Source organism: Mastacembelus armatus, chromosome 12 (genome assembly GCF_900324485.2).
Source record: "Mastacembelus armatus chromosome 12, fMasArm1.2, whole genome shotgun sequence".
Lineage (NCBI taxonomy): Eukaryota > Metazoa > Chordata > Actinopteri > Synbranchiformes > Mastacembelidae > Mastacembelus > Mastacembelus armatus.
The window spans coordinates 8311291-8455469 of NC_046644.1; the positions used below are offsets into that span (position 1 = coordinate 8311291).

At 38.9% G+C, this 144179-nt stretch overlaps 6 protein-coding genes across 10 annotated transcripts; 2 read left to right on the plus strand and 4 right to left on the minus strand.

Moving 5' to 3' along the window:
- Positions 1-18827: 18827 nt before the first annotated feature.
- galt (galactose-1-phosphate uridylyltransferase) lies at positions 18828-47965 on the minus strand. 4 transcript variants are annotated; one of them, XM_026298205.2, is made up of 12 exons: positions 47799-47965; positions 46959-47128; positions 46715-46790; positions 46458-46506; positions 43670-43799; positions 42673-42729; positions 38120-38242; positions 34295-34427; positions 33647-33730; positions 23646-23800; positions 22152-22242; positions 18828-18977 (listed from the first exon to the last, which is right to left on the minus strand). In XM_026298205.2, exons 1-11 carry the CDS (start codon positions 47833-47835, stop codon positions 22159-22161), a joined length of 1098 nt encoding a protein of 365 aa, XP_026153990.1. In that variant the 5' UTR covers positions 47836-47965; the 3' UTR covers positions 18828-18977; positions 22152-22158. The 4 variants fall into 4 exon arrangements, with proteins under 4 accessions (XP_026153990.1, XP_026153989.1, XP_026153988.1 ...); XM_026298204.1 differs by lacking the exon at positions 18828-18977 and adding an exon at positions 20807-21193; XM_026298203.1 differs by lacking the exon at positions 18828-18977 and having other exon boundaries at positions 20807-22242.
- Positions 47966-48288: 323 nt separating this feature from the next.
- On the plus strand, positions 48289-51297 carry sigmar1 (sigma non-opioid intracellular receptor 1). The gene is made up of 5 exons (XM_026298437.1): positions 48289-48537; positions 48692-48743; positions 49062-49210; positions 49316-49408; positions 49561-51297. The coding sequence occupies exons 1-5, from the start codon at positions 48393-48395 to the stop codon at positions 49788-49790; spliced, it is 669 nt and encodes a 222-aa protein (XP_026154222.1). The 5' UTR covers positions 48289-48392; the 3' UTR covers positions 49791-51297.
- Positions 51298-53399: 2102 nt separating this feature from the next.
- Positions 53400-59646, plus strand: katnal2 (katanin p60 subunit A-like 2). Of its 2 annotated transcripts, none has more exons than XM_026298279.2 (16): positions 53400-53520; positions 54013-54083; positions 54478-54641; positions 54757-54793; positions 55155-55257; positions 55345-55443; positions 55740-55811; positions 55997-56074; positions 56435-56533; positions 57185-57248; positions 57408-57526; positions 57647-57738; positions 57851-57961; positions 59000-59162; positions 59270-59372; positions 59477-59646. In XM_026298279.2, the coding sequence occupies exons 1-16, from the start codon at positions 53467-53469 to the stop codon at positions 59614-59616; spliced, it is 1569 nt and encodes a 522-aa protein (XP_026154064.1). In that variant the 5' UTR covers positions 53400-53466; the 3' UTR covers positions 59617-59646. The 2 variants fall into 2 exon arrangements, with proteins under 2 accessions (XP_026154064.1, XP_026154065.1); XM_026298280.2 differs by having other exon boundaries at positions 53492-53520; positions 54509-54641.
- A 241-nt stretch (positions 59647-59887) lies between these two features.
- On the minus strand, positions 59888-63917 carry hdhd2 (haloacid dehalogenase-like hydrolase domain containing 2). The gene is made up of 9 exons (XM_026298281.2): positions 63883-63917; positions 62270-62379; positions 62000-62102; positions 61738-61843; positions 61397-61481; positions 60996-61161; positions 60681-60731; positions 60358-60421; positions 59888-60213 (listed from the first exon to the last, which is right to left on the minus strand). The coding sequence occupies exons 2-9, from the start codon at positions 62368-62370 to the stop codon at positions 60110-60112; spliced, it is 780 nt and encodes a 259-aa protein (XP_026154066.1). The 5' UTR covers positions 62371-62379; positions 63883-63917; the 3' UTR covers positions 59888-60109.
- Positions 63918-65321: 1404 nt separating this feature from the next.
- Positions 65322-66892, minus strand: ier3ip1 (immediate early response 3 interacting protein 1). Its single transcript, XM_026297781.1, has 3 exons — positions 66753-66892; positions 66457-66558; positions 65322-66270 (listed from the first exon to the last, which is right to left on the minus strand). The coding sequence occupies exons 1-3, from the start codon at positions 66841-66843 to the stop codon at positions 66215-66217; spliced, it is 249 nt and encodes an 82-aa protein (XP_026153566.1). The 5' UTR covers positions 66844-66892; the 3' UTR covers positions 65322-66214.
- A 1942-nt stretch (positions 66893-68834) lies between these two features.
- Positions 68835-78471, minus strand: skor2 (SKI family transcriptional corepressor 2). Its single transcript, XM_026297951.1, has 8 exons — positions 78395-78471; positions 74688-76701; positions 74035-74095; positions 73229-73303; positions 70704-70769; positions 70430-70528; positions 70191-70258; positions 68835-68891 (listed from the first exon to the last, which is right to left on the minus strand). Exons 2-8 carry the CDS (start codon positions 76674-76676, stop codon positions 68835-68837), a joined length of 2415 nt encoding a protein of 804 aa, XP_026153736.1. The 5' UTR covers positions 76677-76701; positions 78395-78471.
- Positions 78472-144179: the final 65708 nt, after the last annotated feature.

Consider the following 144179-nt stretch of genomic DNA (forward strand, 5'->3'; position numbering starts at 1 on the left):
CAAACACACACAACCTTTTTGCTGACACACTGCATATGTCTGCCCAACCCCCACATTGACACTCACACGTGCGCACGCACACACGTACACACGTGTACACACACACACTTAGATGAAGGGCTCATCAATTTTTTTTATTCTGCATTGTTCTTAGGACGGTAATTACTGTCCTTCCCCCTTGTCACATCGCCCGATAAAAATTGGTCACGCAGGGCGAATAGCTTGTTATTGAAGTAATTACATACAGTGATTATAAGTCTCTTCTCACCACTCTTCTGTTATCTTTCAGTCTTCCTCTCTCCTATGCTTTGCCCTCCTTTTATTCTTCCCCATCACATTTTTTTCATTCCACTCACACAGCTTCCCTCTCTTTTGTTTTTGTTTGTCTGCAATCCGATTTCCCATGTCTGCTTATTATAAAGCAACTGTGGGCTTGTTTTCCAGGGAGCCAGTGGTTTATTGCTGCATTTTAAAGGGATGTGCTTTCTTTGGGGTTTATTGTGTCTTGCTGCACACTGTAGTAGCCTGCACAGAGAAGTACCACACATGTAACGCAGAATTTAAATCTCTATGTCTAAGGGACTGTTTACAAATTGTTAGGAGCGAGGAGGTAGTTGAAAGGGAGTGTGTGTGTGGTAGGGGGTTGTGCTGTTCATAATTTTTTGTTTAAGGAATGGCTACTCAGACTTTTGTTGTTTTTTATAAAACAGGCTAAATTTATGTTTCAGCATTTCCTCACAGGATTCAAACAGTCTATAAAAAGGAAATCAAAAGGATAAAAACAATGTTTACACCACTTCTAACTGGTGGCTATAAAATACAGTATATATATATTTTTTTTTTTTTTAAATCCAGCAGAAGGCCCAAGTAGAATATTAATAATGTGGAGGACTGTCTTGCAATTTAAAAGAAAATGATTTCCCTTTACACTACAGCAATTTTCAGACAGTCCCTAGAATATTCACATCCTTGTGCTTCAGAGATTCAGAGGTTTGAAAAACAGCCAGAGACAAATTATTCAACATATAGTATCTACAATAAAATTACATATTAACACTTCCACATGGCATGGCATCTTGTTATCAGCACGAGAGCTAGGGGAACTCAGTATTGTTACCAAGCAATGCAGAGAGCAGGAAGCTCAAAAGCAGACAGTCCGTGTAGGACAGATTCAAAACAGCATGTTTACAGGCTTCAAACCACTTATGTTTTGAAATGGTGCCTCTAGGCATGTATCAAAGTGGTCATGTGGTTGTGTCACGCTGTTTCATCGGCCACCAGGGGCCGAACACAAGGTAAATCCTAGACATCCGATGGAATACATGCAGCTATTGCCCTTGAGTCATTTGAGACTTGAATTACCTGACTAATCAAATAAGTTCATCTAATCCTTAGTCAGTATTTCTGGTTCCCTGTTGATCACCACATGTGCCACATTCCCAGACAAGATTATGTTTTCTTTATGGGAGATATATACAAACATATCTGACATTAAGACAGGTTGATTTGGAAAACGGCAAGAGCAAGAACTTCAGATGACTGTACTGGAGCATTTTTACTTGGTGCACTACTAGTGTAAGGCACCATCTGTAACAAACATCTGCACCGACCCACCCCCCTCTCACCATCCTCAACACGACTGTATCTACTCTGGAGACCTTCAGGTGTCTGGGGTCCACAATTTCCCAGGACTTAAAATGGACCTCCCAGAAGTTTAACCCACCACAGGACCATCAGGGTCAATCTTACCTCCATCCAACACCTGTACCAATCCATGGTCAGGAAACAGGGAAGGAGCATCTCAACTGTTCAGACTCCTCCCCTCTAGTGGGCGCTACAGATCACTGTATGCTAAAACCACCCAGCACTGAGTCAGTTTCTTCCCCCAGCCTATCACTGTCATGGACTCTAATGACATGGAGTGGCAGAGATAACCACTATGCAATGATCATCTATCCATCCATGACCTATACTAGCTTATGTCTAATTAGGGTCACAGGGATCTGCTGGAGCCTATCCCAGCTCTCTTTGGGTGAAAGGCAGGGGTACACCCTGGACAGGTCACCAGTCCATCACATATGTGCAATAATACTGTATGCATATTTGCACATCTGTGCATTTATAGTTAAAAATATTTTAATTTATCTTCCTTTATTTTCAATGTTTCCTGTCTTTGTTTCCTAAAATGTAACTTTATTTTGTTCTTGCACACATAAAGAGCTTAGTGAGTCAAATTCCTTATTTGTGTGCACAGACTTGGCCAATAAAGATAATTTGATTCTGACTGTCAGTTTGAAGTAACCTATACCTTAACTCTTTATCTATCAATATTAATTCTTGTCAAACCTGAAATGACCATATACTGTAGGCATTGTTACGACACATCCATCCCTCCCTTCAAACAGCCACAAAATCATCCTAACACATTCACAAGTGCCACACTGTCTAGTGCATGTTGCACAATGACACAAACGACATAAAACAGCGATGAATGTTTTGCCCAAGGTGGTGTTTGTTTATTACTGAGCGACACTTGTGCTGGCCTACAGTCTCACTGTCTAGTTGATCCATCAAAGCACAATGGGACCATTAACCAAACTAAATGTCCTATAACACCAGCGTTAGCAATGATTTGTAAAGCTACAGGTCCATTATCATCAAGGAACAGAGGGGGTGTCTGCTTATGTGAAAATCAACAAACAAGTCAGTTTGGGTCAAGCACATGTAATTCCATGTAAAGAGTTTTGTATTTTTGCACACATGATTCAACAGCTATATAAAACAATAGCTTTTGCTCATATCCATCAAGGTAGAACTAAGATTTAAGTTTTTAAAAGTTAAAATTATTTAACCAGATTTCTTCCACAAATTCAGCACCGACTTGACAGTCTAACAAACTTTCACACCGACCAGTCGCTTGAAGAATTTAGTGACGGTACAAGTTCAAAAAGTTGTTAATGCCAATACTCTCTCACTGTCAGAGAGACACTGACTGTCTAATGGTGAAGCTTCTTCCATTTGTCGCTGCCTACCTGTACCCGATGCCCTTTTCAACATTCTGGCAGACACTATGGTTTACAGCAGTTAGTGGTTGATTAACCAGGACAGCGGGATGGTAGCACTTCAGCCCTGAGCAGCACTAACAGCTGCTATGGAGGGTCGGTGCTTTGCGGCTGTCAGCTTAATGTCTGTAAACTATACCAGAGACCGGGGCAGGTGATAAACTTAACGGTCACTGCCCGGAAAACCAGGCAGATCTCACGCAGAAGCACTATAGGTACTGTTGTGCCAAGACTGTGAGAATGTGGATAGTTTTTTTTTTTTTTTTGCATAACTTACTGTTTCTACTGAAGCTGTTGTCTCTAGCGACCCTGAGGCAGTGTTTCATGAGGAGGGGCATCACACAACATCTGCTGTATTGTGTACATGCAGGTTGAAAAACAAGAGCCTGCTTCCACACAGCAGACTGAGCAAACCTGTGCTGTCAAACCTGTGCACTGAAAGCCCATATGTTACTATAGGTATGTCTGTGATTTTTAAGTTTGTACTAATCATGAAAAACTACTGCCTCGAGACAAGAAGGTTCTGGGTTCAAATCCTATCCAGCTGCCTGAGGCAATTCTGTGTGGTGTGAAAGTTTCTCCTGTGTTCATTCCTGCGTGTCCAAAACACAAATGGGTTCAGAAAACTAAAGCATCTCACTGCTTCACTTAGTCGCCGGCTAGCCTGAAAAACCCCTTTCCAGTCTGTTCACTAGTTTGAATTTCTACTGTGGTCAAGAAATATGAGCCATGGAAATGCAGGACAAACACAAATCAGTCTTTCCAGCGTCGTGCATGACGACTGACAGGTACATACTGAGCGGAATGAACAGCAGAGCAGGGGCCTGAGAAGCTTCTGAGGCCATTTAGATTAATCCCTGGTACCATACAAACTTTATCTGTTTTGACAGACATAAATTCCACCTGGCCACATTGCTGTGCTCGCAGGGGTTAGACTATAAAATTGTTACAGCCACATATCAAGTCTATAGAAACTGAAGGTTTGACACTTAAAAGATTTGGATGGATTTTTACTTTCAGTAAAATTATATAAAAGAAAAATGAAGGTAACTTTAAGTGAAGATAACTTTAAGGAAATAATTTCCAACACCGGCTTTAAGGAACAGAGAAAGGTTACTCTTGGTCAAAACACAACTGAAGTGAAGGAGCTTCACAGATCTACTAATGCAACTGGGACATCAGTTGATAGTAGCCAAGCTATGAGATGATAATGAGATCACTTCTGTTTTAAAAGAATAAAAATCAAGATCTAAAATGCAAACAGGGGCCAGTGTTGTTAACATATTCTGTGCCAAGAGAAGGCAGATTTACATAATTTGTCTTAAAGATGTAGAAATGAAATACAGCTATTTCTCAAAATATTAACCAAGTAATTTCCTCGTGTCACTTAACAGCATATGTCTCCTCGACTGAGCAGCCAGCCAAGTTAACCAGTCATGTTTTACTGCTGATATTTTCAGTCTAACTACAGAGCCAAGATTAATTTTAAACTTTGTTAAGTGCCACTTTATTGGAAATGTCAGCAAATGGCTGGTTTGGCTAAATTTTATTTCCAAAAAGAAAACTCATACTCTTGGATGCAGCATATGAAGAGAGAGCTAGAGATCACAGCAGGCAGTATTTTTCCATCCAGCACTCATGTATCAGTATTATACTGTGAGAGGAAAATAACCAACAAGATTAGAGAGCATGTCTTTGATCTGTGGGCATCTTCCACTGCCAAGCTGCCTTGTTATTGTACCTACCAGATAAAACATCAGCGCATGGGAACTTAAGGTTAGAGAAATGTGTGCCACCATCATGTGGAAAAAGATACACAGTTATGAATAGTGTTGTTCAGCTGTCTGAACAATCAAAAAATTCTGACTGGCTGTGTTCACAATGATTCACTGCAAAGTTGGATCTGTCCTAGACATCTCTCTACAATCTGCGACAAAAGGTCAACGCTATCTTTTTTTCCCAGTTTTTACTGAAACATAAAGGAATTTTGTAGCAAGGAAAATGCCTTGGTGGTAGAAAGTGAAGAGAAAAACGTGGAGAAAACTTATATTGACAAATTTCACTAATAATCAGAAATATCAGCATCATGGTGGTGCATAAGGCAAAGTCCATAGGTTTCATCTTCTGGAGTGCATTACTGTCTGTACAGAAATGCCATCTGCAATCCATCAAATAGTTAGTGAGATATTTCAGTCTGGAGCAAAGTGGTGGACCACATGTCTGATGTAGTCTGACACCCTGGCTAAAATCAAAGCCCTTACATTTGCAATAACTGTCAGTACAAAGGAAAAAAACTATTAGAGTGGCTGCAAAATTTAAACCAGGACCAAAGAAGACAGTACAGTAGTCAAATAAAGAGGACTCATCTATGAAGGCAGACACTATATATATATCTGACATTTAGAGCCTTATCCATAACACGTATGATGCTTTCAAACTATGCAAGGAAATGCTAGATAACTGTATGCATGTGTGTATGTATGTACCAAAACTCATTTCATGAAGCTAGTAGGATGTTTGGTATTTTTTTGTAGGAAACTGATGAAGCCGCAGTAGCTAGAGTCTGATGTTCTAAATAATAAATTACGCCTGTTTGTTTGCTGTTTTACTTCGCTGAGAGCTACGACACGAGAGCATCTATCAATTTAATCAGTCAGGAAAGTCAATAAAAACTGACAGAATAATCAGATATTTGCTACAATGATGATGATTAACTGATGAGAAATTTTCAATAAATGCATCTGTTGCACCTTTGGGCCAACCCTCTGTACAATCACTCTATTAAACCACAGCATTTGGGTTATATACTGTAGGTGACAGATGTCAGGCCAAAAACATGCAAATAACATACCCATGGTGATGCCAAGGGGAGGGCCTAAGATATTTATAAGAAACGACAAATTTCATACTCATCTTTTATACTTATGTGCATAAAACAGCAACTTGGCATATAATACATTAAATACTTGAAAAAAAAAAAATCCAAAGCAGTGCAAAGAGAGTAGTTGGTGTTGCTGTGTTGAGCAGAAATTAATGTGATTCATTCTGACAATGTGTTGTCCACAGCTGCTTTATACTGTAAGAAAAACTTCTCCAGTTGATTAAAGCCCTGCAGCCACCTGATCACAGCAGACAGACACGGTGGTAAATCTCCGGTCTCTGATTTGAGATGTGCCGCGCCTGAGCGCACTGCCTTTACGCAAACGCACACATTACACGCACCTCTACACACTTGAAAACTGGTCAGATGGTTTTCGAAACCAAACACACTCCTCTCTTACCAACCCCACACTGCTGACCTGTTGCCTCCACAAGCCTGACATGCTGCGAGTTAAAAGGAAAACAAAAAAACGAGAAGAGGTTCAGCAGATAGGTGCGTGCGGCTTTACTGTGGCTGCTGGCGCACAACCCGCCTGAAGCAAAAATCAGACCCAAATCAAAAGTCCGGACATGGTCCGGTTTAATATAAAGAAGTCTCGCAGTAGAGTACACATGTTAACAAACAGCAGACAACAGTACCCGAAGAACAGTACGGGAGAACCAAAGTTCAACAAAACTTAAAGACGCCATCAGCAATAAACGGGCACTGAGAGCACAACTACAAGCAACAGCAGCGCAGACCGTCCCAAATGGATCCATGTATACTCCTGTAGGCCTATGTATAAGTGCGGATCAGCTGAAAGACGAGAGGAAGTAAAAACAAAAACAGTTACCCACCTTTTGGCGATCTTTCCCAGTGAAGCTCCACATCACCTGTTATGTGAGGGTGCAATAGTCCTTTCATTAGCTAATTCTTGAAGATGGAGTCAGATTGTTATCAGAAGTCCAACTGGTGTTGCTATAACTTAGGCCCTTAGCTTTAAAAGCATTTTGTTTTCTCCCAGCGTCACTAAATGAGTCGGTGCTGTTTGGAAAGTTGTTGCCTGTTGTCCACTTTTCACCTTTTTGTCCAGACCTCAGCACGTACGATCCGCTTGTGTCCTCAATTCCACCAACTCATGGCGTTTCCCTCACCTGCGTCCTAGTCCCGCCCACGTGGGCGTGAGAGAATCAATCAAGATGCATTAGAGGTTTTTCACTCTGATCCTTAATGTGAAGCATCAATCACAAACTGATTTCTGATAAAGGGGCTGATTGAGCCATTTCTGACGCCCAAACACTCAGAAGGCTACTTTGTTTGTAACACTTTGTTTTATTAGTATTAGGGCCACATTAAGGAAAAATTAGACAAGGAGGGGTTTTATTATATTTTGCATTTCTTGTAAACATTGTTCACATTCAGTGTTACTCATCACAGCAATGGGAGTATAAGCTTGATGTTTTCCATCATATTAGTATTAAACATATGTATCATTAACCCCCTACATCAATCAATAAGAAAAAAATATGGTCATATTTTCAGCAAATAGCTTTTTGATGTCTTTGTATCTGTGCTTTTTGTGTTGCTTGATAAATAAAGTTACTGTTTTACAAACTATTAACATCATATTGCAGTGACTGTTTGTTTCAGAGAGCCCACGCCTCTGAAGAAAAACTCAGATGGAGATCATGAACATTTATTTCCTCTTCCTCAGCCTCCCATGACTGGAAGCACCTAAGTGCTGCAGAGACTCAGCTTTCACCACCTCATGCTCACTCAGGTTGTCCTTGTGAACCTTCTGTGGCATGACTCATTCCCTGCTGGCCTCCTGGTTGACAGATTGGTAGCTGCCTGGTGGTGTCTTACTGGTTCACTGGCTGGTCACCAGCTGCCGACTGGCCAGGTGGCAGATAACTGGCTTTTGGCTGAATGTATGAATAGCCATCAGCTGCTGGCTGTCTATGCAGCCAGTTAACCTGCTGAAACTGGCTGCTGCAACACTGATTGGTTTGTTCTCACCTTGAGGGACTGGATGACTGGGTAAAATGAAATCAGAGTTAGTGACCCTGAAAAACAACCAGAAACATTCTCCTTTTAGCTTGATGTGAAACACATGGGGAATGTGAATATGTGCTTACCTGCTGACTATATTTCTATAGCTTTAAATAAAGAAATAAAATGTCATGTTGGAATTTATTGTAACATTCTGACTAATGGGTCATGCTATAATCACACTCATAATTGCCACCATAGAGATGAAAGCATATCAGGGCAGTCAGCACAAGCATCCAGAGCATTTCCAAACTGACCTAAGTGTTTTAAATAAAACTTGTCTCTGAGTGCAGTGGAAAATTATAAGAAAATTAACCAGCTTGACTAGCGATTGCAGCCAAATGCATAGTGTTCTAGTTCTGGGGCAACTTGCTACCTGTGGTGTATTTTCCCTGGGATGAATTTACATTTAATACCTTGCTACTGTTGGTTTTGTAATGCTATAATTGTGTATTTTCTTTATTCTATGACACACTTTGAATAGTGTTTCACTACTCCCCAGCCAGCATGTCCATGTGGGCCCCATAAGGGTTAAGCCTGGGTTGTAAATATGGGTCCCAAGTGGTCTTGTCCACGGTTTCCATGATGGCCCCACCTGTATTTGCCCATATGGGTTCAAGTGAATTCTGACTGGACTTTTAGTGGGGCCCAAGTGGCCCGAACTGGTCTTATGTAAGTCAACCAGTTGGGCCCCACAAAAAGTCCAGCGAGAACCCAAACTTAACCCTTATGGGGCCCACATGTACATGCTGGCTGGGTCCCATACAGCTGCAGTTCTTACTCCAGAGTTTTAATGCAAAACCAGGACTGCCATCAGCACACTGTCAACCTACTGAATTGTCCCACAAAATCAAGCATCCCCATCATCATTTATTCTTCCAACTGTGTTTCCTGTGTTTGGTGAAGCTTGAAGGTTGTTTAGTATGTCTTCAGCCTTTTTTTTTTTTTTTTTTTTTTTTTTATGGACAGCAATTTTCAGCAATATCTGTTTAGTGTATTTCCACTTAGCAATTGTCTCTGTAGTATTTTTGTTTCTTACTGTCAAAAGCCTTTTCTCTCAAGGAACTCATACAAACCATTTTATGTATGTTACACACTTTCTGTCGACTGTTTTCTTTATTAAAACCAAACGTGAAAGAGTAAGGCCTTTTTTCAGAGAAAACAAAAGTGGAGAAAGCACAGGTGTAAATAATGATGAGGCATGCTGCCTCACTATTACAACGTGAAGATTTACTGGGGCATTTGCACAAACAGAACAATTGATAATGTTAATGTTAGAAGCAATACCTGTGCTTCTCTTATTATGTCTGTGCTGAAAAGGGCCTAAGTTCTCTCAGGCAGCAGTTTCCCTGCAAAATACTGTACTGTCGATTTTCTTTTGTGCCATTTCCGCAGAGAACCCTCTCAAAGCATGTTCGCTGTCTCTACTGTTCAATACACAAGTCATTTTGAACAGAACCCTGTGTTAATAAAACATACTTGCCATTCATGCCAGTAACCACAGGTGTTTAAATCATATGGTTTTAGCTTTAAGTTACGTGGAGGTTCTTTTTCCCCTTTGTGGTTTTAGAAGAAAGTCCTATCTGTCTCTCCTTGTCAATACTGCACTATGTGGTTTTGTCCTCTGAGTAGTTTGCATTGATTCAGTATACAGTGCTGACCATAAGTGTCCAGACCATTAAAGTAAAATAATGGATACTACATTAAAGTGTCAAATCTCAGCTTTCAATTGAGTAGGTTTATCTTAGAAGACACTGTGTGAGGCATAATATACGGTGCCCAGAGTTTAGAGGTTAGAATAATTGGACAGATCACACATAAAGTCAGACAAAAACATCATATTTAATATTCTGTAGAAAATCCTTTGTGGTCAGCAACAGTCATAAATGTTCGACACATGGACATCTGCAAATCCTCTGTATTTTCTCTAGTGGTCCTAACGCCACATTCATCCAAACTGTATAAAATGCTGGTATACCTCATTTCTATCTATCAATCTATCAATCTATCAATCTATCAATCTATCTATCTATCTATCTATCTATCTCTTTGTTTATATTGGTTTGCAGCGAGTGGAAAGCAGCTCAGTTAGACAGATCAGGTAATTGACTCAGCCAGTAAAGGTATTCAGTGTCTTCATCCTGAAAAGTTCTTTGGCTAGTTGAGCAATAAAGGGTGAATGAGTGTAACACGGGACACTACCAGTGGCACTTCAGCAGTATGTTTTGAAATGAAGCTAATGCACTATATCTGTACCAAATATCATTCCGACATGCCCAAGGTGTCTGAAAGGTTATCACTAAAGAGAACGCAGAGCACACTCTGGGACGAAATGGCAAATATAAAACTGTAACATATATAAATAAAGTTGCGGGTTCGAGTCTCAGGTCCAGCAGGAATTGTCAGTGGGCACAGTGAACAACCAGCGCCCTGTCCACTGAGGTGAGACCCTTGAGCAAGGCACTGGGCCCCCAACTACTCCCCGGGCACCGCAGCACTGGCTGCCCACTGCCCTGGGTGTGTGTGCATGGTGTGTTTGTGTGTTCACTACTGTGTGTGCGCACTTTGGGTGGTAATAGAATTTCCCCATAAGTTAAGTTTTAAAGTTTAAGCAGCAGGAAGAAGACCACAGGTTCTGGTCCAGTCTCAGAGATTCTAATAGCCCAACATTATCAAATTTACTAATTTATGATAGAAACGTCCAAGAAAGAAAGAACAGCCATTAAAATTAGAATTTCTCTGGTGTGCTGGTGTGACCACTTCGATATTATATATGGTCATCTTTTGAAACTGTAGCTACTTTGTTGTTGTAGTTGGTTTTTATGATACAGCTTTTCTTAGTAATCACATAAATAACACCATTATAAAACGTATAATTGAATTAAGTAAATAATGATTAGACTATATTATTACAAAATAAAATCTTATTCATGTGCAGGTGTTTCTATTTCATGTACTATAAATAATCACTGCTAATTTAACCTCTGTTCACTACATTATTCTTGTAAAGTGTGACATGAGCCGTATGTGATGTGTCTCCAGATGGGTTTTGATGGTCCAGTCAGCATAAAATGTTCAGGGCTGATTTTTATTCCCACTGCACCCTCCTGTTGAGACCCATACATGCCCAAGTCACAACAAAACCAGCACCATGTTTGACAGATGAGATGTTGCTTTGGATCATGAAATATTCTTTTTTTTCCTCCTCAGTTTCCTCTTTTTTGTCATTTTGAGTTTAATTTCATTTCTTTTTCCCACAGTTCAAAGACATGCAGGTTAAATAATGACGCATACTGTAGATGTGAATGTGAGGGTGAATATTTGTGCGTCTCTGTTTGTCAACACCCATAATAGACTAGTGACACATCCGGGTGTTCTAAGGTCAGCTGGGATCGGCTCGGGATAAGCTGTACAGATAATAGATGGTTGGATGAAATTAATTTCATCAGTATGAACATGATCCAGACCCCTTATGTTTAATCTTTGTATCTTTGTCTTTGTAATCTTTGTAATGTTTACTCTGGCCTGTTCTGTAGCTTTATTGAGTTTGTGGTGAACCCTATGAGGTTATGGTCATACAGTCTTCTCCTGACTAATCAAATGTTTTCAAGTTGCATTGTGAGCACCACTTTACTTTGTGCTGACTAAATAATACCATATTGTTCAGAAAACTTTTCACAAAAAAACAAATTTGCAAATTAGGGTTTACTTATTTAGGGTTATGTTGTGTACATTGTGTGAAAACAAAACAAAACAAACAAAAGCAATTAACATTTCAGAACTGGCTGTTAACCTTGGTATTAGCTCAACTAATGGATGATGATGTGTGGGAAAAAAAAGTTGTAAAAGTAAAGAAATACTTTAAGAACCTGCAACTTGGATGGGTCTGTTTATAGAGGGATCAGTGGTCTAAGTGAATTTGCAGTAAATCCCAGGACAAAACAATAAAATGAACAATAACACAGACACTGACAATGAGATAAGAAAATAAACAAGAAAAAAAAATGTGATGTGGCAGAGAAATGAGCCTTGAGCCAGATAAACCAGCTCCAGCACAGAGGAGCACCTGGTTAAATCACTGGAAGATGGGGCTTCAGGCTGCACATAGTAATAAAAAAGATGGGTCAGTAATGATGCAGTGATATAACACTGTCTGGTTTTGATGTTTTCTTATGCAATTCAGATTTCAGTTTTGTTGTGCCCTTTGTCACATCATCCATCCTCTGTCACTTTATATTTCCTGTTGCCCTACATTGTCTACTATATATATAAAAAAGCTAAATGCCACAGAATAATCAACGAGATTACACTATGAGTGCCTGACCTATGATAGATTATTCCTCATATTGTTTTTGAATGTTGGCGCCAAGTGCGTTGTCTAGAAAGAAACAGGTCTTATCCGAGTGTAAGGGAACAACTCTGAAAGCTGACATTTACAGCTGCTGTTGGAGGAAGCAGAAATATGTCCTGCTATCAAAATCAATCGCAGCTTCACTGGAGACATAATGTCACGGATTATGTACTTGCTTGTTATTCACGGGGGTATGAAAATACCAGAAATAAACAAGTCTTAAAATATGTTAAGGTGAATCTTCTCCTGCGTGCTGTGCACTAGAAGTCGACAGCAGAAACGGTAACAGGTTTAAGGTCACCTGATGCACGTGTGTTTGTCTCTGTACCAGCTTGACATCTGAGGTGAAGGACACAGAAAGAGAGATTTCAAACTCAAACTAAATCTGTCTGTCATGCCATCGCAGCAGCCAATGAACTGTTTGCTTCCTGCTTTACCTAACTCATGTTTCTCACTTTGTTAATTGTAGTGGAAACATCAGGGCCAAGACATAACTTTTCAACTTAAGCTGTTTACTTCAGATAGAGGAAAACGTTGCTATGCATTCTGGGGACACAGCGCTGCATTAACGTGATTGCTTGATCGATTTCTTTCACTGTGATGAAAGATTTATTCGTTTACATAAAGTGGGAAATCAGCCTACTTGTCCTTTGGTCACTACATTGTAAAAATGTCAACTTATATCTTCTGGCATGAATAACAATTACAATTTGTTATGCCTTAGAAACTAAAATAAGCCAAAATAAATAGAAAATCAACACAAAATAAATAAATATAAACCCGGGAACAACTCAGAGCAAGTGGAAATGCCTTTATATGAGACAAAAAAGGTTAGAGCCATTCACTAACCTCCCAGACCAAAGTGTGTACATTTGTGTAAACAGACTTACATTTGGGAAATAAAACCGTAATCAGATTGTCCCACGGGGTAAAATTGGGTTTCATCTTCTCGCTTTAGGAAATAGCTGCGATAAAACAAATTCTACAAGACAATAAATGGCACAGTAAACAACACAGAGTGGTCAGGTAGATAACATCCACATAACAGCTGTGGACAGCACAGGTTAACAAATGTTTGTCTAACGATGCTACGGCAAACACGATAAAACAGTTTGTTGCTTTTTCTTGTGGCCCACAGACCCAGAGGCTGATTCGAGGAGTCCTACGGCATTCAATCTGTCCTATCTTGATTTGACCAGAGCTGAGCTTATCACTTGCAGCTTCTCAGCGTGTGTTTATGTGTGTTTCATTATCTACTAAAGTAACATTAGTGTCACCTTCTTCCAAATATCAGATAGCAGAAGAAGACATATCTGCCTCCTCTCCAGATCTAACCATTTTCCATCTCTCCAGTAAGAGTGTAGAGATTTTCAGATATAGCTTCATATTTATCCTGTTTATCTTGCAGACACTAATAAATATTATAATCCAGCAGCCTTCTCTGCGGTTTTATGAAGTGGAGTTAAGGGAGTCTGGCTCTGTGCTGAGCTACAGCAGCTAATATTCAGTTTCTGAAATCCATCTGCCGGCTAATTCTCGTGATAGCTATGAAACTCCTACGTGACCCTGAGGGCTATCGATTGTATCTGTTTCTCTTGTCAATGTTAAGAAAAAAACACAATAACAGCAACAGCTGCTTAGTCAGCCCTTATACAGATAAACTATCTTGGTGGTGGTAGGAGTCAGGTTACAAAGAAAGAGACACTAAAAAGAGGGATATGGAGATGAAAAATGTGGAGAATGAAGAAAAGCATGAAGATAAGCGAGTGTAAGAAAGGAGAAGGTGGGATTAAGGATGAAACATGAGAAGAGGAAATGAAGATGGAGGGAAAAGAAACAACAGAACAGGATAGGAATAGGGAGAGATATTAGATTTGATATGTGTTATTGTAGAAAATATATCACTGTTTATGGTTTGTATATTGTTTAGATGCACTGAAAAACCAGCTTCCAAATGTTACCAGTTTGTCAACGAGCATTTAAAGGGCTACTTCAGCCATTTACTAGGATGCTACTATTAAGTTGTCAGAACTGTGGGAGACACATCTAAAAAACAATAAAACTGATGCAGCGGAGATCAGGATATTATTAGCTAGTATGAAAATGCTACATTTCCCATATTAAGGAGGCCCCCACCCCTTAAACCACCATAACACAGGTTTTGCATTACAACACTGAACAACTAATCTTAGATAACTAGGATGACGTCACCAGAGTTATGTACTCAAACTACCAGACAAGGTTTACTGAGCGACTAATACCTTCAGACTAACGCAGCCAAGATGATATGTGTCTAAATAGCCCAATATCACAAATCACAACTTTACCTCAAGAGGCATGTACCCTTTGAAATGGTTAAGGTAAAACTCCCCAAACAACACCACAACTATACAACCATGCAAGAGGCAAAACCCCAAAACACAATTCACGTCATGTCAAAATGGCCTTAGAAGAGATGCAAAATGAGGCAAGATTGACGCAAAATAGTTTAAAAAAAAAAAACACACACACACAAAAAACATCCTCAAGAAGACACGAATGGATGACAAACCCAGGCCCCTATATCTCCTACATCTGCCTTTTAAATGTCTATGCCCAGGGGCCCACTTTCTCTGAAATGTCCATGTGGAGAGTGAAAAATAAATAAATAAAACACAAGGGAGGGAGGGAGAGGCAAGAGAAAGAAATATCACACTCTGATTTTGTTACTTGTCAGCATTTTGGTTAATAGAGACATCATTTTATATGAATATTGTACAGATTTCTGATATGTCTTGCGCGTCCCTCTTGCTATTTAAAAGTCTTTTACTGCCCTCTGTTGTTCATTTAAACACAGTTGCTCCACAACGAGCAGATTCTGATATAAAGAATCAAGGACTTTCATGTCTTTCACAGTTTAAGTGATAACATTGCCTCTGGTGTGTGTGTGTCTTGTTTTCAAAGTGTTGTTTTTTCTTTGTTACACTAGAGAGTCCCCCCCCCCCATGCTACGAAAACCATCATTCTTTGTTCATTTTCATTACACCAGCCCTGCAAGACTCTGGGACCCAACTGTGAGAGTTTTCAACCTTGTTTGAAGTCTGCTGCTTGTCTGATTTAAAATGGAGCTCCAAGGCAGAGCAAAGTCATGGTTGGACAGAGAAACTTTGACAGAAGAGAATTATGCATACAAGAATGTTTGATATTTAGGTAGATATTTAGGTAAACAGGCAGGAAGTACTTCTTCTCGTTTGAATTTTAGGACTTTTTTTGTAATATCAGTGCTGTGGCGATGTTTTAATCATGTCTAGGTTGAATTTTAAGCATAGTGTAATTTTTTCCTACTAGATAAACTCCTCATGTCAAGAAAAAAAAAATCTGTTTGCATCCATTATACCATGGTTGCAGGAGCCAACTGTGAAAGTTTTCAGCTTCATTTGAACTCTGCTGCTGATCTGTTTTGAAATGAAGCTCCAAGGCACTTCATGGTTGGTCTGAGAATTAAAAAGATTCACAAAAGTTACTCACAAGAAAGTTGTTAAATTATGTTTTCAGTTTCAGTTTCCCTGCTAAATCCCTTCTATCTTCTCATTCGAATAACAACTACAAAGTGAAGTAAAGGTGATCTGCCTATAGATATGTTGTAAGGGCCCAGAGTCTTAAGACATGAGCTTTACTTTGCGTAAAACTGCAGCCCACACTCCAACCAGACCAGAGCTACAAGGAATGGTGGACTACATACTGTTACATACATACATACTGTAACTCCAAATGGATGCTAATATTGCAGTGTTTGCTGAATTTATCAGTTGTTTGCTACACAAAAGTCATAGTGACTTATTAGGGTGATAATATGTCAGCATGGTAGTAAGCTACGTGTTAAAAAGAGCATAGTGCATCTAGTCAGGGTGTACAGAGGTTACTGTGTCAGAGCCTCATAAAAAAGCACTGAGCAGGCTGTAAAACTGAAACAAAGTGCAGAAACGTCTTACAATGTAATGAAATCCAATACAGCCTTACAGTGCATAACATTAAATTGTTTCTGAGGTTGTGTTAAAAAGCCATGATCCTACTATGATATTTTTCTGAAGGTTTCAGCAGGGGAGCGGGAGATGTAAATAAGTATCTTTTAAATTCAAATTAAGTGATGTCCTCAGATCACACCTCCAGCTTCACCTAATCCCTGTATCCCCCGCACTCTCGCCTCCCTCTTTCACTCACTTCCCCCTTTCTCGTCTCAGAAACTATAGCGCACACTGAGGTGACAGATTACTAGGAGAGCGGCTCGCTCACGCCTCCTTCTAATTGGAGTCTACTGAGCTTGACAGCTGTGCCTGCTTCTATCTCACACCGTCTGGTCAGCCAGAAGAGTCGAGAAGAGATTCCAAATTCTAACGAAGTGTTCAAACTGATGTCAGGTTTACGGTTATGAATTACAGCACAGCAGAGGTACAAATATCACTTACAACATTACAGTGTGTGATGATTAAGTTGGTATTTGGTTTCAACATCTACTTTACTTTTCAACATTTACTTTATGAAGGCCTTGACAACCTATTTACTTATCAGCTTCCAACTAGCAATAGAGTCCAAAAGCATGTCCGAACAATATGATACTGATAAAGCATGAACTTGTAGCTGAGCTCTGTGTATTTATTGCATTCTGTGCATTTTCATGCCTTTTTAATGCCTAATTATTTGCAGGAAACAATCCCACTAATCACTCTTTATCATTATTATCACTATATTTTCTTCTGTAGGTCTAATATGTGTCATGAATTGAAAATATTTACAGATGGAAACATGGTTTCAACTCTAAAATGTTAAGTATGATTAGGAGATGCCTGACATTTCATGCTGATATCTGTTATGCTGTCATAGGATTGCCTTCATTTTCCCCAAAGGATAAACCCTTCTGACATTAGTTATTATCTGACTTGCTCTAGTGTCCTCAGCAATTTGCTGTTTTTTCGGAAATCTCAAAACTAATTTCCATGACATTTAGTATCAACGTTAATTTGCACCTGGTAAACGTAATATCTACTGTACATCACTGTGAGCATGTTAGCATGCCAAAGAGCTACTAGCATGATTAGTTGTTCAGTTACAAATATAAAATAACACAAAGACTTTGAAACCCAGTTTCTGTGGTATTTTAAGGGTTAAGGTTATTGTTCGACAAAAATGCACACTAAAGTCTGAACAACCCTGAATAAATAAAATGAACAAATTGACCATATGCTGCCCCCTAATATACAGTGTATTCTAATGGATGACATACAGGTGGCAATATCATCTGCACCCCCCCCCCCCGTCCCCTTGAAGTCTGTTGAATGTTAAAATAATTTGCCCTCTCTAACTTGCTCAAACTGCACAACATATTATTACAATGAGAACACAGAAATATTACTAATCAGATTTCATAAAGAACATTTGGCATCATTATCTGTGTTGGGAGAACAATTTGATACCAGAACAGCCCTGGAAAAGACAAGCAACAAGAATCTGGCAAAGGAGCAGAAATATGCTTCTTCCTCTGCCAGTGAGGATATACACAGGGGTTACACACAAATACAGACACAAACGCACACACATATTTCTTCACTGTGTGGAGACAGAAATATATATCTTGAATGCTCACACAGAGAGACATATATACACACATACACACAGAGTCTCCAAGGAGTGATGAAATAGATGAAAAGAGGATCTACTGTGAGCCTGGAGAACTGGATAAATATTGACCTGAATGAATGAGGTCTGTCACAGTACATAAGGAGGGTTATACACTTACATTCACATACACATTCACCTCCAAGTACATACACTGTCTCACAAACATCCATACCAACAAGGATCTTCTCACTCCATAAACTATACCTACACATCATTCTTCAACAATATATCAAATGTAGAATCAATAATATTTATGGAAAAAACCAAGATTGAAGTGGACTGGAAGCCCCATAAATAATAAAAGTGGTGAGTGTGTAGGCTAATATGTGTCATTGCCCATGTGCCATTGCAAGTGTACCTGTATCTACCTATTTTCTGACAATGTTTAATATCCATCCACCCCACTCAATAAAAAAGAGCAGCTGAAATACTGTGTTTCACAGGTATATCAATAAGAGGATTTGATTAAGGCTGATGAAAATAGATTCTCTCTAATACATCATTTCAATTCCAGACTTGCTTCTGTTTTTGTTCTTCTATGAAAACAACACTGGCCTATCTCTGCCAGCCAACAGTACAATTAGTTAGTAAACCAGAACAGCCCAAAAAAACAATGGATAAAAAGGGTGGCTGACAAAAACGTTACACACTGTGGGTGGAAAAGAAAAAGAAGAAAAAGCGAAATCAAAATAACTGCCAGATTGGAGAAGAAGCAGCAAGTACATACAAAATGAAGTTAAAGATCTACTGCTACTCATTATGTGATGTTGCTCCACCACTTTTGTAAACCTCTATTATTCTCAGAGTTGGTGAAATTCACTTTTAATTTAGATGGAATCAGCTATGATGTGAACTAATGTGCCTCAATCAAATAGAGAGAAAATGAATTCAGATCTTACACATAGTTTATATATGATGAAAGTGACACATATATGTGCTGGAGGTAGGCTGAGGGAGGCAGAAGGGAGTCAAACGTTCCTCTTGATCAGAATTTAACCTTGTGTGAAATAAAAAAGCAAGATTAGGCTAAATGATGCAACACTAAGAAACAAGACAGCAGAGCCACTTTAGTTTCACATTTACCTGTCAAAATGTGGTAAACAAAATCTAGCATTTCCAGAAAAATCGCACTGGCATACAAATCCATGACTTGAGATCATCACAGTTCACAAAGTCTAATGTGTAGTAATGGCTATTGTTCAGTATTTTAGTTCAGTCAGGTTGATAAAACAGTGAAACACAAGCTTATTTAAGTTGCACAGTTGTATTTCCTTTCCACAAGATTATGGTCTGTTTAAATGGGGCTGCCTGGTAATGTATGGTGTTTTTTTGTTGTTCTTTTCTGACAATGGTGCAGTGCATTCAGGGATTTGGTGAAGACAGGTGTGCATCATTAGGTCTTCAAAGCACTAATGACTACACACTGTCAAGTAGGAAAGGAGGGGTTCAACTGTTCTGCAGTAAATACATTTCTTATAAAGATGGTGTGTTTATGCCTGTGTGTGTTCCCATAGGTAAATTCTGATACCACCAATTCTTGAGAAATTTCAAATGATTACACATAAGTATTTTTATGTTTGTTATATATGGCTTGAATGCTTTGTACAAATTTACTCCACCTTCTGCTAACCTCAGCAGATGGTGCATTCCAGTTAAAGCTGCTGAGGCTGAGAAGGTAAAAAAGCTGGCAGCTGGCTTATGTAGTAGTTAGTAGAAAGTATAAGACAGTTTGTTGTGAAGCTGCAGGATTATCTGAATGTTTTTATTTCTTACCTTTGTTTTATTACATTGTGTGCTAATAAAAGTTCACATTGTGGCAAGGATTTCTTCCTACAATCCTACATTCCCCAGGTCCCGTTTCATTTTCTGTCTTTTGATGCCACACAGAGCAATATTAGACCAATTCTTGCTAGTCTTCTATGATAAATAGTAATCTATTTCAAAACCTGTGGCATTTGTTCTTTTCATTTAGTGTGAGAGCATCAATAATTATAATATAAATAATAATAACTTAGTTATATTTCCTACATTTCAGTGAAGTTAAAGCATTTGTTTGACATGCTGATGGCCCAAAACATATTATTTCCACTGACTTGTAGTAGTTAGATATTAATGAACTTCAAACACTTAAAAACAAAAATGATGGGTGGTGTACGCTAACTAATCACACTTGTCATGTATCACCTTAAAAGTAAATCAGCAGATTTTTCCAGAAAAGACTGCAGAGAATTGCTACACAAAGATTTTCTGCTACAGGTTGTTAATTAAAAAAGGAACTGCAACAAGTGGCTTCCATAAGGTATGAAATAAAAAGTGATGCCATGTATATATGATCCTTGCCAGTTCTTATTAGTGATGCATTTGATAAATGATGTTTGGATTCAAATTAGTCAAATAAAAGTAACAATGTGCACAGATTTGTACTTCTACACCTGTGAAGACCCTCAATGAAATTAGTTTTCCTTAACCTAACCTCAACCCTGACTTCAATCTAAGAGTCCAAATGTGTGTTTAGAAGCTTTAGGTTCAATGACAAAATGAAATGGATATTGCATTTTAAAGCCTTGATATGGGCTAAATCAGAGTCAGACTTTCAGCCTAAATCAAGGTTATTTACCTCACTTTTTAAACAACACTACCATCTGCTGTTGCAATAGTGAGAACACATCTCATGTCAAGAGTTGACTGGACATGTTTAGGGACACAGGTTACAATCACCTAATGCACACAACTAAGATGTTACAGCACTTACAGCACATTAAAGGATCTCTTTGCAGTCAGTAGGTAAATTATAATTAGGTAAATTATAACATGATCCAGTAAGTCTTTAAATGTTTCAACTGTTTTAATATGGGCATGTGCCTCTTATAATATTATGATACACTTGAAATAAATGTAAACCTATCTGGTAATATGTTGACCCAGTAGAAGTCTACATAGACTCACTGTCTCTGTCCATGGTGCTGAAACATTCAACTCTTAAGTTTTGTCCATTTGAAACATTCTTCCTTACAGATTGTTGCTTCAGCTCAGCTGGATTCTCATGTCTGGTTTGAATGGTTTCTTTAAAGTGATTCCACAGCATCTGTATTGGGTTAAGGTCTGATCTCATAAAAAACTGATTTTCTTTGCCTGTGGTATATTTACTGTGTCCCGCTGCATCACCCAACCTCTACTGAGCTTCAGATGGAGGACAGCCATCCTGATATCGTCCTGTAAGACACATTGATAAACCTCATATACTTCAGTTTCTCCTTGTCAATAACAGCTGTCCAGGTCCACAGGCACCAACACAGCCACAGATCTCTGTGCTCTCTCCACTGCACTTCACTGCTGGGATGATGTTTTCCTGTTGGTATGCAGTGCCCTTTTCACAACATAGTGCTGCTTGTTCTTCCCACACAATTCAAACATCCACTGTGCAGCTCCAATGGGTCCTTTAAGCCTTTGACTGTAACTCTTGGGTTTCCATTGAGCTTTGAGTGTTTTGGAGTCATCTTACAGAGAGAGTAGCCACAGTACTGAATCATAGACAGTTTAGACTAGTTTCATTTAGCATAATTCTCCCCTTAATGTATTTTTGAGACAATCATTTATTTTCTATATAAGGTTAAACAAAACACTGTCACACTGTTTGAGCCTGAAAACTGACAATCATTTCAAGATTTCCAAATTCAAGAACTTTTGTCTTCGATGTAAAAACATTTAGAAGGACCAAACCCATTAACTCACACATAACTGTTGGAAGAAAGGGCTTTGTCATTGTAAGCTTTCCAACATAACCAAACACTAAGCAAACTTTGTTTAAATTCAACAGAAGGGACAGAAGGGGAAGAAAAAAATAATGTTCTCTCATTATCGCCTTAAAACAGAGGTGGGATTCCATAGCACATTTAGTTTGAAGTCCATTTTGTAGTTACAGTACGGAGCCCAGTACCACAGAAATATATTCAAAATACAAATTCAGTACATTGTGTACGTAGAATATGTTTAAGCCCTGTGTTGGCAAAGGCACTTTCACTTTATGTTGTTTTACAGAACTTCTGAAACAAAAGTGATACATCACCAGTACATTTCCAAAAAGCCATTGGTGGTTAAAATAAAGCTGGTCTCCCGTTTGTACATTTTTATTCTACCATCACATACAGTAGGTTCTTTCACTTTTATTTACCTCCATATTATTTCTCTTTTCCTCCTCCTGTTTCCTGGTTCTCTCTGATTTTATAGTGCTCTTCTGGCAGGTTTCTCAGCTTCTCAGCAGCCTAAAAATACAACACGGCAGCATAGAGCGTTTATCCAGTTTGAAAGACAAAAATGGAGGGAGAGAGAGCAAATCCACTGCAATCCTGGATTTACATTATTACTGGTGTGCTAGAAGAAGATTAGCCTTTGATAGCATCTTTGTAGGAGCAATAACACTAACTTCATATCCCAAATTGAAGTACTTTGCAGTAGAACTGAAAAATAATGACATCACAGCATGTTGCAGAACGTACGGTGTATGAACTGCATCTATGCTGCAAAAACTGGTTTGTTCTTGAAGATAACAAAACAACCGACCATTATGCAATATCACTAAAAGGTTAAATTGCACTATCCTACTATAATTGTATTACTTTAAGTTTAAGAGGGAGGTATTTTGGTATCTTCTGTGTAATTAAAAAATTAAATTAAATTGACTGTGATTACATATGTGATATCCAATTAAGGCTAATTGAAATGAATACTGTATGTTTCTGCGAACACCATGGACTTCTCACTTTTGACCCGGGCTGTGATTAGTAGGTACTGTATAGGAAAAGCTGTACTACAAATAACAGTAAAACAGGCTGGCAAGTGCTTCTGGCTTGGCATAAGGATTATCTATGTGAACTGGTTTGTTGGTGATTGATCAGATGGTGGGAGGAACACTGCACCTCTATGGATAGCATCCAAGAAAAATAAAAAGATACATTGCTGATGAAGCTGCGCAAAACTGCAAGATGAAACTTGCCAAAAAAAACATGAATAAAAGCCTGATGAATGCTGGCAGCTCATTCTTTGGTCAGATAAAGCCACAAAAAATTGTGTTTGTTTGTTTGGTCAGATGGGTTCCAGCGTGTTTGGCATAGATCTGGCCAGGACTGCCACAATGGCCATATGACATTTGTAGATTAGCACTAAGATAGCAGCATGAATTTAAATTTGTGTACTCAAATACTGAATGAAACAAACCCCAGCAGGAAAGGACATTTCCAACATGACAATAATCCCAAATACACTGCAAAATTAAAACAATGACCACTGACTCTAATCCAATACATCACCTTTGGCAAAATATCATCCGAAAACAATCATCGGTGAAGAATGGCCACATATCTTTTGACAGATTTGTGCAAAACTGGTATCATCTATGTCAATAAGATTGGACATACTAAATCTCACCAAAGAGGTGTTTACTATAATTTGTTGCAGCTGGTTCTTAAATATGGAACTTTCATCATAATAAAGTCAGAACTCCTATTTATCAAACTAATTGGCTTCATTTTTCCTGGGTTTTGGCTAAAAACAAGTTATATTGTGATGAATGTACCGGATTTGCTGTTACTAAACATTTAGAGAGAGATATATTGACCAGGGCTGTTCTCAGTTTTGTTGTATAAGGTGTGTATGTTATATTATTTACCTGTTCAGGGGTGAGGTCTCTCTGCTCCTGGGCAAGCATTTCATAGCCCACCATAAACTTCTTGACTGTAGCTGAACGCAGCAGAGGAGGGTAGTAGTGTGCGTGTAGCTGCCAGTGAGAGTTATTTTCTTTTAAATGGGGACCAGTAGGGGCACCTGAATGGAGACAGACTGCTTTTAGTCACTCTGGTATACAATATACAAAAAGAGAGAAAGTCACTTACACTTTTTCATACTGACTGACAAAGACAGGAAATATTTAAAAAAGTTATGTTTTGGTATGTAGCAACTTTATCTCACCTAGTCTTACTATTAGATAATTGGTCCTTCTCTAATCAGCAAGTTTAAAGATATTTCAAATATGTACTTAATCTGTAAAGTATATATATATATATATATATATATATATATATATATATATACACACACATACACATACATATACAGTGGGTACGGAAAGTATTCAGACCCCATCAAATTTTTCACTCTTTGTGTCATTGCAGCCATTTGCCAAAATCAAAAAAGTTCATTTTATTTCTCATTAATGTACACTCAGCACCCCATCTTGACAGAAAAAAACAGAAATGTAGAAATTTTTGCAAATTTATTAAAAAAGAAAAACTGAAATATCACATGGTCATAAGTATTCAGACCCTGTGCTCAGTATTGAGTAGAAGCACCCTTTTGAGCTAGTACAGCCATGAGTCTTCTTGGGAAAGATGCAACAAGTTTTTCACACCTGGATTTGGGGATCCTCTGCCATTCTTCCTTGCAGATCCTCTCCAGTTCTGTCAGGTTGGATGGTGAACGTTGGTGGACAGCCATTTTCAGGTCTCTCCAGAGATGCTCAATTGGGTTTAGGTCAGGGCTCTGGCTGGGCCAGTCAAGAACGGTCACAGAGTTGTTCCGGAGCCACTGCTTTGTTATTTTAGCTGTGTGCTTAGGGTCATTGTCCTGTTGAAAGGTGAACCTTCGGCTCAGTCTGAGGTCCTGAGCACTCTGGAAGAGGTTTTCTTCCAGGATATCTCTGTACTTGGCCGCATTCATCTTTCCTTCAATTGCAACCAGTCGTCCTGTCCCTTCAGCTGAAAAACGTCCCCACAACATGATGCTCCCATCACCATGTTTCACTGTAGGGATTGTATTGGGCAGGTGATGAGCAGTGCCTGGTTTTCTCCACACATATCGCTTAGAATTAACAGCCAAAAAGTTCAATCTTGGTCTCATCAGACCAGAGAATCTTATTTCTCATAGTCTTGGAGTCCTTCATGTGTTTTTTGGCAAACTCTATGCGGGCTTTCATGTGTCTTGCACTGAGGAGAGGCTTCCGTCGGGCCCCTCTGCCATAAAGCCCCGACTGGTGGAGGGCTGCAATGATAGTTGACTTTGTGGAACTTTCTCCCATCTCCCTACTGCATCTCTGGAGCTCAGCCACAGTGATCTTTGGGTTCTTCTTAACCTCTCTCACCAAGGCTCTTCTCCCACGATTGTTCAGTTTGGCTAGACGGCCAGGTCTAGGAAGAGTTCTTGTCGTCCCAAACCTTTTCCATTTGAGGATTATGGAGGCCACTGTGCTCTTAGGAACGTTGAGTGCTGCAGAAATTCTTTTGTAACCTTGGCCAGATCTGTGCCTTGCCACAATTCTGTCTCTGAGCTCCTTGGGCAGTTCCTTCGACCTCATGATTCTCATTTGCTCTGACATGCACTGTGAGCTGTAAGGTCTTCTATAGACAGGTGTGTGCCTTTCCTAATCAAGTCCAATCAGTTTAATTAAACACAGCTGGACTCCAATGAAGGAGCAGAACCATCTCAAGGAGGATCAGAAGAAATGGACAGCATGTGAGTTAAATATGAGTGTCACTGCAAAGGGTCTGAATACTTATGACCATGTGATATTTCAGTTTTTCTTTTTTAATAAATTTGCAAAAATTTCTACATTTCTGTTTTTTTCTGTCAAGATGGGGTGCTGAGTGTACATTAATGAGAAATAAAATGAACTTTTTTGATTTTGGCAAATGGCTGCAATGACACAAAGAGTGAAAAATTTAAAGGGGTCTGAATACTTTCCGTACCCACTGTACATACACCATAGTGGTATACATCTACCGTAGTGGTAGATGTAGCGATCCCAGTAAGCATCGCAACGGCAGATATCCGAGAGAGGGTCTCAAACATGAAGAACTGGACAGCACCGGGGCCTGACATGATCCACACCCACTGGCTAAAGAAGCTAACTGCCCTCCATGAGCGCCTGGCAGCTCAAATGAACCAGCTGCTAATGGATGGGACCCACCCAGAGTGGCTAACTGAAGGCAGGACAGTCCTGATCCTGAAGGACCCCCAAAAGGGAGCAGTCCCATCCAACTACCGTCCGATAACCTGCCTCTGCACAACATGGAAGCTCCTGTCGGGCATCATAGCGGCTAAGATGAGTAGGCACATGGCTCAATACATGAGCGGGGCCCAGAAAGGAATGGGTAAGGACACCAGGGGAGCAAAACACCAACTACTGTTGGATAAAGCGGTTGCTCGAGACTGTAAGACCAGGCAGACCAACCTGTGCACTGCCTGGATTGACTACAAGAAAGCCTACGACTCAATGCCTCACACATGGATCCTGGAATGCCTGGAACTGTACAACATCAATAGGACCCTAAGAACCTTCATAAGGAACTCGATGGGACTGTGGAAAACAACCCTAGTACCCAACCTCAAGCCGATAGCACAAGTCTCCATCAAGTGTGGCATCTACCAAGGAGATGCTCTGTCCCCGCTGCTGTTCTGCATAGGCCTGAACCCCCTCAGCCAGATCATCACTAAGACTGGCTTCGGATACCGACTGCGAAATGGGGCAACCATCAGCCACCTCCTGTATATGAATGACATCAAGCTGTATGCCAGGACTGAGCGAGACATTGACTCACTGATCCACACCACCAGGATATACAGCAACGACATTGGAATGTCATTCGGACTGGACAAGTGTGGTCGAATGATAACAAAGAGAGGGAAGGTTGTCAGGACTGAAGGAGTTGAACTCCCAGAAGGCAGCATAGCGGATGTTGAGGGGAGCTACAAGTACCTTGGAATCCCACAGGCAAATGGGAACCAGGAAGAAGCCGCAAGGAAAGCAGACACAGCCAAATACCTACAGAGAGTAAGGCAAGTCCTAAGAAGTCAGCTAAATAGGAAGAACAAGGTCCAAGCCATCAACACCTACGCCCTGCCGGTCATCAGATACCCCGCTGGCATAATAAGCTGGCCAAAAGAGGACATAGAAGCCACTGATGTCAAGACAAGGAAGCTCTTCACAATGCATGGAGGACTTCACCCCAAATCCAGCATCCTGAGACTGTACGCTAAGAGGAAGGAAGGAGGCCGGGGACTGGTGAGCGTCAGAGCCACCATCCAAGATGAAACGGCCAAGATCCATGAGTACATCAGGAAGATGGCCCCAAGCGATGGAATACTTAGTGATTATCTCAGGCAACAGAAGCCCGATGCAGAACCATCATGGCAGGACAAACCCCTGCACGGCATGTACCACCGACAGATACAAGAAGTGGCTGATATCGAAAAGTCCTACCGGTGGCTGGAAAAAGCTGGACTGAAAGACAGCACAGAGGCACTGATCGTAGCAGCACAAGAGCAGGCCCTGAGCACAAGATCGATAGAAGCCGGGGTCTACCACACCAGGCAGGACCCCAGGTGCAGGCTGTGCAAAGATGCCCCTGAGACAATCCAGCACATAACAGCAGGTTGTAAGATGCTAGCAGGCAGAGCGTACATGGAACGCCATAACCAAGTGGCCGGCATAGTGTACAGGAACATCTGTGCCGAGTATGGGCTGGAGGTCCCAAGGTCAAAATGGGACACGCCTCCAAAGGTGAGGGAGAATGACCGAGCAAAGATCCTGTGGGACTTCCAGATACAGACCGACAAACAGGTGATGGCTAACCAACCGGACATAGTAGTGGTGGACAAACAACAGAAGAAAGCCGTAGTGGTAGATGTAGCGATCCCAAGTGATAGCCACATCAGAAAGAAGGAACACGAGAAGCTGGAGAAATACCAAGGGCTTAAAGAAGAGCTAGAAAAGATGTGGAAGGTGAAGGCAACAGAGGTCCCCGTGGTAATCGGCACCCTCGGGGCTGTGACCCCCAAACTGGGAGAGTGGCTCCAACAGATCCCAGGAACAACATTAGATATTTCAGTCCAGAAGAGTGCAGTGCTAGGAACAGCTAAGATACTGCGAAGAACCCTCAAACTCCCAGGCCTCTGGTAGAGGACCCGAGATTGAGGAAGACACATACCACCCATAGGGGTGAGACGAGAAAATTTTATATATATATATATATATATATATATATTTATATAATTGCAAAAGTGGGGCTCAGGTGAGCATGTACACAAATTGATCAAGAAGAATTAAAGCCAGTGTTAACTAATGGGACAATAGAACAATAATCTTACAAGTTTAGTTATAAATAATATTTTATTACAACATTTTTTTTGTTTCATACTTTCAGTAGTGGTTTTATACCACAGTGGCTGGTGTTCACCAATTTCTATTAATTGGACACTATAACAAGACACTGCTGATGCAGGTGGTGTAAAGGTGAAGAGAAGGAAACTGTAGGTGGCAGGCACATTTGGAAGTAACAAAGGTCAGCTGAGTTGGGTTGTGAACTGGTGACTGTGAAGGTCATAGTATATAATTAACATCATATATTCATCAAACCATCAAGAGACCCCATGTGCTCTGAATCCATTATCTGAATTCACACTATTTGTTCTTTAAATCAGCGGCTCCCTTTTATTTTACCGATTTTTTTTTTAACTTCCCAAAAACTGGCAAATAACATGAAAAATAGCTACTTTCTAAACTGTCTCAAAAGACCAAAGAAACATTTTCAATGATTTACAGTGACATATTTTTAAGTGTATTTAACTTTAAATATCTCCTGTGTTGCTTTTTTTGATCTTAGTGGAAGGTAATGAGGTAGTGTTTCTTAAAAAAAAAAACACAGATGAAATAAAAAATAGGTCCCAGGAGGCAATGTATTCTTAATGAGCACTCTTATTTTAGAGGTGGTTTTCTGACAGGTGCTGATAGCGACAACAGCAGGGCAAATGAAACTAAGAGAAATGGGGGAAAAAAAGAAAAGATTGAAGGGTTTAGATATGGAAAGAAGAGAAACAGATGCTCTTATTAGCACACAATTACTTTGTTCGCTCTGCTGCATATATGTCTTCATGTAAGTGTCTGTATAATTTTAGAATTAACACAAAGTTACAGATATTGCTAGACAGGGAACCACTTATCAAATACTTTGGCAGTTACTAGTGAAACATTCAGACAGAAATCATAATACAATTACATTTTTCTGCAACAATGTTTCCTCCTGCATAAATAAGCTGGTAGCTTTATCTAATCAATGATTTCCAATACCATCCAACTACTTTTTCTTAGTCACACTGCCACTAGTAAGCCAAGCTCTGAATAAATGGCTGCTTCTTAATGAGCTCAAACAAAGTACAGACACAGATGGGGGGAATAACAACTCATTATGTGAGCAGGATCTGTGTGTGTCTATGCAGATAAGAATGCATGCTCCAAAATGAGATGGTCAGTGTGTGCAGTAAGTTTGTGTGGGTATGTGCACTAACACGCTGCATGTTAATGCTCTACAGCACTCCCATTATAATCTCAGTAGTCTCTTTGCTCTTAATTCTACTTGATGAGGTTAAAATAACACCATTATTTTGAGAGTGAAAAAGTTCTTCTCCCAATTAAAAAACCAGTTGGATGTATTCAACTTTAACAAGAACAATAGAAAACATCAGGAACTAACTAACAGTTCATTAAATGAACAACACATTACAAAAATAAATAAATAAATAATAAATATTTAGGGTGAATTGTATCAACCCCTTATAGTTTCTGCTTCATTTGAGGATGGCTGGCAGACAAACTCCAATGACTGTATCACTCATGCCTGTAACACACCCTGTACACTGAGGCTAAGGTACAGTATCCAACATGTGCTGCACTGTGGAGTGAATGTAAAATGAAAAAAACTGGTAGGAGATGTAATGACTGGATCGATCAAAGTCGGCAGAGCTGGGAGAAGAGAATATGGCACACAATGGAGCTGTGGAGACCTATGTGGTGCCACGGGCCTTAGGCCTCCACACATACCCTAAGCACCTGCACTGGCGAGGAAGGAAGAAATAAACTAGAAACCAACCACATATCTTGGAAATGTATATAAAAGGGTTTTTTTTCCCCAGTTGAAATCCAAACAGACACCTACTAAGATGGTGCTCTGCCAGCTACACATGAGCCAAGTTATAAGAAACACAAGGTTAGCAGTGTCCAGAATATTGGGTGTCAACCTAAACTCCACCAAGGATACTGAAATATTATTGTCTAATTATATCACTACCACTTTAAAAAGAATGCAGGACAACTAATGAATAAAATGAGGACAAATAAAAGTAAAAATTATGAACCCACTGACTACTCGCCTGTAACCTTCAACACATCTTTGTAATATAACTTGTGAGCCTTAGCATCTATCTAAAATATAAAACAGACTAGAAGATTAAAGCTGCAACACAATCTGTAGGAACCTTCACCACACTCCACTTTAGACTGAGATTTAACTTCAAAGATTTTATATCTGATAGAATAAAAAGAAGAAAGTGAGTCGATGATTGTATCCTCTTCTGCCCTCTGTCCTTTTCTCTGTACAGTTTGGGTGGGAGTGTATCATCTACCTTTTTGAAAAACAGCCTTTCATGTGGGCTTCCTTGCTCTGAGAATAAAAATATATCAACAGACTGAGAGGAGCAGGTCGGCGACTCAGGTGATAAGTGCTCACAAAAGCTTTGTTCTCTGATACGGACAACATGATATTATCATGGCTTGAAAAGTGGTTCCCTGAAACATCTCAAAGTCTGATTAATAACTTACTGATTGTGGACTGTCACAACCACAGGAATGGGTCAGGGCTGAATTTAATGATAAATGTTAACCTCACAGGTAGTCCTTCTGCACACAGCATTGTGCTGAAAGATGAAACTAATCCCAAAAAAATCCATAAATTGGAAGTGTATGAATAAAAAAAGAAAAGACCAATAGCAAAGCGATTGGCACTTGGTGAGAAAGAAGCATATTACCATTCATTTCTGTTTATCAATGCCAATGCTTGATGAGAAAAAAGGTTTTATTTATTTATTTCCAAGTCATCCTGGAACTGCCTCCAGGCCCATGTTGCAGTGTTATAAAGCCAGATTTTACTTTAGTTTCGATTTTTACATTTACTTGTCTTATTCAGGAAGATGTACAGACAATGAGAAGTAAGGTTTTTCTGAAACAACTCAGCAGGATGTAGCTGCTACAGGGATTGAACCTGCAACCTTTAGCTATACAAAGATCACTCTGACTACTCAGCCATGATGACACTGCTCTCCTTTCTGTCACACATCACTCAGCGCATCACTGCACTCTGCTAACCTTTGTTCCAGTTTGAAGCCGCAGCAAGGTGTTTCTCTGGCATCGCTTCTCGGCAGTTCTTTCCCTTACTGCCTCAGTACAGGTAAATATCAGCTTGAGCTGAGCTTGTGATAATGTCAGATGAAAAACTGGTGTCTAGACAGTCAACACCTTTCCATACAGTCCTACATTCTTATCTGTGTTTATGCAAGCTGTCTTCACAGCAGACTAATTAAATGTTTGTCCATTCATTTTCGAGAATTTGGCCCTTATTGTAGCCAAACCCAACATTTTTTTTTTATATTTCTACTGGCTTATTCACTTGCTGTTTGCTTCATTACACATACAGTGAAATGAAAGCTAGCTGTGTCCACAATATATAAAAATACAATCACTGTCTAATATTGTTATGCATCTGATCTGAATTCCTTGTCTTTTAAAAGATAAATAAATGATTATTCACTTGATGCATGAGTCCATCTATTAGAATGAATGAATTAGAGGAAAATATGTGGAAGTTCATAGAATAATATGGTTGGGGGAAAAAATGAAAAAAAAAAAAAAAAGAAATCTCATAAAACCTGAAGTTTCACATATACATTTTTTTTTTTTTTAGTTATTTCTGTTTCTTTAATTACAAGGTCAACATCAGTGGCCAAGCTACGTCCAGGAGATAAAAGTGTAAAATATCCATCCAAATTAAGAGAGTAAAATGAATGGATCAAATAACTAGATGTAATCTGAAAGGTCTTACTAGTGGTGATGAACTCTGCACATAAATTTGATCTGATTCTGCAGCTCGCCCATCTATCTTTCAGCCTATTGTTTAAGTTCCCCAACTTTCCAGTTTGAATGCTCCCTTGCACTTTCTTTAACCTAATTTCCAGAAGGAGCAGCTGGAGATGTTTTCAGCTAAAGAAACTCTACAGACACATTGTACACAACATGCATAGCACCGAATGATAAACAAAGTTACCAGTGAGCTGGTGAATAGAGTGATCCATTTAGCAGATAAGGAAAATTATATTTCTTTCATAAGTTGATGGAAACTAATCTAAAACATTGGACTATTACAGAAGGTGGAAAAGAAACATGACTCCAAATGGATGCAAGTTTTGATTTGTGTCTACTCAATAAGTATAATACTCCACTATATGCTAATAACAACTTGTTTACTATAAAAACTTCATAAGGTGATAACAGTCAAACATTGTGTACAACTTGTTGCACTATCCCCAAATGGCAAAATATGTAATTTAATGGTTTTTATCTTGCCTGTTAAGTCAGTGTAAAAATGTGTTTCATCATTTAAATATCCACATTAAGAGCATAATGCAGTTCTGTCCCACTATACTACTTTAATGGTAAAAGCTTAGAATGACATCATGGCTGGCCATTACCTGTGAGGAATCCAGTTTTACGCAAATATGAAATTATTCTGATGTGTCTGGTACTACTCACTGAAGTAGTAATGAGATGGTGGCATCGAAGCATAGGGTTTCTCATTTATCAGTATATTACAGCAGACCTGACGGAAATGCAACAAGAGTTATCCAGGCTGCAGCGGCACCATATCTTCCGTAAATCTGACACTGGACTAGCTAATCCATATTCATATGTGATATTAATGCCATGTTGGTGCATGATATGGGTTTATGGGAAATTATATTGGAGTGAGCAGACTGGGGCACACACTGGGGCACATGCTGACTGATGAATTAAGAAGATGGAGGAAGATGTGAGGAGAATCTCTCTGCATGTGAAAATCAGTCTGATGTTGTTAATAGGACAAGAGTGTGAAAGTCAATTTCAAGGAGAAAAGGATGAAAAGATAGTGGCAAACCAAGAGTATTAAGAAAGGGAAGTATGAGGAGACGCAAAAAGGAATGTGACATAGGATAGAGGGAAAAACAGGAGTGAGAATAGTGTAAAAAGAAAGGTAAGAGGTGACATATTTTCTGTAGCTCGCAGAGCAAGAAACAGAATAGATGCCAGGATATGAGACATAAAGAGAAGTGGAGGTGAAAGGGATTTAATGTATTAAAAATCTGTCGGCTGTCACAAAAACTCCAGGTAAAGTGTGACAGCATTTTAATACATCTCTCCCCTCTTCGCTTCCAGGTTAGGAGTCGTTTGAAATCCTGACTGTGAAAAGATTCAACTTCTCATAATTTATGATAGACTTTTCCGGATTACAGTCACAGACAAACATACTGTCTTCAGAGTACTGTCAGCAGAACTCATTCACATATTAAACTAAGAGCATTAGCTTATAGCTAGCCTGATAGCTGAACAGTCTGCAGTTTGTAACAGTACACTTGTGTTCCAGTCTAACAATCCATCCGTAGATTGTCATGTATTTAGATGAAATGTGTCTTTAATCTCTCCATCTCTCCCTTGCTCCTGATGTCACTTTTTAGGAAAGACTTTAAAAAGGTTGCCACATCTACACCAAAACTTTTTCTTTTTAACCCTCCTGCTTTTTAGACTTTTAATCTTACCGTGCCAGCCCATGGAGTACGGAAAAGACACTTCAAACAGATTGTCATACTTGGTCAGGAGTCTCTTCATAATGTCAGCCAGACCTGACAAACAGAGAGAGTGAAAGTGAAAAAACATCACTTTAGTCATCTTAAGTGTCAATGAAATATGAAAGAAATGCCTGAATGCAAGTCAGGGAGACAGAAATCAAAATGCATATCATTACTTTTATACACTGAAACCATGGACAGATAGCAAAAGAGAAAAAAACAAGGAGAGATTCTAATTTGAGGCAACACCCTTAATCGATCTGCTGCTGTACTTAATCTGTCAATCACCAAAAGCTTAGAAAGAAAAAACTTTCATACTTAAGCTAAAGCTCAACCAATTGTTTTATCAACAACACCAGCCATCTATGCCCAACGGAAAGCCTGGCTAAAATAAAATGTTTCTGGGAATCTTGAATGTACCTTGAATGAGCGTAGAAGAGAACACACACACACACACACACACTTAGAGACATGCAGCACAGGCTCTGGCTGAGAACCAAACCTGCAGGCTCCCCACTGAGCTGGTGAGTCACCTTAGACTACTCTAAATTGCCTTATTGCTCTCTCAGTCACTCGCTGTGTTAGCATCTTCATGCACACACAAACACAAACACTCACCCTCCCTCTCCTCGGTTGTCAGGTCATTCAGTCTGAGGACATGTCGTCGTGGTAACAACAGCATCTGGTAGGGCCACGTTGCCCAGTATGGGACCACTGCCAGCCAATCAGAACTCTCCACTACCACACGCTCCTAAGAGGACAGACAAAATTAAAATGTTTTTATGTGCCCAGGAAAGCAATATATTATACTGCATATAAGGCGTTCATAGGTTTTCTGGCTGAATTTCCTTTTCAGGTGCATAATACAGTAGAGTTCAACACCAGCACCAACTGCAGTCTGTACAACAGTAACAGATAAATGAACATCGCAAAAACACAAAAGAATACAAAAACACAAACTGACAGCTGGGATGCTAAAAAGATTTGACTGGTGCTTCTGGAACCAGACATGATAATAGTGATGAGAATAAACTATAAAGAACGTGTGCCAGAAGAACAAAAAAAAAAAGAACAAAATTCTGTGGATTCGTCTTTACTAGCAGTCATATCTCATTCGATGTTGCTGAAGAAAAAAAAAGGGGGCCACCGCCTACATGTAGGTAACGTGGACATGATCAGGTCACTTGGTTCAGATGGAGGAGGGCCCACCCAAGGTGGGTGAGACAATTTATTCCGTAGCGAAGGAACAGGATTAGACCCATAGCGAAAGCACAGAGGGCTGCACCCCAATGAACGGGCTTTGTTCCAAAAATTCATTGCCACATTTTTCATGTTTTTTGGACCTTCCCAAAGTTGTTTGTTGTATTATCAAATATTGTTTTGATCCACATCCCACGTCTACCAAGCTAAGTAGCAAACTGAACAATGGTACTTCATTGCACATAGTAAGAAAAGTCTTATGTTTACCTGGGTATCTAGATTAGATTAGATTAAATTATAAAATGTGGACATCCTCTTTTTGCTTTAGAACTACATATTGAAATATGTGAGTAGTTGAATTTTCATTTGGATTCATGTTTTTTCTACTCATGCTTGCTGATTTATTACATTTATCTTATATACTGGTAGTATGTCAGACAACTGTGTGTGAATGATATGGAAACTAATAACAAAGATCATCATTTATCAGAGAAACAACAGAGCCAAGGCATCCTCATTCATCAATCTCCCAGAGGTTTGAACAAATGTGTTCAGCAAAGCATTAGTGCATAATTAAGGGATCTGCTGGGAATACTATGGTGTTTATATATGTGGATAAAACACAAACTAATTTAACAGAACCCCAAAGTGTTCAGTTCCCTTAATGAATTGTACTTGCACAACAGAATTCTACTTGGCTCATGCTTCTCTTTCAATATTTTGCAAAAAGAAAATGAGAAAGGGATTAAATGGATGACACTATATTACTAGTATTCTATGTGTCTACAAAGTATTTAGTGACACCATTATCAGTGTTTTATCAGTAATGTATGTGCATTACTGATTTCATCACTTAAATAAAACACATTTACTCATTTACAAATAATAATTCCTGCTTTATTTCAACTTTATCCTCCTCTGCCTTCAATGGGATGATAAAGAAGCAGAATGAAGACAGAAAAATAAAAGTGCACCTGGATGGGGAAGAAAAAATGAGGAGGCGGAGTGGGAGGAAGAAGGCGGAGGATGTCCTAAAACAGACACTTCACAGAGAGTCCCAGGGTTTTATTCAATTAGCATAGAAAGTTTTAGTTTCAAAGTCAAGTGTGTCACCTGGGAGCCAAGCCCCAATCCAAACACTACAGTGTGCCAATTTACGGTCCTAACCTCAGGTCAGAGAGACAAGAGCAAAAAGAGACATACACTCACACACATAGCAAACAGAAACAAGAAGTTTAAGGCATGCTTGCAAACACACACATGCACTGCTTCTTCCAGTCTGATTTAATAAAGGTCAGTCCCCATGAGCAGCAGTCTAGCAGATTCAAGTGTCTACTGTTCTCCTCTTGAAACCTTAATTCTCTCTCTCTGTCTGTCTCTCTCCCTCTCTCATATACACATACCACACACACTCCCAAGTGGAACAGGTATCAGCTCATTCCCTGAATGAATCAGTGGCAGTCTGATTTTCTCTTTTCCTTCTTAAATGCATCTTTCTCTCTCTCTTTGACATTGACTCTCCGCTTCTGTCCTTATTTGTTTTCTCCAGTCATTTGTATCCCTCCTTTGTTTTCTCTCCTCCTTCCATCTTCTGTTGTCTTTGCCTCTTACTTTGGACTCCTTTTAGTTAACTGTACACTTTGACATCAAGCATCAACAGTCTTTCTGGAATGTGTTTTCTTTAGTCATTTGAAGAAATCAACATTAATTCAGGAGGAAAATGGGGTGGATAGACCCTAAGTAATCAGCAAAATAATGCCTGTCATTTGTTGCTGGAAAGTGAACAAATGAGACCCACTCAAGTGAAAAACAGTAAAGACAATTCCAGGGGCAAACTGAAATTGGATTTTCTTAGGTGTTGAAATAATGATTGTGTCTCAGGTACAGTAGATTGTCTAATAACATGAATGGTTAACTTAGAGAGCAGCCTTTCTACTGTGAAATAAAGCTGAGATGTTTGTCCCATTGATTAACTTATAACTTAAGTATTAACTTGATATGTGACGAGTGGATTGTTACTAGCAATTAAACAAACAAAAAAATTAAAAAATTACTTTAAAAAACAAGCGTCTGTTCATTAAAACTTAAAACCTAAGAAATGTGCTTCCAGTTAATGTAATTAGGACAACATGAACTGGCAGCACATTTGATAAACACACAGTACATAAACTCATTTTAAAACAGATTGTAGAACCCTAAGAAACTACATAAAATAATAAAGTGCAGATATAGGTACAAAGGCTAAAAGAGTAATGGTTCTTTTAAGTTGAATTTTCCTGTAGAAAGTTCCACAATGGTATCCACCAAGCGTCTGCTTACTAATAGGACATTTGCCAATAGGCTAAATGTGCTCAGACTGTCTTCAGTGGTTACTACTGTTGCTAATGCTCCACACACACACACACACACACACACACACACACACACACACACACACACACACACAACTGGAGAGGAAAATCACTCAAACACAAGCGCACAGACACTTGGTTTCCCTCATTACACAGGTTGAGGATGAATGCTGCAGCATTATGCTAATGAGTGTCTCTGCTGTCCAATCATACGCTTCACTGAGTGAAAGACAGGCAGTGGGTGCTGATGAGAAAAAGAAGAGAGTGATGAAGAAAGAGAGAGAGAGAAGACGGATGAAAGGACAAGAAATGAGAGCAGTCATGATGACAAAAATATTTAGTTGCCGTTTTGCAGAAATCTTGGGTTTAGAGACGATTTTAAAAACATTCCTCTGATGTTTATGAAAACCCATTAACACGCAGTTAGCCAAAATGACTCCAGTGTTCCCATTACCATTCATTATATTGCCCATGATCATCAAATCCAAATTGCAGTGAGGTAATCCATGAAGCAATTCAAACTGAGCACTTAATTTAATTAAACATGCCTTTTAAACAACATATTATGGTTTGATTTAGCATATCACACCTCTACAGCCTTGTTGCCTTTGTTGCATATGTCCCTGTAATGTCTTAAAACATTTGATCAACTATTTTTCTATGTATTATCCTAATAGAACAACAATGAATCAATAATTATTGGTTCTACAAGCACAAAATTGTTTGTTTTGTCTTAGTTACAACTCTTTTCTAAGGGACTGCTGGAAGATATTGTGGGAACTTAAGGATAAGCCAAACTGAAGATGAACTGAGTCTCCATTTTCTGACAATAAAGGTTAGTATTACATGTCCTTTTTGTTTGTCTGTGTGTTTGTATGTGAATGTGCTGTACCTTTTTCTCAGCCTCTTGCTTGGCATATTCCAGCAGCAGTGGCTCTCCATGTTTCTCATAGTATTTTCTCTGGCAGCGATCTGACAGGGCTGGCTCATTAGGAAGGAAGTTGCTGGCCCACACCTACGATGTCACAGGAAGCAAAAGGAAGATGGAAGAACAGGGTGTTGAAATATGACCCAAAAAAAAGGACTTTAGAATAATCTTATGTTATTACAAGTTCCCTATGGGTGTGCATGTTTGTGTTTAGAAAATTAAAGGAGCAATAAGTAACCTGTCCACATTACATGTGTAATTTAATGGGGTTATTTATCAATATGAATCAATCAATAAATGTTTCACAGGTGCAGAGATCTACTGGTTTTATGTTTTTTTTATTTTATTTCTGGCTTTTGGGGTTGATAAATGGATTTTCCCCTGCAGCCACCACATTCATTTATTTCAATACAGTGCAAACTGAACTGTAATTGAGATTGGTACTTCATCACAGTGAAATCAGCTACATTCCATAAACACACATTAAAGGCCCAGACAACATATTTTCTCAATCAGCTTCTTACTGTGAGCATAAGGGTCCTACAAATACATCCAAACAAAACGATCTGCCAAAGTCAGAGCAGCCACATGCATTTTTTTTTTTGTTGTTGTTTGTTTTGTCTGTGTTTGTCTTGCTGAACTGAGCAGGCTCAGTTGGGAAAAGATGATGTCATGGACTCTCTTTGCATCAATCACAATTTAGCAAAGTTGAATCAAAATTCGATGCCCTGTTTGCTTATGTTGCCAGGCCAGTGTCAGCAAAATCTGATCAAACTGCACCCACACAGTCCAAATGAGGGCACAGATTTTGAGTATCATTTGCTCGGCAATATTAAATGTCCTTCTGACTTTTCAGGGGTTTATAGCCTAGCTCTGGATTAATATAAAATTCAAATGTCATAATTATGTGATTCTAATTGTTTCTGGTCCACAATGGTGGTCGATGGAAAAGAGGAATACGCTGCAGCAAGCCCTGGCTACACAGGAGTTTTCCATCCTTCCCAAGTAATTAGATCCCACTCCTTCAAGCTCACCTGTCAGTCATTCACTGACTAATCTCAAAATATTCTGTAAACCAGCCATTTCCCCTTCAACCAGAAAAGTCCTCATCAGTGTTTACCAAAACCTCAGCTGTGACAAACTGATTTCCTTTCAGGATATAGTTTGCATAGTAATGCAGTTGAAAGTTTATAGCGATGTGAAATTATGGATCACAGAGATATAATGTAACACATGACAAAACTACTTTCCCGATCAATAACATCACAAAGAGGTACATGATTAAAGCAGCTTTTGATATCTAACAGAGACAAACACATTAATGAAACATTGTTTTCATCAGCTACCGACAGGAATCGACAGGACTCATTGCTAATGAGGTATTACTATTAACTGGGAGTTAAAAAGTGAACATCCCAGGAGAGAACAAAAAGTTTGTTGCTCTAAAACAAATCAGGCGCTACTCTGTAATTTCATTTGACGAAAACATTAATCTGCATTACTCACCTCCATGAACAGCACTACAGTTCATTTTCAATTATGCTTTAGAGTAAACACTTGCAGGCTGTAAAATTAACTTAATAATGTACTTCTACTGCATTTCAGAAAGATTTTTATGGATAACAGTGACATTCAAAACAGACATTCAGATAATTTATGTCTGCACTTTATGGTATTTTAATGGCTGTAAAAGCTTCCAAAGACAGCAGAAATTACAAATATTCCCTTCAGTGCTGCTCAACAAATCAGTATTTAAGTGAACTAAGGTTTTGAATAGGAGATATTTGCATATTGGGTTTGTCAACATTAACATCGACACTAATGGACACAAGTATATGCAGGATTGCAAAGCCCAGCAGTGAAAGAGTATGCAATATGTATTCACACTGTGACGAGTGAGACCTTTTCCAGAATACTGATGTTTTATTTCTGCACTCAGTTACATGTGTTTAGAAGTGACAGTGGTCTTTCTTAGGTCCTATAGTTTAGTTTCTGTTCATTTGTGTGGATGTTGGTCTGACTAGAAATTGACCTTTTGTTTTAATTTTTAGAGATTTGTGTAGTTCACCTGAATGTAACATCTTTGTGTCAGAAGGAGTAGGCTCTCTAATTATAATATTCATCATATCATGAACGGAGTAATAATCAGAAACATTCTCTGCTACTTTAAGCAGCACTGCCTTAGGCTACATGGAAAATTATTTCCTGATTAAACACTCTTCTTTCACCCTGAATACAGTGTAGAAATCCTACTCTTATGGACTCAAACCAATATTTCTTTTAAACAAAGATCATGAACATCATTATTTATGTATTTACTTATTTTATTTTGAGGCAGTTTACTCCAGGGCATGAGTTACTATAGCATTAATTCTACCATAATTTGATATGATTAATGGGGGGTGTGTTGAATAAAGACATTAAAGATCATGACTGTTTTATAAGCTTAGAAATATTGTTTGTTGATATCTGTGAATTCGGTAAAGATCAGATCACATTTCATAATCAATTTATGCAGAAAACCATGAAATTGCAAACAGTGCCATTGCTATTCTTGCAACTGTCCATACTTAGGAAGAAAAACTCAACTGATCCTGAGGGACAAATGTTTTCAAAAATATTAAAGGAAATAAATACTGTATATAGTTTCAGGCTACAAAAAAAGGATATTGCTATTCCAGAGACATATGTTTTCTTTCTTCACTTACATAATAATGCATACAGCTCCATTCCCATGGGATTAAGTTATCAGAAGCAATGTTGCCTCCAGAACATGATTAACATTTTGCGATTAGTTATTCTTCAAAGCTTTTAGATCTTTGCCTTATATGTTTTTGGCCTGAAGGGGTTGTCAGGCTGTACAATAATGGCAACACAAACATTAACACAACTCTCTTTTTGGACTTTGATGTTTTAAGAAAGAAATTTGGACTGCAGGAGGAGAAAAAACACAACAAAAAAATGCTAAAAAGCTCCATCAAAGCCTGCATCCAGGTTTGATTTTCAAATCTTTTATATTGGACCACATTAAAAACAACACATTTATTTTTCTTTTTTTAGGTGGCAGAGGAGCAAACAAGACTTTGATAATACCTAAATACAAATAGGCTATTACAAGGATTTTAAACTATCTAAATAAGACATTTCTCCCTTTTGAGTGAATGTATCATCCTAAACTTCTCTGGAGCAACCTTCTGAAGTAATACATAAAACCTGTCAGGAATGGAACATGTGCTAAACCCATGTTATTCTAAAGTCACATACTGCCCTCTGCTGTTAATTTATATATTACAATTTGGAACACTTGACAGCACAGATTCAAGTAGCTTTTGTTCCCACCTGACCTGTAGGGACTCAAACATAATAACATCAGCTGCAACTGAATTTTTTCAAATGCAAATGTATTTTTTACTACTCTGGTGTCATGAGGAAGACTTTTTTTCTGATTATACTTGCAATAGCTAAGTCTACCTCATAGACACACAATATGTAATTCAAGATGGCAAAACTGCTGCTCTGAATAATCAGCTTGTACATTTGGATAATCAAGACAATAGTATTTAAAGAAAACTGCAACATTTTGGGAATGAGATATAACTGGTTTATCTGACATTCACAGATACTTGCAGGCAGGGTTTTTCCAAAAACGGTGCAAATACAGTTGAACACTACAGTAGAATGCATGGACTTAAAGCTACTTGTTATTCATCTCAGGCCTGTGTTTCTGATAGACCTGGCATCCTTTGCGTGTGACTTGCCATACACACTTGGTCTTTTCATTGTACATATTATGCAGCTATATGTAATGCAGCTATATGTATTGTCTACATTACTTACAATATATTTACACTATACTGATGACAGTATTGCTGTTTAAAATTCAACATATCACTCTGTCTACCCCAGCTAACCATCCTTCTGTTTTTGCCACTCTCTCCTGACATCACACTGTGAGGTGACAGTTTGTCTCTCTTAGTTGTTAGTCTTGCCCGAATCACCTTACTGAATAGACAAACATGAACTAACAAGAAAATGCTCAAGCTGAAACATAAAGTGGGTGACTAGGTGTTAGAAAATAGAGAGAAAAGGAAGAAAATAAACTGACAAACATACACTTATATAAAATGTGAGAAAGGCACAGAGTTAATTAGTAATTTCAGATTGAAGAGTTAATTAACAGTTCCTATGGTGAGACTTGTCTGACTCAGAAATTTTAAGTTCTTTTTAACATATGTTAACTTCAATGTCATAGTAAAGATCTCTCTGTGCAAATTGGCCAATGTAACACACTGTATTATGCCTAAGTGATAAAAGCATTTACGCTGAATGTTTCATGTAAATGCTGGACCTTGAAAGCAGCTGTTAGTGTGTGTTAAAGGGCATTTTCTTTTTATCCATGCAGTTTATATCACTCAAAATCCCAAAACGACTGGAGTAATGTGGCAAAAAAAAAAAAAAAAATAGTTTGCACACAAACATATAATACAAAAGAATAGCTTAGAGTGGGCATTTCCTACCTGACAGTGTGGATGTGGATTTGAACAACCCATCACGGCTCCTTTATTCTCAAAGATCTATAAAAAGAACATAGAAGCTCAGGTTAGTCAAGATGCCCTTTTTTGTTAAAACATAGAGCGACTAAGTTAAGGCAACACAAAAGAGTGCTATATTGGTATTTTGAATGTCAGCTTTAAGCTGTAAATGTAGTAATTTGTCCTATAACTTTTAATATGTAAACTGTCAATTTGAGTCTGCTGAAATGGACCCCAAAAAAGAAAAACAGACTCCCAGTCAAATCATTACATACTTAAGAGAAGTCAGCTCTTAGCCACATAAAAACTCATTTGATTGGAAATCACAAGACTGAATTTTTTTGAAGAACTAGATGGAAATTAGATATATGGATCTATTATGATTTCTGGATGGATTCAGCAACTGTAGTGCAATTATTTGTTCATGATTGCTCACACTGGGATTTTATGGCGCTACCTTGTGTCTGTTCACAATAATGGTTTATGAGAATCTTGGGTACTGTATTAGGCAATTTTTATTGCCGTTCAGCACACTGAGCCGATATAAAAGCTGTCATTTTTCTAGATTCAGTGTGCATATTCTTCTACCTATTTAAAAGATGTACATCAGCTTGTACCCTCCAAATCTATCAATAAAAATATGGCACCTTTATTTTCTGTGACATTCTCAGCAATATAGGAAAAATTGAATCGTTAGATGTATAGAGTTCGACATCTAATCTCATCCATATCCTTTTCTCTGTACTGCTGCTGTTGGAATTTGCAAGTTTGCCCAGAGGCATCATTAAAGTTTTATCAAATGCAATGCAAGACACATTAAAATGAAAGACTGGAAAACTGAATGATCAGTGACATTGGAACACAAAGTGGAAAGTTTAAGCATCACAATCTTACAGGTGTACAGACCTGGGAAAATTTAAGTCAGTAATGTGTGAATTACATTACTGGGATTACAGATGAGTGTACTTCAGTGTGTGTATACCTGAACCCAGGGGTAAGTGATCCCGATCTCTTCAACAAGCTCCACCCACTTTTCAATCACTTTGACAACCTCTTCTTTTTTCATGAGTGGGAGGGTGACATCAGACCAGGGATGGAAACACATGACCTTGCTGGAAAAATGTAAAAGAAAGAAACTCACTTACCCAACGACACATTACATAATTTTTTTTTCTTTGCATCTTCTGTTGAAGCTATTATTGGTACACTTTCTGAAGCCACTGTATCTGAACATTTTGTGCTGAATTCTGTTAAATATAAACGCAAGAATGACCAAGTGAAAAATGTTCCTTAACGTAAGTGTATGTTTAAACCACTTTGTTTTGAGGTGTGTGAAATTAAATCCCCAGTGTGTGTCTGTTTGTGTCTAAGAAAATACCTTGTTCATGACTATGTTTTCTCTGAGCCTTATGTATAGAGCCCAGGAATACCAGCTTGGCTGTCAGTCAGAAGAGTGAAATTTCTATCAACAGACAGGCTCTTCTTAGGGCCCAGGCAGCCAGTACATGATCAATAATTCAACATGACTTTTGGTGTTTATGCTCTGAGCAAAACTGCATGGTCGTATTTATGAATTGTTCATGAGTATTATTGAAACTGTAAGAACTCCAGAGTGTGTGTATACTCCAACAAGCACTAAATCTGTATAAAATAATGTTACACAAACACAACCTACAGCTTACAACCCTTGTAAGACAAATAAAATTCAGCTGTAAATACATTTATGTATATTTTATGTTAATCAGGGGATACAAACTTGCACTCAATCACACCATCTTCACAATATCCTCAAGCATTACCATGACAATGGACTGGAGTCTACAGCAATACTAAGCTGCAAATGCTCTGTGAGGTTGTACTATGATGAGATAAATGCTAACCCCGCATGTTAACTTTCTCACACCCACAAGTTTAACAAGGTAAAGCTAAGCAGGTATGTTTGCCATCTTAACGAGCTAACATTTTTCAGCAGAAAACGCACTACGTATTTGATCATAAGCCAAAGTTCTGGACATATTAAAATATTGACCTAATAAGAGTATGGTCACCACAAAAAGATATCACAACTTATCCTGAGGAGGGCTGGCAAGTTTGTACCAAACTGTATGGCAATTTGTAAAGAAGGCTTTCCTATTAAATACAGAACAGCTGCAACTGTGAGCCAGTTGAAAGAGAAACAGTAAATCCTTTCTCTATCTTTACTTCGCATACAGTTATGCTCACAGAACGTAGTATATGTAACATGTAACAGCGTCTGGAAGCTCATCAATATTTGTGCAAGAACATCTCCCAGGTCATCTCAGCAAAACAGTCACTGAGCTGCTCCTTTGTTTTGACAGACCAGACTTGTGTTTGTTTAATAAAGGTGCAACTATCTTAACCACAGCCTTATATACAGGGAACGGATGGATCACATAGTGGTCAGATCTTCATATTGGTGGTTTACATGATCTTTAAGCCATGTTTCTGTAAGGCAAGCAAGATTGCTTTGCCTCAAATAACAGTTCAAACTTAGCTCTAACCTTAAATTCATCCCTTATGTTGCTTACACTTGAGTTATAACAGGCAAAGGGAATTTGCAACAATGTCTACAAAGTCTGAGAGGGTTCCCCTGTGTAAGCATAATCGTCATATATATTCATTTGTCCCTTTACTGGTCAAACTTATTAATGCACGGCTTTGTGGTGATGGACAAGGGGGAGGGGAGACGTGACAACTGTCGATATTGATATTATATTAGTGAGTATATGCGGTGGGGTTGGTTGGTGTATAGTGATCGTTTCTGGCATCGGTCTGTATGCATGGAGCTGAGCTTTGTGTAACTTTATATAGGCTTTTAATGTATTTTTATGAAATGGAGGTTTTAGTTTTATGTTTGTGAGGCAACATCCCTTGATCCAAATCAATTTCCCCTTTGAGAGACAATAAAATTAAATTTAACAGTAACAACATGTCACTTTGGTAAGTGTTACTCTGTGAGTGTGTGTGACACGAAATAATCTGCAGCCTTTAACTTATTAAGAACCAAGGGAGGTCAAACTTCAAGATAAAGAAAACTTTTTGGCAAAGGCTTTGTGAAACTCCTTTGATGCAGTAATTACACACCACTGTGTATTGTGCATGCAAGTGAGCACTGACAAAGGATTTACTGTCTCGTTAGGCTTCTCAGATCATCTATTGACTCTGACTAAATCCAGCAATCATTTCCTGTAGAACAGAAACCTTGTTCAAAATTTTTAAATTCGTGACTGGATACAATATTTTTCCAGTAATAAATACAGGGAAAGCTCTAATCCCCTACTTACGAATACACAGAGTCTGGGGTAAATATCTGAGAAAAATATAATGTCCCCCTAAAATGACTCCAGCATCTACTTCCAACAAATTGGAGACTCAAGGAAACATCCCCATCTACTGGAAGCACAAAGGAAGCATGTAACTTAACATTTTAGTGGTGTGTATTTGAGATGATTTAAGATCTCCTGAAAACAGAGGGCATGCAGTTGCTTGATTATCAATATTAGCTTCACCTAATAGCTGATTATGATGATCACAGTGACAATGTTGCCACAGAATGACTGCTCTGATTGCACTCAGCTCAGATTTAACAAATCTGAAGGTATCATCATTTTTAATGATTAAATGAATGCTGATTCAGATGCATCCCTCAGTACACTCTAATCTTTCCAACACATTCATTATTTTACATTGTATTTAATCTATATCTTATTACAACAAATGTAGTTTGTGACATGAAGGTTTGTTCTTACCAGACGCCCCTGGCAGCTTTAGACTGGAACAGTGGATGTTGATCTGCACCTGAAGAAGCAGCAAATGCACTGTAAACAATTCATTTGCATTGGAATATCAGGCACAAGACCTTGCATTTATATTAACAGGTATGTATGCATAATATGCACCAAAAAAATTTAAATTTCAGTAAGCAGCTAACAAAATATTGAGGTATTTTTATGTATGCAACAGAGTGACTTGTTAAAGTCATTACAGCATAAGAACCGTGGCTCACCAGGATCTGGAGCATCTGGCTGAAGAGCGGGAAAGTCATTGTCAAAGACAAAAGTGCTTTCATAGTCTGGATTTACCTAGAGAGATGTACATACATCAGGAAAGGGGAGGTAAAAAAAAAAAAAAAAGTCACACAATCACAAACACAATCTATCCAAAGCATATGCCATTTGATTAGGATTGATTATTGTTGCTGTCATCTACTATATTATGAAGGTCATCAGTATGTGGCTACAGATTCTTACCTCTCCATTTGCACGTGTGTTCCCGGGACAGAGTGGGTTGCGGGGGTCATATCGAGGTATTTGTTCTTCAGGAGGCTTTTCGACCTGACCTGCCCAGGGTCTCTTCATACGGTGAGCAGACACCAGAATCCAGCTGTCTCGCAAGGGGTTGTAACGCAGGTGCTGGTGCTCTGATATGTATACAAGACACAGTATAAGACAAAACTAAGATAGAAACAATGCACAGAAGCCTATCTGATCATCTAGTCAACCAGAGGAAAATGTTTACGGCTTGCCAAATGTTGCCGAGCATGGCTCCAACTATTAATTGATCATTTTGGAAAGAATAAATCATTTAGCATAAATTAAAATCAAGTTTTGTGCAAAAGCAACATATCAAACATTTAAATATTTAAAAGCATTCATGCAACATAAGAAAGGAGACATGTCTGGATTTTAAAGGTGGCTGTTTACAAGCAGCAGGAACTGAAGTCACAAGACTGCACAGCTGGCTGTCTTTTCTAAAGGGAACAAGCATTCCGTCAATACAGAGAGGCAGGTTTCGCCAAAACCCACAGAAGCTAAGCTCTCTTTAACATGAAAACTCAATGTGAGCGAACTCCATTTCAAAATATGTTAAATAAAAGGTTCCTTTAGGCTGAAAAATATCAGCTTACAGGCAAAACACAGCTAGTGACATTTTATGAATTCTTATAACGTACCTGTGAATTCGGCTAGTAAAGCAGGGTAAAACTGACAGATTTTAAGTGAGGTTTGGAACCACTGCCCCTCTGCAAAAGTTTCGTTCTGGATGAATGAAGTTAGGTCCTGAAAAAGTGGTAAATTGACAAAGCTCAATACCTTTGGGATCAAAACGGGCGTCCTGTTTCTTGCTCATGTCGATAGGTGCTATTTGAGAACTGTCACCTGTCCGGTGCTGATGCACTAACGTTAAACCCTAAATTCTCTCTAAACTTCAGCTAAGTGCTACCCAAGTCTGTCCCATGACCACATATCCCTTAACCAGCTCTTCCTGTTGTGTTACAAGCGAAACAATACATGTGCTCTTTGGGAGAAATGAACGTGTCCTAACAAACCCTCAAAAATCCAAAATTAAGAGAGAAAATAAAAAACAAATAACACCACCAACTGCAAATGTTCATATTCAGTGCACATTCTTAAAATTCATCTTCATGGGGAATTATTTTTTATAACCTTGCAAAATAAATGAAAAACACATAAAGGGGGTTTTACAGTTTGCTGGCAACCTTGAAGTTGCCGTTGCCTACACGACAAACTCTACCTCTGATTGGCTGAGCGCAGACATTCCTTCACCACCTGACCAGGAAGAATCTGTAAGTTGGACTCCACGGTTTCTCCGCTGGTAGCGTGTTTGGAGCAACCTGTGTGTCCACGCGTTGTTGTGTCTCTGTCTGTGTGTTTTTTCTTTCAAACATGTCTGTAGTCAAAACGAGTTTCAGACTGTTTGTGTTCGGCGCAGTCGCCGTGCTGGCCGTGCTGCTGCTGCGGCACTGGATGGCTAACAAGCAGTACGTTTTCAACAAAGACGACGTCGCCAAATTGGCCAAACAGTACGCTGGTGAGTTTGGTTGTATGGAGTCAAAAACAAGCCGAGGTTCACTCAGATTGAATTAACATGAAAACAAACAAAAAATGCATGAATGAATGTAGCACAAGTCATATCCCTTCCTGCCCTACATACTGTATCCACTGTAAAATGGCTCTGTTGTCAGGACTGGACCATGAACAGGCCTTCTCCAAAGTGGTGGTGGAGCTCAGAAAACGGTATGTTATTTTATTATATATATATACATATATATATATATATATAAACAATGACACATAAGCATGCTAATCTGAACACTTCAATAACTACGTTCTTTTTTTAATCCAAAGTGATGAATTGCTTATCAGAACTAGACAATAACTGAGCCATATCCTGTTAACTTTATTGTGTTTAAGAAAGAATGAATGTTAACCTCAAACTGAGCATATTTCAGTTGACAAAGCTTGATCATGTGCACATGAGGCTGCATCTGATGATTTGTGAACGTTTTCAAAAATCAAGTTGAAAACTGACACAAAAAAGTCTGATGGAACTAGGTATCCTGGCCACATCCTGCCAGATGAGGACCTGCAGTGGGTGTTTGTGAATGCTGGAGGCTGGATGGGCTCTATGTGTGTACTCCATGCTTCGCTTACAGAATACGTGCTGCTTTTTGGTACAGCGGTGGACACTGGAGGGCACTCAGGTGAGGGGGGGGGGGTTCTGTTTGTCATGACATGTCATTTTTGGCCGATCGGTGTAGAAAAATATCATGTAATTTTAACTCCATGTTCACCTTGTACTTTGGTAGGTCGTTATTGGGCTGAAATTTCTGATACCATCATCTCCGGCACTTTCAGACAGTGGAAGGAGGGGACAACCAAGAGTGAAATATACTACCCTGGTATATAATTACACACTTCAAACTGAATTGTTTTTCTAATAATAGTTGGCTATTTGATCTAAATTATTGCAATAAATATATATAAATCATAGAACCATGTAGTGTGTTTTTAATTTTTCCATTACAGTACTTTCAAATCTTGCTTCTCACAGGAGACACCATCGTACACAGAGTGGGTGAGGCAACGTCAGTACAGTGGAGCTCTGGGACGTGGATGGTGGAATATGGCCGGGGTTTCATCCCTTCCACACTGGGATTCGCTATGGCAGACACCCTGTTCAGCACCCAGGACTTTCTCACACTGTTCTACACTGCACGCGTCTATGTCAAGGGTCTGCTGCTTGAGGCTGGTACACTACTTACAGATGCTGGAGTTTTCTGAGGTATGATCGCAGCTCGGATCCTCAAACATGGACAGTAACATCAACGGTTCACCTTGTTATGTCATTTTCTACTTGATTACTCAAATCTAGCACAGGAAGAAATCTGGGTCAGATGATTCCAAGTTCACTTATTCTCTATTTTTACCTAAAATTGAAGATGATCCAAATTTCAGTATAGTCAGCCACATCTTGCTTCATGTTACGTGGCCATTCATAAATGCAACAGTATACAAAAGAAAAAAATCAACTGGTAATCTTAACATTTAAACTATGAGATCAGACTGCTGTACTGCATAACAAAATTAGCCTCCAAGACCATCACTCAAGAACATGTCATTCTGAGTCAGGCCCAACCCATCTCTCAGTACTTCACAGCATCTTACTCCACACAAGGAGCGTTCCTCTGAGAGCTCTTAAACTGCCAACATACCTAAAACACATGAAAACACACATCAGACAAATTCTTAAGCTCTGACTTTGGCCTAAAGAACTAGTACAGAGTATGTTCTAGGGAAGACAATCAGAAAATATTTGTAACCAGGTTTTAGATTAACTTTTTCAACTTTTAGATAAAATATAAACTTTTATCTCCTTAATCATTGTGGACGAAGGGATTATACATATGAAAAACAAATATGCATTGCTTAATTTGGCTTACACAACCATGTAATGCATATAATAGAAAGTCTATATTTTTGTCTACTTTTGTAGTAAATATCCATTTCATATGTACAGTATATGCATGTGGATCCTCAGGTCTTGTATGAATCTACCGTTACAAAGATCTGACTCTTTTAACCACTCACAGAATCCAACGGCAAAAATGGTTTGCTCCAAAGATTAAGCCGGTCCTGACTATCCATTTAAGTATAAAGCAGAAAATTTGCACCACATACCATATGCACTGTATGGTGCAGTTAGACATGTACAGATGGAAAAACTTCAGAAGCCTTTAGAATGTTTATATAATTTATATTTCTCTGTGAAAAAACTGTTGTTCTGTATTGCCATGATGTACTTTAATTGTAAATTTTTGTCAATTCATTTAATGGAACAGACTGTTGAGAAAGGTGACTTTTGAAAATATATTTTTTAAATGTAACTGTAGAGATCAGCCTGAATATTAGTTCCTGTTACGTGGCTACAGTGACCTCAGCTTCTGTTTGTCATCTGAAACTTTGCACTATTTCCACATTGGCAATTTTGAATGGCAGAAAATTAAAGCCTTTTGGAGATCTGATTTTTGCGGAAGGAAGTTGCTGCTGCTCAGTCTCCCATTTTCAGGTTCTACTGTTTCAGATAAACAGCCTTATTTTCAGTGAAAATATTCTGTATTGACTCAAAACTGGAGTTAATTAGTTTTCACAAAGCAGAGATCACTAGCAGTGTGGTCTCAAATGGATGGCAAAACAATGTCCTTACTGTATTTTGAATGTTGACAGGGTGTGCAATTTTCTATAAAGAGAAAACTGACAGTGACAGAAGAAATAAATGGTTTTGAAGGAACAATGATAAAAGCCTGTTCTTGCTTATTTCTGCATACACATTTAATTAGGATATAGCTCAATGAACTCACCTGCTGAACCTTTACTGAAGTCATAGCACCACTGGAAGTTAGTGGTAAACTGCTGCTCTGGGTAAATATGCCATAAACCCACAAAAAGATCCAGAAAAAATCAATCTAAAACAGATAGAAAATAAATAACATTATTTAATTCATTGCTGGAGTATTGGAAAATCAAATCAGGAGATTTTGCATTTTTTCCATTTCAAACCCAGCATCACACAGGCAGAAATTGGTCTAACCTAAGGACAAAACAGACATAAGCATAGCAATTTGGTATATGCCAGTCAGACTAGGCAAGAATGCCAGGAATTGTGCAGGAAAATAACAAAAGAAAAAATCTGCATGTCCAATTGCCTACTATTAGCACTCACATACTGTAAGTGATGTTTGATTATTCATCACAGGAACCTATAATACATGCATAAGACTATGCATGTGAGCTATCATGGATACTTCTACCCTGCAGAATGAGCAAAGACAAACAAGGAGCAATTTGAGCAGGTAAACTGAAGCAAAACTGACCTTATATACTCTGGAGAGTTAATAAAAATATAAATGAGGTTAGGGAATGTGGGTAAGTGGAGGGGGTGCTGCGTGAACAGATGGTGTTATTCAATAAAACAGGCTGCAGAATAGAAGATAGACCCATCAGTCCTCATCTCTGTCTGTAAATGTCAAGAGGATGCAGACAACCTGATTTGTTGTCATCATATCCATGAGAAAGGTCTGGGCAATGATGATAGAAGTGTGTGAGTTTCATGTGTGTGTGTGTGTTTGGTTGTGCCTGCTTTTATGTGTTTGTACTTATCTCTGCATAGACTGACTGTTTATGCTTTTGAACATGTTCTACATGCCATTGCGTGTGTGCATGCTGCTCATAGCCTGTTTTTTTTATTGATGATGATCCTTCTTCCCTGCCTATCTATCCATCTGTGTATGTGTATTATCCCAGATATAGATTTAATGTCAACCTAACAGACTAACCTGACCCCTCTGCCCTCCTTCTCTTTAAGCCCTTTAAAGGAGATGTATTCAGAATCGAACACGAGTGACCGGTGCTGAAATATGTGCTCTGGCAGAAGCCGAACCTTAATGGGATGACAGCTTCTTTGACTAATCACATGGTTTCTTCAAGTCTGATCATGTCCCCAACACCATGTTTTATGACTGTGCGAATATGTTTATATATATTTGAAGTGAACATACATAGAGTTTGGGATGTAAGTAGAAAACAAGAGTCACAATTTCAAAGCTAGGGTGTGTGTTCATACACATGTATTTTGTCAATTAGATTTGCATAAATAGGTGTCCTATATAACGCAACATGATAAAAAAGAAAGGAACACATGTTCATTAGGACAGCATGGGGCTTCGATTTACACAGCAAAGCTCTTGACTGCTCTCTAGCGGACATATTCAGGACCACATCACAGCAGTAGTGATTAGTGAACAACATATGAGCTTTAAGAGATGCTGAACTTCATTTTTCAGGCTGCAGTATTTGTGACTAAAAAGAACTACAATGGAAATTGAAATGAAAGAGCTATATAATGAAATATTACGCATGAAAAAACTGGTGTGCTGGAAAAGTACACTGAAAATTATTTCATCACTAAGACTTACCAGCTAAAGAGGTCCACTACCGGCTATTTCTAATGCTTCAGCCAGGCTAATCTTTTATTGACTTATAAGCCAGTGTGACTTTGTAATTACAAGTGTTCAAAGACGTTTTATTCAAGTCACTGTATTTCTGAGGAAGTCATGTAGACTATCTTTGTAAACATGAGTACGTATTCCACATTGTTAATAAATGCAAATGTAACATCGTCAATTTTGGGAGCGACATTGTCTCTATTTAGAACTATCGTGTTGTGTTGTGTCATGTGGTGTGTTGTATGTTATGTTATGTTGTGTGTTATTGTGTTTGGTAGTGTGTTATGTTGTGTTGTGGTGTTGTGTGTTTCGTGGTGTTGCGTTGTGTTCACGCACAAAGGCCTATGCAGAGACAGTGTATCTGTAACTACGGTAGCCCCGAGGGGAACAATCTGCAATCAACAGCTTGTAAACAGAAAGCTGACAGTTTTCTGTCCCACTACCCTTTCAGAATCATGATGGAGCTTTCATATCAGACTATGAAAGTCGCCCATCAAGCCCGAGAGGCGGTGAGTGAATACGTTTTTTTGTTTTTTGGTCTTGTTTTCGCCAGTTTTGACGGATAACTGCTGATTACGGTAACAACTTTTTGCTAACTAGCGTTAAGTTAGCAGTGATACTTGTTAGATGAGCATGCATTCTACTTCTACATATGGCTAAAGTTAAGCGCCTCATGTGATGGTGTAACGTTATAGTGGTCATTTACGCATCCTTTCTGCAGCAAATAGCAACAAATGTGACACATTCAGGCTAAACTTTAAGCGGTTAGCCGTTTAGCTAACTAGGCTAACATTGTAAAGTAGATACAATTAATCGGCGTCCACTGGTTGCCTAGATACGCTGTGGACTGGTTCTCATTTCTGACTATTTGTCGCCCTCTGCTGGCAACATGTGAGTGATTAATTGATCAATCATGGCAACTCCAAACCAATCTTATCGGAGCTTTGGTGCATATGTACTGAGTCTTGGTGCTTTACGCATTATGTGTTGCTCTGCTACAGGATGAGCTGAAGACAGAGATGAGGAGGAAGAGCCTCCTCGTTCTCATCTACCACCACCTGCTGGGGCAAGGGTCAGCAAAGGCATCACTCAAAGGCATTGCAACAGCACAGCTATTGATGGCACATCAGGTTTCATTGCAGGTTTCAAAACCTAGACTTGGTCTTTGTTACAGAAAATGGAAAAATGACAAATGCCAGAACACAAATGTAATTTAAACAACAAAATAATCAAAAGAAAAGATGTGAAAGATTAAGATTTGTCCATTAATTTACAATCACTGTAATACACATAACTGAGGAAGGAGGTATGTGAATCACAGAAAAGGCTGTGCCAGTTTATATTATTCAAATATAGTGGTTATATATAAGCCAGAGGAGAGAACTATGTGTTTGTGTTGTCTATATGAAAAATCTAAACATGCTTTAATGTAACACATTAAAGATAAATCAAATCAATTAAATCAGCTATATGGCGTCGGCTTTGGCCTTGGACCAGGAGACGAACGGAGGCACGAGGAAGTTCGAGGTCTGTGATAATATCGATCTGGAGATGATGCTGATGGAGTACGAGAGTTACCACTATGTCAAATTCCAGAAATATCCCAAACTTATCAAGAGAACAGAACCAGGTATATGATCACAGCTAAAACCCAGAGCAGCACTGAAATCATACCTCATGCTCACTGAGACACATTTGCTGCTAAATTCTAAAATACTGCTTCTAAATTTCTTTCTTCTCTCAAGGTGAAAGCAGATGTGCCAAAAGTGGTGGGGTTAAGAGGTGAGTCTGTCCAATCTCTCCCAGCTTTCTATTTATTTCATCCCTACAACTCCATAGTCTTACACTATCAATACAAGCTAACAGGGTAATACATTAACAAAAACTGATTACTGATTTGCCCCTGCCTTCCACCCGAGAGAGAGCTGGGATAGGCTCCAGCAGATCCCCGTGACCCTGAACCAGGAAAAGCGGGTATAGAAGATGGATGAATGGATGGATGGATTACTGATTTGAAGAAGCACTAGATTAATTTGACAGTGAAGCTGAATAAAGTCAGATGATAGAAATATGTTTGAGACAGTTAAATAGACAAATGGACTTCTTACACTGATAAGATGTCTTCTGCCTTTTTGTCCCTCAGGAGTCCATGTTCAGCTGTGAAGCCTCTTCCCAAAATTAACTCTTCTCAGAGTCCACAGTCTGGAAATGGAGCTAAGAAGACAGCCACCACTACACATACAAATGTACAGCATTAAGCACAGTACAACCGAGGTCTGTACATTGCTGGAAAATAAATAGTGAGATAACGATGACTGTGATTTATTTCCCAGGAGAATGGCTCCTCTGTTCCTCCAGAGTCATTAGAGTTTGGTCTCAATGTCTCTTCAATCAAAAATGGACCAGCTGGTGAGGCATCCATGAACAGAAAGGTGGTTATTTTTAATGATTTTTATTTTCTATTTATCTAAACCACTGACTTTGTATCTTGCTGCTTGCTGTGTGACAGAATCATTTATTATCTAAACAATTTCTACACTAAACTGAACCTAAGTATTTTGTGGCAATCTGAACAGAATGCAATGCCAATCTTTGCATAAATAAAAAGCATACACATAAATATGTACATCTTTTTTTATTATTAAGATCTGAAATCATTGTCAATTATTGCCCTTATTCTGCATATGTTCACCACAAGTGTTTAAAAATCTTGTATTGTCTCTCATAGGGCCAACTGACTGATGGCAGAGGTACAATCCATGATGTTGTCAAAAGAGCTGGCATTGACTCAGACCACATGGTAGTTACACTGCAGCCTATGAGCAACACTGAATAAGTAGAAATAGTAAATAAAACATGTGCAAATATTATTTTGAGTATTCTCTAGACATTTGAATGGTGACTAACACTTAAGAGCAAAAAACAGTAATATTACTACAAATAATACTACACTACAAATAATACAGATTTTCTATTATGCTGCAGGAACGGCTGCTGAAGCCCCTCAGTGGCTTTTCTGGAATGAGTGGTGAGATGAGAGAACTGGCTACAATCATCAGCAGGGTACAATTTGCAAACTGTAAAAAACATCTGTATCTGTAACACACAAACATTTAGAGGAGATAGTTTTGTCTTGCCATAAACTATAATGTAAAAAGTGTGAAAATACCCCTTGAGCTAAATTATGCAATATTAAAGATATCCACTAGAGAGCAGGGCAGAGCTTTGTTGTGAATGAATTGATCTGATGTATTAATGAAGGCCAAGGTTCTATCTATTTCCCTTATCTGATGTTTCATTCTAAAGGACACCTATTTACGCAAGCCTAATCGCACCAGGACGTGTGTGTGGTCATTCGTAATTTATCCACGTGGCTCCCCACTCACACTGTGTGTTTGTGTGTGTGTGTGTTCATCCCTAAAGGACATCTATTTACACAGCCCCAATGTACGGTGGGAGGACATCATCGGCCTCGAGGACGCCAAGCGATTAGTCAAAGAGGCCGTCGTCTATCCCATTAAGGTATGGCCGATGCCAGGGCACGCTGGTATTTCAGCACCGGTCGTCCGTATTCGATTCTGAATACATCTTCTTTAAAGGGCTTAAAAAGAAGGAGGGCAGAGGGGTCAGGTTAGTCTGTTAGGCTGACATTAAATCTATATCCGGGATAATATGGTAACACACATACACATTGATGGATAGATAGGCAGGACGGAAGGAACACACACGCTTGGAATGCCACATAAAATATATATTACACACACACACACACACATATATTCACATTGAACATTCACACACACACACATATATATATATATATATATATATTCACATTCACACAAGTTTGCCTATGTATACACAAATATACCTAAAATAAAGGCCAGTACACAAAGAATACACAAAAAATGCAGACACATTTCTATCATCACCCAGACCTTTCTCATAAATATGACGACAACAAATCAGGTTGTCTTGAATCCTCTTGACATTTACAGACGGAGAGGGACTGATGGGTCTATCTTCAATTCTGTGGTGTGCTTTATTGAATAAAAGCATTCCGCCACCTTCTCACCATCCCTAACGTCTGTCTCCATTATTATTCATTCTCCCTTCCCAATATTATTCTCCTTTCTGCCACTCTTTAATTCCCCTCTATCTCTCTCACTATAGTACCCCCAGCTGTTCACAGGCATCCTGTCTCCGTGGAAGGGTTTGCTACTCTACGGTCCCCCAGGTAACACCTCCAGAGCTGTATACTTTTGTCAGGTTTTCTGATGTAAGGAAAACATGTTTTGTGCCCGATGAGTGTCCTATTATGAAGGAATTTTTAAGTCTCACATTTTCAAACTGTACTTGACATGTACGGTTGTGACCATCTGGCTCACATACACAGGTACAGGTAAGACTCTGCTGGCCAAGGCTGTGGCTACAGAGTGTAAGACGACGTTCTTCAACATCTCAGCCTCCAGCATCGTCAGCAAATGGAGGGGAGACTCTGAGAAACTGGTCAGGGTAGGTTGTCATTCAACACAAACAACAGATAAAAAGCCAAAAATGAGAGAAACATATGTTAACACACATTTTCTGCAATACTTTGTATTTTTAGTGCATGCATATTATGTATGTCTGCAGGTCCTCTTTGAGTTGGCTAGGTACCACGCTCCATCCACCATCTTCCTGGATGAGCTAGAATCGGTGATGGGACAGAGAGGAACTGGCTTGGGGTAAATATAAATGTGGCAGTTTTATCAGTGCTGAAAGTCAGGGGTCCAGAACAGAGAGTGATTCCTAAAAGGTTCCACTTATACAATGTACTCATGTAATATCTGTTTTCAGAGGAGAGCATGAGGGGAGTCGCAGGATGAAGACTGAGCTGCTTGTGCAGATGGACGGACTGGCGAGATCAGAGGACCTGGTATTTGTACTGGCTGCCTCCAACCTGCCTTGGTAAGACTGAGCAAAATGTGCATTTATATTTTAGAATGATAATGAAAACCAATGAATATATTTGTTAGGGGTGGGCAGATCGATCCAAACATCAACAATATCGATACCAAAGTTGGTATTGGTATGAGATTGATACTAGAGTGATGGGATCAATACTTTACTTTCAGTTTTACATTCAGTATGTTGCTCCCATTTCAACAAAGAGCAGACATGTCCATGCGAAAACCGCAGCTTCTTTCACATCTTGTGTACACACTTTGTTTGTGGACCATCAAGAGCTTGTTGACTGCAGGAAGTGAGTCAAAACATGATAGGTTCATGATAGCACAGAGAAGAGGAGCTGTGGAGCATTGTGTGCATTACTTCAGGAAATGAACTGTGCTGCATGTAACAAAACTATTCACTAGTCTGGCAACACCACCAATCTTTATAAATGTATGATATCCCACAAAAAGAGAACGCTGAGCTGCAAAAGAAACAAAGAGAGGAAGAGGGAAATTTCTCAGACACAGACAGACCCAGACACAGAGGCCACTGGCAGAGTGCAGAATTAACCAGGTAGTGTACACATAGTGGTGAAAATAATATTTTAGTCATATCGGATGAATGAGGAAATTCAGTTCATTACAGTAATTTAAAAAAACAAAACCTTCTTTTTTTCCTAAAGACTTTAATTAAAGTCTGACCCAGTATATAACATGCACAACATCAAATAATTATCATCATTTAGTGGTCATGAAAACCTATTCGGATAACGATGATATGGATGATGCATTCACTGAATAAATGACACAACATTGATCTCCCCTACATGAAAGTACTTGGATTTCAACATCTATTCAAAATTATTTCCAAGTCAGCCACAGCTATTTGAAAAACAAATGCATAAAATATATGCAAATAAGATAAAGAAATGACTACCTTCCTTTCTTGATTTCAAGATTGAGAAATGAGATTTGAAAATAAGAACATATTCAGACATGATACAAAAAATGGTACAACAGCACACATTTGAAACTAATCCTAATCTACTCTCAGGGAACTGGATCATGCCATGCTGAGGAGGTTAGAGAAGAGGATTTTAGTGGGTCTTCCATCATCACCAGCTCGTCAAGCCATGATCTGTCATTGGCTGCCTCCTTTCAACTCCACAGGAGGGGTGGAGCTACGAACTGACTTGGACTATGAAACCTTGGCAAAGGTGTGTTACAGTATTTTCAGTTTATTTATCCGTTTCACATTTTCTTTGTCACTAGCATAATGAATGGCATGTCTAGGGGAGAAAACCAGATTTTGTGTGTGTTTCAGGAAATGGAGGGTTACTCCGGCTCTGATATGAGATTGGTGTGTAAGGAGGCTGCTATGAGACCAGTCCGTACGATCTTTGATGCACTGGAGTCGCATCAACAAGGTAGCACAACACACACATGCCTAACAGATAGAGGACCTACACCACATAAATAGACCAACCCCCACGAGAATCTTCCCTGAATGAGTGTTTATTCTCCTCCACAGAGGACACAGACATGCCTGCCATCCAGCTGGGAACTGTGACAACAGCTGACTTCCTGGAAGTCATCGCACACACCAAACCCTCAGCCCGCAACTTGATGGACAGATACACGGCCTGGGAGAAAGAGTACAAGTCTGTCTGACACATAGACACATGGGGGAAAATTTTTTTGCACTAACTCCACAAAATATTTGGATATATTTCTCAGTTAAACTGTGCCTAGTAGGGACAGGCTGAGTTGGAAGAATATGCAATAATTAGCATATTGATTTAGCACACCTTTTAAGGCTTAGGTTTTAAGATTAGAGCTTTTCAAAAACATTGTTTTACTGGTGTTTTTTGTGTCCATGGTATATTTGGCAGTTAATCATTTTCTCACATCAGCTAATTCAATATAATCCTACATCTGTTGCACATCAGTTATGTCTCCAATAACTTTCAAGCAACAAGGCTAAAGGGCTGAGAATTATGATATTCTGAGCCTGTGCCAGTATTTTATTTGTTGTCTTTTAATTTGTGTGCAATTATTATAAGCTTAATAAAACTTTAGTTAACAGCTGACCAGTTACCAGTATTTTAAGATATCATTTTTGGGCACATCAGGGATCAAACTGGATAGTGTTTTTACTCATAGCTTATAGTAGGTTCTTCAAGATGTGTTCAACAGCATCTGGGAAACTGTCACATGTCAGGTGGGGGGGAGGGCTGATTTTATTCTCATCTCCTTCTCTGTATTTACCTGAGAGATGACAGGAGAGAGCATACATCAGCATCATCATAATCACATCCAAAGGAAAGTACTGTTAAATGTAGGTTCTAATGAAAACATGCCAGTGCAAAAAGAAGACAGCAAACAGGTAAATTCTGATTTTTTTTTTCTTACCAGTTTTGACTAAAATACCCAACATTCCTGCATTCTGAGCCCCACCCACATCATCTCTTGCATCCTTTAGGGAAAAAAGCAAAGGACAAACCATCAAATATCAATAGAAGTACAATATAGATGTACAGAAGTTACTACATACATGTTCTCAGACAGCTGAGGAAAAGGTTATTAGGGAGCTGTATAGTACACAGACCAATGTTTACAGATTTTTACTGCTTTATTTAATCTGCTGTGGAAGTTTCAATACAAGCTTTTACACTAGCTGTTGAAAATTAATTTTATGAACTTGCTGTTACTTAATCAGTTGAAAGTTTACTTACATCTCCTATCATCACAGCTTCACTGGGGCTACATCCTAAATCAGACAGAGCCTATGGTATTTGAAAGACACAAAAAGAAGTGAATTGAATTGAAATAATACCTATTAAAAAAATAATACAAATATCCGACATGATAAAAAAGCACTTTACAGTTGGTAAACGAATTACAGAAGCATAACATGCAGATAAATTCAGTTCATTTGAAGTTAAATTTCAAGTAACAATTAGTTGTAAATATTTGTGGTAAATACAAAAGCCTCTTCTCCTTTCTTACTCCAAAAAGTTAAAAACATGTTACAAATACTGATTTCTAACCTGTGTGAAAAAGGTTTTTTCAGGCTTTCCCACCACAATAGCTTTACAGTCTGTGGCATACTCCAGTCCTGTCACAAAGGGCCCGGGGCCAAGGGCCAAACCGTCCTTACGTTTATAGTACCGAGCCTTGTGAATGGCAATGAGAGGAGCTCCATCCAGAATCATTCTGGGGAAAAATATACATTGTATTTTTAAAAATTATTTTTCAGTTCAGTTTATTTATTTTCGAACAATCAGCTGTTACAAAAATGAGAATTTATTTTTTTTTTCTCTGGTAAATCAACTAATCATGCAAAGTCAGTAATTGTACTCATCTGCTAGTATCTTGACTCAAAAACAAAAATCACACCCTAAAAGTCTCCTGCGACTCACTGAATAAATCTTATGAATAAGTTTACCACCTGAAAGCCTTGTTGAGCGCTTTGTAGTTAAAGTGATCAGGAGCAAGTCCGACGACGACAGCGTTTGGCTCTGATGTGTCGATACCTGCAGATGGAAGGACATACAGTACAGTCACTGTTGTTTTAAATTCACGATTATTCATTTATCCAGTACAAACAGCTACATCTTTACTAATGCAGAAAGCTGTTGAGTGAAGACATTGAAATTGAAAATTTTCATTTTGGTAATTTGCACCTTCAAAAGTTTTTTGGCAACTAACTAGATGGGTAATTTCATATGCAAAGTAAAGAAAGAACAAAATAAAACTAAAACACTCTCTACCACACACACAACCCAGTACCGGTGAAGTCTTCCAGTGCGCTGTCGTCCACCAACAGCAGTGGCCTGTGTTCTTTCTGCTCCAGCAGACTCCTTGCTGCACTCAAAGAGGTAAAGATCTCTTTTTCCTGCAGAGCAAAGTGATTCTCATTCACTCAACGCAGGAACACTCGTCAAAATTGCTGTTGTGCATCTCTTTCCTCTTACCAAGTTCATTTAGAAGGTATTTAAAGCTACAGAAAAAAACACCTGCAGTGAATAAAATAAGGCTCTGGAGGTTCTACCTGGAGGTCAAAGTTGAGACGTTGCAGTCGTTCCAGTAAGATTCTTTTACTCTCCTTCGTTGTGTTGGTCACAAATTTCACAGCGACAGACGCCTGCCGTAACCTGACAGCACCAAAACACAAAAACAAGATCTTGATATTAAAAAGCAGAGGACTGGCAGCAACTACATGACAATGTGGAGCACTGTAGTCTTTTAAAATTAGACGGTGACATTCAAACTCTTGACCCTCCACTTTCTGCCTTTTCCTGGTTTGGGGGCTGTTTCCTACCTGTTCAGGGCATCCTGTGCCCCTGGTACTGCCGTGTCTTCTATATGTAGCGTTCCACTCAGGTCGATGAGCACAGCCTTCAGAACCCGTCTGCCTGCCATGTTGGACACCTGCAGATGTGGACATGGTAAATGTAACCAATCATTAATGAGTCAACATTCAACAGAGGACATTTTCAACAGGTTCTGACTTTCCCTGGAAAATCCAGCCACCACATCTACTGTTAGATAAGACCTGCGTGAACTGCAGTCTCTGATTATAATTTTCTAATACGCTAAATACGACCAAGGTCCACTGTAAATGGAGCTTTAGTCGGTTTAAAACAAGCTTATTCCTCTATAAAAATATATTCTTTTAAAGATTACATTTTCATAATCGTACTTCACACTGGTAGTGAAGGAATCTATCAGATTACTGCGTTGTTCAAACCTACATTGGGACAAACTGAGAGGATTATTGACCAGTTTGTCCGCAGAATTTACTGCATGTTTCCTGCCTAGAAAACAGATTTTAGGATTGTATTTTATTGGAATTTGATTTCAGACTGTGTGATCCCCTATTATTTAGACATGCTTGGATTTCTGTCATGTAGTTATCAATCTAAGGGTACATTTAATGCTCTTAATGCTCATCCAAAATAGCTTAAACACATACAGAGACACAGCTGGTAGGTTGTGTTGCTGTTATTTGTATTTAGCTCAGCTAATAACAGGAAGATATGAGAAGTGCAAAACTGAGAATAGTGTGTGTGTTAAAGTGCAACTGAACTGAGCTCCAAGGTTCTCTAGCACTGGCTAATGTTTCTATAGTGTTCAACATCTTTATGCTTTTAATCCTTTATAATGCCATAAGTGCTTTTTCTCTTTATTAGTGATCATTGTTATGTATTTATTCAGGTTGTGTCACTGACTCATTATCTGAGGAGGGAAAGTGGTAAAAGAAAAGGGACATTAATGTAAACATATGCCGTAGTTTCCGGACTATAAATCGCACCGGAATATATGTCGCTTTTAGCAAAAACAGCCCTGTTGAACAGAAAAAACACACATAAGTTGTTTCGGTGTGTAAGTCTTAGAACAAGCCAGAAATATAAAAAAGAGTGACTTATAGTCCGGAAAATACGGTAATTATTAGTCTTTTCCCCCCTTTCCTGTTCCCTAAGTTTCGTCTTAAAAATAAATAGATAGATTTAAGGAACTGCTGTTATTATTTTGTTTACCATACAGTTGAGTGTCCCTGTGATATTATTGCGGGAGCCTGTTATGATTCCATGGTTCTCAATATCTATTTTAATGTGAAAATAAGGAAAATCGAACCTATTTATTAACAAGAGCATAGCCGCTATTACATGTATAAGCAGGTAATGTATAAACACTGTAACTTTAGGTTAATACGTCTCGTTAAGTCTGGGAACCTTCCTCATCATCACCCCTGTGAATCTGCAGCTTGCATGGTGGGTAGAAGCTAAAATGTATTTGACGTAACTGTTATGTAACTTTCATTTCTGCAAATAAAGCGACTCATTTCCTAGTACAAAATTTCACAGTTTTAACCTGACACAAAAAATGAAGAGAGTTTATACATTTACAAAGTAAGCAAACTACACAGCTAACCTTCCACAGCCCTCCCTCCTGGGTGATGGTCTTCTTCTTCGTCTGTTCAAAATGTTTGTTTTCTCGGTGCTGCCCCCTGAAGCTCAAACACCGCCATTACTAGTAATTTACCGTATGCGATTTATTTTGAAAAACACATTTTTAACATCCCTCTTTTTGTATTTTTTTGTCACTTTCATTCTCTCCTTTATTATATATGTTTTTCTGATTTTTATGTTCAATCTCAATCAGATAAGAGGGTTATCCTTAACAGCTTAATCACTCATTACAATAATAAAAAACATATGTGCCCCACCCCACTAACAACCAACAGATGTATCGCATTAGTGGGTTTTTATGGGCATCCAGATAGATTTAATATGGTGGGAGGTATTATCAAAAAGTTAAAAACCATTTCTCTGCACTATGCCAGATAGCACTGATCAAATCCTCTTTTCTCATATACCTCCAGAGAATTACAGTTTTTAGTGTTTGTCAGCTTTATAATTTTACATAATTATTGTGCAGCTCATAACTGTGAAAAAACATGTTCGTGATAAAAACTAATAAGACTGTAAATGTCTTTGGCTTCACAAAATATCTCAATCAGTACCAGCTTTTTAAATCTCTTATTGCAAAGGATTGATGGTTTGTACCTGATTCATTTTAATTGTAATGTTTATCATTACAAAACATTTGACATGAAAAATATAAGCATTCTGCAATTTCAAATGTGTGCATATAATTCAAATTATCAGTGTCTTTTGGAATTAAACTTACAAGTGGCACAGAAAATGTAAAACATTTACTGAGCATCTAAATAATTAAAAAGAGGAAAAACTTCAAAGCTAGCGTAAAAACATACTCCTGTAATTTATTACAGAGCCGACACTCAAACGCCACACATCCTGACCTGTAAAGTGCAGATACAACCATGCACAGCCTGTGATCGCTTACAGATTTTACTGTAAACCCACAGCTAAACTCTGACTAATCACAGATCAAAGTGGCTTTACTGTGCAAATCACACTGATAAACATATGCTTCTAATTCCAACAGATCCCGTCTCCCACTCACTCCCCCACCAATGTATTTAGGATCAATACTAGCGTTAATAAAATGTTTGTGGAGCTTAGCTGGGTAGGAAATGGTGATAATTCACAACATATGGGGATTATACATGATGAAGAGCAGGGATTAAAAAAAAAACAACAAATATGGCACTGAGAGATGCTGTATAGCACAGTGTTTTTACGGAGCACTAGTGGAGAAGATACTGCAGAATCCTTCTGAATTAAAAGTACTATTATTATATTTCTATATTATTATATTATTATTATCATCAGGTTTTAACTCAGTAAATGTACAGCTGTGGGAGGATTCCAGTACTTCATCATTAGCTTTGTGCTGAAACTTAGTGGTTTAGTTAAAAACATGCTACCACAACAATAAAACAAGAATTTCAGTAAAATGAATAACATTTATTTGAAGATGACACACCGTCTAAACGTCTTTAGTGGAACTGAGAGGGGACTGAAGTGTAAACAGTACAAACGTTTGAGACTTGTGCTTGGTGGTACAGAAAAATTCACGTTGTATGCATGTAAGCAAATTCTTTCAGATGCGATACAAAAAACTTTTTAAACGAGAATAAAAGCTTGAGATGTTCAGAGAGTTGTACAGGTCCATTAGAAGGAAAAGCTTTATGGAAACAAGCTCTTTGCCAAATACTGAAACTTTCTTTTTGACTATGTTTTACAGTTAAGAATTTCAGCAGCAGCATTAGCATTATTTGCAATCTAAAAACATAATCTATAAGCAGTCAGTGAAATCATCACTGCTGAGCTTAACTTTTCACCTAGAAAACATACTGCTGTCTGTTTGGGTACGGATGACTGGAGGTTGCCCATCACATTAAATTGCACTATGACAAGAAGTGAACCTGCAACTGCTATTATGTCCTACTGCTCATTACACTTGGTAAAACATGACACATATTAATATAAAGTCACTGAAACAGATCAAATTCTGTGTTGTGAAGAAACTGGAATGTAAAAAATAAATATGACATTTAGTATTTGTTCTTTTAGTGTCAAGCTGACAGGGAGCTTAGAGACCAACACAAGAGATATTTTTGACCATGCTGCAAATGATTTCTCCTCTTTCAGTTCAGAAGATGATATTGGTGCTTATTTGTTTTGTCTCTTTTACTCCCCTGCCAGCCGTCACAGAAAATCTCTGTGCCGCTGACGACTGGCAAAGCAGGAGCCTCACAGACAGTCCAGGATGTGTCTGTGTGGACTTGTTCGTTGGCCTGCGCCTGGTCGCTTTGGTTCATACTGGCGGCTCAGTGTTAACCAAACAGCATCAACAGGATGATACAGGCAGAATTCACTATTATTAAAGGCACTGTCAAAAAAAAAAAAAAAAAAAAAAAAAAACAGTAAATAAATGACTTTGGTAATGTCAAAATCCTAAACTCTAAAGTTTGTTCAAATCAAGGAGTGAAGCTCATATATTTATTGACACAAATAATGAACATTACAGAGGATATCACACTGATAATATATTTTAAGAATGTTAGAGTTTTCCAACCTCTCATGACAGTCCGGACTGAGCGGATGAGATTGAGGATCTGGGCTTTGATTCCTGGATCATCCCCAAAACCTCCAACTCCCTGGTCAACACCCCAGCCAACTGCAGTCAGAGAGAAAAGAAAAACAACATATTGAAAGGAGAAAACCACCTTATTCCACACCACATTTCTGATTAACGAAACTCGAATTTCTCCTTACAGACGTCAACATTAGAAGCTCTTGATCCCAGCTGTTTTTACCGTGGCACGTCAATAAAACACATGATGCAAGGAAGCACGGGACAAGGATACTTACTCTTGCTGAGAAATCGCTCTTCATGCAGCACAGCGATGGCGTTAGTGCACAGAATAGCACTCTGGATCAAAGTGTACAGTGTAAACGCCATGCTGGCAACTTCTTCTTCTTCTCCTCCTCTTGGATTTCTTCTTTTTCGACCATCGCCACGCCCAGAGATGTGAATGCCGTAAAGGGTCGGCAGAGGTCGCGCAACTTAATTACGCTCAATCCTTAAACCACGCTGGTACAAATGCAAATGGTCTGAAATGTTTCCACAGTCTTGAATCAGGAAACAAGATTCTGGTCATTGTATAGACTTTTAATTTGCACATAAATAGTAGAGAAACTACAAGAACATATTTCAATACATCTGCATTAACAGTTTGTAATGATAGCATTTTCCTCAGTAAATGACAACTTTATCCCTCCGGTCATTTCATTCTATAAACAGACGAGTTCTCATGTTTTTACTTTCTGACATACACTGGACTGCACCATCATCAGTATCAATCTTTCATTTAACACTGTAATAAATAATATTTTCACAATCAGGGTCTGATACGATTAAATAAATAAAACAAACACATATCAATAGGCTGTCTTTGAGAGGTTTTGTGTTTTCACATATAACATTTTATACAATTGGGTTAAATCATTTACAGGTAAGTATATAACACTGACAAACGTCAGTCTTTTGCTCCTCGTGGCCCAGATAGTCTTTTAGAGAGCAAACAAACACATAATTGGTCTTTCAGTTTCCACTCACCGTCTGCCAACACGGCAAACACATTTTAAAGACGGATGGTGGCAAAATTCCCTTAAGGTTAAAAAATTTGGGTGGAGGATAAAAAGTACCTTCAGGATGCCACTAAGCAAAGACTTATCCAACCATATGCTCAGAGAGTAACAGTAGAACACTGCTTCTTAACTGTATAATGTATATGTGACAGGATTTTGTTTTGAGGTAACTTTGGGTGAAAGAAATGTGTTTTTTGGACACGGTGACATCTGCACTGAACATAATACTGTAGGGTTTTTGTATAATTCAGAAACCACTACTAAATACTGTAATTGTGGGTACACACTGTTCTGCTAGTGTACAATAGTATTAATACTGTTCTAATTGTAGCATTAGGTTTAAACCTCCAAACAGCTCACTGTGTCCTCATTCATTTCTCTGGATTTATTTTGTTCTTCACCTAACAGACGAAAGATTGTCATCTGAGCTTTTCAGTGCCTGACCAGGTTGATTATTAGGGTATTGTTAGGGTGATTTGTGTTCACAAAGGATTTGATTTTGTTCAATGAATCCAACTGGACATGAAAAACCCTTTGGGATTGAATACTGAAAATAAATAAATATTGGTATGTTTCTTTCTCTTTAGCCTCCCTCCTTTTTTGGTGATACCACAAAAACAACAATAACATCATCAATCTTGTGTGAAGTCCGTCCTCATCCACAGTCTGGTGTATGTACAGTCAGGCCACCAGCAGTCATAGTCATAGACCAGTCTTACTTTATGACTTTTTCTGACAATGTCTACAAGTGCCATTCTGGTGGTCTTCAGCAGCCCTACAAAAGTTCCAAAATTTACAATGGGCAAGGAAGTTTGCTTTGGTCCTGGTTTGGTAAAGCTTTGAATCTGACTGCCAGTGCAGCAATGAGGAAAGAGCAGGAGTCATTCAGTTCCCCCTGGTGTCACCAGTATGTGCCTCTATCACTTCAGTAGGTTTGGGAAATAAACTTTACCAAGGATGCAGGGATGAATCTCGTTTACCAGCATGCTACTCCACGGCAGTACGAACTGGTCCAAATGAATCCTTGTCAGTCTAAGTGCAGAGCTATTAACAGAGTTTGTACTGATTTCAATTTTCCTTCTCCTTTTTTTTTTTTTTTTTTTCTTGGGGCATTCACAGAAATGCAGTTCCACCTCTTAGAAGGGATTTTGTTGACTTACCCTGTGGATACAATAAATTCATTAATTAAAAGCACACAGTGTCATGTTCTGGTTTTAATAGTTATAGTATATATCAATGCTAAACATGGTGTAACTTAGAGTCTGGATGAAAAACTGCATTAGTAAATAAATTACCTTCTAGCTACTTGTTGAGATGAGAGCTGATCTTTTCTTTTCTGATGATGTTTGCGTAGGGAATCTGAAAGAAATATAAATCAGAAACTACGATTAGTCCTGATCAGACAAGACTTGGACATATTAGTTCAAATACTACAGAAAAAGATTTTTATATATATTATCAGAATATGTGTTTGGAATAATGTATGTCTATAAGCACTGTGATTACACCTTATTTTCACCAAAAATAGTCAGTCCAGATACACATACCCCTTAATGATTAGTTACAGATAAACAATATTTAGGGATTTGGCAGGTTCCTGGCATTAACTTCAGCCCTGACACATTCCAGTAAAAATAGCAGGTTAAATCATCCAACTTTACTATGTATCTTTGCACTTATATTCTGTCTTTTAAAATTGAAAGTCTCAAAACAAACAAACACATATCGATTTTTAAGAAAAGAAGCAAAGTAAGAGTAATTCCATCACAATTATACCTGAAAACAAGACGCAACACTAATTCTGGGCAAAAAGTGAAAAGTTCAGCTGTGATACTCAGTCAAAAATCTAAAAGTTGCAGCAACATAAATCTAAATTTGAATGTCTGTGTATAAATTAATGTGTCATTACTCTCTGATCCATCTGCTGATTCTAGAAACATTTGTCAATTTTGAACATTTTATGTATGCTTGTGCACATAAGTGTGCACGTACATGCTTATAAATGAGCTTGAATGTCTGTTCAGTTGTCAGCCTTTGTGACTGCATGGATGCAGCATGCTCTTGTGAGTGTTTTGGTGTGTGTGATGGGTTTGCAATCAGGTGTGCACGCAAGCGTGCACCGTTGTTGCATATGTCAGAAAGCAAAGACAAACACAGTCTGTCAGCCTGTCTGCCAGCTGCTCCAGTGATTGATGTGGACGGAAGCACTCAGACGGCTGCAGACAAACTTCTCACCCATGAAAGACAAACTAGATGATTGGCTCTGTCTTTTGATGGACAAATAAGCACCAGTAAAAGTGTCCCGGTGTGTCCTAAGGAAGGACTTATTTATTCTGCATTTAATTTGTGTTTTAGTTTTAAGACCTGGCTTTGGTTTTTATAATCACGTGTACAATCTACAGTACTTGTAGAGTAATTGAGTTATTAGTCACATTTCATCATCCATGTTTTGTTATGTTCCTTTCCCATTCAAACCGTTCATAATTAGTCTTAACTATATTCCTTCTCATAATCATCACCAAGACTGACTGAAAGCAATCAGCATCACTTTTTAAATTCATGTATCTATAAAAATGTTTTATTTGTCGTTTAAAGGCATAGCAATGATATTTGTTTTCCATCAGTGTTCAGAACTGATTGTATCATTAGTCGTCTTACCATCTGTAACTGTTGGACCATCTCCTCTCTGTAGGCGAGTTCTCGTTTCATCTGGTCCTGAAAATTATCTGAAATTAGAAAAAAAAAAATCTATGATTAGCTGAGCAGTATTGTCATTTGAGTAAATAAGTACAAGGTGGGCATGGAGGAGAAAAATGGAAAAGAACTTCAAAAAGACAGAAATGGAGAAGTTGCCCTTCAGAGCATGGCAAAGAAAAGCGAGGACAAAAAAGACTTACGGAAGACAGGAAATGGTGAGGTGCCCTTTAGAGCGTGAAACTCTTGCTCCAGTCTTCTCCTGAAGTCAATCTGCTCCAGCAGAACCTTCTGGAGCTCCTCTGCACAAGCAGAAACACAGAAAAGAACAATGAAAACACAAGGACGAAATGGAGGAGGTCCTAAAAGTTGAAACCATGTCTTGCTATGAATCCTCTACTGAATATTAAGCAGAAGGGTCTGAACTAACACATGGGTAATGAGAAACAATGTGTTGACTAAATTATAAATCTTTACCTTTCTCCATGTTCTCTACGTCCTTCTTTAGTGGCACAGGAGAGGCAGCACCTTGGCTTTGGTCACCTGAGAACATGAGATTTAATATCAGATTTTTGTCCCATATATGTCATACTTAATTTCAGACATAATTTTATCAGCTACATATGACACCAAGACTAGCAGTTGTTGTGTCTCATTCCATCTACCATAAAATAAAATTTTATGTGACATAAATATACTGTTGTGTTGGACTATCAGTTTTCTCTGTGTGTCCTCACTGTAGTTTTATATTGGCATTATAAACTCTGTTCCATTCCCACATGCTTTCCTCCTGCTTTAGTCTTCAGTAAAGTGCTGTGGTATATCATTTGACCACTGGGTGTCAGTATAAGTCTGTGGTAACAATTTGTGGACGCTGTAGCTGGAAAACTTTATTCCATTCACTCCCTGTCTACTTATACTGTCAGGACATATCACCCTGTGTTTAGAAAAGAAAAAGAGCACTTGCATCTAGAATTTAGAGTAACTCTATTTCAAAAGCAGAAATTGAGATAAAGTGCTGAAATGTAAAAGTTTAAAAGGCCATTCCACTAATTTTAGTCCAGAAATGTCAAAAACTGTAGGCTGCATTAGTGTTATTGTTTGTCCAGCAAATTGCTTTGACCAATACCAGCGACTACAAAAACTGCACAAGGTCAGAATAACAGCAACCCTGTGGAAACCATAGTTAAACAATATAAACATATGATGTAAGTGCTTTATTTTGGATTTTTTAAAAAATGTTTTTAACCTTTGTTACTGAATCTACTTGTTGCTTTAAAACTTGATGATATGCCATCCCCCTTTGGTTCCAAACAAACATCTCCATCACATGCTGTTTTCAAAATGTATCACTTTGAAATTGTCTATATTGTGTCGCCTGTATACATGCATTTGTGTTAACATCTGACTTGTGACAATGAGGCATTGAAGGTCTTAAATGAAGCGATCCAGCACTCCTCGATATGTATATTCTCCTCCAGTCATTTCATATTCTGGCTCCTTAAGTCTCACTATGCTTCTCTCTCTCATTTCGAGCATGGAGGGAGCTCTCCTCTCTCTCCTCCTCTCCTCTCTCCTTTCCTCTCCTCTCTCTGTCTCATTTGACAAGCAAATTTGCAGACAGTGCCCGAGGATAACAACCTCGTTTGACAGTCAATTAACCGTGAATAGTCAAAGCCAAGGCGGTTTGCATTACATAAATGGAAAATTAGATTATTTTTTCTCCCTAGAAACAGAGAGAGAGTTTAAAGACAGTGGAGGGGGGTTGGTGGGACTCAGAGGAATCGGGCCTTCTAATCACGTAGAGCTTCCCACCGCCCAGGGAGACGTTTGGCAATCAGGGGAAAGGTGGTCTCATTTAATTTGTTTCGTGTAATTTTTCGAAATACATTATACATTATGCGCAGGGATCATTACGGTGTGTGTGTGTGTGTAGGGGTTGAGGGAGTGGGGGGGTAGATATAAATGTTGGCACAGATGTCATAAAGCACTTTTAATGTCTTCCTGACAGATATAAAAAGGCAATAAGCTGTGATCTTTTTCAAACGGGAAAGGGTTTTTGCGCTGAGGAAGGGGGAAAAAAGGCAATTATGTCGGCGGCGATATGGGTCTAGGATGGAGATTGCCAGCGTGGCTGCTTATCTTTGAGCTGATGTTTTCTTGTTGAACTATAACGGCCCCCCCAAGAGTAACAACCCTGGTGACAACGCTGCTAAAGAGAGCAGCCGTGGCAGAGCAGCGACAGAAACAGCTTTCCACTGCTGTTTCATCTCTGTGTATTTATGTGAATCCTTTAACTCACCATCTGAGAACAGGAGGAGAGTGAGGGAGAGAAGGCTCTTCCTCACTGCTTTAAGTATTCTTAGTCTCATTAGTGTAATAAGAAGAATTGTCACTGTATGTGTCATATTTTCCAGCTGAGAGTTTTTAAAACAGTATTGTTTTATGTTCAGAAATTTTACACTGACAGCAATCCTACACACTGTGCGTGCTGAGTTACAGGGAAGGCAACTTCAGGGCTTTTGATGCAATTGTAACAGAAATGTTATTAACAATAATACCAATATTGTTTGACTTCCCTTTGAATATTATTATTTCAATGCCAAACTGCAAATAAATTATATTCCTGTATTGTAGATAAATTGTCAGACTTTACTTCTAATTTGCTATCTTCCATTTAGAGTAAAAAGTCATACTTTGCAAGTATTCATTTCAAAGATGTCTTTTTATTTCCTAGTGTACATGATATATCAAGATTTAATCTGAAGCCTCATAACGAGGCACAGATATGCTCTGCGATATGAGATTCAAATTACTGTGGAGTGAAACCAAACGCAGGAATTAAATTAACCTTGCCATCCTAATAATTATACATTCGGGAGCACCTGACATGCCACTTTTACATTTTGCTGTCTTTTCTTCAATAATTAATTTGGCATTTTGTAATATGGCTCTAGATGCTCTGCAATGATTCATAGAAAAACATGTGCAAGTATCTGTACCTGAGCTCTCCCTCCAGTAGTCCGGTGCTGTCGTCTCACCCTCCGGTACAAAAAAACTATTCTGCTCTTTATCATCTACAAGAAAATGAAAACGCGAGACATAGAAAAAGAGAACAAGAGACTCAGTAAGGCCCATTGGTTGAGCTGGTTAGCCGGATACTTGGAGATAACTAAGTGTGCACATGATGTGTGCCTCCTTTGTGTGAATGCATATGTGGGCCATGTGGCCATGTGTGTTTGTGAGTATACAAAACACACAGAAAACATTTTCTTCAGTGAAAGGGTCAGAGTGGGAGATGAGAGGAGCAAATGAAACGTCACAAGAATATGAGCCTCAAAGGGACACAGGGAAACTATAAAACCACTCACTCAGACAATAAATGAAACAAAGATGCTATAATACAACTGAGTCAGATGTCTGATGAAACAGATAGCGTGTAACAGTTTACTGAAATAGACTGTGTAATGCCATTTAATGAAACAGTATAAAAACCTGTTCAAACATTTGATGAAACCAAGACATTGTAAAACAACTGCAGAGTGAAAGATGTAGTGTCAAGGAACCCATGCAAACAGCAGAGCAAGCAAAGTGATTTTTATAAACTAAATACGAAACTGTATTTTGGTATTGCATTTCGACTTTTGCGTAAACCTTATTTTGTAGCTCTGAAAGAGTGAAAAACAAATGCATATAATTACAAAATTATTTTTATGTGAGCAACCTAGTAGTTGCTGAGTTTTAAAAATGTGCATCAGAAAAGAAAAACAGAAAAGGGCAATACACAGATTAAAATGCTGGTGCTCACCAGAAATGGAGCTGTCTTTGGTTGCGTACGCAGGTAGTCCTTCGTCTCTGCTTTTGTGAACCTGAAAAATACATTTAATCTATAAGCATTTCATATATGTGTTATGCATCATATAGTTAATTTACACTCTGAATGTAAGTTTTATAAGGCAGAGTAATGTGCGATTTTGATTCTGATAGTTATTTGTTATATCAACATGGGTTTCATTTACTTCATAAATGTCCTGTATCTTATTATAAATTGATATTTTTGTGTAAAAATGAACTCATTAACTTGGCAAATATATTCTCCTTGGCTAGTGTTTCACAGCATGTTATTCAATGCATGATTTAACTTGTTCTAGCTTCCAATGCTTCTCGTAACTCTGTCGCTTTCTCCTCCTCCTCTGTCTCAGAGGTCTGGTTAATGTGGGAGTCGACAGGTTAAAGATTAGAGTTGCCCTAACAGGCTGAGATGACAGAGGCAGAACAAACACACCATGGCCATTAAACAATTCACGCCTGGGCCTATTAGCCAGGATCAGAGTGGGGTGACTGTTTCAATTTCTACGGGGAGAAACCAGCCTATCAATCTGCTTATGCAGATCACATCACTGCCTGACTGCAACACCATTTAAATAATAATTAGCTTAAGTGGCCTGGGGGGATATTTACGTTTTTGTAAGCTGGGTCCTCTCGGTGAGGTGGGGTGGAGCTGGAGAGAGGCAAGCAAGCAGGCGGGGAGGCAGGAAGACTGGGGGATGCCTGCTGGATGGGGTCCGTGGAGGAGGGAGGGGAGGTACTGGGATACACAGCGCCACTCCCTCTTTCCTTCACCCTCTCCTCTCCTCCACTGTCGCTCAGCACAGGGAGGTACAGGTTTGTTTGAGTCTGTGGCGGCCTAGCTGAGAAACTCCCTTCCTCCTCATCTTCCTCCTGTTTTGATGACTCCACATCCACCTCCCCCTCCTCCTCGCTCTCTGCTCCATCTGCTTCTCCATCACCTCCACTTTCACTTCCATAACTACAGCTGCTGTTTGGTGATAGTCGATGGTGGCGGTCTGATCCGGTAACTACAACCCCAAAGTCCTCATCTGTTGCCCCCGGGACTCCTCCACCATTACTGTGGAGTTTGGCAATGCTCTCTGCATCCTTGATGACAGGGCGGAATGCTGAGCCATAGCTCGGCTTCCTGGTTTGGAGGGCTGGGGTGTCCAGCAGTTTCAGCCATCCCTCTGATGTCACAGGGCGAATGTCAGGGGTTACTGCTGTGCAGTCTGGGTCAAACAGCCCAGATCTAGTTGTGCTGGTCCCGCTGCTGGGGGTCATGGTTGCACTGACACCATTTCCATTGCCAGATACAGTTCCAGACTCATTGGGATCTGAGAGATCCAGAAAAGCCTGTCTGAGTGAGGGGTTGTCTGCCAGTGAAGACAGGGCGCTGGGTTGAGGCTGAAGATAGGTAGGGACAGGGATACCTCCTGCTGCTCGTGGAGGCCAAAACATACAGAAAGGTGGATAAAAAGTGTCTTTACGGCCAGGCCATAGAAGACCTGACAACCCTGCTCCTTTCTGCCCTGCTGAAACATCACCATCCTCTTTTTTCTGCTGACAGAGTCCAAATGCTGGGAAGGGGTAAGGTGAAGGGAAGAGTGATGTGGGAGGGAACTTCTGCAGCATGCCAAAGCCTTTGCTTGGGACAGGAATGACGGGGTAGCTACGCTGCGTCTTGAGGGGAGACAGACTTCCTCCATCCAGATCATCCTCGTCTTCAAAGCGAGCTCTTTTCTGAGCACCCAGTTCAGGTCCCATCATGTGAGGGACCACCGAACCTGGGAGAGTTTTCATGGGCCCCATAGAGGAACAATGGGCTGAAGAGGGCAGCGCTCTCTTACGGCTGCCTCCATTGAACATAGCTTTGACATCTTCCCATGCATAAATTAACTCATTAGGTGGGGTTTTGTCAGTGAGTTTGAGGTGCCGTCGCCACGAATTGAAGTTGGCAGCATCAGGCTGGGTGTACTTGGCGTCTGGTGTGCGGTGCGAATGGAAAATGAACTTATTTGGGGAGAAGTACATGTTGCAGAAGGAGCACTTGATGCATTTGGCCCTGGAGCTGTTGTACCGTGCTGGGATGAAGTTACCACGGCAACCCCAGGCACACTCATGTGTCACATCAAATGCAAAGTTGTCGGGCAGTTTTGGTGGTGAGTTTTCTCCCAGGAAAGACTTGCACAGGCGCTCTGCTTCACGCTTGGTGATCATGCCACAGCGGCGGGATGAGATGGGCATAGCACCGGCCCGACGGAGGATCTCCAGTTGAACTGGAGTGCACTGGACGCACGTAATGCCCAGTGCTACACGACGATTATGAATCTCATTATAACTGTAGTTCTTGAGGAGCGTGTTGGAAATCTGCGCCAGACAAAGTCTCTCTTTGTTATCAATGACCAGTGACACAATAGGAACGCCGTACAGAATGACCTGGCCAACCTCGTTGGGCTTGAGGGGTGAGGAGGAAGAAGAGGGTGAGGGAGAGGATAGAGAAGAGGACGAAGAGTGATGGTGGGTGGACCTGGGTGGAGTCAGGGGTTCTTGTTGGTATGGGCCTGATGAGCTTGTCATTATGATGTCATTAGCGCTCGAAAGATGGGCTTTGTCCATACTGAGAGGAAAACTTTAGAACAACCTGTGTGAAAAGAAAGAAAGAAAAAGAAAAAGAAAGAAAATCAACATGTATTGTTCCTGTTGAAATGTTACAAAATACCACAAAAAAGAAATCTCCTTTTGTAATAGTATGCATCTATTACATGGATTTTGAAACGATAGATAATTCTTCAAAAAATATGAATATTCTAATATCATGTTGACTCAGAAATACTTTGATAATGGAATATAAAAATATAAACACTGAAAAACATTTCAAATAAAAGGTATTTAAATGTGTGAGTTCCCAATTTAAAGACAAGGACGATAATGTTTCTATTTTCTTATCTTTCTATTTTAAGAAAACTCAATTAAATTAAACAATACAATTTTAAAAAATTAGATTGCAAAATTATCTTTAAAAACAAATCTTATAAAATTATTGAGAACAGATTTTTTTAACAATCATAGCACTGTTTAAATATTTTATAATATTTTGCAATAAAACAAATATCAAAGTGCTTATATGTCAGCGTTCTGCATTTTCCCCTGCTTTATCAAATTGAAAAATCCTAAACTTCATTGAGTATATTAGTGTTTTCACTACTACTTGGTCAAGGATGAAACAGTGAAGAGAACAATCACACACAGTGCTAATTAATTGCTACAATTCAAGTAAAATATTTCCCCTACATTTTGTTAAAATTTATCACACCTACAAAAAAAAGTGAAACCTTCCTGTGCATATTTAATTATAAGGAAAACAAGCATATTCTTGAAAAATGCAGACAAGCTACTCTGAAGAAAAAGCCTGTATAACTGGAAAATTCCCATGTAGTGAGTTAGAGCAAAATTATCCCGTTGTATACTGAAATGTTTTTGTTTTTAATGTACAATACAAAGTGCAGTTTTAACTTTACAGTCAAAATCCTATTAGTAGTGGATTATATCACATAAAAATTGGTTTTAATATCTTCTAAATATGGAAAACAGAATTTATATTTTACAAATTCATATTTTACATACAGCACATAAATATTAAAGTAGTTTGTATGCATCATGTGTGATATGTTTTAGAAATAAAAACGGTTAAAAAAAGCAGGGAGAGAGAGAGGGAAAGAGCGATAGCTTTCAGTCCTTTACTACTTCAGAAAATGTTTTAACAAATAAATTGCTAATACTTTTAGTATCAATTATTTTAACATTGCAGTCAATGAATCACCACCATAATAATAACACTCAAGAAGAAGGAAGGGTTCATATTAAACAGATTAAAAGCAAAAAGCAATTAAGGCTCCAATTCAAGAAGACACAGTCTGGTAATAAACAGCACAATATGCTGCACTGTCTATAATTTTAGTATTTAAGTTCAGGCCAAACTGAATTTCTTGCAAAGTAGCGGTTTAACTTAGGCCTTCAGTAAAGTCTGGCATCACATTTAACTTGGAAGCATGGAAAAATATTACAGGCAGATCAGATAAGGCAATAAGTGTTATTTAGTACCTACAAATTCGACAATAATAATGATAATAAAAATAATAATACTTTTGTAATTCGCGGAATGCAATAATGTGAACGCTATTCGCACAAACCTCATGCGTTTTCTTCTTTATATCATTTTAACAGCCTATTTTCTGTCCCTTGCGTTGAGTAATCGCCTCTTTATATCGGGTAGGTACATTTTTAGCAACATTTTCGCCAACTTCACATCTGAAATTGTCGAGTGTGGTCCTTACCTCTGAGTCCCGAGAATAATCCCAAAACGCGTCAGAAAATATCCTCGTTAAGAGCGAAATTGATCCTACACAGCTTTAAGAAACTCATTTTAAGAACGTAAAAGGAAAATATTATCTGCTCTCCGTGACACACATGAATCGGCGTTGGATTTTTTTTTTGCCTCCAACTGTCGACTGTGTCCGCTCGTGAGATGTGAGTAAACTGCGACGCTCGCGCCGGCTTTATTCGCTCTTCAGAGGCACCACGCGCACTCCTAATCCGCCTCTCTCCCTCTCCTTCTCTCTCCCTGTCTCTCTCTCTCTAGCTCTCACTCTCTCTCTCTCTCGACCGCACACCTGCCTTGAGTTTGATTGGCGTGTAGCGCGAGCTCAGCCCACCATCCAGAAAACACGCGCGCGCGCGCGCCTTCATGCACACATTTTATTCTTAACTGTCCTTCACGCGCTCTGCCGCTCCGTCCAACCAAAGAGTCAAATCGAGGTCTCGCTAACTGGCACTCAAACGCTGAAAAAAACTCAAAACTAATAACAGAGACCGACGGAGGTACATGCACGAGCACGGACTAAGCACACGTTCGCGCGTGCACGAAATGACCCCCCATCCCAAAAGTCTCAAAGACGAAACTCAAAGCAGCCTCTTGCAATACAAAGACAACGCATTAGACTCTCACACGCGCGCGCGCGCGTACACACACACACACACACACACACACACACCAGAGTTAGGATTGAGATAAGCAAATTTTAGCTCTGGTCTTCACTGTAGTGGCCTGTAATGAATGTTCATTTTGAATTAATTTGATGCTGCACACAGCTCTGCAGCTCTGTGATACACAGCCCCTGAGTTGAAAATTAATTACCAACAAACTGATGTTAAAAGAGACTGCTGGCAGCAGAAACAGCCAGCAAAAGAGCTTGGCATCAGGAATGTGGCTTTTAAACACAGCCATAGTAGAGTAGCTATAACATTAGTCTGACCATAGGGGCCGAAGAAAGTGAAAATAAAGGCTGAGACAGCAGTCAGACAGGCAGGCAGTCTGGGGATCAGAATAATGTCTGTCAGTACAGCTGATACCTGCATTCAACGCTGAGAAGGCTTTTGGAAATATGACTCTCTATACATGTGCAGGTTGTTCCCAGGAGATAAAAGGCAGTAGGAAGCATATTGTGGCCTATATCATCTGTTGTGAGTGTGGGTTTGAGGAGCTCCCAGGCAGCTGGAAAACACTTTAACATGCAGTGAGAATTCATCTAACAGATAAATATATCAAAAATAATAATTGCAGCATTCAATAACTTTAAATGAGGGGTCAGAATTCTCTGAGTGCCCAGCACTTCCTAGCTACGCCCCTGCTCCAAGCTCTTTAACCAGGCACATTGCTGCAGCTGCTCAATTACCTCTTCCACTAAAAATATGCAGGCAAATTACAGATATGAAGGCACAGACCTAAATATGAAGTCTACAACCTAGAAATTAGCTGCCTCATAGTCATCAGCAAATGTCTGAAGGAAGTAAAAAAGGATCTTGTTTAGCTCTGAGGGCATGTAGTGACGTGATGGCCCAAATACTGATTGTCCTTGTTAATTAAAACTTAATAAAGTTGTTTCCAGGACAAGCTCATCTGTGGGCCTTGTTTTATGTCTGAGAACCTAAAAGAAAAAAACAACTTTATATGAGAAGTAACTTAGAGAGGTCAATTTGGATCCCAGTTTTATTATGCAAATACCAACATGTCAAAGTTAATGTGTCTTTGTGTTGGGACCGATATTTTATAACAGTGGAGTTGACCATTGCAGATAGTCAGCGAGTACTAACATTTTCAATAGTGCCATGTTTTTTGGTGACACATGAAGGTTAGAGTAACTTTGGATGATGTATAGTCATGCATTCAGAATAGGAAAATATAATCATGGAGCCAAAACATGCAGGCATTCAGAGAAGCAGCAGGTCTGACTAATGTAAGCTGACTTGGGTAGCACAAACTGTGAGCTTGGCATAAGGAGGAAAGGGTTTGCTTTAATTTGACAAAAAAAATTGGTTTTACACTTCTGTAGGAAATTTAATAAGACTTAAGTCGCTTAGAGACGTCAGCCATTATTTTTTTTCAAAGAAGAAACTGAAAACTAAGTAAAAAAGTCACTTGGTCAAACTTGGTTTTTAAGTTCTTTTTAAATTCTAAATCTCACATTTAACCATCTAAGCCAATTTTCTATCTGGTTAAAAGGCTGTTGGATATTGAGATTGGCTGTAATTTATTCTCGCCCAGTCTTTTCTATATAGCATCTTAATAAACGTGACGGCTCGGTCTTAAATCTGTGCGTGCAGCTCGTGTGTGCATGTTTGCGTAGAGCGACACCGAGCAGAGCAGAGCACGAGCCCCATCTGCTCCTTTTCAAACCAATTTCGCCTGTCGCCGCGCGTGCTTTTGTCTCGTGGAGGAACGCCACGAGAACACCCGCTGCTACGGGGCAAGAGGGGGGCCGCGGGCGCGAGTGCCACGCACGGGCCGCAGGAGCTGATACGACTGACGTCACAATAGAGAGATGAGAGGAGATAATAATGGATACATGAAAAGGAAAAGGTAGTTTCCGTACCGTAATATTTGTAATATAGCATACATTTAAAATAGTTTAGGAAGTCTTTAGTGTTGAGCTTATACTGTCTTTTTATGACCGGGGTGACCAAGTAAATAATGTTTTTTTAAAGTTTTGATCAACCTAATGTAAAATTTATTTTGCCAATAAACATGAAATTTCCGTTATGATAATAATTAATACGCCTTAAGGTTTTATGACCACTCTGACATCTGTAATAAAATCCTAACTGCGTTTTTAAACAACAATAATGAAACATTTTTGGGAAAAAAATAATGATGCACATCTTTCCCTGACATGTTATCAAAAGCGGAGCATGTCTAAACCACATGAAGCAGGAAAAGGCTTATTGGAATACAATAGCGCTATTAGCCCCTTTGGAATACATTTCACTTTTTTTTTCATAATGCATTAGCCGGTCGCCCTACTGAGAAATTAATCATGCGTTTAAGAAAAGAATTGCTCGTGTGACCTCGGTGGGTCAAACCAGGGAGAAATAAGGAGAGACAGCATTGAAAAGCATAATAAATTAAAAGCTACAACACTAAGTGAGCTTGAGACATTTAACATCAAATTTATCAATAAATGAAACATGCCCCGGGTGAGTGATTGCCATATTGAAATTCATCAGCTGCTTTTCTCAAAATAATGTTCGAATCACCACACAGCGTTTGTTTTAATCGTCAATAAAAAGCAGAGTTTTAAAAAAAAGGATGAATCATCGGTGTTTTGTGTGTGTGTATGTGTGTTTTAATAACACAAAAGTAGTTTATTATCTCACTTGTCTTCAATACAAAACTGTGGGAATAATTACTTAATATAAAACTGCAATGAAATATAAAAAATATGTCGCCATTTAACCATGTGCCAAACCATATATTTCAGACTATCTCATAACAACCAACCAGCGCTCGTATTAATTTATTGTGGATTTAAAGGCATATGTAGGCTACAATATGGAGCACAGTCGCCCTGCATGCCCCAGTTTTAATCCTTACTTAATGCTGTAGGCTCTTACTGAATGGAGGAGGTCTTCTACTCATCTGCAGCCAAGATTTACTGTGCATTACAATTAACACAGATCTTAACAAATGAATCAAATAATAGGAAGTATTGTGTTCAAGTCCGCCCATTCTTATTAATGAGGAAAAACGTGTTTGTGGATTTGGACAGTGTGGGTGGGTTGTGTGCGCTCAGCTGTGGCACCATACATATGGTTTATCACTATCTCCTGAGATATCAGCTTCATTGTAATAGTCTATCAATAGATCTGTGATTAAAAAAAAATACCATATTACTGGTTCATGTCAGAATATACACACATCGCAGTCATAGGACACAGTGATATCAGCTTTTGGTATGTTTTTATTGCTTTAATAGGTTAAATGTTACTAACACGTGTAATATTCATAGCACCAATAAGAGGTGGGTATGTAGAGGTATCTATTGTATTTAGCTTTTATTTGTCATGCTCTTATTTTTAAAGTGTTCTCTTACCAAGACAGACGCAGCCCTGTGAACGATGCTGTCCCCAGTTTGTTAGATGTGGGTTCGCCTGAGGCGGTTGTAGCAATTAGCACAGCAGACCAACCACTAAAGATTCCCATATTTCATCGAAGATCTGGAACATTAGCCAGAGTGAATTATTAAGAAATGATCGTTTTGAAAAATGCAAGTAATGCAATGTTCAGAGAAGGTGAATGTTTATGTGCACAGGCCTAAAGTCCTTCAGAAGTCAATATAAAGGCCCCATAGGATTTTATTTATTTATTTATTTTGGCTCCATTTTTTTTATTCAAGAAAATAAAATAAGTTTTTCTCCAGGCTTATGCATAATAATTAATTTGAGTAGGCCCATGATGTAATGAAGCACGCTTATGGAGGCTTTTTTTTTTGTGGGTGTTGCATAAGGATACCACACAAGATCTAATGAATTAATTAATCAATTAATGAAAATGTAAAAAAAAAAAGCTGTTATGACAATAATAAAACTCCATTTCAAATGTAATGAATTGCAATTTAGTTCAATGCATATTTGCATTGTAGCAAATAAATAAAAAAATATTATGATGATAATAGGCTAGACTGGCCACTGATTGACTGCAGGTTTATGTGAGAATAGGTTGAAGACACTGACCGTTAAAATCTCAGACACCCCTCACTCACACTTTGGGTATCAAAATGCCTTTACGTTTCTGAAATGTAAAGAAAATCCACTTTCTTAATTTAAATTTTAAAAAAGTACATTTAATGGGCTTGTTTAAAGAGACAAAACCTCCTCTGAGGTAGCAGCTGGTGATCTGGTCTGTCACTGCACACTGCAAATAGAGCTGACCAGTAAATGACAGTAAGATGTGTTGTATTATAAAATTAATTATATTATTCTTGGTTATATGCAGACATGTAAATCCCTATGCGAGTTAACCTCATAATGTTTACTTAATATATAACCACATGCAGACATACACTTAGATGGTGGGGTCACAGGTTAACAGCAATGTTTCTCATGATGAATAAGTATCTATTTAATGTTTGATAAAAATAATTAGGTGGCTTTAACTCCTCTAATACTGTTATTAAGACAGTGTCTGTGGTAGTTTATATTATGTTCTAATATGTGACTGGTTTAGTTTTTCCATTATTGGTTGTATTTCTGGAATGATTTTGTGAAGGGCTGCATAAAGACACTGTACATTCAGAGCTGCTGCACGTACTTTACTTACTGAATGATCCAGGCTCATAATTAAAGGCTTGCTTGACTTTTAATGACCCCTGAACACAAGCAAAGTTGTGGAAGTTATTCTAAGTGGAATGAGTAATGAGACGTTAACAGTGAACACTGAGCTGCTCCAGTTAGCAATTAGCTTCAGTGCTGACAGACTGCTGGGCGCTGCAGTGCACTTTAATGGCAAGCAGAGAGCCTACAAGGTCAGAGGGGCTGGGCAGGTGGTTGTGTGTATGTGAGGAGAGAGCAGAGGAGATGCCTGAAGTTGTCTGAAGAACAGAGTTCATTTCTAGATTTTTTGTTTTCTGAATATGAAAATGTAAAAGCAGACAAAGTATTACATCTTCCATCAGTTGTTGGAAGAAGGCATTCATTTCTGTACAGTGTCTTGGAAAAAGCAAATGCCACATTGCTGTATTGCTGTAAATGTAGCTACATCTGGTTTATTCTGTCAGAACGCTGTTATGATGTGAAGAGTGTAAAATCAATTTAGAAGTTTTGCGATGTTCACCAATATTGCACATGACTATATTAATTAAAAGAACATTCCCAATACCACCTTTACAAGTTGGTTGACATCTCACATTTATTCCACTAAGTATTTAGTTGGCTTCATTTTGTGGTCAACATTTTATTATCATCTACTTATAATGGACCTGAGAGTCAGGACTGTTTTGACAACACTTTCTTATTTCTATATTCAAGTGCTTGTGGGGAAAGCGCTGATATCAATCTAAGCTGGGAAATCTATTAAAAAGCATATGCTCTGCTATAGCAAACTGTTGGCACTTATGTATGGTATACAATACAATTTGAGGTTAATGGGCTAAAACGTGTAAAACCACTGATATGGTTCTTTGAAAGTTTTATCTTCTGAATATAGCTCAGATTGATGTTTCAAGAAAGTTTGTGGTGCAGGCTGCTTTTGAAACACTAACAATCTAGTAGAACTAATGGTACATTTATGTTTGTGTGTTTAAATATACTTTTTTATAACAATAAAATAGCATTTAGCAATGCAATAACTACAATCATTGTTATTACATTTTAGGGATTTCTCTGATGTTATTAAGCAGAGCAATGGACAAGGGGGGGGCAATGGGCTTTTTTAGCTTTTTGCTAGATACTCACACACTGAATCTTGTGATCTCATGGTTATGGGACATTCGCAATAATATTTAGGTCAATTGCTTTATGAGTGTGTGTTTTGCTCCTTGACAAACTTGGTAAAAGTTACTGTATACTGCTCATATACAATGCTGTTTTTTGTGTGTCAACCCTTGTACACCTAATTATGCTTTACAGCATGATACAACATGAAACTTATTTTTTTTTGGATCAGGTCTGTAAAAAGAAGAAAAGAGGGAGAGAGAGAGAGAGAGTGAGGGAGAGAGAAAGAGAGAGAGAGAGAGATCTCAGGCAAGCGACACACTGTATAACACTATTATCTCTCGTCCAGGAGATTCATTCAGTTCTCTGCGGGGTGTCAAAGCGACATATCTCGGCGGGGAGAAGATAACTAACCGAGATGATCTCACAGTATCACGGCTTAATTTTCTTTACTGGGGAATATTTGGCGGTAATGTAACTTAAATAGGCCATTGTGGAGAAAACTGCACCGTTTTATATGGGACATAAAATCATGGAAACTCACCAAAAAGGAAGATTGGCACTTAGGCCTGCACAAGGCGTTAAAATGGATTCTGAATGAATTACCACAAATGTTGTCCCATAAGGCCTGTACTCAGTATTTTCTTGCCGTATGTGCGTATGTGCGTGTGTGTGTGTGTGTGTGTGTGTGTGTGTGCGTGTGTGAGAGAGACCTTTTTTTTCCCCAACAAAAACTTCCACTCCTCATTGTTATTAACCTTTCTACTTGTTGCAGTAGAGCTTAATTTCTAAACGATTTTGAGCACATTTGAAAAGGAGGAGCATTATTAAGGACGTTGGGTGTTTGTACATTTACGTTTCACTGGAGCTCATATGCAGCTGACAGGTAAGGGTTGAGTGTGTTACTCAAGTTCACATCAGCAGGAGATACTCTGGCTACTGCTGTGACTGAACTCAAAACCTGTTGGCTACAGCAGCAGGCTGAATTAGATCTCTTCATTATGCAATACATGGACTAAAGTATGCAGACAACACTGTCACATTGTGGACTTTTGTTTTGAATCAGTTTTTCATGGTTTTCATTACCGCCCTCAGTTCTGTTTAAAAAAAGGATCTTAATGTTACAATATAAAATGAAATTTTAGTGTGCTTCAAGCTTCAGGGGAAAGCCCTTTTCGCCTTAAAAAAAAACAAAAAAACAAGATTACGCAGAAATTGTTTTTCAAGTTTGACATGGAAGAACTTGATTGGCCAGCACAGAGCCCTAAACTGATCCACATCTAACACCTCAGGGACTCCCAGGAGCTAGGTGCCAAAACCTTGTGGAAAGATTTTTTAACTGCTACCACAGCAGCAGGTTAATGCCTGTGGTTTTTGAATAAGACATCCCCAGTCACATACAGCCCCATGTAGGTGTAATGTCTACACGCATGCATATTACTGGACATGCAATTTATATGCATTTAAATGTATATGCATTACACTGGATACATTTATGTGTCTCGTCTTTCTACTTGTCCATGTTTCTGACTTGTTCGTCCATTTGCTTGAGTAAACAAGAGGTACGTTAATGTGAACGTTAAGGGCGCTATTAGTGCTGCAGACAGGAAACGGAACAACCAGGGCTTTTTCTATTTGTCTATTATTAATGAGGACTGGAAGTTAATCTACCGCTTAATCACCAGGCAACATAGAGAGTGATGCTGAGGATGGAGGGGGTGAATAAAAGGAGAGTGCATCTACCACAGAAATCAAACAGAGGAAGTGTAAGACAGACCACTATGATATCAATCACCATATGTTTGTCCACAAGTGTGGATGTGTAACAAACCTCTCAAACTGTCCCTGTGCCAATTAGTTAAGATGATATCATTCCATTAGTACACTGTGGAGTACATGTCACATCTTTTAGTTAAAATCGTCTGGGTTCTGACAGTATATGGGATGTATTATAAAATGAATTTGAGTAAATCTTCTCATAAAATTTTACATTTCATATTAGTGTGTTTTATAGCTGTCTTAGTCTAAAGAAAGGATATGCATTTTAAACAGCTTTTGGTAATGCACTTAGATTTTTCAGACTATACTAGTCAAAGAAAAATATTTCTTATTTGAAACACTCAAAAGTTAGTTATACAAATCAAGTCTGCATGTAATCCATGAACATTGCTTTTTTTTTTAGCAGATAAGAACCTGAAAGCAATCACTTCACTCTGTCTCCCCCAACTCCACCCTCATCTGAGATGTTACTGTATCTTCCAGCTTCTGACCTACTGAACACACCTGATCCAGGTAATCAGCAGTGGGTAGGGCAGATAGTTGGAAAACAAGCAGCACAGTGGCTGTCGAGGAACATGGGTTGGGCACCCCTGTCCTGACTGAACATGGTATTGTAGGTAGAAGACAGATAACAGTGTGTAGTATGTGTCAGTGCATATAAAACAAAACTGTGCTATTATTAAATCAACAAACATATTCCCAGCATGTTTGTGTCTGCTCCCCACCCAGATGAGCTTTAATTGTGTAATCCTGTGATCAGGCTTGTAATCCTCTCCAACATTAAGTGTGCTCTGTCAGATTGTACTGTGTAGAACTGGATCCTGTTTATTGCTCATTGGGTGTTAAAAACAGAGAGAAAAATCAATTTTAATGATCAACACCACAACTGAACACAGCTTAACATCTTCAAGCAGGATGCTATATCAAAATAAAATGAATAAATCACCATTTTTTATTCAGCTGCGACCCATAAAATTTAGTCCACAGACACTGTCTACACCTGCTGCACAACAGGGAAGTCATTATTTAAAAATGAAATACATTTCATTACAAGCACCGCCTCTTTGACAAATTGACCAAATAATCATCTATGTTGACATGAAACAGAAATACACTTCCTCATCTGAACAACTTCAAGTAATCACAATAAGTTCACTACATATAAATGTAAAACATGAATTTAAAAACAAATATGTAAAAAAAAAAAAAAGAAATCTGATACCATGTGCAGCCAAGATGAACCAGCTCACACAATTCCCTGACAATTAATGTTCAAACATACAAAAGCAGCACTTTTATTTTTCAATTATTTGATTTTTAATTATTTGATATTTGTGTTAAATGCAGTTCTGCTCAAGGGCTCGCCATTATAGATAGCGGCTAGCTTTTAGAGAGGGGCCACCGGGCAAATGGTAAACAACGGAATTAAAGAGTAATAATTATTGTTCCAGAAAATAATTATTGTTCAGCTGCCTATCTGCACTGGTATTTAAATAACAACAAATATTAGCTGTCTTTTTTCTGTGACACAACAGTGTGTGTCTGTGTGGATGAGGTGGCTTAAGTTGAATCACATATGCAGGACACAGATAGGCGTGCATAAAGACACACAAATACACACATGCACACACATACATGCAGCTGGAGATAACAAAGCACGTATTGTATCCTGCATGTTGTTTAATCAAAATGATGATAACTATTATGACTCAATAAAAAAGTAACTTGTGGATTAGTTTTCCTGGAAAACTGCACATTTCATGTAATTTACTCTAAAACTATGATGGAAAAGTTTGACAGTTGAAGAACAACTGCATGAATGAAATGTCCATTTGCATTTCTGACTTTCATTTTTCCACTCAAATAATCCTCCAAATCACTTTTCCCAAACAAAACATGCAGTACTTTGTTTCTTTAACACAACTTTTGCTGTCTTCGAAACAGGATTATACGCAGCACATATGGGTTTATTTCACATCTGCATTGTTTTTGATATGCTAATCCTTCCTCTCACCATCAAAACAACTCTTATTATTGTTATTATTCTGCTTGATCGCTCACTGAATTCCTGCTGATCCATTGATGCGTTAATATCCTTCTGCAAGAGTGTGTGAACTGAAGGATTAACAGCACGGCTGAAAGCCACATGCAGGATGTGTTACGCTGATCTGACGGCACTAATGATGACGGAAATGTGAGCCTTTGTTGTTTTGGGTGCTGACATCCAAACAAGCTCGAAACGTGCAACTTTATATGCACACGACACGCATGCTCCATGACATAAGAACAAACACACCCTACTGTACATACACAAACATTAGATTATAAGATGTTTTTCATGTCTGTTTTTGATGGATTATTTTTCCTTTGACATTAATAGAATCTATTTTTCACCTACTGACAGATGTTATGAATAAAGAAGAAAATAAAAGGAAAACATCATCTATAGAGACTACACTGGACACCAACTGGGGTTTTTACATACAGTACATTATCTCTATATAATTATAGACTTATTTTTGAGGTTGATTACATTTTGAGTGAAATTCAGCAGATAAATATTGTTTATACAGTACTTCTAATCACAGTGGATTTTGGTGTAGACTTGTTAGGTCAGAATATTTACCAATTACTTACCACTATAATTTATGTGGGGCTGTGAGATACTGTAAAGGTTGTTACAATAAAGGTTGCTGTAATAAAACTGTGTGATTAAGTATCAGAGCATCAGTATTCTGTGCTCAAACATTCCAGTTTGTAGACAGATTTAGAAGAAAACAGTTGACACAATATTTCATTGATTCTTAAGGAATTTATATGTAGTTAATGCATTGCCTCAAGTTAATCCAACCTAAAATATAAATGCAACACCAGCATATTTAATATACAGTATTTGCAACAAGTTAAGATGTTAAAATAATAAATCTACAATACAATAAAGTGTGCAAAAAATTAAGGAGTCTGAATAATTTTTAAACAATTGTTATCAACTCTTTGTGCAAAGGTCCCCAGAGGATAAATCCCAGTGGCTTTGGTGATCTTTGATATAGCTCCATCATCAGGGCAAAACTGTAATTTGCTCAATACTTTTGTGTATTGCAAATATTTCAAAAACTAACGATCTGCTCATCCATGGTTCTGCTCTCTAGTTAGCAAAAGTTAGGATATAAAGACCGTGATCCTCAGACCTCAGGGAAGGCCAAGTTTCTGATCTCCAAAGACTTTAAACCAGACAATACAGTGGGTACGGAAAGTATTCAGACCCCTTTAAATTTTTCACTCTTTGTGTCATAGCAGCCATTTGCCAAAATCAAAAAAGTTCATTTTATTTCTCATGAATGTACACTCAGCACCCCATCTTGACAGAAAAAAACAGAAATGTAGAAATTTTTGCAAATTTATTAAAAAGGAAAAACTGAAATATCACATGGTCATAAGTATTCAGACCCTTTGCAGTGACACTCATATTTAACTCACATGCTGTCCATTTCTTCTGATCCTCCTTGAGATGGTTCTGCTCCTTCATTGGAGTCCAGCTGTATTTAATTAAACTGATTGGACTTGATTAGGAAAGGCACACACCTGTCTATATAAGACCTTACAGCTCACAGTGCATGTCAGAGCAAATGAGAATCATGAGGTCGAAGGAACTGCCCAAGGAGCTCAGAGACAGAACTGTGGCAAGGCGCAGATCTGGCCAAGGTTACAAAAGAATTTCTGCAGCACTCAAGGTTCCTAAGAGCACAGTGGCCTCCATAATCCTCAAATGGAAAAAGTTTGGGACGACCAGAACTCTTCCTAGACCTGGCCGTCCAGCCAAACTGAGCAATCGTGGGCGAAGAGCCTTGGTGAGAGAGGTAAAGAAGAACCCAAAGATCACTGTGGCTGAGCTCCAGAGATGCTGTAGGGAGATGGGAGAAAGTTCCACAAAGTCAACTATCACTGCAGCCCTCCACCAGTCGGGGCTTTATGGCAGAGTGGCCCAATGGAAGCCTCTCCTCAGTGCAAGACATATGAAAACCTGAATAGAGTTTGCCAAAAAACACATGAAGGACTCCCAGACTATGAGAAATAAGATTATCTGGTCTGATGAGACCAAGATTGAACTTTTTGGTGTTAATTCTGGAAGAAAACCTCTTCCAGAGTGCTCAGGACCTCAGACTGGGCCGAAGGTTCACCTTTCAACAGGACAATGACCCTAAGCACACAGCTAAAATAACAAAGGAGTGGCTTCGGAACAACTCTGTGACCGTTCTTGACTGGCCCAGCCAGAGCCCTGACCTAAACCCAATTGAGCATCTCTGGAGAGACCTAAAAATGGCTGTCCACCAACGTTCACCATCCAACCTGACAGAACTGGAGAGGATCTGCAAGGAAGAATGGCAAAGGATCCCCAAATCCAGGTGTGAAAAACTTGTTGCATCATTCCCAAGAAGACTCATGGCTGTACTAGCTCAAAAGGGTGCTTCTACTCAATACTGAGCACAGGGTCTGAATACTTATGACCATGTGATATTTCAGTTTTTCTTTTTTAATAAATTTGCAAAAATTTCTACATTTCTGTTTTTTTCTGTCAAGATGGGGTGCTGAGTGTACATTAATGAGAAATAAAATGAACTTTTTTGATTTTGGCAAATGGCTGCAATGACACAAAGAGAGAAAAATTTAAAGGGGTCTGAATACTTTCCGTACCCACTGTATGTTCCTCATGATCACACTTGAGTGATTTGTTAAGAAGGACTGAATAATTACGTCCAATACACAACAGAAAACTTCATTTTAGTACCAGTTGGTCTGAATCGACTCTGCTGTCTGGAATTTGACTCTTAAAAATACTCTTTCTCATCTCTCTAAAACATGGATTAAAAACCGTAGCTGAGAGCATAAATATGTTTGTGTCTTTGCCTTGTGTATTTGGTTTTTATAAAATCCCCATAGCATATTACACTTACAGGGGATCTGTGTGCTAAGTAAGAATCACCGAGTGCAAAATTGACAGATGGGGCTATTTGGGTTTCTTTAAGTGCTCGGGGACACTCACACAGTTTGTGTAGGTCTCTTGTCATCAGTGGTACTTTGGTTAATGATGACAGCTGCACTCAGAAGTGATTTACTTATTTTAAAATAGAGACTTATCCTTCAACTCTTCTCTCACCCTCACTCACCCTCTCTTCCTCTTTGAGATGAAATTAAGAGCAACATGTTGACTTCTAAATCTAAACATTAAAAACATATGTGGACCATTAGCATAGTCCCCAGATGTTGCTGTAGTAATCCCAGGCCTTCTGCCATTCTGATTGGCCCAGAAGTTTAATCATGGGAATGTTAAAGCGGAGCATTAAAAACAATAAAAGTGCTCTGTGTAGCACTAACAGAAAGTAGAACATGCAAATACAGATGTTTATGAGCAGATTAATGTAAAAGTAAAAGTGACACTGGTGGCACAGGGTGACACAGAATACTATATTCACCATTTAGCCAAAAGTGTGTGGACAAGTAAGTAAGTGTACTTTAATATACTTTTGGGGCTAGGTCCTGCAGTTTCATTTTAAATAGTGCCGCAGTAGTGATGGTGAATCAGGTGAAAACAATAGAAAACTAAACGTATGGCATTACTATCTATGGCAAGACCCCTGTTAAAAAAAATCTAAACATAAATCTGCCTTTAGACATCAAGACGGTAACTTTGGATCAGCCCTGGAGAGAGAGACTTCTCTGATGGTGTCCCTCCAGATTATGTCCTAGATCCCAGTGTGTTTCTACTGTAAATGCTTCCCCTGAGAAGGTAAAAAGTCATTTTAAAGAGACCACCTATGTAGATTATATCCAATTACACATCATGTTTAAGTGTCAAAGAAAAAGATCCCAAACAATCAACTGCATAAACAATTAAAACTTAGGTGATGATTCATACATTTTATCTCATTCCATAATCCTCACTTCACTTGTCTTAGCATCACATCACTAACATTTTTATAAGTTTTGATCAAGTCCAAGATGTTCAACAAGCAGATAGCAACAAAAACATGTCCATACATGTTCATTTGGTCTATTTACACTACAGATAGATACATATGTGCTTGCATACATGTACACATACATGACAGACGTTCAAACACAAGTACAAGAGAGAAATGCAAGGTCATTTGGTACAAAAAAATCTTAAGGCGATTTAAAATGGTTATTTTTCAGACACAGTTTTAAGTTGATCCTCTGAGTGTCTGATCTCTAAATGAACGTTACAGATGTTAAGCGCTCTCATCTTTCTCCTCTCTGATCCCAAACTGCTGGTAAACCTCTGAGCTGTATTTGAAACCCAGAGGCCACAAACAAGATATTTAAGAGAAAGTAGATCTTTAAATGTGCTGTCTCCTTGCCTTCTCAGCCATTTGGTTGACATGTGCTAATAGATTTCAAGCTGCAAATGCAACCAGGAGTCAATGAAAGACTTAATTCCTGTCTCTTTGTCTTATCTTATATTTTGTGCAAGAACATTTTCCATGTAAGCACTTACAGGACATATCTAAGCAGCATGACATGTTGTTTCAAGAAATCTTGCAAGGAAAGATACCGGTATTAACCAGAATTTGACTTATTATATTCAACATTTCACATTAAAATCATAAAAATAAAACAAAAACATATGCTCACAATACTAACACCATTATTACTAATATTACTGTTACAGAACATCTTTTGAATCTAGTTAATTTGTTGCTCCTGGTTTGTAATGCTCACTGCATTAATCAAAACCTTAATAATTAAATGAGATTTCATTCCAGATTATTTCTTAGTTGATTATTATACCTGAGAATGAAATATTGCCTCATTAATAAATTTGCGTAGACTCCATTCAGTCTTGCCCCCAATTACAAATCCCAGTTCATAATAATAAATATAAACATGCTCACTCACAGACACACAACACACACCTGCCTTTCCACACGATCACATACTGAGTGAGGACTTCGTAGCCTTATCGGTTTTAGTAGAAAAAAAAAAATAGGTATGCCATCATATTTGTTTATATAGAACTTTAACTTATAGCATATATACTGAATAACAGAGTTACAATAGGTGCAGAGGTTCAGCGATGGTTAAGGCAAAGGTTAAGAATTCCTTAAACATCAGAGATGCAAATGTTGTGAAAGAGTCCGTAATGAAACAGACTTTTTCGCAATAAAAGTTTTGGTTGTTTGAATTACTTCATAGATGTATTGATACTGTATGCTTCAGACTAAAAGTAACAAATTATGTTATACAGGCATTCAAGGATATACAAATGTATACAATAATATGAATATCCACAGCTTAGAGGTACTAACAGACAGAGATGGAAACTACTGGAACCAAATGTTTCCATTTCAATCTTATTGATGTGTGACACTGGTTTTCAGAACTTCAGTTTTCTATGCATTAGACAAGAACAAAAGAGAACTTATTTGTTTTTTGTTTTTTTTACTAATGTTTTGTATTTAATGGAGTGTAAATCTTATTACTCAATGTATGTAGTGTTATAGTCTAAAAGCCACAAACACTGGAGGATAAATCCTGTCCATTCTATAGTTCAAGTCTGGTATGCCAAAGAGATTTCAGCACCATGGACAGAGGCAAAGACAAAACAATGACAATTTTAATGTGCAAAATATTTCAGAATTTCCTGCTGGACACATGCATTGCGATCACCTTGGCTATGTTAACATATGGTTCATTATCTGGATACCATTGTATCAATGGCAGCAGGGTATCCAGCTTCACTTGACAGATTCTAATGCATTCCCAGCTCAGGGTTGATATCTGAAAGTGTAGATGCCCAGTCCAATGTATCTGGCTCATTTCAAGGCAGCATTGCAGTAGTACAACTCTGATTGCTTATTCTGGATGCTTGAGCTCCATACTCTATGTATAAAGTTCAGCCACTCAGTAAGTGATCTTATTACTGGGGTGACTACCCTAAGCTCATGAGTTGGTGAGAGCTGGAATGTAAACTGATGTCTGCAAACTGAGTTCTGTCTTCAACAAGACTGTCAGATACAATGACTGCAGGAGCAGTTTAACAGTCTATCCCATGCTCCATATCTATTTTCACCTTGCACAGGAGAACCCATTCAGGGTTTAGGACTTGCTCCTAACCTAAAGTATTTTTCTGCCTCAGACTTTGCTGACTATAATTTTCAACCTCTTCACCCTCAGCATCAAGTTATTCCTGAACATACCAAAGGTTATTGTCCAATGAAGCCAATGGCAACTGAACTAACTACAGTACATCACCTGCAAAAATAATCAGCACAATCCTCATACTCTGAAACTTAAAACCTTCCACTGCTCAGGCTATGACAAGAAGTGCTGTCTTTGATAATAATAAACAAAATTGGTGACAAGGGACAATCTCAGTACAGACTTATTGCTTAAGACTAAGGAAACAGGTTTGAGATTTTCCCTGGCTCTCACGCCTGCACTCTGCCTTTCTTGATGTCTTGGGAGACGCCAGTACACTGGATCCCTGACAAGACAATTTCCAGGGTCACTGGGACACACAAACCCCTCAACCACAGTAAAGTACGGTAAGGGGAGTGTTTCAGATAAGTGTTTCAGAACGTATTGTTAAGACTAAGTGGGCAGAGAACTCTCAGTGCTAAATAATACCAGTGTATTATCATTACGGTGGGTCACAGAATGAGGCTAAATTTACTTAATTTGAGGGTTTGGTCAAAATGTGCTTATAGAGGAATAAAGCAGGAGGAGGTACACTAGCATCAGAAGCACAATGGATGATTAAACTTTTAATGGTCAGGCAACACAGGGAGAAAAATCAGCATCTCAGCATGGGATGTAATGTCATTATAAAATACAACTAGTTAAGTCACAGATGGGGGTGAGGATGAAGGTGATGGCAGAAAAATGTCTGTGACCCAGTTTGGAGCTCACTGAAAAAGAGATTCTAGTTGGAGTTGCAAAAATATATTTTGTCAGGCATTTTTCTTGTCTTGATTTGAATTTCACCATTTCCTACAGGTCCATAACTGAACATACCTCAAACCCCACTTTTTTCCAGCAACTTTAAAGACAATTTTTAAAACCTTATGACTAAATAAGCTGTTTTGGTGATAAAGAGTTTCCTTGGTTCAGTTTCTAGTCTTTGCTCCTTCCATCTGTGTCACTGGGCGTTCCTTCTGAACCCTTGGAGAAGACTAATGTATAACATCGCCTCCCCCCCCCCTCCCTCTTCCTCCTGCTCATCCCCCACCCCCAATCCTTCTTCTGTCACGTCATACAGTGTGTCCTGTGGGATCCTGGAAATGATTAAGGAAGACAGTTTCAAATACCTTTGAAATCTCTCCCTGATGGCACTGCAATGTAGGTGGGCATGAAGAAGGTGGGAGTTGGCAAGAGGAACATGCCAACCTCCCTGGTAGAGACAGGAGAACAGGTGTGTAGCGTGGGATGGGCTGAGCTTGTCGTGCATCTGTACATGAATTTGAGAGTGAACTGGGGGATGTGTGCACGTACCGTACGCAAGAGGAATGACTGTTGGTGTTGTGGATAAACGTGTATGTTCATAAGCTGTGATTATATATCCACATGTATATGTATGTGAAGTTAAGAACAAGATAGAAACCACAACAGAAACACAGAGAAACAGACGTGAGTGAAACAGTGAAAGAACACATCTGGCCTTTTGAGCTCCTGCAGCAAAAATATATTATTTCCTTTCAATCTGTAACATACTTCACATCAGGAGGGTCTTGTTCACAGTGACATACATACAGGGTCCCTCGTTGTGGCATGGTGCTCACTGTGGCATGACAGGCTGTGTGCATGTGTGAACATATGCATGTGTGTCTATGTATGCGCCTACAGTATATATATATATATATGTGTGCGTATGGGTCGATGTGGGGGAGAGATAATGAGATCTTGTTCAGCTGAGGCCTGGTCTTGATCCCCAGAAGCCCTGGACTCATTTCAGTGAGAAATATGAAAGTGAATACAAGACTGAATACCTCTGGCAGAAACACAGACTCGGTCTCGAGCAGAGATCAGGTTTGGGGATCAAATTAGACTTTAAGCCTGTTATGCACTATAAGCCTATACAAGTCATGTTTTTTTAACAGCAAGAATTTTTTTGTACCTACATACATCTGGCATTGTCAAAGCATCCACAGAGTAAGCCTACAAGAACACAATTACTGTGGATTCAATACTAGTTAAACCATCTTTTATCAAACGTATATCACTATATCACCAAGCCCTGGTTTGCAGTGACTCAGTTACATAACCCGAGTTCATGTAAGACTCTCTCACTCTCCATAACTATTATATCTTTCTAATACATTTGATCTTTTTAAATATAATGCTTAACACACATTTCTGCTAATGTTAAAAACAGTTGTGAAAAAGTATTAAAGTATTATAACATGCTGTGCTGTGTTTTGGCAATCTTTTTCCTTCTTTCATTCTTTCTTTTCTCCCTCCTCCCACTCATCTTCAGGCCCGTCAGCAAGCGCTGCCATGTGAGTTAGCCAAAGCTATCACTGTTCCCTTTTCTTTTTGGCATTGTTCAAACTAAATGGAAACAAGGTAATTAGCTTGTTACAATTAAAGCGAGACGAGCGGATGAATTGTAATCACCCGCAATGGAGTTCCTGCTTTCTCCCCTGCAGCTTCCAACAGGCCAGCTGAGCTATCCTCATTTGCATAATTAAAATATACAAATGATAATGGATTTTGTAGTCAATGTCCAGAGGCTGCAGAGGCAGGGATGAAAAGAAAATATGAAATCACAATAACAACCACGCTGGCTTCGCCTAGAGGGATGGGGGAGGAGGGAAGGAAAGGAGATGGGAAGAAAAGACTGGTGCTACTGGAAAAGATGGAAAGAGGAAGACAGAAATATGTGAAGATAATGGAGGATAAGCGAGAGAAAATAGAAAAGATGGTCTGAACATCAGGGAGAACAGAACAAAGGTGGACCAATTACATTTGCAAATAGCACACGTCTGGCCCTGGCCTGCGTTGCCCTCCCTCTAGGGAAGTCCTTTGCCTGATTACATGAAATTGGGATAGAATTAAACATCTAAGAGTTGTCCTAAGACAAACTAAAATGAAATTAGAACCTAACTTCTTTTTTACCTTGGAGCGCCACAGAGTCACACGACAGGGAGGGAAGGAGAGGTGGTGGGATTTTTGCAATTAGGCGAGGGACAATGTTGGTGAAATTAGGCCTTAGAGCTGAGTTCTGTCTCCCTCTGCTATTCCCACCCCCCCCCCCCCCTCTCTCTCCTGGCTTTCTCTATAGTTTCCTCTTTCTATTCACTGTCAGAAAGTTTAGAGGCAAAACAGCTGTGATCTCTTGGTGCCAATGTGGTAATAGGCTTCAGACGCAAACACATACACACTCGTGCCCTGGTGATGTGGCCAATATGGCAGCTCAGTGCACAAAGAATGTGGCAATAGAGTGGTTTGTGCCGTGGGGCCCCAAAACAATGACTGAACGGCTCTCCAGTCACTAAACAAACTATTCTCTCTCTACAGTAAAGGTTTGAGGGAGGGACCCCTTAAAAACATGAGTGTTACTTCTCATGTCAAATGAAAGTGTATGCAATGTTTGCTTAGGGAATGACTGTGAACCTCTCTGCCTCTCTCAGAATTTAATTAAACACTTTCTTTCACTTATACAGGACATACTCAAGGCTCAGATCTGTATCTGCCTAGTATAAATAAAAACAATCTTTAAAAATTAAAACTTTTATTAAAAATCTGTTTCTGAAAGTTATATTATAATTATGATAAAGCAACAACACATTGGTGCTAATTTCTATTAACACACGTTGTCCATTAGCATAGGATTAGCATGATATAATGATCATATCCAATTTGCTATGAAATAAAATAAAAAGGATTTTCTTGCCAACAGACTATCACCTAAATATGTCACTTGTATTGGCTTCCAACATAACCCAAATCAATGTTCAGAGTCTGGGATGTCAGAGACGGGCAGTGAACACAACTTTACAGTGGCTTCATAATACCTCTTCATTACATGCATGTTACTCTGTTGTAGAGTTAATTTTAAATAGGTAACATTTCACTGACATCTGATCAGTCAATAACCATGATGACAAAGTGAAAACACATCTTTAACACTTTCTCCAAATGTATCAAAGTAAAAAAAAAAAAAAACAAACCAAAGAAAAGCTACAAATTCTGGAAACCAAACTACCAGTAACATGGGACTCGAAAGCAAACCACTCTTCTTGCCTCACCCTTCACTCACCCTGCTCTGTTATGCTGCACCCAGCCCTTCACTTACATCCTGGTTGTGTTCACTGCCTCAGCCAACGTAGGAAATGAAGCATGCTGCCCTGTGAGTCAGTCTTGGTGATATTGTCTAACATCTAATAGTAGTTTCAAACTGTTATGTAAAAGGACTAGTACACGAGACGCATGTTCACAAATTGATAATGAGTAGAAGGAGCCAATACAACAGGAAAGGAGCATAAATAAAATAACTAACCTAACCATGAAGTTATCACAGTATTGTCTCTTTCATCACAGCTCAATTTCTCGTCTTAACCCACCTTTTTCCATCCACTTACTGTTTCCTTCCTTGGTTGTTTTCTCTTTTCCTTCATTTACTTCTAATCTCTCAAAAACTGTATTACCAGCTTGTGTGCAATGAAATTGTTGATGGTGATGACGGTTGCCTCTGTTTCACTAGTTAAATTAATTTTCTCTGTTCCTCACCCCTTTTGTTTCCATGCACTTCTATTGCTCCTATTCACACGCATATACGTTCTCCCCTCAGTCTTTTTCTGTTGTCTCACTGCAGCTGTTTTATTTGAGTCCATACTCCCTCTTGGTTTTCTCTGAACTTTTCTCTCATTGTGTCTATGCACAAATGCGTCGTTTTACTATTTAGTCTTTATTACTTACACTTTGTGCTTTTGTGTATCTTTCTTTATATGTGTTTGTATATAACTTCATAAGTGTGCTTCCCTGTTTGCATCACCCCCCCCACCTCTCTTCATCTTATGTGTTTGTGTGTGTATGTGTGTGTGCGCTAGTGGAAGCAATAACAGTGGCAGAGCTGTAAGTAAATAATGAGGAGTAATCAAAGTTAATGGAACCCAATGGGAGACACAGCTTCTGTGTGTGGCAATAATCTCATTTAGAGAGAGAGGCAGATTTAGTGGATAATTGGGGCCTAAGTACTCACTGATTCCCCTGCTAACTAACTAACTAACGGAGCTGCCGATGCTCGTTTTTGTTTGCAATCATGTTGATGCAGATGGAGCACAAACAAAGACACGATCAACGTCTTCCCTTGTCTTGTCTTCTATTCTGTCTCCTTTTTTTCTTTGCTTATCTGGTTTTATTTTACTTCTTTCCTTCTCCAAGCGTATTAACCTTTCTGTTGCATTGTTTTCACAGCTCCTTGCTTAAGATGCTCCTTCATCCCATGCCCCATCCTTCTCATGTCTTTTGTTTTTTTTTTGGTTCTCCTCATTTTTCTCTTCCTATTTCCTGCATATCTTTCTTTTTTGTGTGTGAATGTTTTGTCTTTCTTCTTTCCTTTATGCTGATTATTTTTTGCCTCTTTTGTCTTTTGCTTTTTCTCATCTTTCATCTTCTCTATTGCTTCTCCCCTTCTTTTCCATCACATTTTTTTCCTTTCCTCTTCACTTCCTCTCCTTTCTTCCTCACACTCCTTTTCCATCTTTTCTCAATGTTTTAACTTCATCTCACCTGCTTTCCTTTCTCCCACCTTTTCCTTTTTCTGTTTCCTTGTCCCTTTTGTCTCCACATTTTTCCCTTTTACTTTTTTACTCATCTCCTTTCCTTCTTTCCTCCTGCCTTTCTTCTTGTCTCCTCTCTTGTCTCCTCTCTTTACCTCTCCTCCTTCCTCTTCTTGCATTTCTTGCCATCCCATCTCCTCAGTCTCTCCTCTTGTGCGTGTCTATGACAGGGAGAGACAGACATGCACACATATATGTGTGATGGAGTTAATGGAGGATGCTGTCACTCGCACAGTGGGGTTCCACTCGCTTTTGGGAAAGACCAGCATGCCTTGCTCCACGTGTGTGTGGGCGCATGAGACTCAGAGGTGTCCAGATGTCATTACGGAATAGCAGTGTGTGTGTGTGTGTGTATTTTGCGGTTGTACAGTTGAGTCTTTAACCCTCAATTTGATAAGAGTCAAATCATTTACTCAGCACAACCGGAAAACTGCCAAACTCTCCTTGGTTGACTTTAACCCTCAGCTGATCTCCCTCCTTTCAATTCTCACATTTTTCTTCTTTTTTCTAATATTTATATTTCCCCTTCTTCTCTCGCTTTTTCTCTTGACTTATCAAACTTCTTCCACCCCTCCCACTCAGCTTTTATGAGCATGAATCTCTGATGAACAGTATTAAATAAAGCATCTAAATACAAAAAGAAATTAACTAGTGAAATAATTAACAAACAGATAAAATATAAGCCATCTGATTTCCCCTCTGCCTCTTTTGTTTGTTTACCCATCTCTATAATATTTTCTTTGTTTTCTTGCCTCCCTTGCCTTTTTTTCCTTCCTATCATTATTAATTTACACCTTGAGATTAGTGTATGCTTGATCAGTTTACACTTTGTCACAAGCCTCACCATAATGAATAGCACTGACTGATGAATCAACTTGCTACATAGGACCTAAGAAAGAGTCTAAGCCCCGGTCCTAGTGTCAGCTGTCGCAGCATTAGGTCCTTGCTTTTGGTATATCCTACAGAGTCATTACTCTAACAGGTTGCTCTCATGTTTGACTGCACACAGCAGAGTTTGATCAAACAGAGTAATTTTTCCAGGGTGCCAAAAAGGCCTTGCAGGTCAGGCCATATATTTAAAAGTGCAATTTAAAAAGCCTCCCAGCTACATTTAATAATTTTAAGTATAGTTATGCCACTGTGATTATGTGTTTAGTGCAGGTGAAGGCATGACATCTATGGGTGTGTCCATCCATGAACAGTGTTTGTAAGTGTGTGTGTGTGTGTGTGCGCGTGGGTGTGCTTGGGAACGGCTTAAAGCAGCACAGCATGGCAAAGCTAGACTGTAAGAGATGTATTTAATCTGAAGATATTAGATTCAGGTTATTTTTACTTACAATCGCTTGGTATTAAAAATTACAATTGTGCAGTCAGGAGGTAGTTACACTTATTGGAACGGACCTTGGGAAAGCAGGAGGCAGCAGAGATTAGAGGGGCTGTCTAATCAAGGAATGCACACTAACACATACACACACACGCACGCACGCACGCACACACACACACACACACACACACACGCACACACACACACACACCCATGCATGAACACAGAAACACAGATATTACTTGTATACCAACTATATATAAAAACATTGCACAGTTAAAATTTTAGATACATAGGCTTGACATATACTAAATACAAAATGTGCACCTTTACAAATAGAAGAGAATCTCTCTCACACACACGCACATGCGTGTGCATGTACACACACACACACACACACACACACACACACACATCTAAGCCTTGCAGAATGCAGTGTTTCAGTAAAGTCCCCCATTATTCAAATGAGCAGGATAAGATGCTTAGACGTTATTTACACACTGGGTAAGAGGGGCTTAGGATCAAGTCCTGTCATTTTCTCTTCTCTTTGTCTCATTTTATTTAACTTTGTCTTGTGTTCTGTCCTATTTTACACAGTTTTCTTTCCTTCTCTACACCAAAACCCCAAAATGAATGAATTATGATACTTTTTGACATAATACACATTTTTTTTTGATAATTACAACATAACTACCAACATACTGTTGGTACACTCAAGCCTACAAAACAGTATCACTAAGTGAGACAGAGAGTAAATTGACCTCTGTGTCTGAGAGCTAACTGGAGTGACTAGTCATCCTGTCAGATGTCCTGATTGGCTCATTTAAATACCGCTCAGGTGTAATTGGCTGGCAAATTAAACTGTCATTATTGGACAGGAGATGAGGGGAAAAAACGCACAGAGGAGTGACAGGACAAAATGTCCGCAGCTCTCCCATGGGAAAACTCTGGGAAATCAGGGGAGCCAGACATATATACACAGAGACCTCATTCTCTTTCACTCATTCACGCTCACTCAGACATCCATAAATATACGCAGGCCGTCTGAGTTTTTGCAAAGGCTGAAAGTGGCACTCAGAAAGTGTATTTAGTTTACTATAACTTTATAATTGCTTTATAATTGCTTCTACTTTATTGTATGCTGTATTATAGTAGTCGTGTGTTGTCGGCTTTTTTCCAATTTCCCATCTTTCATCGCTTGTCCACTCTCTGTTTTGACATGGCTGAGTAATAAAACTGATGGATGATCGGTGACCAGAGCTTCTCCAGGTGAACCCTGACCTCCCTGTGTGTATGTGTGTGTGTGTGTGTGTAAGAGAGAGAGGGGCAATGGCCCATCTGTGTGCGCTGTTAAGAGCCTCTCCTTCTTTGCCCTCTTATTCTGACCCACATCCTCAATGGTCAACATTGAGAGTAGTCAGGCCCTTGGGAGTGCACGTGTCAGTGTCAGTACATTCGGGGTGAGTCTTACAAGGGAAAACACACACAAAAACATACACACACAGACACACTCAAAGAGTTTTTCATGATCTCATCAATGGATTATGAATACAGTATTAACGATGGCTTGGTGGCCCCTGGCCACTACTTACTGAATCAGATATGTGACATCTGATATGGCTTCAATTTGAAATCCATTTGTAATGCAATATAGTGGTGTACTTCATGCGAAGGTCAGGACCCAAAGTTGGGCCACTGAAAGATCATGATTATTTCAAAGCCAGTGAATGGCCTTCAAAAACAGAATCATTTGGTCTATATAGAACTTGGGAAGTGCATGGGTGCTGTGCTTTCAACATAAAAATCCCTAAATTGGCTTGAAGGTCAAGTCTATGTCAATGTTGACCAAAATATACCTATTCTAATTTAGCATAAAACAGACAAAAGCAGCAAATCTTCCTGTTTGAAAGGCTGGGACCAATAAATGTTGTTTTTTAAATTACCAGTTATTAACATAGTAACTTAATTTTCTATCAACAGACTTTTTTTTCTAGTTTAGATCAACTTTTATAAAACACAAACATCTTTATTGAAAGTCAGTATTTAGAAATGCCAGAAAATATTTTTGCAGTTTTGTTTTTTTTAATATATAATTTATTATAACCCCACCTGAGTTTGAGCAAATGGAATAATGACAGAGAGCACCTAAACACTTGGTGTATCTTTCTTTCCTAAAGGTGTAACATTCATTCTGATCGATACTGGCTGTCATTACAGTTTAAAACAAATCTAACTCCAAGAGAAGCATTTTGTTTTCCTTCTACACAATGGGAGAAAAACTTACAGACTCTCAGCTCCCCTGGAGCAGTATTGGTGCTCATTGCTCAAGGACTGCTCCTCTGCATGGTCACTGTTGAAATAACGGACATGATTTCTTTTTCAGGTTTCCCTAAGGAGATGTTCCTGGTCACAAAATTAACTGCTTGAGCTTTAGGCTACAGATCGGCATTATAGTATGTTTTTACTGGCGTTTGCAAGCAACGCAAAACTGAACCTGTAAGGACATTAAAAATGTCCGAGTCTGACTGCTCAGTAATTACATGACATACTCTTGTGCCTGTGCCTTACTGGACGATGGGTGCGGAGCTGGAGGTTTGAGCAGAAAGCACAGAATGTTTTGTCTCATGCTGTCGTCCTGCTAATACGTGGCATTGAATGTGACATTATAATGGCCAACTGTATTCTGCTAATGACATGGTCCAGTGAACCATCTGTCTAGGGAACAAGAGGACAGCAGACATGAGATCGGCTGTCGGAGGCGATACACACCCAGACACACACAGATACTCTGTGTGTGCAGGCAAACAAAATCACAGACAAGCAGAGAGGGTGCAATTACATGCTGTTTAGGGTGGAAAGCCTTTGATTGGAGTGTGTTGTGTTTTTGTGTATATATGCACAAATAAATGGATTAAATTGCTTGACAAACTGTGTGTGTGTGTGTCTCAAAGGCCCATGCCCCTGTTGTGACATCATCTATGAATGTCATAATTGAGGGTCGGTAAATTGTCGCTTCTCCTCGCTCAGCGTCGCCCCATGTGTCAATACCGAGGTTCAAGGTGACGGAGCGGATCAATACGCAGAGACAGGAGCCATCCCCTGAATTTACAGCCCAGTAACAAGAGAGCCATGAAACGACACTGCTGTAGCCTTCAGCAAGCAGCTGGACGAGACTGCAGCACTGCTGGCGAGCATTTGTCAAACATGCACACGAGCGATTCTCAGAGGAATTTCCAATTTTGGGACTTCTTTTCACTTTGAGTTTTGCATCAGTCACAGCTATGGGTGGTGTTTTGCTAGCAACTGTGAAAGAGTTTTCATTTGGAGGAAACATTTTTCAAAGGAGATCTTCTGAAACTAATAACATTAACAATGGCTCTGTTCCATTCAGTTGTCCCCATGAGTCACGCCTACAAGCATGTACAAGAGCAGGGCCCAGCAATGAAACACCTAAATGAAATGCAGCAATTATTAATATTCTGAATTACACCTGTGCTTCAGTGATGGAAACAACTAAAACATTTACACAAGTTAAACAATGAAGTACCATTTTAGAGTATCTGTACTTTATTTGACAAGGCAACATTATCATTCTATTTCATTATGTTTTAGAGGGAACTGCCTTTCATTTTATTAAATGTAGCTGGTATTATTATTTAACCACCCAAGTGTATATGAATTAGTTAACCAACTCATTACAATGTTGTAATAATAACCTACGATGATAATATATAAGATGACACCCTGAGGGGCACTTCTTCTACATAATCAGTACTTTTTGATATTTGTTGACAATATTTTTGTTGTTTTAACAGAAGACCAATAAGCAATATGTATAGTGAAAAGCCAGACCACAGACATCCTGTGCAAAAATGTATCCTAAAAAGCTGAGGGTAATACGAGGCTCCAGCTGTTAACAAAAACAGTTGTATATTGGTTTATTTCCAGTGTATTTGTCTTGGCAAAACAAAACTCTACTAGTGTAGTAGTTAGAAGCATTGAAATATCATCCAGTATGTGTTTGCTGGTATTGTCCTAAATTACAGACTTTAAATACAACTGAATGTGTGACTGGTCTCACTGATAAATGTATTTTTGCACTGTGGTGCTGCTACTTTAAAAACATCCACTTTAACTCAATGATCTAAATACCTCTTGCACCGCTGATGTGCTGTCCTGTCATGCCATTATTTAATGTCTGCTGTGAAAAAGTCCTGTGGGATAAGCAGCATCATGTGAGCATCTTCCTTTTACAGATGACTTAAATTTTGTAGATCTACAGATATGGATGGGCCTACCACTCATATGCCCAGGTGCCAAAGGGGATTAGAAAGTCCTTTGTTCAAAGTGTCTGTTGTCATCATTTTGCTTTAGAAAATCACAGGACTTGAAAGTACAGATGTCCAGATTTTTTTTTTGTCCCTCATTCTTCATTACTGAACATTTATTCATCCATCCATACCCCTCAGTCCAATTCAGAGTTACAGTGGGCTCAAACCAATTGCAGCAGACATTGGGAGAGAAGTGGGGTTCATGGGCATTTATATTTACATATGACACTGCAGTTTTCATTTGGTGGTTTTTTTTAGCTGTTGGATAGGTTCATACTTATACTGTACATACATTAGTAATCCTATTATTGTAAGTTCACTGCCTGTTTCAGTTTTTCAAAAGTGCCTTACGATTCAAAGGACTTACATTATAGTGTAGGTGGAATACTAAGAACTAAACAGACAAAAATCAAATTTTCTCTTTTTTTGGGCTTATACACAGCATTTGTACATAAATTCACATGCATGTACAAGTGTGTATGTACGTGCATGTGTTTGTGTGCATTTATGAATTCATCACAGCAGCTCCAGTGTCCAGAAGGCATGGATGTCACAATGATAGTAGGTGAGCTGTGAAGGTGACGATGCCTGCTGTGTGTGTGTGTGTGTGTGTGTGTGTGTGTGTGATGGATTAGCTTCATTTCTAGTGTAAGCCGTCTGTTTTGAGTGAGTGAGAGTGTGTATGTTTAAACCCAAGCAGCAGGCGTGTGGAAGTGATATGTGTGTCTGCTGGACCATGTGTATGTGAGTATGTTTCTGTCACATTGTGTCTTTACCTGCATGTGTGTGTCTCTGGAAATGTGTGTGTCCGAGTGACAGTGGCTGAGTGATGGGTCCACTATAGCGTGTAGTATACCGGACGGACGCTGGGTTTGTATTGCCGGCGGCAACGGCGAGGTGTGTGTACAATCAAACGTTTGTTGACAGGCGAGATGGACATCACACAGTTGATGATGACCTCAACCTGCGGCAGGTGAACACCCCCAGTGCAACCACACACATACACAAACTGAATTACTGAATTGTTGTAGATGTAACACTTTTTGGACAATTTCATCCTAAAATATCCTTTGCTAATAGAATAAAACTTAAGGAAAAAAAAACATGTCTAGTATATGTAAAAACACTACAAATTACAGTTTATTAGTAACTTAAGGGGAGATTAAAAGAAACGGTCCCATTTTTGTAGTTTCTTTCATTTCAATCAGTTATGATAACACTGTATTCAGCAGTTGCAAGGTTCTAGGAACATGCTGTCAACTCTGCTAACAAAGACCTGAGTCACACATATGACAATTACAGTGCAGGCCTTTGTCAACAGAGAGAACTGCTTGTATACTAGTCTGGAAAATATATTAGTAAATATACTCTATGAGGTGACACTATATAGTTTGCATAACACAAGATTAAAACTTTTTGATCTGAATTAAAGTTAGAGGGTAGGTTTGACTGCCGCTTATGTGTGCTGTCAGTTCTGCAGGACTGTGTGTGTGTGTGTGTGTGTGTGTGTGTGTGGTCATATGTGGATAGGTGGTCTTTCTGTGTATGCACTCTCTTTGTGTGTGTGTGTTTGTGTTTTTAGTCTCTTTCTGAGCCCAAAACAAGGTAAACGTATAACAATAACATCTCCAGAATGTATCTCCCCATCTTTCTCCCTTGAGCAAAACAACCCACACCACGCACACCTCCTCCACCACTCCTCCCTGCCTCCTCCCCCCGGCACTGCGAGAAGCGTCCGGGTGTGAAATGTAAAAGGGAGAACGCTGTCGTTCAAACTGTCCCAACCACCAGTGTCTCCCTCTCCCTCTCACACACACACTCTTGCTTTCTTCCAGTGACTCTTCCTCATGTTTGTTTCTTACTCTCCTTCTGTCCCCATCTTTCTTTCCCTAGTTCCTCCCTTTCTCCCTCTCTCAGGTGGGCTGGCTGCTGCAGGTTGCAGGTGCTCGGGACCCCTCAGCCAATGAAAAATGAGTGCCGTCGCACGGCGTGACTTTGATGAACCTCGCCGTACGTCGGCCTATCACTCTTCTCCATTTGGCTTCCCCCGGAAAAACCTCCCTGCTACGCACACACACAGTCCACAAACACAAGTGGAAAAGGCTCTGGACCAAATATTTGTCTTGTTGAAGGAAGAGGCTGCGCTCGGGTAAATACGCGGTCAAGAGGGCTTTTTTGTCCGTGCGTGTGTGTGTGTACTCACATAATGCCCAAAGATGTGAAGTGGCTTTGAGATTATTTTTAGTGATTTGACTTTGAAGTTACCAATCTGAAAAGTTTATTGAAGGTAAATAAAATGATCTACACAGTCTGAAAACTTAATTACTTATTATTGATCCATTTAGTTCAGTTTAGTTTATTTAGTTAGTTTCTAAAGAATTTCTTACTTCCAGTTAAATTGGATTTTCCTGTTGCTTACTCCATTTATCTTACAACAATTCACCTTAAACAATCAATGGATGTATTCTCTATCCACTTCACAACGTTGTAATGTGAATACCATAATTTCCCCCCCCATTTCTTTTTTTTTTGAATGTGTAACACTTGCTGATGGGATGACACAGAGAGACAAAACAACATCCAGAGTTCCCTGTGTATGTGTTCAGCTCTTCACATTGTTGCCACAGACACTGTGTGTCTGGTATCTGCTATGTGAGCAGCTATAAGAGTCATGGGGCTAATCCCTCCCAGTTGGTCCCTAATCCTGTTCTAATCCCTTTAAAACTCTCTATCGGCCTCTCAGGACCCTCAGTGGGGTTACATCTTGTCAAATCACACACCAGAAACAGACACACAGGCATGCCCGCTTGCATGCATGCACGCGCGCACACACACACACCTGAATTGTGGGTTAGGTGTTAATAAGTCTGGGATATCCACTGTAGATGAAACTTCTTAAATGAGATTATGTCAGTGTTTCCTCACAGTGTTTTGTAGGTAATAAGTCTCTGCTTAAACTTATTTATTTATCAATCAAACACTTACTCATACTGTACTCACTGACCTAAATATTGTCTTGGTCTAATTCGATATAAATTCTTTTGATGATGAATGATAAATTCTTTTCAGGAGTGCACAACTAAAATGTATTTAAATAATAATCAAAAATAATTATAATTTTGCAACCCAAATTCATAAGTAAAGAAGGGTAAATAAATTAATTACTTTATGCAATTTAATTTATAGATTTAGTGAAGATTTATGTTTAGGGTATGCATGATTTTGATTTTAACAAATGCATGTTAGCTAATCATAAACAATTATAATGTGGGCCTGTGGCACACTATCATTTTTTCAATAAAACTTCATTTTGTCTGTCTGTAAAACACAAAAAAAGAAGAATCCACTTTCATTATGCAAACACACACACACACATACACACAGACACACACACACTTTAATCCTCTTGTCCCCCCTCTGCTCCCCCTCTACTTCCCAAACAGACAAACACATTACACAAATGAAAAACAAATGAGAGGCAGGGAGGGGGAGGAAGAGGGAGGGTGAGTGAGATTTTATTTAAGTGTTCTTGTAAGCCATCTAAGATATTAATGTTGCAAAGCTACTTATCAATATTTAAGAACATAAAAGGAGTGTGAGGGCGGAGGGTGGTTATGTGTAGGCAGGGCAAACCAGCAGGGACCTGCACTCTCAAAGGTCTGTATGTGTGTGTGTGTGTGTGTGTGTGTGTGTGTGTGTGTGTTTGCCTGAACCACAGAACAACCATCATACATGAGATGAGGTCTCTCTGACAGTTAGAGAGGAGAAAGACTTGGTCTCTGTTCACCTAAAAGCTTTAACAAGTCCATGTACACATGCACAGACGCACACACAAACAACGGAGAAAGTGAAATGTTAAGTGATGGTCAGGATGGTAAATACAACTGCTAATGCTCCACAGCTTACTGCAGTTATTTTATGCTGTGGTTAAAATGCACTGATTTATGTTTAAATGTGTATTTATGGATTTATATATCTACACATATAGGTACTGTATGTACAGACTGTAGTTGGCAGACCAATGTCATTAAAGAAGCTGTGTGTTGAGCATTTCTGCTGGCAAAACTTTTTTCAAATACAGTTTGTCTCGCTGCTCCTCCTTTCCCTCCTCCTAACAGTGCTGGTGAGGAGGTTTGGGTGGAGGCCAGCTACACATCACACCATACTTGCCAAGCCAAGGCCACTTCTGAGTGACCCACTCAAATTTTAAGGATCAGATTTAAATGTCTAGGTGATTAAATCCAGCCACCACTTTCTTTCCTTAGTTCAGGCTGTCACACATCAGCACTTCAGTGGTTAAACACTTCAGATTTCTGACATGGTCATGTGAACCACTTCTTGTATAGTTTAATTCTGAATAAAAGCACAGTTTTAACAACATTTAGCTGCCCAGAGTGAGTCTATAAAGAATGATCAGGCAGCAGGTCATTGAGATTTAAGAGGTTCCCCAAACATTAGAAATCATCAGGGAGGCTGACGAAAGGTCTGCTCACAGGAAGAGACCAAAGTACTACAACCTCTCCAGAGACAGAGAGAGACAGTTACACAATGCAACAAAAATCCTCTTCAATTCTCATCTCCTCAAATGAAAAAATCCCAATAACAAAAAGCTGCTTTGTCTAAAAACTTAAATCCAACGTCTAGTGTGTGTATGTGTGTTACTATACAGGAGAGAAAGACATTAAGGAGGGAGCAGCATGATTCCGCAGGTGTTTGCCACCTCTGTAGCTCGAATACATTAGTGACACACACACACAAAAACAAACACACACACTGACCTCTGGACAGTGTTCTGTCTTCCTGTGTCTTCCCATGTCATTTCTAGTGTTACACATCCAAAACACTTTCTGAACACAAACCACTAAATGATGACTGCAGGGTGGAAGAGGTGTGTGTGTGTGTGTGTGTGTGTGTGTGTGTGTGTGTGTGTGTGTGTGTGGGAGAGAGAGAGAAAGCACAAACAGTTTCTGTGGGAGTGTGAATGAGGGAAACTGCATGTGTGTGTATCGTGACCCTAGGCAGGGCTAGATGGATGGGTGTTCTGACCTCCCTGCAGGGGTGCAGGCTCGCTTATTTACACAAAGCACCCTTAGGTGTGTAGGTATATGTTTGTGTATGTGTTCGTCTGTGTGTCATACAGGCTTCCAAACTTTGTCTTACACAGAACAGCTATAAACACAAACAGGCAAATAATGAAGATGTCTTTTTTAAAATCAATTCAACAAAACAAAAAAGTGGAGTGTTTAAAGCAGTCATCCAATCCAAGCTCAGAAAGGTTTTATATATATATCTATAGCTATATTAAATAATACCAGAGATCGTTATGATTAGGTCCCTCATTATGCAAAGAGCTGACTAATATGATTGTTCAACCATACTAACGTAACAAATCCCTAAATCCAGATTCAAAATCTTGTGGGAAGGCTTCTCAGAACAGACACTCCTTGGTTTTATGGTAAGATGTTCAACAATTGCATACGGTGTCTGTCTATAGACTGAAATTTATACACTACTTGTGTGCAGACAGCTGAGCCACCATGCTGCAGTGATAAATCTATAGTGTACCCCCTGTTAGCTACAGCAAAGTCCCAGGCATGGTATGATACTGAAACTGCTCTCAAAGTGGTCATTTTGAGCACATTGGTACTGTTTGTATAGAAATAATGACAGGAAATGCTCAGGGAGTAACACTTCTCCTAAATGGCAATGTAATACAGAGAAAAATAGAAATCACAGACAAATAATCAGTGAAGCTTTAACATGCACTAGCACTGTGGTGCTTCTGTGATTATTTCATTCTCATTGGAAATAAGATGTTTATGTTAAATATTAAAATCAAATAATTTTGCAAATGGCTTGAGCTAAATTAGGCAGTTTATAACAATAAATCAAATTTTTGATTTACATAGGTAAATTTAAGAAATATACACTGCACATTCAATCACACCATCCATAGTAAGTCTGTTCTGAGATTATTTTAGCACTATTTGAAGCAGCGTATAAAAATCCAATTTAAAAATCTATTTACTCTCTAGTGAGTCTGTGACAGTTCTATATAACCAAAACTTAAATTTACTTCATATTTGCACCTAAAATGTAGTCAATCAGCTGTTTCCAGCTGTGTAAATAAATTTGAAGACCTGACAATATCTTTGACGAACAGCGGTTTGTCTCCTGCGTTAAAGTATGCTTCAATAAAAGCCTTGTCTGGTTTTATACCGCATGTGAGAGAAATTTGTGGTGCAACTAGGGGATCACATTGATCTTCCTCTAAAAGGTGAATAAATTGTGCATGTATTTTATTGAAATCCAGAAAAATCCATGCTGCTGTTTACAATGCTTGTTGCTTCTGTAAATCAAAAGATGATCAATGCGTGTATTGACTGACCCATTGCCTGGGTGTGAGTATATACTACCTGTGTGAATAGGAATGGGTGCCTCAGTGGTTTTGTATGGGGACACTGTGCATAAACACTGTGCATGTTAACGTTTTCTTTAAATAGCAACTTTCTTTCCTGCTTTTTAGTGTATGTGCACATGTGTATATGTTTGCATCTGTGAGCCTGCAGGCTTTTATGTCAGTTATTGTGCACAAACAGGCATGTGGTCTGTGTGCAAGTACTTGTATGTGTGTCTTTTCAGCCCTGCAGCAGGGTCATTTCTATATTGACAACCTGCTTGTCCCTGTCATACAGAGAACATGAGTAGAAAGGCCATTCTCATTTAGCCTGATAAAGCACCCATAGTGTCATAATGACCTCTAGCCATTTATAAATCATACTTTAACATGATGGAGACGGACCTCTAACCGCTGACTGATTGCAGAATTGATCAAAATTACTCATTCATGAATCGGACTTGCCTTTTTGTAGCACACTGAGCACAATCTCGCAGCATTTTAAAAGGTGAAACATTCATTTGGGAAATAGCACGGTGGTTATGGTACGATAAATATTGTAATAGTTATGTTTTGGCTGATCTTTTGCTTCATATTGGTAGTGTATGAGTCTGTAATTCATTATTTTGGTGCATTTAGCTTTCCCCTTCTTTCTTTCTTTCTTTCTTTTCCCCTTTATTCTTTTCACTTACCTCCCCCATCGTATTAATCTGCATTGGAACAATCTGTGGCTCATGTTTACTGATTTCGCCTGATCAGGTATCAGTTCTCCCTGAGGTTTAAGGTCCTCATTGACAACCAGTGAACGTGTGGCTGTGCGTATGCGCATCTTTGTATGTGTGTCATAGACAAAAGGAGGAAAATCCCTAGGAGAGCCAAGCAGAACACGTTGATTGATCCTCAGCAATTACCAGCCAATCGAAATGTGATTTATTTCCCAAAGAATCATTTCAATATCAAGAGAGCTAGTGAACGGATAGGAGTGTCTGTCTGTGTGTGTGTGTGTGTGTGTGTGTGTGTGTGTGTGTTTGGTGACGGAGATCCCTTGTCAGTAAATGACCACTTGCTCCCTTATTTCTTTTCCTCTGTTCTTCTGTCCACCTGTTTTTCAAACATCCATGTCCACATTTTCTGCCTATTCTCTCACTTTCTTTCATTCCCGGTTGTCCGCCCAAAATTCCATCTTTATTCCCAACTTTGCCTTCCCACCTTCTACTTTCTTTACTTATACATTTCTATATTTATCCCGTCTCACTCTCCATATACTCAGCCTCTATCACTATCTTGCCTTTTGTTCTTTGCTGTATTCCTACCATCCTTTGCCTTCCCTCCATTGCTCTCCTCTGACTGCTCCCCTGTGAGGCTATCATTCTGAGGCCTTGTCAATACAACCAGTCAACCAAAAAAAAAGACCAACTGACCAATTGAGGTATTTTGACTCTTAATCCCCACCCTCCTCCTCCCTTCCTTTCCACTGTTGCCTCCCCCATCCTTTCTCCTTGTCCCTTTTTTTTGCACTTAATTAAGTCGCCAAGTAGCTGTCAAGAATAATTTTTTGCTCCAACACGGGGCCGAGGGCCGCGGTGGACTTGACATTTGATAATATTGCGACTCCACGTTGATTGAAATTGATTTTAGGGGGGAGAGGGGCCCTCTGATCGCCATCGCTGTGATCGTTTGACAACTCTCAGCCAATCAGGCCCAAGGACAGTCCATGGACCCCCTCCCCCCCTCCATATTTGACATGGCAACTTATATTCCTACGAGTGATGGCTGGGCGCCTGCCTGTGTGTATTTCTGTGTGAAAGTGTGTGTGTCCGGGTACCAAGGGTCGGACACGGAGTACCGTCGCGGGGTCATGGAACTGACAGTCACATTTCCCATAAATCAGCTGGGTAGTGCAGAGGGAAGCATATAAGTCTGAGTGTGTGCAGACAGCCTCTTCCGTTATTTGTGTGTTCACAAGGTGTTTTGCATATATTGCTGCATTTGAGTATGTGTACAAGTAACACACAAACATAGCTTTTGGTTTGTGTCTCTTCTCTGCAACCTCTGCCCCCTTTAGCTATGTTTTGCCTTGCTCGCTAATAGAGGGTATAATGTTAAATGCAAATGACTGTTTTAATTGTTGCCTTATTAGTGGGGAGTGGGGGTATTAACTAAAGAACATCATGATGAAATGCCACTCAAAAGCAAGCTGCAGTCGGAATCAATCAGGGTAATTAATTACAAACGCCACCATCAGTGTTTCCATAATGTTTACAATCAGACTCTGCAGTGCTCTCACTTCACTTCTCTGAAGGCCCAGAACTGAAACACACGGCATGGCTTCATTTCACAAACGGGCCCCCAACATGTTTACTGCTATCTTTTTATGAGCTGCTATCCCAAATTTTTATTTTTGTTGTTTTAAGAGATATTGGCGAATCCTGCCTATGGAGCACAGGCTGGCAGAGCAATGTTTTAAATTACTCTAAATGCTGATTTAATTAGTTTTGACCAATTTATTAGGCATATTGGATATTTTCGTTGGTTTTCAATTATAATTCTATCTGACAAAGTCCTTTTTTTAATCTTACTGACACATATTTATTGTTCTTTTAACACGCTTTCTTACTTTAATGAAAAATTCAATATAGATAACGTGAACAGCAGAGCAGCAGAATATTAGTTTGACTATTTATCAAACATATAAATGAAAGAAAAAAGAAAAAACATGCATTATAAATGCATATATATATATATATATATATGCATTATACACATGGTAAAGTTAAAATTTTGCAGAGAAATTTGTCAAATGGAAAACAGAATATTTTGCTGAAAACAAGTTTTCAGTTTTTATCAATTTGTACTTACAGTACAATTTTTAAAAATGATTTTGTCTCCTTTCCTCTTTTCCCAACCATAATAATTCACATTATTTTAAATGAAAACTGAAAATTAACAAACATCAGATAAAACCATTAACAAACAGATTATATTTTTGCTTTGGGAATTTCCTTGAAAGACAAGATGGTGGCATACTGCCAAACATGTAAAAAGCCTTTCAGCAAATTACACCTCAATTTCCATTCAGGCCTTTGGAACCACTTAATGACAACTGAGCATGTATGTTTACTCTATGGAAAGAAATATTAAAATCCGCTAACCATCAGAAATCCATGTTATCACACATCTTAACGTGTTGAATACCTCACAGGGAAGTAACTGATTCTATAGGAAAGGCTATTGTTTTTCAGCAGCTGCCCCATAAACACAGCAGATTTATTTGTGAGGTCCCTAGTCAATTCTCATTCAGTCCTTTGATTTCTCATTTGCTGCTGTTTTAATTGGGTTATGGGTGTCACTTGATGTGTCTCTGTCTGTCTCCCAGAGCCGTTCCATATTCCTGATGAGGTTCTGTCTTCTAACCCCCTTTTTCAGACTCTAATCGTCTCACTGCTCCAGGCAACACACCAACTGTAGTCGACACACACATAGGGAAAATTGCTTTTATTTTGGAGGGGGCTTGTCTAAATTAATTGTGATTTTATTCACCAGTGGTTAACTACAATGTTTGCACTGGTAACATGCCCTAGATAAAGATACACAGCATGACACTGAAAGAAGTGTTGCACAACTATGGTCAGCTTTTCTCTTGAGGGCTTCTGGCTCATGATCCTAATGGCAGGTGAAGCCCTGGTCAGTATGCTGATGAGTGGCAAGATGCTTTCTTTGTTTTTGGCAAATAAATTTTAATAATAAGTTTCCAAGTTGAAAAAAAGATATAAACAAGTTTGCTGTTGCTTGAAATAAATGTGGAAAATTAGAAGCAGCACTCCAGCATGCTTTAATAAGATCAAACCTGGAGAATGAATGGATGATGAAAACACCAGAAATACACAATCTGTTATTCAATACAATAAGCCAAAGACAAAGACAATCTATGACAGAGGGTCTAATGCCCTGTACAGAAGTCTTTTTAGGCACTTTTGTGGTATTGGGCTATTTAAATAAAATTTGACTTGACCTTTTTTCTTGTCATTTGTTCACCTCCTTTTCTTCCTCCTACCATTTTCTCTCCTTCCTTATCCTCCATATACGCATGCCACCCTACACCCACATCTATCCTCCTCGTTTTTGCTCTCCTCTCTCCATCCTCTTTCATCCTTACTGTCATCTACTCTCTGCTTCTCTTCATCCCTCTTCTGCTCATCTGCTGCCTCCTGCTTCTCTTCCCCCTCTTTTCTCCACCATCCCTCACACCCCCTCTCCTCTCCCCTGCTCAGCCTTTCTTGTCCGACAACCCAGCTATTAACCTCTGGCCCTGTGTCTCTCCTCCCATCACCGCTGCAGTAATTAGGAGGTCAATCCAACCCTCCTCTATCATTTACCCTGACACACACACACACACACACACACACACACACACACACACACACACACACACACACACACACACACACACACACACACACACACACACACACACACACACACACACACACACACACACACACACACTTTTAACTGACATCTGCGATATGACGCAATCTGGCAAATTCATCACATTACCAGTCAGTTCTAGCCCTACAAACACATAAAAATACAGAGAGGCCCATAGCTACACACTCACACTTAAAACAGAGACAGTATGTGTCAATTCAAATTAGAAAAACTTTACACTTGTGCAAACTGACTGCTGGTAATGAGAGTAATACAGATTACTGGTGACTCTTAGTGATAGTAATGAATCTGTTAGGATGGGGAGACAATTAATATCACAAAGAGTTTGGCCACTGTACATTCATCTGACATTTCAGTCTCATGCCAAACTATTTGTGGATGACAGAAATTACATATAATTGAATGAACACTACAAAAAAAAAAGTCAGTGTAGGATAAATGTGATTATCACATTATTACCACCGATAATTTAACTAATATGACATACTCATACAGTAGTAATAATAGTCAATTATCACAACAGGAATTTAAGTCCATATTGCCTTTTTAGTACTTATATGTCATTAAGTGATTATATTTCACCAGATTTTTATTGGTTAAACATTAATGAAATAATTAAGCCTTGTACACAAACCCATTCAATATGGTAATGTGATGCATAATTTTATTAAGTAATCAAACATTTTACAATATGCTCATTTCCTTATTACAAATACACACATGCACATGCGCACACACACACAGCAGGGTTGACAGCACTGGGCAATGAGCTGTCAGAGCAGTCTCTCTGCATCACACAGGTCATTTGCTGATCCCTGTCTGTCTCGCTCTTTCTTACCATCTCTACCTTTTTCTCCATCTCTCTTGCCCTACCTCCCTCCCCCCTCCTCCCTGCCCTCCCCTGCGTCTCATTAACACAACATACAATTAAAGTGTGTGTATCAGTGTCAGATCCTTTGCTATTAGCACCTCAGCCTAAATGGCACTTGGCAGAGAGCTGATTCGCAACTTCCTCCTCCCAGTCAAACAATTAAAGGCCTCACACACATGACCAGCACCAAAACACGTTAACAGCTAATTAGCTTGACAGAGCAGTTTAGAGTGTAGCTACAGTGTTTGTAGGTGGACCGACACTGTCCAGCTCCTGTAACCTCTGTTGTCAAATCTTTTATACATCCAATTTGAGCTGTTTTCAATGCTCCTTTAAAATGTAATATTTTTATCAGACCCTCCTTGCTGTGGCTTATTGGGTTGCACTTATTCTGTCATTAAGAAATAATGCACAATAAACTGTCAACATAGGAGCTCAAAGGAAGTATCCATTACCTACACCAACTTATCCTTATTACTATTTAGGGTCACATTGATCTGCTGGAGCCTATCCCAGCTCTCTTTGGGTGAAAGACAGGGGTACACCCTGGACAGGTCACCAGTCCATCACAGATATATATTTTATATAAAGTTTTTATATATATATATATATATATATATATATATATAATGTATATATCAGTATATATCTAAATCTCCAGAACAACTTTCCCACAATAATCGCTCATTTTTTGGTAAAAATTAAAGTCCCTTTCTCAAAACGACTGTCTCAGCAAGTGCTTCCAGAATATCTCACATAACTGGAAGCCTTTAGTGGGGAAAGTGTATTCTTTGGCAAGTGGTCATTATGAAAGTGTTTTCATTTGGTGGTGAACATATTAGTCAGACCTAATGCTAAGTTTAGCTTCTTTTTTATGACAAAAATATTTGAAGTCTATAACAAAAGCATAGAAAGTTGAACTAAGAATTTCTCTCAGAACTGAAATCTTGAGGAAGGCAACTTCATATACATGAATATATATGTTAAAACATTTAAAGAAAATAAGCGCACAAAGGAAATATCTTACTGTCACAGAATCAATGGCATATACCACTCTGTCTTCAAGTTTATTTTACTATTTCTTTAACTAGCAGCAAAACTTTAATAAGCAATGAAAAAAGGATGGAAAACAGATACAGCTGTATGTTTCAAGGCTGACTGCAGTGATTCTCTTTCTCTCACACACACACGTGCACACACACACACACACACACACACAGTACCACACCCTCTCCCACACTGCAGCAGTAAATATCTGAGATCTAAATCCTCTTCACAGCGTTGCTAATTACTCCCAACAACATGGTAGCTGATTAACTTGTAATTGCTGCTCTGAACGCAGCCTGTCCCTCTCTCCTCGTTAGGGTTATTACTGACTATAATTACCGCTAATGTGCAGAGAGGAACACACACATACTCACATCAACTCACATGTACACAAACATACATGCAGGTGGATGCTCATGCGTGAGCACCTGAACACAAATATTCTCCCTCACAACACACTTGTGCACACACCTCACCAGGAGAATACTTAGTTTCTTGGAAACTGTGACTGGAGCACAAAGCAATAACAGTGAAATTTAGGCAACTATATTCATTTTCAGTATGTTGTCTCATTTAAGCATTGCAATTCACAGCAGCCAAAATCCTATAATGATCTTCATACGTCACTTCATGCCCCAATGGTGTTTTTCAAACCTCATCATACTCCCAAATCTGACATTTTAGTCCCCTGATCATGAGTGATGCGAAAACTTATGGCTGGTTTCTGAACATTTGTGATACTGGAAATGCATTACTTTTAATTTTATTTGGGGTTGATTGCAATGACAGCTACATAGAAACTGAAGCCTTTTGTGCTGATGGAATGATCGGTTTACTGCTAATGTAAACCTGTCTAGTGAAAAAAACAAACAAACAGATTTTATGGGTAACAACAAAGCAAACATCTCATCTGATAAATTAATGGACCAAGCCAATCCTTTCACAAAACAATCAAAGTTTTGGATGTGTTTACGTGATGACAAAATTCTCATTCCTTGTTTTGAAATAATCACCCCCAAAAAAAAAAATAAATAAATAAATAAATAAAAAATAAAAAATTCCCCACCAAACAAATGATTATGAAAATGTATTTGCCATGTTTTTAAAGTGGTGTTTTAAGTATATCCTGTCATCACGGAGATCATATCCCAAATTGTTTTGATATCCTGCAGGAAATCAGATAAGTAGCGACATATGTTTTGCATTTCCATGAAAGCAGCATTTGTAGAATTAACTATCCGCTTGTAAAACCCAAACAGGGAATTTAGAAATGCTCATCTGTTTATGAATTTTTGGAATTGCTCATTGGCTTTTTGTGAACTGACAATACAAGTAATAACTCTTTTTGATCAATACATAGAGACACAGATGAACAAGATGATATAGATTTTGATTGTCAAGTTGATTTTAAAGGCATGGTCCAGCTCCTGACCACGATTAATGATGAAAATTGATTATCTTTGAACTGATGTGCACTGACAGCATGATGACACTACTGTTCGTCTTTCTCCCCCTCTGCCTCCATTGGGTAAAAGGGCATTTGCGTGAATCGAAAGCCGGCTTAATCGTAATTCTCCAACTAAACTTGCTGTGGAGAAAAGTAGGAGCGCAAAGCTCCTTTTAAGTTCATAATCACTTTCTCCTTTAGCTAGGATAATGGTACTACTTGTGGGAGATTTAGCTCATGTCTGTCTTTCTCCCTCTCCTGGCCTCCTTCTCTGTCTCTCTCTCTCTCTCTCTCTCCCCTTCTCCCCCAAACACTATCTCTCTTTCTTCGGACCATTAGTGATATTGCCGGGCCGCAGACCTCTGTGTTAAGTCACTTAATCAAAAGCAATGGGTTGAAAATCTTGTTTGGCCTCTTACGTCTGATTCATTCCTGCAGACAAGAGCAGCAGAGAGACAGAGAGAGGGCCGGGGGGAAATAAATGGAGAGCAAGACAGATAAGTAGAGGGAAGGAAGGGGAAGTAAGCGAGCGAGTGTTGATAGTAAAGTGAGAGAGCGAGGGAGGAAGTGTGAGAGAGAAAAGAGAGGACATTAGGTGGAGGTACTATGTGTTATCAGCTAAGCAGCAGTAGAAAGGATATCACTGGCTCTTTTACCCTCTAGGGATGAGGAGGCCACTGTTCCTCTCACCAATTCGGACGACCCACACACACACACACACACACACACACACACAGACACACACACGCACGCACACATACTCTCTAGTGTTTATCCTTTCTGCTAACTGAATTTATCCATATAATTCATACATTTCCACTTAAAAACAGTGCTGAAAATAAAAACAACTGAATATATTATTTACACTCAACTTTCATACAAGTGATTTCTGATGAAATGGCCCCATTGACAGTAGGACATAATGTCTTAGTGCGTTTTAAAACTGTTCAAATCGCTCTGACATACACAGCTACGGGATTGTTGGGTTAAGGCATAAAAACAAGCGGGAAAGACAATGTCATATGTTGAAAGTAGTACTGCTTTAAGATTAGGTTAATAAGGTTACTAAACAACTGCTGTCTTGGCTAAATGAAACCATTAGTAGTGATCTACCATGTCAAGCTCTGTCATATCAGCTGGTTTGTTTGCTGCCTGTAATTTATTTGTGGATACATGCTCAGTGTGGACATTATTCAGGTGTAGGACTGCAGTACCACATCACCCATCCATTCAGTATCTATACTACTTATCCTTTGTCACCAATTAATTATTAAAGTAACACACATAGCAACTACGAAAGGCTTGGAAGGTGATGGCAGAGCAGGTTGCTACTGCTGTTTATTTTAAAGTTGAGGAAATTGTGAATGGAGCATCCTGCAGCAGACACTCCTCTGGTCAGGTTAGAGATGGTGTGTAGTGACTGAAGGTCCTCACAAGTATGGCAGTGCCAGCATTCATATAATTGTGTGTATGGAGATGATGGGTGATGGAGGGGCTCCCTGCTCCTCAGGGGGGCAAATGGAACATATGGAGCACCAGACCTCTCTCTCTCTCACACACACACACACACACACACACACACTTTTTTCAGTTATTAATTCAAAAGACAAAAAGAGAAGTTCATTTCCCCTCCTCAGTGCAGTGCTGACGGATTTAAATAATCGAGCGTTTGTCTTCTGGAGGATGTGCAATGGAACAAAGAGGAAATAGGCCTCCAGGCGCTTGTATTCATCAGTACACATTCATAAAATAAACTTTCAGTGACCTGCTGCGTATACTATAAAAACAGATAAGCACTGTAAAAAAATTTAATTCAGTTTGTTAAAAGTTGTACCTCCACTCATGGCTTAGAGAAGCAGACTGGGTAAAAATAAATAAATAAATAAAACAAAATGCATCAGTTTGATTCCCCCATGGTTAAGGCCAAACCTTATACAGTTAATGCACTATGTAAAGGTTTTAACATTAATATACTCTATGACTTTGTCTTAGTTGTAGAAGTTATGTAGGTAAAGCACTTATGCACAAAGCTGATCAATAAGATGGTTTAAAAGTCATAAGTGAATTGAATTTTCTTAATTATAGTGGGATCTTTTGTTGTGAATTACCCTATGATGCACATCAGGGTCAGAGAGTAATCTCTCACCTCTTAAGACGATCGTAGTTTTCATTTCCTAATTGCAAGCGAGTTGGATGGACAACAGAGATGAAAGAGGGAAAACTGGTGTAACTATTATCCCTGATCTCTCTCTCTTTCATAATAGCCTTTTATTTCAGGTTTTATTTTACCCTCATTCCCACTGCCCCATATGTATGAGTGTTTGAAGTCTGCAGCATTTTAGGCATTGCACAGTGGGATAGCACAACTAGCAGCCGTACTTAGTGGAGTCAAGCCCCTTTTAAAATACTATCCAAAAAGCAACAGAAAATCCCTCTCAAGCCAAATCTTCTAAAGAACTCCATCCTTCCTTTTATTTGGAAATGCACAGTTAAAAAAAGAAAACAATTTAATCATCTATTTGGCTTGTCAGTAATATAGAGAGGAAACATAGTATGTAAATATAAAAATGTGTACAGAAAGAAGCACATAAAAAGAAAGCCAGCAACAATAACTCATGATTCCTGCAACACCACATGCTGTATGATTTTCACTGCAAACTGTCACTACTGACCACTCTGACTGTCAGGTCGCTCATGATGCCTGAATCGTATTTATCACTGACTTAACATTGGTATTAGGTCTTCAGGCCTATGTTTTGCATAGATATGCATAATCCTCCAAAGCAATAAGATGCAGCCGAATTGTGGCTTGAAAATATTGGTTCAACCAAACATTATTTCATAACTGCAGTGGTGCAATGTAAACGGATACAGTAACTGAAACTGTATTTTTTCCCCCTCTTATGTAACTGCTTTATTTTGACTTGATTTACATTTAAGAAAAGGTTTTTGTACAAACATTCAGCTTTCCACTGCTTGTGCTTAAGGTTTTTCATATTTTACTGTCTATCTCAGGAAAAAAGAAATTGAGTGTTTCTGTCTCTCTCCCTTCTCTTGTGTGTGCATGTGTGGAAGGAAAGCATGTGTTGCCAATACGTGGGAGGTGTGGATACTTCACATGAAACACACTCCAGCACCTGTACACACACAATCAGCTGCCTCCTCACTGCCACAGGTGTACTGTAAGAGCACAGTGTTACACACACCTCTCAGATGTTAAGAGGACACCCATTTCAATTAATAGACAGACACATACACACATTCACGAGCACTCAAACGCATCCATCAACCAACCAGCCAATCCTCTACCATACAAATAATTGTACACACACACACACACACACACACACACACACACACACACACACACACACACACACTCAAAGTTCAGATTCAGTCCTGTTGCACACACCTCTCAATTCAATTAAGACACACTGAAATATTTCTTTTGATCTCAGTATTGGCTATCAGGCACACACACCTGATGCTAGCGGCACTAGTGGTGTCATTCTCTGCTACACAATGCAGCTAAAAGCTAACATCATCTGGCTAGTGGTAACAACAGTTTTCAGGCACAACAGAAAAGCGTGTTGTGAATTCCATTATGAAGCATTGTACTTATGTGTTTCTGTGCATTTTTGTGTGCACTGCATGAATGTCTGCGTGTTTTCATGCAAATGTTAAAAGCATATTTGTAAATGATATTTCCTCTTGATAATGAGCTTTTTCTCCCTTTTTCAGAATCAGAACTGTTTCTGGAACTGAGTTCCTGAGCTAACAAACCTTATAAAGGTTTGATCATTTGGTTAAGTAATATGTTTTAGTAAATTTAAGGTGTGATGATATATTTGTTGCTTATCTTAAAAAAATTAATAATAAAGAAGAGGCATATGGTCTCAGGTAGATGTAGAAAAAAAAAACAAAACACATATTAGTCAGTATTGCAAGACCCACTCACCATTCTTCCTAAAACAACTATAACCAACTAGTTCAAAAAACTGATGCCAACTCTACATTACCTTGTGCTGGATAGTATATTTCTAACCTGTTTATCGGCTGGTATGGTCATCCAGCACAGGCAGGATTCTGGGAGTGAAGTGAGAAAGGCAGCTTCTGTTTTTATGGATTTGGCTGTTAAAATCCTTCTGACACTGCCTCTATTATGTAAAGAATATTGTAGTTCTGTGAAATTTGCTGTATAAATAGTTTTGCGTGACTAAGATTAAATGAGACAGTTTGTGAATGACATTAAGTGTGAGCCTTCTAGAGGAACATAAAGGAGAAGAGCAGGGGCAGAAAGGATACACGTTTAAAATCATGCATTTTAACATGAATATACTGATCATATAAAGTGAATATACTGAAGGACCATCACATCATTTGGTCACAAACGCACGCATAGTTACACACACAATATTTTGGGTCATCCTCCTGGTAATACAGCACTTTTGTGTATTACAGGTTCATGACACAAGTACTAACAGCTGGCAAAAAAGCAAGTTAGTTTTGTGTTGAAGATTCTCAACCTGAGTTTGAGACCCCATGTGGCATCTCTTGATACATAGATGGAGCTTGATATGTAGATAAAAAAAAAAAAGAAAACTATTTGCAAGTACTGAGACAAAATAATCAGTTAAATTTTTTTTTTTAATCTTTTATCACATATTTCATTTAATCTATTTATATTGATTCAACTTTGTGACAGCATTTTGTTCTTGGCAGATGGGAGCAGAGGCCGTCTCAATGACAGGGAAATTACATTTTTGGTTGTAATGGCGGTTTTGTGTCGGTCTACATGAATACACAGTGCTGGATTTTGCATATATAGGTTAAAGTGGCATAGCTCATCCTGCTGTATTCAATCCTTAAAAAAAGGCATTTCCTCTGTTCCCCCGAGGCTGCATGTATGGGGGTATGTTGAGGTAATAGATATGGGGGCAAAATGGCATATGCATGTGTCTGAGCATGTGTACGTGAGTGCACTTGAGTGTATGCATAGAAAGTCATTTGTGTGCATATGCATGTGTGTTGCTCCCTGTTCATCTGAATGGGAATTCATTGGGCATTTCAAAATTAAATGCTTTTGGTCGGGCAGATTGCTTTACGTCTCTGTCATGTTGCTCTGAATGGGATGCTGCCTTTGACGGATATGAAGACTGACAGGGGCGCTCCCCTACATACACTTTATTCATTCTCACCCTCATTCCCTCCATCACCACTCTGTCGTCAAGCGCCACTCTTTTACACCATGTGCTTTGTCTCTCCATACTGTATTTGTATGTTCATATTTTTTAAAGTTTATTTTTAGATATTATTCTAAATTGCTTTGAATGGAAAGTAAGAACAAATGAACTTTTCTTTTAAAAATAAATAGCACTGTATATTATGAGGCTTTGTACTATGATGCCCTCTAATATGAATAGCATCTTATTTGTCTAATAGGTGGGTTGGTTAGATTAGGATGCCTGTTACTTATTGTTTATTAATTCTGAGAAAAAATTGATCATTTCTGTTTTTTAACTCTTCAAGGGCTGGGTTTTTCTGTTTACTCTTTCTTTGTCTTGTTTTTGCCTCGATTTTTGCGTATGTACTTTTAACTTTATTTCTGTAAAGCACTTTGAATGACTGTGTATGAAATGTGCTATATAAATAAACTTGCCCTGCTTTATTAACATTTGGGGTTTGTTTCCAGCACTTAGCTTACTTTTTGTCTTTTTTCAAGTTTGTATAAAACATATGCTTCCTCTTCAAGCCATTTCTACACATGCAGGCAGCAGTCAGGAAGTCACAGGGCTAATAACAAACCTACAGATGGTTCGCTCAAATATCCGGCACACATTTCCTTTTCCAAAACCGATTTCTCCAGAGTTGGTTAAACAGTATGCAAAACCTCCAGACGTCCATAAGGGCTTGCTTATGTGTGCATCTATATACACGTTTATAACAGAACAATCTAAACACAATCAGTCCTGTCAGCGAATTTCCTGCTTAGTGACAGTCTGCATCTGGTACACGTCGTCTGTCTGCCACACACACACACACACACACACACGCACGCACACACACACACACGCACGCACGCACGCACGCACGCACGCACGCACGCACGCACGCACGCACGCACACAAAGAGACACACTTTCACTTCAGAGTTACTTTTAGGACTTCATTCTCTGGTGATGCACTAGTTTATCTAATCTAATCTATTTATTCAGAGTCCAGTTCCTCAGGTACCTACTGCAGTATGTTCAGGGTATGAGTTACAAAAGGTTACTAACCAAACTGGGAGATTTTCAGCTACTTTTTTAATATTCTTTAATCAACTGTACAGTTACATTTGATGCCAAGACTATACTTTCTGGTGAGCTCAAGGTTTGAGTCATTAAGGTCAGTGTCACTGTTTCTCCCTCAATTTAGACATTCATTTTAAAAGATGGACTTCAAGTTTGTGTCAAATTAAATCTCAACAGTAGATAAATTGTCAGACTGATTCATTGTTTGTGTAAGATAATGCATATGTGAGGGAAATCAACCAAAGTGACAACATGGGATGTTTTACCAAGAAGATCAAGATTTGTCACCATTTGACAGGAAAACATCCATATTGAAGCTGCACTCAGCAGCACAAGAAGCTCGCTGAAAGCTATTCTATTTTGTGATAAAAAAATCTATTTGAATTCCTGTTGCACTGTCTCTCTCTGTGTGTGTGTGTGTGTGTGTGTGTGTGTGTGTGTGTGTGTGTGTGTGCATATTCCACAGCGTCTCATTCACCTCAGATGCATGGACTCTCACTTGATGAGCAGGTGAAAGCCACTGAGAGGTAATAGAACCTCTGTTGAGACGAGCCAGCCAATATGCACCTCACCAAAATACATTTCACACAAACGGGCACGCGCACACACACATCAACCCAATGCATCTGCATCTCAAGTGCCATGGCAGCTAGCTAGCTACTGAGACAATTTGAATGACATTCAAATGAAGGCAGTGTTTGTCAGAGCCCCAGAGAGAGAAAAAAAAAGCAAAGAAAGTTCTTTTTTTTTTTTCTTTAGAAATATGCAAATACCCCTCTGCATGGGAAATCTATCCTGAAATGAGCTTTCTATTTGGGGAGCTTAAATCAAGAATCACTTTGGTACAACTGATGATGGTGAATTGAATAAGTTTTGCTACTGTTGATGTTTGCATGTATAACATGGTAGACTACACTTAGCCTATGAAAAGAAAATATAAAGAGAAATAAAGCGGGGAAAAAAATCCAAAGAACAAGGAAGGAACAAAAACTGCAAGGAACAACAGTGAGACATGCAACTGCCAGAAATGAAAGAAAGAAAACTAATACTACTTAAACTGTATTTATTCAAAGTTATTACCCATATCCAAATTATCCTGTATTATATTGTTCATCAGGTAACAAGTTGGAGCACAGATACAGAAAAGGAGTGGTCGATTATATTTTATCTTTACATACATGCTGTCAAAAGTCTTGTAAAGCAACATTTGATTTACATAAACTAGTTTGCAGTACAGTAAGTACATGTATTGATAAGCCATGAGCCAGTTGTGCCAAATAACACACAAAGCAACTGAAAGCAATAAGCAGAAAATTTAAGTTTACAGACACTGATCCTTCAAGTATCTGTTAACAGTTACATAACCACCTCAGAAAACTAACAGCAGAAATAGGCACATATGCAGCAACCACAAACAAAGGTGCTTCTTTTTTAGTCTTAGTTTACCCCTTCACACAGCGCTGCATATATATTTGGAAGAACACTTAAAGCCCAGACTGTGGGCCAGATGCACAACAAGAGTCTTTGGAGAGATACAGTCTTCATCTAAACAACCTCATCTGCACAAACATCAACATGAATTTAAAACATAGTTAAAACGTCATCTGGAATATCAGATATTCTTTTAAATCTCCGCTGCAAAGCTCATTCTGAATCAACATAATACTTAGCACTATAATTCTGTCACACTGATCTGTTTCCAGAGAGAAAGTTATTACAATGATTTGCTCATGGTGGAGTCCTCCACAGTTGTCGGTATAGGCTTGATGTAGTGTGACCACAGATGCATGTGTGTGTACATACATGTCGGGTACTTGTACTCTCTCATGGAGACAAACTGGTGTGTGTGTGTGGTTTGTTACATTCATGAATGTAACAAACAGGACTGGGCATGCATGCATTTATGTTTGTGAGTGCCTCTGTGTGTGTGTTCTGTACTATATGGGTCATAAACCACACCTAAAAGGCAGAGAGGGTTGATGTCTTAAGGGCTTACAGCTTACAGCTCTCAGATAAACTAACAGAAGTAGAAGCGAGAGGCAGCGAAAAAATACTGCAGTATATTACATGCATATGCGCTCAATGTAACGGCACTATATCCTCTGAATCCCTCATTGTAAAAGTTACTTATGGCTGTTTTTAATTCTTCCCTGTGTAAAAACACCCTGGCCGACAGTTAAGTAACTAATGGGATAAAGGACCAGGCTAGGGATTAGCTTGACGTGATGTAGCTGCCCAGAGATGAAACCTACTGTATTCTAGCAACATTGTAAAACAACACCACTGGAGTGTGTGACAAAAAGATAGAAAGGAAAATCCATCACTGAGAGTGCATTTGTGCTTGGAGTTTATTTGTCTTGTAGGGCCACCGTGGCATCCTGTTGGCTTAGAGGTCTAAGGTGAGAAGATACACTGACGTCTTTTGTTGGAAATCAACAAGTGCCCAGAGAAATCGGTGTAGGAAACGCTTATAAGTAAACAATAAAATGACGATTCTTTTCGGCTTCATGTCACACTGTCATGATGATGATTTAACAGGACACTTGAAAAGAACATCAACTGTGTTATTAGCAACATCTGTGCTTCTGCCACTACGACGGCTTCAGTGAAAAAGCCCTATTGTCACATACTAATCGCCTGCATTTAGAGAACTATTACTCATCCTACCACTTTATAGAGATTCCCAGATTTATAGCTGGATATGCACAAGTCAGTCTTTTCTGATTACCTAATTATCACTAACTTCAGTCTGTGAGGGCGACCAATAAACTACCATGGGGTATAATTAACAGGCAAGGCCAGAGTAAATACAGTAGTCCAGCAGTAGCATCTAAAATGAGCTTGCTTCAACTTTTTTGGGCCTGATTACAAGCAAATAACTGTCTCACACACTTGGTTTTATAGGGTTTTCAACCAGAGGAAGAAAAAGAAAGGAAGAAGGCGTATCAGAGGACAAAATAAGAAAGAGGTCTGTAGAAGTAAGTACAAAGAAAAAAAAGTGATAAAGGAAGAATGAAGATAAAAGACTACAATGCCAGCTTCCTATTCAGATGATGATTAAAATTCATAGGCTTCCGAATTCTTACATCCCTTCACACCCTCTATCTATCCTTGTATCCATACATCCCCCCACCACCCCCCTTTCGATGTCGAAGCAATCTTGGAGAAGTCACAGCCTTCTCTCCCTGCAAAATTAATTTGACAGGTTTGCATTAAGGTACCTGATCAATACCCACTTAGAGCCGTGAGGGCTAAAGCCAAGAAAAATAACGCACCGGCCTCCCCTCCTCTCCCTCTGTACCAGATGAGAAAAAATGAATCTTTTTCACTTTTTTCACCCTACTGAATCACTCGGCGGTCCTAAGCCCTGCTCTCTATCAGACAAACACTCACATAGACGCATGAAAGCACACAAATGAACAAAAAGGCACATATACAGACACACACACATACGACTCCAAGCTTCTCTATCACCAGGCTGACCTCCTGCCATTGATCGGCAGCCGTTAAGTTGACAGAGAGCCAGAAGGTGTGTGTGTTTGTATATGTTTGAGTGTGTGTGCATGCTCTGTGACTTTTGCTGGGCACTTAACCAGGGAACGATCAACTATACAACCTTGATAGAGTTGAGCCTGTGTGTTTGCGATAGGGGTCCCAAAAAGAGTATAATTTGTGTCCAGGTGAAATGAAATATAGAAAGTGAGTTTGACATAGTACCACAGGCTGTGAATCTAAAGGAATAAAATGTGAGGAGAAGATTCAAAAAAAAAGAGAAGGATTAAGACAGAAATATGAGAGAGGTCCAACAAAACCAGATAAACTAACAGTTTATCACCTGTACCTAAATTCAATTTCATTTGGGGATACAATTATTAAGCTGTGTATTTGTCCTCAAAAGTATCTTCTGCTTAAAGTGAATTGATTTCCATGCATTCAGATTTTGCAAGATTCCCCACCCACTACATAGAAACGTCTAGTTCTAGTGAGGTTAATGCTCTCTTATGGCAGCAGAGAACCAAACTGCTTTGATTCATGGTCTCACTCATCGAAAAAGTAACTTAAGTGGTCAAATGTTGGATAATTTAATGATTTGTATAAATCACAACAACCTTTTCCTCCCTGTAGTTCAAATGTTACAGTAGGTAACTAGCAGTCATATGACCTTACTGTATTTGGCATTTGCAGTTACATTTAGTTTACTGTACGTAACTTGTCTGATTCAGACTAACTGTGTGTCCTTGAGCCAGGTACTTTCCTATTTCCTCTAATTGTGCTAATGGTAGTTTCTTGGCGATTGGCTCCAAAACTAATATGCAAGAAAGTTCTTTAGTAATATAAAACTTTTTCAGCTTTTCAGTTCTTTTTTTTTTTAAACATAGAAAAATAGACTACATCTGAGGCAAGAACATCTGACTGTTTCAGGGTACTGTGACTTTAAGACTTAAAATGCACTATCTATAGATATCAAGATAGATAGAGACAGATGACAGAGAGACAGACAAATGATGGAGATAGACAAACAGAATGTGTGTGTGTTTTGAATAGGAACCAATTAGTAAGGGTCAAGGCAAAGTTGACTTTTCTATACAACTGAAGCAACCTCTGTACTGGGGCGAGAACTACACTACTCCACTTATCACTCAGTTTGTCTTCATCCATTCGTCACTGAGTCTTCCAGGGCTATCCCATCTCATCCAGGCAGAAATCAATACCAAGCTTCTGAGAGCGGCCCTCAATAAACAGAAAAGGGAGAAACATGGGTCAGGCTGCAGAGCTAACCCCCCCTCCACACCTCACCTCCCGCTCTCTTCACAATACAAAGTAAATGAACTCACTACTTTTCCTCTAACTTCATCCAACCAACAGCATGAAGCTCCATCCAATGTTCCTGCTGTCAAGGTCACAGTGATGTTTCAATCCCAGCTATGATTCACTCTGATACATCTCCAAACTCGCACAGTCGCATAAAGTCTGCGGGCTGACAGGTGCAGGTAGGAATGTGTTCACGTGCATATTTACGAGCATAAGATCAGCGCAGTCACAAGAAATACATGTTCTAAGTCATTTATAGAGGCTTTTTCTTTTTCTATTCCAGTTCATTAATAGATACTATTAAAATCCTTCCAAAAAGACTCAAATTCTTTTGTGTTTTTGCCTTTCGCACCCTGAAACTTGGACACTTTGGCTTTCTATCAATATCAAAGTTTACCTGTTTCCTGTGTTTTCACTTTAACACCATGACTTGTTTCTGTTTCATTAACAGAGCATGCTGCTGTAAACACTGAACATGTGCTAGAACAGATAAGTCAATGTGTGAAGTATTGTATTAGTCAAAGTGCCACAAAGTGTAACTGGAAAATGTTAATACTTAACATATCAGTAACTTATTCAGAAAGGATGTATTTCATTTGTTTCCCAACATGTGATGACACCACATTAGCACATTTGTTAAGGTTCTGTTGAGGTCAAAGTTAGGGAAAACCCATACACAATGACTCAACACTGAACCAAAACATTCACCAAATGTAGTGACCAAAGACCCAGACCGAAGTGGACAAATCTCTGGATACAACCCTAGATTCAGTCTAAATCCTGCAGTTTGCACATGCATTATTGGCCCTGACCATTTCTCTGTGGATCTTGTGCAGTAGATAAGTGTAAAGCTTCATTCACTCAAAACAATATTGCCTGTGAACATATTACTGGCAGCCACCACATCTGCCAGCACAGAGGAATTTGGTAACAACTCTTTAGTAACAATAAGAAAGTAAATTCAAGGAGACAGTTGCCTCCTGCCACTACAGTTTTACACAGATTTCCCTGTTTTTACCTTAATACCTTCCATTTTCAAAAGACAAGTTATAATTCTCAAATCACATCATTATCCTGAGGTTGCAGTCAGGATAATGTCCCTAATCAACATTAGGGACACTGGTATAAACTTTAGTGATGGAGAGTGAATGTTTTCTGTTTCTTGCAAATTTGAATTTCACAGTGTTAAAAAATTGTAGCTAAAGTGCTAAACCTCCAACTACTGTTCATAGCCGTTTCACCAAATGTAGTCCAGGTACTCCATGCCATGTCTGCTGTGTTTTGCGCCTGGGAAATATTGCTCATTTCACAAAATTTCAATCACTCCACCACTTCTCTAACAGTACTTTACTATTGAACCTTTCATCTTTGGGACACTGGGATACTTAAATGCCTCCAAATAGCTCTGTCTTAAATCAGACTTGTATATTTCCCCATCCACTAACACAGCAGACACCAGGGACGGAGAGAAACAGATTAAGAAACTGCTTTGTTTTGACGCTCAACTTTAAAAAGATTCTTGAGCTGCTTGCCAAGGATATTACCCAATATCTTCTTACTTACTTGGCTCACTGCTTTACTTGATTGCTCATGTGAGTGTATGTGCATTTCACCTCCTTCTTAGTTGATGGTTTGTTCGTCTGTGAATTGCTGTGTGTGCGCCCTCGCGTGCGTTCCTCGCTTTTCTTCTTCCATACATGAGAGCGGGAGCTGAAAAAGAAAAGACAGCAGTGGGATTTTACTTGAGAGAACTGAGGTCTGCGCATGCTGAGCTGCCACGATGCAATTTCACTGCCGCGTTGCCACTTTTGGGCCTATTCATCCCTCCCCGCTGTGCCCCATTATAAGAAGACAGGCAGGTGAACAAGTGCACATGGAAAACATGTTCCTTTAGGCACTGTGAAAGCACCAGCCACACCAGCCATCCCTTGAACCCCTCTCCTTCACAACACGCACACACACACACATACACGCAGAGTACTCCTTAGCCAGATGTAGATTGGAACAGACATCAATAAATAATTTAGAGGTCTTGAGAGTTTTAAATAGGAATCTATGCAGTGTGAAACACTGTTTAATCGAGTAACTTCTGATGCTGTATCAATCAAAGCAGGTTAAAAGCTGCTAACATCAGCAGAAAAAGGAGAAACGGGATTCTTTTCGTTTCATTCCATCTCCTTCTCTCTTACTCTCGTACTTTTTTGTCGAGTTGATGGGACATTACGTGACATTTATATTCATCAATTGACCCTGATCCATTGGGATGACAGAAACAGCTGACAGAGAGAGAGAGAGAGAGAGAAGCAGACAAAAAAAAAAAAAAACCTCACTGGTGCAATGCAGCTTATGCTAATGCAATAAAAAGAATAGACTGATCAAGAGGCACTGTATTTGGGAACATGCATTTGGAGATGGGTTTCAAATAAGCTACTCGATTTAACCTGCCAGACACTTGAACAGAGCCAATTTCTTTCTAAAGGGGGAAAAAGTAATGAAATGTCAGAAGACGATTTTACTGCTAATTCTCACAGGCGCAAGGATACATTGATATGATAAAATACAAAAGAGGCCTGGATACAGAATGAGCAGCATCCAACTTGGGCACAGATGGAGTGATTTGACAAATAGACCCCCATTTTTATCGCTTCATGTTGCACCCGACATATTTGTTGTTCATTTCTTATATTCAAATATTTTACATTTTGATCGCAGTAACTCCCTTGACAGATCAAACCTTGCTCCTCAGTGGAAAAAAGGGTATATCAGTTTGTGTTTTTTTTTTACCACAGCTGAGCAATTTTCAGGAACATAGCTGTCGAATTGTTGTAATACTGGATTCTTACATGAACAAACGCACAAAACACAAAAAAATTAAAGTGCATCTGAGATCAAACACACAAACAGAATTCTCTGGTGTCATCAGCAGATGTGTACATACCCGACTCTCAATGCAATACAGATGAGCTAATAGCCTCAGAGGCTCCCAGCCTGCCTCTTATCACCATAATACCCCCACCCAAACACACACCCACCCACACACACACCCACGGAAAGAGAGAGAGATGAGTGCATCAGCACAAATCCTATAATATCTCAATACCTACCTGTCTGTAGGGAATCAGACAAACCTGGTTTACATTCAGAGGACAAATATGATCACATGGATGTGAATGGGTGGGTGCACAGATACACACATAAGCAAAAATCCACTATACCCACCCAGACACATTGGTCTTAATAGAGTTGTGAAGATGCTAGTTGACTTAATGCATTTCCTAGTCCCTTACCCTAATCTTAATTATCACAACTAAATCCATCCATCCATTATCTATACCCGCTTACTGCTATTTAGGGTCATAGGGATCTGCTGGAGCCTATCCCAGCTCTCTTTGGGTGAAAGGCAGGGGTACACCCTGGACAGGTCACCAGTCCATCACAGGGCCACATAGAGACAAACAACCTCACACACTCACACTCACTTCTATGGACAATTTAGAGTCACCAATCAACCTGACATACATGTTTTTGGACTGTGGGAGGAAACCAGAGTACCTGGAGAAAACCCACACAAGCACAGGGAGAACATGCAAACTCCACACAGAAAGGTTCCTTCATCACAACTAAATGCCTAACCTAAACCTTACATTAACCCTAAGACCAGATCTTGACCCTTTGAAGTTGTGAAAATTGCTGTTGTCTTGGACTAAAATTTGACCTCATTTTCCTAAGGCATGTCCACACACACACACACACGCACACGTGCGTGCACGTATGCACACACACACAAAAATCCTTGTGATTATTATTAGATTTCCTCAGATCCTCTTGAAGCCCCAGATTAAAGTGGAATTCACTTGTGTGACAAACATGACTAATAGTCTCATTCTAACACAAAAAAGCACAAAGGTTAGCAAGGAGATACTTAAATTATTCTATAACTGTAAAAAAAAGTCTGATGATGCTTACATAATACTGCGTAACAGAAGTCTGTCCTTTATTTTACTTTCAAAGACAGTCAGTCCTACAACTGAATCTGAATCAGGAAGATCACAAATTCAAGACAGTTTAACAAAAGCTGCGCTGCTTGACTCGCATTTGATGTGTGTGTATCCTTTCACAGAACATAAATGTATTGTCTCAGAACTGACAAATGTAGGTGTGTGCCTCTAACATTGATCTGAAATTGTATTGTATTGTATGTGTGCAAATATGTACAAATATGAATCATTACATTTTAGACTGAAAACTTGCTTTACAGTTAGCACAAGGTAAAGGCAAACTTATAAGGGTTATGGTTTGGCAAGTAGTGCTAATGACTGACTCCACACTGCTATGATATGGACTCTTTGGGGGTCTTTGTGGGAGTCCTGGTTATTCTTACCTCTGAAAATACTTCTTCATAAACTCTAGTAGGTTCATTATGGACTTGTTTACCTGCACATTAAACCTGGGTTCAACTAGACACCTGATGGTGTTGTGTAATAACCTAAACAATCTAAAGTGCCTAAAACTTCTGCCCAGCTTGGAAATATATAAAACATGTTACTGTGCAACAACAAGGACAATTTGTCACATAAAGAGACAACTGGGACAAAGTAATGACACAAAACATTAAATAAATCAATTTGAAAGTGAAATATAACCTAAACTGTGGATAAAACTAAATAAGCTGATGCCCAGAATACATGATTCAGAACAAATTATAATAAATTCATATCCACCTGTAGAAATATTTAGCCTCTATCTCAGTCATCCAGTAGTCATAAATATACACAAGAGGACAGATTCTTTACAACATATTTTACAATAGAAGTGTAAAGAAACCAAAGAAGTAATAAATGAACAATATAAATATATATGTAAAAAGAGACAGGTGTCAATCACAACTGAACCAATCACTACATAGTTCCTTAACTTCCCTCTGGCTGCTGTGTTAGAGCACACATCCGTCAATTAGCACAGATACATACATACAAGCATATAATATATCCATACACAGACGTTCACATGCACACATTCGGTACACACACACACACACACACACACACACACACCGTCTACCAGCCAAAGGGCAATAACCTGCTATGAAGTGTTGTGGTTTGGATCAGCAGTATTGACAGCTTTCACATTAGACCTATTGAAATGCATTGCTGTTGCCGCAACGACACACACACACACACGCACACACACACACACACACTGTGTGGGACCCTACTTTGCACCACCAATCAATCTAACGCCACAATCACATTCTTTCCACCTGCTTAAACAGAGAAAAAGAGGCGGGAGGGTCTTGTGACTCTTCAGTGTTACCGATCTGACCCCCATCCTTGACGTCTGACCTTTAGAGGTTGTGGTCAAGGGTTCGAAAGAGGAGAGGAGATACATGGTGAGGACGTTGGAGATGTGGGAGATCGATAGATGTTCCAACAGTCACGCTTGCTTCAGAAGAATAAAAGGCATTATAGTTCTATTAGAGCTGACATCTTTTTAGTTACTTATGAAGTGTATTTGTTTGCACACTTGTTTATGAACTTCCACCTCTACAGCTTTCTATCTATAAATGCACTTTTGGGCAATAAAAACTAGCAGTTACTGAACAATATCTATACGCTAAAGATTTTACGTCGGGCACAACACCTGTATTTCACGAATAAATGGTTAAATTAATTTAGATTTGCAAATGGTCTTAAGAGAGAGAGTAATGAAGGGGGGAAGGGAAGACAGAAAGAAGAAAGGAAAGCAAAAACATGACAGAAGGGGCCAATAAAGAAGAGAAAGAAAACTGCTGAGGAATAAAATATTGTCAGGGAGAAAAACCAGGCAGAAGGCCAAAAGGGCAGAGAAAGAAGGAAGGTAGGTAGGAACAGAGGAAGAATACAGAAGACAGGAAACAGGATAGGGATGACAGTATAGAATGAAAAAGGAAGAATGAAGCCAACTAAAGAAGTAAGGTAAGAACTATGTTCACTCACAAAAATACTTTGCTTTAAATCTCCTTTTTAAAGCACATTAGTGAACAGTTGTTTATAAAACTGCCATATTATTCTAATGTGCTCTTACTTTTTATGGATTCATCTTATATTCTTTTTTTTCTTTGTAGGTCCCATAAATACGGCCATTAACTATCACTTTTTATAATCTAATTAATATCAGCCTTGATTTTACACTGCATGGCCATTTCCAATCCCTTGTCTCTGTTGTTTGTTGCTGTTACTTTTTGTGTCACTAATTTTCGGAAGTGTGCCGTATAAACTCGATCCATTTGTCGGTCATGCTGCTCGCTGTCATGTAGCTGCACCCCCTACACACCTCCCCAGAGGCATTGTGTTAACCATCCAATAGCTCATTAGCATAACAATAAAGCCCCCCAGGACAGCCATGGTGTAATGTGCAATAGAATAGAATAAACTATTACTATGCAAAACTCAATCAAGATTATGGGGTAATTTTTTTTAGTTACATGAAGAACGAGGACACCTATTAATTACATAGGAAAGTATGAGTGGAGCCCACAAGTTACACATATTGACACAATTTTCCACATGCTAAGTTTTATTTTTTTAGGCCTGGCTTTCCCCCAGCTTCTGCTCCTGCACGCACACACACTGATAAACAAGTCCTGCTGAGTCTGTGCTCCATCCACAGCACACACACATATCAGCCAGATATATGTACACACATTGATGAGGGGTGTCTTACGCCTCAATAAAAACATCTCCCCTCCTCTCCTCTGTCTTTCTTTTATTGTGTTGTATTATATCCAATTCCCAGAGGTCTATGGGGTAGCATCCCTCTCCCTCACATTCTCCGCCGGCAGCTCTGCACATCTGTGGGTGTGTGTGTGTTGTCTCGTTGTCAGAGGGGTAAACAGGGAGTTAAACAGATATATCCAAGCGTAAAATCTAAAAAGGCTCCCCAGTGGGCGCCGGAGGGGGTTGTTGGGAAGCAAGCACATATCAATTGAGAGAGAGAGAGAGAGAGAGAGAGAGAGAGAGAGAGAGAGAGAGAGAGAGAGAGAGAGAGAGAGAGAGAGAGAGAGAGAGAGACCAACTACTGGTAAGAGAAAGAGGGTGAAAGAAATAGGGACAGTGGGTCCAGCTATGGTAAATTCTGCTCCTGTTGACAACTATAAATTACAGACCTTCTCTGTGTCTCTTTTCCTATTTTCCTCCTGCACCTATTTTTCTCTTCCTTCCCCCACCTTCTTTGGTCTCTTAGCACTTTCTTACTCTTCACCCTCCTCTCTCATCGGCCCCAGATATTTTCTTTAATCTGCTTTTTCTCAGGCAGAGTCTGCTGCACAGAGCACTGATAGTGAAACAGAGATTCTCGTTTTCTTCTCCCTCTCTCTTTACTGGAACCAGTTTATTTGTTTAGTGAACTCCACAAACACTTATGTAGAAATACATCACAGCTTACATGACAGATTTAGTAAAATGGCATGAACTATGTATTGAGTGCATAAAAAAAAAAAAAAAAAAAAAAAAGAGGGTATGCAGATACTTGAGGAACACACACACACACACACACACACTCACAGCTAGGCCTGTGCTGTGCAGTGTAATGCTCTACTTGATTATCTCATTGTTGTCTGTAAGTACAAGCACAGATTGAATCAGTCTGCACTCCATTGTCTCTCTGCAGCTGGTGTGTGTATGTGTGTGTGCGCGCGTGTTGGGCTGGTAATGAATGGCCAATCTAGTCTATCTAGAGAAAACCTTCTCATCAAAGCGCTCTCATAATTACTAGCTCTCTGTGAAAACTATGCACTGCTTTATTACTTTACAATGCAGTGCAGTCAGGGCTCGGGACTGAAGAGATGAGATCAACACACAAAGTGCTCTTCATCCACACACGTTCATTTTATATTTCAGTCATTTACTGCAGCTCCCGTGAAAGCTGAGTGATTTACAATATGTGGCAAGCCTCAATGGTAAAAGCAAAAGCATAATAAACAACAAATAGTGCAAGTACACACACTCACGCTGTGGCGCACACACTGTTTTACCACCTCTATCAGTGCATTTATGCTGCTAATTTGCATGGAATGACTTTCACCTTTGAAAAGCTATTAATGCTTAAACTCTTATTTAGAGTCATTCTTAATTCCAAACGGATTATGATTATAATAAAAGCTTGAATATAAAAACCAACCATATCTAAATATGCTTTTGAGATATCACTATTGATTTGAGTATTTCCATTTTGTAAGATGGTTCGTATTTACTCCAATTTGACAGCAATATTTCACACAATATATTACATTTGCAACACCCTATATTATCTCATGGCTGTAGTTACAGTCCAAACTTACAATGTCCAAACTCAACAGTATACAAAGTACACTTCTCAGTGCCTGGGTGATTGCCATCATTAAACTACTTCCTGTCTGTTAACATATCTCAAGTGCATTTCACTAAGACTAATATATTTGTCCTGTACTTTTTACTTTCCAACTTGAGAATTCTTTGAATAACTCTGGTATCGCATTTTCCTCTGGCTGAGCCTGGCTGAGAGTTTTTATTTTGCTATTGACTATCAGGCAGTGGAGTACAAGATGGATTTCATATTAAAGGTGAATGAAGCAAAAAGATCATACAGTCTGGTTTTGATTATGCCGGTGTATCACCTTCTGTCTTGAAGCAATGCAAAGATTGAAGTCAATATCAGACAAGGGGCTATGTATTGTAATTTACTTATGATACCAATGACTGCTCAATCAATTCCATACAGGCAAGTAGTAGGAACTACAAGCCATGGCCTTTCTGTAACACAAATGTTAACTCTTTTAATTTGCTGAAGAAAAGCTGGGTTGTTATTGTAATTTTTGAAAATGCACAATTTCAAATGATGGTCTGTAGAAAAATAGTGCTTTAAAATATGTAAAATAATAAAGTTTTTTTGTTTTGTTCCAAAAACAAAACAAAACGAAAGAATAAAAGTAAAATCAAAGTACAGTCCATCTGTAATGACAGATTATGTTATTCAGAGCAGTCCTGTGACTAAAGCATCACATTATTTAGCATTATGTTCCTAATATTCTTTCATCCCTCCTGCTGGGAGGTATCAGACCAAGGGACGAGCCCGAGGCATCTGGGAACCATGAAAGAAAGAAAGAGGTTGCACAGAAGGAGAGAGTGATAAAACAGAGGGTTAGGATACTAAGAAAAAGACAGAAGTGGGTCAATAAGACCTGTACAAGTTTTTGAAAGAGGACGAGGGAATTTAAAAAAAAAAAAAAAAAAAAGACAGTAACATGCTGTAAATGATGTTTACTGAATTAACGGGCAACATTAATGTGGGTCAGGGCATACTTGCACAAGTGGTTAATAATACAAAAAAATAAAAAATAAAAATCAAACTTTAAGCACAAAATAAACAGTACTTCTACTTAATTTGTTAAAAGTATGTATATAGGACATTCAGTTAATCTAATATCCCCTGTCAATAAAATCCACATATTTGGGGAAAAAAAAAAAAAATCTTTGGACAAAAAAAACAAAAAAAAACAAAAACAAAAACTGAACCTTGTTAATATATTCTCCAGGATGAGTCCATTAGGAGCTGCTTAGGTGTTCTGATATGGTTGTAATAGTAGTGATTAGTAGAAACCCAGCCAGCCATAGTGGATGACAAATGGCAACTGAGACAGAGCGTGATTACAAGCATTTATGTAGGCAGACAGTATCAGCAGCAGAGTATGATGGATGATGCCTAGAGCACGGTCAGAGCTGCCTCATAATTAGACCTTGATGGCATTAGTTGCATTTCCTAGTGGGTATGTCACAATAAATGTGCCAGAGCTGTTAAAAAGGGACACTTTGACATTTTGAATTTGCATTTTTTTTTTCCTTCCTCTCTAGGCAATTGTCAGAGTGGGATGATGAAGCTTCCAGAGCCTTTAGTGAAGTGAGATGAAGGGTAATTAGACTTATGAATGACTATCACCAAAACTAAACTGTGTATTTTAGCAACTTGCTGGAGGACCTGTTGATGTTCACTATGGCATCATGATCTATTTGAGCCATCTGACCATAAAAGGCTTGAAATAACAGACCATTTCTGGCATGTGATTCTATATGTGCACCGCTGCACCGGTTATCGTCATTTGAGTTCTCAATGTGTCTGTGTAAGCTGAGGTAATTATTAAGAAAGGTTACACTGTGTGAAGGTAAGGTAACAGAGTGGAAGGTAATAGTGTAACTGAGGCGGCTTAAGTGATATGTTTTCTGGTGTGTGTTTCACCTGTCTGGCCCTGTACCTGGGAATCAAGTGAAAGTCAGAAGTGTGCATGTATGGGCACATGGTATCTCTTCTGTAGTCCACCCAAAACAAAAGAGTAATAGTAGTAAGATAATATAACATTTTCATCAAAAGGAAAGTAAAAAATATTCTGTAGCCTTTGGGAATTTGCTTTCAAGTTACAACTGCTCAACACCTCCAAGAGTGTAACTTCAATATTATAGTAGAAGCAATAGTGTGTGTGTTATTTGATTAAATAAAAATTATACTGAGGGAAAAATGACGTAGTAGTTGCTTTTCAAACTCATTAATGCCATTCAAACTATCTATGTTTACTCTCTCTTTGAATGATGTCTACACAATACAATACTGAATAAATATAGTGTTTTGTGCTCATTTAACTTTTCACCCCTGCTTGACACACATGCATGAACCCACACACACCAGCACAGAAAGAGGAAGCAGCCCCTACCCTTATGAGCCTGGCTGTTGGATTAGCAAGTCAAATCACTCAGGCTGAGATCATGTTGCCAGTCTAGTCGGAACACAGTCAGGTCAGACGGGTCAAATACCTGTTCAGATAACACACTGCGACCTGTTACTGTTATTTTACCTCAGCTTACCGATAAAGGTAACACTCACCTCTCACTACCTGGATTGTACCCTGAGCTTTTGAGACAAAACAGATGCTATTTAATGTGCCACAATTTGTGGTAAAGTGATTGCTGAAAAGTCTAAACAGCAACTTAATGTTTATGTGTTTTATGTGTAGAACAAGAATGAACTAATGAGACAGTTAAGATGATTGGTAGCTTGTCTCATGTTCTTTGGCATGTGTTGGCCTTAAAGCACATTTTCCACAAATCTGCTTGTTTCCTGTTTACAAAAATGATCATGCTACATATAGTCCATCGACTCATGGTGCTCATTTGTGCTCTTTTTAGTTATACTGAACTAATCAGTCTTCCCAACTACACCGGCTTTTGAGTCATAAAATCATCCCATCATTTTCTTTGAAATATCTCATGATAACCCACCCCCCTTCCTTCATACTGTAATACTTCTTAATGTCCATGTTCTTAATAAAATTGAATTTATAAAAATTATGCCCAAAAAAGTTCAACTGAAATCCCTGCAGGCAGATATAAACATGACTGCCCTGTTTGTCATCATTCTGATCATCGAATAAGTAACATCTGGTGAGGTCCTGAAGGTTTTACCTCTCAAAAATTAGCACAATTTCACAATTTGTAGTAATATAATAAAACCAGAGCACAAAGCTGCAATCTGAATTTAAGTCCTATAAAAAAAAAAAAAATCTGAGGTCAGTCATATTTCACACAACATAAGCCTGCCAAAAATAGCAACCATATCTGAAAGCACGTTTTTTTTTTAAAAAAAAAAAAAAAAAAAAAAAACATGATTTTGCAGAGACTGAGAAATAGCAAATTAAAATAGGAAATCAAAATAGTCATCGAAAAAAAAAAACCTTCGAAAAAAAACCATGGAGGAAGAGACTAAAGAAGAAGTGGCAAAGAAAGAAAGCATAGAAAGCAAGTCAGTTGTAAAAGAGTTTTCACAGGTGGGGCCAAGTGCAGCCTAACTTCGTCTCTCAAACTCCATGATAAGCACAAACATGCACGCACACACAAACACTTTGTAATTAATTTGGTGGCTTCTGATTGCGAGGGTTGCTTACTGGTTGCCAAAGCCAGATCAGGGGTGTCACCTACAAGATTGACTCTGCAGGGTCCACAGACAAACACAGAGAACACACAATGCAACACACACACCTCTGACAGACAGAAGTGAGCAACATTGAAAGAAGAGAAGAAACAGAGGGAAATCTAGAGAGAGGAAAAGAAAGAATATACAAAGAAAGAAATATGGCAAAAGAGACAAAGAGCGCGCGCACACACACACACACACACACACACACACACACACACACACACACACACACACACACACACACACACACACACACACACACACACACACACACACACACACAGACACACACACACACACACACACACACGGTGAGTGACAGAGCCTTATTGCAGGTGTAAATTGAGGCTGTGAGGGGTGTGTGTTGTTCATTAAAGCAGAGTGAATCTCTATTGGTTTTCATTAAGGGGCCCGACCACATGGACTAGATGGTTAATCTAGACAGCTATGCTCATCTGCACACCCCCCATCTCTATTTCTCTCTTACACAAACACACACCTTAAACCTCTCCTCCACAATCACACACATGTATACAGACAAAACCAGATTCTTATTTATTAAGTAGAGGTGACAGGTACTGAATAAGTTGTTTTCTGGCACAGTGTGTGCGTTTGCATGTGTGTTTCTTTCAATACAAATGTTTATGAACATCCTTGTGTGCCTGCAAGGGTTTCTGTATAATATCTACCATTTGTATGTATTTATATGTGCATGTTCACATTTATCCATGTGGTCAATTTTCTCCATAGGTGTGTGTGTGTGTGTGCGTGTGTGTAGAAGGACAATTGGCATCTCTGGTTATGAGTTAAGTCTAATTTCCAGGAGGCCTG

Bases quoted from the DNA above. Each gene is read 5' to 3' on its own strand.
- galt (XM_026298205.2), bottom strand. From the start codon at position 47,835: ATGAGCAAGAAACAGGACGCCCGTTTTGATCCCAAAG. The intron at 46,791-46,958 runs GTAAGAATCTGT...ACATCTCTCTAG, and splicing joins ACACACGTGCAAATGGAGAG to GTAAATCCAGACTATGAAAG. The intron at 22,243-23,645 runs GTAAATAATATA...TTGTATTTTTAG, and splicing joins GAGACCTCACCCCTGAACAG to GCTGCTGAGAAGCTGAGAAA.
- sigmar1 (XM_026298437.1), top strand. From the start codon at position 48,393: ATGTCTGTAGTCAAAACGAGTTTCAGACTGTTTGTGTTCGGCGCAGTC. The intron at 48,744-49,061 runs GTATGTTATTTT...TGATGGAACTAG, and splicing joins GTGGTGGAGCTCAGAAAACG to GTATCCTGGCCACATCCTGC. The intron at 49,211-49,315 runs GTGAGGGGGGGG...GTACTTTGGTAG, and splicing joins GGACACTGGAGGGCACTCAG to GTCGTTATTGGGCTGAAATT.
- katnal2 (XM_026298279.2), top strand. From the start codon at position 53,467: ATGATGGAGCTTTCATATCAGACTATGAAAGTCGCCCATCAAGCCCGA. The intron at 57,249-57,407 runs GTAACACCTCCA...TCACATACACAG, and splicing joins GCTACTCTACGGTCCCCCAG to GTACAGGTAAGACTCTGCTG. The intron at 59,373-59,476 runs GTAGCACAACAC...TCTCCTCCACAG, and splicing joins ACTGGAGTCGCATCAACAAG to AGGACACAGACATGCCTGCC.
- hdhd2 (XM_026298281.2), bottom strand. From the start codon at position 62,370: ATGGCAGGCAGACGGGTTCTGAAGGCTGTGCTCATCGACCTGAGTGGA. The intron at 61,844-61,999 runs GTAGAACCTCCA...TTTGCTCTGCAG, and splicing joins GTCTCAACTTTGACCTCCAG to GAAAAAGAGATCTTTACCTC. The intron at 60,732-60,995 runs GTTAGAAATCAG...CAAATACCATAG, and splicing joins AAAAAACCTTTTTCACACAG to GCTCTGTCTGATTTAGGATG.
- ier3ip1 (XM_026297781.1), bottom strand. From the start codon at position 66,843: ATGGCGTTTACACTGTACACTTTGATCCAGAGTGCTATTCTGTGCACT. The intron at 66,559-66,752 runs GTAAGTATCCTT...CTCTGACTGCAG, and splicing joins AGAGCGATTTCTCAGCAAGA to TTGGCTGGGGTGTTGACCAG. The intron at 66,271-66,456 runs GTTGGAAAACTC...TTTTTTTGACAG, and splicing joins AGTCCGGACTGTCATGAGAG to TGCCTTTAATAATAGTGAAT.
- skor2 (XM_026297951.1), bottom strand. From the start codon at position 76,676: ATGGACAAAGCCCATCTTTCGAGCGCTAATGACATCATAATGACAAGC. The intron at 73,304-74,034 runs GTGAGCACCAGC...ATTTTCTTGTAG, and splicing joins CAAAGACAGCTCCATTTCTG to ATGATAAAGAGCAGAATAGT. The intron at 70,529-70,703 runs GTAAAGATTTAT...CTGCTTGTGCAG, and splicing joins CGTAGAGAACATGGAGAAAG to AGGAGCTCCAGAAGGTTCTG.